This window comes from Chanodichthys erythropterus, chromosome 5, assembly GCF_024489055.1.
Source record: "Chanodichthys erythropterus isolate Z2021 chromosome 5, ASM2448905v1, whole genome shotgun sequence".
Taxonomy (NCBI): Eukaryota; Metazoa; Chordata; class Actinopteri; order Cypriniformes; family Xenocyprididae; genus Chanodichthys; species Chanodichthys erythropterus.
The window spans coordinates 23,190,480-23,303,912 of record NC_090225.1 but is presented as its reverse complement, the minus strand read 5'-3'; the positions used below and the strand labels follow the sequence as shown (position 1 = coordinate 23,303,912).

Genomic DNA, 113,433 nt, shown 5'->3' with positions numbered 1-113,433 from the left:
TCAACGGGTTGAAGGTCCAAATTGCAGTTTCAATGCAGCTTCAAAGGGCTCTACACAATCCCAACCGAGGAATAAGGGTCTTATCTAGCGAAACGATAGGTAATTTTCTAAAAAAAAAAAAGTATATACTTTTTAACCACAAATACAGTCTTGCACTGGCTCTGCGATGTGCCACGCATTACATAATCATGTTTACAGGTCACTCGTGACGTTGGCAGAACTACCAAGCAAGTGTTTCAAAAGAGTTAAACATCTAGGTTACGCACATTAAAGAGCAATTTTAAACAATAAACTCACACAAAGACACATAAATATGTGTCATTCAACATACAACATCTTTTGAACGGTCTTCCTTCTCTACACTTGTAAACACTGGATCGGTACTTAGTCACACGTGACCTTTCCATTAGAGCTATTGCAAGACGAGAATTTTTGGTTAAAAAGTATATTAATTTTTTAGAAAATGAGCAATCGTTTCGCTAGATAAGACCCTTATTCCTCATCTGGGATTGTGTAGAGTCCTTTGAAGCTGCACTGAAACTGCAATTTGGACCTTCAACCAGCTGAACCCCATTTAAGTCCACTATATGGAGAAAAATGTTTTCATCAAAAACCTTAATTTCTTTTCGACTGAAGAAAGAAAGACAAACATCTTGGATGACATGGGGGTGAGTAAATTATTAGGAAATTATTAGAAGTGAACAAGTCTGAAAATTGATCAAAACTAAGATATTTTTAGATATTTTAAGTGTAAAGTCGCTTAATTTTGATCAGTTTTTTCAGAAAAACAAAACTTGTTATCTTTATGTAATTTTGCTTCTCAAGTTATTGTATCTTGATTTAGAAATGCTTAGACATACTAGAAAACAAGACAAAAATCCAGATGCAGTTTGCGTCTTGATAAGCTAATCTTCAGTATACACTTCTATTCATCACCAGGCGTAATAAGCTATCGAATAATAATACAATCCAGATGCTTCATTAATGGCCAGACTGAATACTGAGTGCTTTAGAAAAGTACAGGGTCTGCAGCTGTGATCTTTAGAGACATTTATCAGGACAATTTTTTTATTTGCAAACTTGTTTTTTATTCATATTGAGTGTATTATCTCAGCTGTCCTGCTGCGCTGTATTGACTTCCTCTCTGTATACACACGTCTGCATGTTTATGGTAGATTTAGCTTTCTGAACATAGTAGCCTACTGGGTTAGATGGAGAACATTGGATAGTTTATTTCTACAACTCTGTGGAGTTTTCAGGTTTTATTTGTCATATATGAACGAGATTGTACACCTTTAGAAGTGCTTTTTCCGGTCTCATGAATGTATAGTTCTTCTGTTATACTTCCATTCGAGATCACTGATTGTTCTGTGGTTTTCACTGTAGCATGAAACACATTGTCTTTCACAAATAATATGCTTGTTTAGTGACATCTTCACCATCCAAACTACCAGAATTAAACACGAGGGAACGTCTTTAAGAGGAAAGTTAGAATTTATTTATTGGCTCTAAATTTGCAGCTATACAATAGTCAGGTACATTACTGCAGTCTTCCGGTGTTTGTGCATGTGCAGTTTGTGTGGTGTGAGTGTGTGTGTGTGATTCAGTGTAACTGATGGATTCTAAAGTGAATGTGCATCGAATTTTGTTGGACATTTTTGAGAATGTTGAACTTGTTTTGCAGGTTTTTTAGTAGCATTTTGTGCAATATTTTTTATGTTTACACATATTTATTTCTTTAAATTATTTTTATATTTTTCACATTTTTATTATTTTGTGATGAAATTTATTAGGAGCAACATTTCTGTCTGGATTTTTGGACATGTTCAGACGCGCAGAGGTGAACATTCTTTTGCACATGTTTACAGCATCGTTATCCTCTGTCTCTCATTCCAATCTTTCATCTCTATACCGGCAAAAACTTCCTCTAGAGACAAAACAACATTTAGAGCCAAAACACAGAAGGGCTTGTGTCTCTCTTCCCCCTTCTGTCACTTGAAACCAGATTTTGAACATTTGTCATGCATACAACAAAATTAACTAGCAGTGTAACATTCAGAGTCCTGAAATTTGGCAAGTTGGGCTGAGAATCCAGGAACTCTCACTTCATTCCATCAGGATGTGGAATAGGAGTGTATTTTTTTCTGGCGTAAAGGAATGTGTAGCTATCATCAAGAGCATCTGTTGCCATTTATCAGCACAATCACTGTTGTGCTGGAGAGCAGGTGTTTTGGGTTCAGAAGCTGCTGCTATGAAACTTGTACTTGCACCTGAGCACATTAGACTTGTGTAAGAGCTCGATTAAAGCCCTGAAATGCTGAGATGTGGTGTTTCTTGACTGACTGTCTTAGTATAAAATACAAAGCTCAAGAAAATGATTTGCACATTTTATTATCATCATCATAACTGCAAATAAATGAGACTAGACTGGCATTTTCCAAATTCATTCTCTCTTTCACTTAACATAAACATTAAGGCAAGACATAAAACCATTGTTGTTGTTTCATGAGCTGGTCGATTTTGAGATTTTGGGCTATTTTGCTTCGCGAGCATGTCTCCTTTCAGACTAGTGGAAAGAAAAAAATCCAAAATACACATTTAAGTCTTTATTTTATTACACTTTATCTATTTGCATCTATAGATTTCAATTACAATACATATTTTAAAGGCTGTTTTCTCAAAATGATTGTTTCTCATGCACAGAATTCTCTTAAGTAACACTTTCCTCCAAACATTTTTAGTTTTATTCCTAGGCTATCAGGGGTTTGTTCATATATAATTCACCTGATATGTAGGCCTGCTGTTGACAGCATTTTCTGATTTATGGAGTGATAAAAACAGATATCCAAAATCCCCTAAAAAAAACTTTAATATGTCAACAGGTTACTTTATTTCGATGGTCTACTTTAGACAATTTATTAACTACAAGTAACTTTGCAACTACATGTCAACTACCTCTCATTAGAGTATTAGTAGACTGTAGTAGACTGTTAGGTGTTAGTGTAATCAAAGTCCCTTTAAGACAAGTCGTTTCACTCGGCGGCCACCTTTGAAACGCCTCTCGGGCATCCTGGGCAACATGCAGCTCCTATCTCTTTGAATGGGGAAACATCAAATTCTCCTGTTCTTCAACCTTACGATTAAATTTCATATTTGAAATCACCAATGAAATCTAACAACAATCGGCTCATAAATTTAGTTTCTATACGCTCGAATCATGACAAAAAAACTATTTTTAAGGCTGGATCAAGCTAATGCGCATGCGCAGACATAAAAGCGCGTCTCTTCGGTGGCGCGCGTCTGACTGTTTCTATAGAAACCGGTGATTCTAACGGCCGCTGAAGTGACGCGATGACTTTACCAGTCGGCGATTGGCTCTTGTTTAGAAGGCGGGACTTATTCCGCCATATTGCGCGTTACACTTTCTCCCATTCAAAACAATACGAGTGACGCGTCTTGTGTTATTCTATAGTCTTTGGTGTAACAGACATAGGTTGACACTAGAGACTGCGGTCTTTAGCCTCCTTGTTAGATGGCCAGACTCCAATGCCAGTGGACCCGGGTTCGAGTCCCGGTAAGAGCTGTTAGTTCAAACAGGAGGGGTTACATTGGTGCCGTGACCCAGATGGGAGTGAGGTTTAGGGGGGGTGAGTGTAACATACATAGGCTAGTAAGAGCTGTGTGTGTAAACCTCCCTCCCCTGATCCCAAGAGGCGCTCTAGCGACTGATGCTAGAGACTGTGGTCTTTTGCCTCCTTGTTGCGGATGGACCCGGGTTTAAGTCCCGATTAGAGCGGACGGTTCAATCAGGAGTTGGTTTAGTAGAATAAGCTGACATATACTTAAAGTGACTCAACTGTCTGTTTGGGAGCCATCAAAATAAAGTGTTAGCAGATATTAAAGCAGACAGTCTACTATTAGTAATATACTAATGAGAGTTAGTTGACATGTAGTTGCAAAGTTACTTATGGCACTTTTCCACTGCATTGGTTCAACTCAGCTCTGTTTGGTGACTATTTAAATCTAGCTGGTTTGGTGTCTCATGTTTCAAATTCAATAACGCTTGGTGACGATTCTCTCTGACCAATCAGTGATCTGCAGTGTTTACACGTCACATTTAGTATCGGTACGGCTCGCTTGGAACCTCAACCGAGGTGGTATTATTTAAAGCGGAAATCAGTAAGATTTGCGAAGCTCCCCCTACAGGTTCCTTCAGTGAATCACACTGTCGTAAATACTTCAAGCACAGCTCTGGACTACAATGACTACAACGCTCACCAGCGCAGTAGTTTTGCAAATACAGTACAAGAAATCTCAATGAAGGTGGGTAATTTTCGAAATTGTCTTATAAAGTCATAATATATACATTGTTTTTGAATTACCGTAAAGCATTTTGTCACTCTCACGTGAACGTGAACATGAGGCGAGATTGTGTCGGGTCAGCGCAGATCAACTTGCAAGAGCTGTTTTCTGGCATTGACGTGCCACAAACACAGTGCACGCCTCAAACACACCACTACAAGTCAATTAACCATCGTAAGGACTTAGAAAACAATTTATGAAGGTAAAAAAAGTAACTTAGTTCTGCTTTAAGTGAGCCGTACCGAGCCATCCCATGCTGTGGAAAAGCGGCATTATAGTCAGTAGAAAGTCTAAAATGGACCATCAAAATAAAGTGTTACCTATCAACAAAGACATTTTGAACCTGGCTTTATCCAATGTTCAGATTTCTGTTCTGGAATTTAATGCAAAATAGTGCATTTTTAATTAGATGATGCCTAATTTGCATATAAAACAATTGTCTTAGTTTAATAATCTTAATTTTACCCTTTTGACCTTTGGTGTCTTGCCTTAATTTTGAGTGAGATTATTGTTCTGTAGTAATGCGATCTCATTGGTCCACATTACTGCAAATTTAACATAATTACTAAATACTAAATCGGCAATTTAATGACATTTAGACAGACTGTTCAACCGTTTAATCTTACATTCTTCTGTTTTACACAGATTTGTCTAAGCAAGCATGTCTAGGACACCATCCCCATCTGTCTCAAAGGATGATTTCCATGCAACCTCACCATAGCAACCAGAATGGAGCAGTGAATTGGACTGTTTTGTGTACCTGCTGTTAAGCTGCATGTAAAACCCATAATAAACAGTTGAGTACAGTGGAAATATAGCTAGATAAAGTCCCTTCTCTGTCAAAATTAAGATTAGCATCAAATTAATGTCTTCACTTTTCACAATCAGTAAGAATCAGATATAAATTACACAGCATGAACAAAAAACACACACTCCTAAATAAAACAATGACCACAGTTTATTTTACTCCTACATGCTTTTGTATATGTGTCAGTCAGACTGTGCTTGATTCACATGCTTACACTCATGTCCACTGTGTGTGTGTGTGTGTACACTTAAGCCCACTCTGTGCGTGTGAGATCTTGTGAGATCACTGCGATTTGAATGTGGGTGTTAAGTGAAGAGTAGGTTGTATATGATTGGCATCGTTTTCACTAGTAGTGACACTTAATTGCACTTCAAATGAAGGAGCTTTATGTGTTTACAACAAAACCGATTCAGAATCTCTAATAAAAAAACATTGTCATGATCTGGAAACAATATGCAAACAAAAAGCAGCAGGAATATGTAAACTATGTTTCACCAGCCACAAAATGATCTGAGGGTGTTCTGTGGAGCACAACTTCAGACCACAACCACCTCGAGAGACCCACATCCGTTCGTTTTTTACAACCAAGGATTAAAAGCAAACATTTTGACAGCACTACTGTACTTCAGAAAGTATAATAAATGCCAGTGAGATCCCTGGTGGTCTCCTTCCCGGGTCTCCACGGTCTACTCCAGGGCACAGCACACCTGATTCAGCTCTTCAGTCTGAGCCAGAGACTGTTTCTGACAGGACTGAGACAGGTGTGTTGACCCGCTCTGGAATAAAGTCTTCCATGAAATGCCGAACCTCGTCCACAGAGAGTGCGATGAGGGGATAGTGGGGTGTCCGCAGTGGAAAGCTATTCAAGCGGAAGCTGTTTTACGGAACTTCTGATTTCTCTCTCTGGGCATTTCGACGAATCTTCATTTCCGTCAGCTGGATGTAGCGGATGACATTAGTGTCTGTCCCACATAGACAGAAAAGGAGGAAACAGCTGTTTTAACACAGAAAATGTGGGCAGGAAGTGTAGTGAAAGATAAAAAAATTCAGTTTTGGGATTATTTATTATTCATTTATCAGCACAGTCACTGATGTCCTGGGCCCTCATTTATCAACAGTGCGTAGAAAAGGTTCTATATTTTGTCCAACGAAAGAAATTTAGAATGTGCCTAAGTACAAGAAAATCCGCATTTATCAAACGTGCGCACGCAGTTCTTACGCACATGAGTAAGCAATCATTGTTGATAAATCCCTCACGTTCACGGTCATTTGCATTCGGAAACGCCTCCAATGAACCATATATGGTGACAAAACTTCCCTTTAAAAGTCACGTGATTGTGTTTTTTCCTCACCGCAATAATAGCAAAGAGAGCTTTTGCCAAGCAGATCAGCATGATCTTGGAAAACATGCTCTCTGGAGCGCATTGTTTGCGAAGTCTTCCAATAATGCAAGATAAACTAAAGATAAAGTTTACTTAATTTTTACTTAAGTTTTTGCACACATAAACTATTTAAGTAAATTTCAAATATGGGTTTAAGTTACTCAGCTAAAATTATAAGTAACTTTAACAGTAAATAGTTGAGTAATTTCTATTTAATTTAAAACTCTTGCAATACATTTTACACAAAACAATATAACACTGAATGAAACCATGCTGTTGATGTGTATGCTTTTACTTAGAAACATCTAAGCAGATAATATGAAAGATATTGTATAGATATCAAATCTACACATTAAAAGTAATGCTATAGTTGAACACAGAGACCTCAATACTTGGTACACAACACACAATGACGGTAACATTCGATGGAACATTTTTGAGTGTGATTGTGGCATTTTGAGTAGAAAATTAGCTCCAAATGTCACAAAATGTTAAGTTACTAAACCTAACCACAAAAGCAATGATAAAACAGTGTAAAAACAGCTGGAAAACAGCAAAAAATTGACCTCATTAATTATTCAAGGCCCAGTGCATGATGGGAACACCAGTATCAGAAAAGTTGAGTAGTTTAACTTAATTTTATAATGTTGATGTTTACACTGTAATTTCTACAAGCTTAAATTGAGTACTACTAAATAACTTGCATTTGTTTTGTTTTGTTTTTCTGTATTATTTACTTAACCATAATTTTTTTTTGTTTTACAGTGACACCAATTACAAGTTACAACGCACTGTGTGTAAAACTAGACAATTGATAAATTGAGTGTTTTATAAATAAAGGAAACACAGGACATGTGGATTGCTTAATGCATACTGTGACTGATTTTACTGTGAAAATGATTTTTGTGTGTAGTGTCACTATTCTACCACTAGATAATCTGCGTAAGCATGCTCAGAGGTATGCTTATATTTACACACATTTCTACGTTTAAGTACAAGTTGGTGAATCCCACACTTTGCGTGAAACTGTTCTTACGCATTCACTACGCACAAATCTGTCCGTACGCACCATTGATAAATGAGGACCCTGGAAAGCAGGTGTTTTGGGTTCAAAGGGTGCTGAGTATTATTTTGTTATTTTGATATCACTGCAAATTTAACATGATTACTAACAAAGTCCCTTTAAGACAAGTCATTTCACTCGGCGGCCATCTTTGAAAAGCCTCTCGGGCATCCTGGGCATCATGCAATCTCTTTGAATGGGGAAACATCAAATTCTCCAAAACTGTTCGCCAACCTTACGATTAAATTTCATATTTGTAATCACCAATGAAATCTAACAAGAACCGGCTCATAAATGTAGTTTCTAAACGCTCGAATCATGACAAAAAAAAACTATTTTTCAGGCTGTATCAAGCTAATGCGCATGCGCAGACCTAAATACGCGTCTCTTCGGTTGTGCGCGTCTGACTGTTTCTATAGAAACCGGTGATTCTAACGGCCGCTGAAGTGACGCGATGACTTTACCAGTCGGCGATTGGCTCTTATTTAGAAGGCGGGACTTATTCCGCCATATTGCGCGTTACACTTTCTCCCATTCAAAACAATACGAGTGACGCATCTTGTGTTATTCTATAGTCTTTGTTACTAATCAGCTTTTTAATGACATCAGTCAGAATTTTCAACAGTTTTTAATCTTTCACTTTACACAATTTTGGATTATAGCATCTGATTGTCTCTAGTGCAAGGCCGTAACCATGTCTTGAACATTAGGGGGGACCAAAGTTTTTTATTTAAAGAAATTAAAGAATTAAAAGGGATTTAATGGAATAAAGAAGAAATAAGAATGTAAAAGTTCTAGGTCTAGTTATAGCCAATATAGTTGTGAAATAGTCCATTTAAACTCTTTCCAAACAATATTTTATACATGTTTGTATGTCTAATATGTCAAAAATGTAAAAAAAAAAAAAAAAAAGTATCTTGTCTTGTCACATTCAGTTATGAATGCCATCTTCATCTTCATGACATTTTCGATTCAAAATGGAGAAATTCCATAAAAATGTTGAGTAGTTTGCATCACTGTATGTTACTGTGAGTCGTTAAACATATAAACAGTTGTCAAATATTAAACGTTTAGCTTGTTATATTACCAAGCATGCACTCTTTCCCTGTAAGAACTAAAAGTGTCACGTTGGAATTCACACTTCAGTGAATAGTAAGCCCCGCCATCTTTGATCTGATTGGCCATTTTGACAATGTTAGACCGCTGAGGCAGACCAGCATAAAAATTTAACCTTTTAAACTGTCTGACATCCTAACAACAAACAGAGCGGAGCGTAATGGAGAGCAGCATTAAGAAATATGAAATATTAGGGGGGACAACTTTGGCCATTTCACTTGTCTCCCTCAATGCCTATGGTGGTTACAGCCCTGGTCTAGTGGATGATTTGCCAAACTTTGTTAAACCAAGGACCATTTTCATATCCACAAATTGTTTGTAGACCGGATGACATAGTCGAATGTGTTTCCACACTCTTATTCAACATTGTAATCCCACATTCTCAACGATATATCATATTTAGTTTTGTATTGCCATTGCTGATCATGCAAATGGTTGTTTTTATATGAGCACATTTTTATATGGTTGTTTTTATTTTCGGACTTTTTATGCTTTGAATAAAATGTTGTCGTGTTGAGATTCATTTCAGAGTGACTGGCTTTGTTCCAACAAGGCTTACATTTTTAAAGGAACCAAGGCCACTGGAAATGCTGTTGCACTACACTATAATACGAGAAATGCTGGTAGTGTGTGAGAGTTTGATGTGACTGACCTGTGGGCTGTTGTTTGTGGGACTCCTTTAGGTAGTGCAGGGCTTTGTTGAAATCTCCCAGATGATAATACGCCACGCCGGAGCGATACAGGGCTTTAAAATTCTCGCCCTCCTTTCTCAAAACCTTCAGACAGTACTCTTTCACTCGTTCATAATTCACAAGCTCCATCTGCAACAGACAAGCTACATGCAAACACAGACAAAATCAATTGCACCAATGACTATTTGAGGTTTTTTTTTAGTATGGATTATTTTAGACTTGTAATTATGGTTTGCAGTTTATAATCAAATTTAGGTATATGACCTGTAATCTAGACGAACCATGACGTCATTCTGGAAGCAGAACTGAAGACATTCACTCAGATTACGTTTTTTTTCAAGGCATATTTAGGATTGGAGGGGCCAAATCGAATAGTACTGATCTGAATATTATGGTGGCCCTGCTTTCATTCAGTCTTAACAGGTGGAATGCATAAAACATATGTGTATTGATTGGTTTTAAAGTGGTGAAACATGATGTTTGTTCCCACCAGCCAGGCTGTTGTAGCACTCCAACTCCGCGTTCTCCACCGCGCCTTTCTGCTCGTCTGTCAGGCTGGACTTGCTGATGCTGGTCAAGACGGTCGACGGGGACTTGCTGGTGTCCGGGTCCCCAAGCACGCGACACAGACCCTTCATTTCCAGCAGCGCGCGGTGGTATTTGCCGATGGCCTCGCGGTATTTTTTATCCTTGTAGCACTGCGTGCCCTGCGTCTTGAAGTCCAGGGCTCGTTTCACCAGGTCCGCGGGCTCGTTTTGGGGTTTCACCACCGAACCGCTCTGATGGGGCGCGTGCTGCGGGTAGCGCGCGTCTCCGCGGCTCCGGCCACCGGGAGGCTGCATGATGGTGGAGTTCGCGCTGCCGCTCATGACGCTCATCGTGCCGTTTCCCTTGCGTATACTTCCCTCAAATCTGCCGTGCTCCACGCTCATCCCACCGATTCGACAATTCCCTGAAACTCGCGTTTTCGAGCTGCGTTCGTTGCCTCGTCACGCGTTCAGTCTACATGCCCGCGCAGGTCTTCGCGGTTCAGTTTTAAAGATGGATTCCTGGATGTTTCACACATACACACACACACGGTGCTGTGAATTTTTCCTATTTTTCTGCCCCTCTCTCTCTCTTTTCAGCGGTCTGGCAGAACGGGATCGGCACGTCCTGCTCTCACCAGATGACTCAAAGGAGAGTGAGCGTGCGCGTCAAGCCACAGCGCTCGCGCTGCCCTTAAGAAATGCGGTCATCACGGATGGAGCGCGATAACCGGTCTGTCAGCCCCCCTGCTTCGACGTCCCGTTTCCATTGAAATCCAGCTGAGAGCAACTCAGGCGTTAACAAACGCATTTCTCTTGCTCAAACGATGATTTCGTGTGACGTGATTTCTGCCCCCAGAACACAGAACAGAAAAACAGCTGCTGTCGGACACTGAACAGAGCTGTTGAAACACAGTCTAATCTCCTTCCTTTTGATCCTCCCTTGATTCAGAAGAACTGGTCTTCTCTCTTTCATTATGCCCACAGCAAAGTTATTGTTATCCTACATTCATTTAACTGAGAATATATCTCCGTAATGAGTTTCCCTTTGGGAAACGTCATGTTTGTGTCCCACAGGTGTGTGTATCTCTCTCTCTCTCTCTCTCTCTCTCTCTGTGTGTGTGTGTGTGTGTGTGTGTGTTGAGCGGTTAGCTGGTTCTTCTGTTGTGTCTGGGTGTGTCGTGATTGCGGTAAATCGTGCTGGATGGAAGGGGAGTTCTGCTTAGCTCAGTCTGTCATTTTCAAACACACAAACACATGTGCATTTCAGACCATTTCTGCACATGCTTACATAAGCTTAGAGTTATATCTAGCTTACTGTTCTAGCTCTTTTTCTTCTACTGTATGAATTTACGATAAGGCTACTATTTTATCTCTTAACAGTTTTATCTTAACTACTTGTCTCTAGCATGTTGCTTGTTGAAAAATACAAATTACAGATGCTAACACTAACTTTGAGCTTCTTTACAGGATTGTAGGCTATTATGACAGTTTTGATGTAATGTATTGTGAAAGTTCAATATTTAATGAAAAATACTGCATTTAAACTGCTGAAGGCTTTTCTTTAATTAGTTGCTCATAGCAGTCTTTCTCAATGTGGATTTGTAGTAGTTAGGGGAAATGTCAAAAATAAACACTTAATAACATATTAAAATAATATATTAATTTATCATTAGTAACAATACATGTTTTTGTGTTTGAGCACTGCCTTTCCTCATTCGATCTATCTTTTTCTACCTGTCTGTGGCTAAACTATGCTTGTACAGTGCTGACTTTGTACACTTTTCTTCTTTTAGGGTTGGTCAGAGTCACGTGTTTGAAAGTTCTGTTTGGGAACAGATAAAACTCTGATTTTGTTGTAGTTTCAACAAAGAAACATGTTTTTTCAGGTCAGCTGTGAAGCTACTTTATTCTTTCTCTTACATCTGTAATGAGAACATTACACTTGACTTGAGGGAATGCTATTGCCACCTCTAAAAGGGTTTGTGGCATTTGAGCTTGACATTGGGGTTGAGTTTGAGTTGGATGCAGAATTTAATGGTTCTTTTCTGTTTATTGGTTTAATCCTGTGTTTGCTCTGCAGGCATTGTGTGGTGTTTTACGCTGCACTGCATTCATGTATGATATTCCTGCAGAATTCTGCCTGCAGGGACTCTGTCGGGTATTTGACCCATCTGATGAATTCTTCTGTAGTGATGGTGTTTCAACCAATGTACTTTTAATTAGGTCCAAAGGCATCTTTCCTAATTCTAAAAATGCCTTTCATGGTCATGCTGACTAAAGGCCTTTTTAAGAATATAAATATTTTTGTCCTAATTGACTGCTTTAAAATCTAAAATGTTGTATATTATTGTGTGTGTGTATGACTGAACACTTGTAAACATGGCACGACTGATCTTAGTGAGAGCCATATATTCACCTAAATGTCATATTTTTATATTTTCATAAATATAAAAGTAAATCTTCTTTAAAATATAAAATAAAATATAGAAATTAGTGCTGTCAAATGATTAACTGCGATTAATTGCGTTCAAAATAAAAGTTGTGTGTATATAAACATAATATATGTGTACTGTGTATATACATACACGTATATATTTAAGAAATATTTACATGTGTAGCCTACATATATATATATATATATATATATATATATATATATATATATATATATATAATAAATATTTTATATATAAATATAATATATTTTTGTTAAATATATACATGCATGTGTGTGTATTTATATTACATAATGAATAAACACAATATTATGTAAACACAAAATTTTATTTTGGTTGTGTGCAATTAATCATTTGATAGCACTATTTCTTACAAACATTGAATCAGCCATCCTATGATGTAATGTTTTGCGCAATGCAGTTACAATAATAAAACTGAATGTAATAAATAATGAACAAATAAAATGATTAAATAGGGCATATACACCAGTACAAGTTAACAGCAAACTATTTAGGAGCAAATCAAACAAGGACCTTTGAAATTGTTTTTTTTTTACAAACAAACAAACAAACAAACAAACAAACAAAAAACAATTGAAAGAACACTTTTGAATGCTTTTTAAAAAATATATATAAATATTTTATTGAAATACATAATCTTCAAACATGCCAAATAGGGCCTCAATTTTTTCATAATTAATTATTTTATAATTAATATTTCCATATGAATATAAATTCATTTTTTAAGAGTGGTGGTGATACGAAAAAAAAACCCCTACATTTATGGATGCAATATGTTGCCAAAAAACATAATTAACCAGATACTTAATTAAGAAAATATCATATTTATTTAAATTATTTTAATAATATTTTAATATTCTTTTATGTATCCTCAGTATATGAATTTCATAAGGGGCAATGAAAATTTTTAACGGCGATATTTAATAATAAAACCAATTAACTCTGAATTTGTAATAGAGCATCGACGGTTGTTGTGTCATCAGCCTGCGCCTGAGTGCGAGTTGCGAAGATGGCGTCGGTGGATTTAAGAGGTACTTTATCACATATTTCACGAATTGTTTTACAAAGATGTTTTATTCGTTGACAGTTTTATTCTTGTCAAATCCCTTTGCCATTACATTGAAATGTTGTATAAGAAATATAAAATATATTAACAGTACGTTTGCTTTGTCAAGCCAGAATAATCACACTCCTCTTTAGCATTGTCGCTGTAGTTTGTTGTACGTTAGAAGGAAGCGCGCAGTGTTATCTACTTTTTCTACGATATATTCTGTTTTTGTTTTTTTTCTTTTTCTTAGACGGAAATATTCTCATTCAAATATGACGATGAGTTGTTTTTTTGTGTTTGTCAGATAATCTGCTGGGCATCTCGTGGGTGGACAGTGGCTGGGTACCCATCCTGAACCCCAGCAATGTGCTGGAGTATTTCTCTGAGAGGAGCAACCCCTTCTATGATCGCACCTGCAACAACGAGGTGGTGAAAATGCAGAGATTAACCCTGGATCACCTCAAGTAAGCACTGCACGATGCAATTAAAAACTGGGTTATGTATGTAGTAGATATATCATAATGTAACCTACATGTCTATGAGCTGGAAACACAAAGACAGACAACACTTCTTCCTGTCACACTGCTGATTGTTTTATTTTCTAATCAATTAAAAAATAGATTGAGCTGCAGTAGTGTGTTGCTTGCATGCTTACTTTGTGTTTTGTGTGTGTGTGTGTGTGTGTAGTCAGATGGTGGGTGTGGAATATATTTTGCTTCACGCTCAGGAGCCGATTCTGTACATCATCAGAAAGCAGCAGAGACAATCGCCAACACAAGGTGAGTTTCTGCATTGCTGTTCCGTTTCTGCTGACTCTGTGGCTTTATTTTGCTTTTAGTATTATCACTTATGAATATTTTTGATTTGGTGTCTGCATTGTATTTTCAGATGTAATATTGACACTTGACAGACTTGCATTCCAGGTCAAGTTGAGTTTAACAAGATGAAGGACAATGTTCTGTACAACTTCAAAGCAATTTGAACATAGAATGTTGTTGCCAGTGTTAGAGATAATGATGGTAATGATGATAATTATTATTATACTCAAAGTGTTTGGCTTTCTAAAAACAGCAGTGTGAACGTAATTGTGGATTGAGAACTAAATTGAGTCCAGGTACAATTAAGTGTACTTTTTTTTTATTCTGAAGGATTGAGATCTTAATTTTGCTCTCAAAGTGCACCAGATTTATGCATACTTCATATATGTGGTTTGATTGAAGAACATTTATCAGATTAAATGCTTTCATCAGTAATACATAAAGTTTCTGCTGTCTGTGTGGCTGTTTTTGCTTATTTCTTAGATCTTTGTCCCCCTAATTCTGCTATATAAATTCTGGATATAAATCTTCTAAACTGTAAGATAATTTTTAGATTACAAAAAGTTGTTTCAGAGGTTATTACTTTTTGATAAACTATTTCAATTCTGTTTTGAATTTTGAAATAGTCAAGTCACCTTTATTTATATAGCACTTCATACAATACAGATTGTTTCAAAGCAGCTTTACTGTAATAAACAGGAAAATAATGATCAATGATTGAAAACTTCATCAAATATTAAACTAATTCAAATTCTGCTGTAAAGCAGCTCTACATTAGGCAATAGTATCAGAATATTGTTCAGATCAGTTCAGTGTTGATTCGGTTCAGTTTAATAACTGTGTACAGTTCATCATTTATGAAATGAGCTCATTTCGGCTATAAGCAGCTCTACAGGAGACAATAGTGTCGTCATTAAGCTCAAGTCAGTTCAGTGTTGATTCAATGCAGTTCAATAACAGTGTTGATGATTCGAATTTAGTTCATTATGAATCGAAGTTGAAATAATGTGCACTGATAAATTGTGCACAGTAATACCAGGAATTTTCTTTAAAACAATAAATGGGATTGTTTTGTTCACTTTATATTAAATAGGCTGACATTAAATTTCTCTGCAGAATAAACAAAATAAAACATTTAAATCTTTTTGTATGTTCTGTTTCCCTTGTTGCGCTGTCCTGCAGTGATCCCTCTTGCTGACTACTATATAATAGCCGGAGTGGTATATCAGGCTCCTGACCTGGGATCAGTCATCAATTCCAGAGTGGTGAGTTTATCAACCTTAGAACAATTTAAAGGTGCCATCGAATGTTTTTTTTTACAAGATGTAATATAAGTCTAAGGAGTCCCCTGAATGTGTCTGAAGTTTGAGCTCAAAATACCCCATAGATTTTTTTTTTATAATTTTTTTTAACTGCCTATTTTGGGGCATAATTAGAAATGAGCCGATTCAGGTTGCGGTCCCTTTAAATCGCACGCTCTCTGCCCCTGGAGAAACTGTGCATAAACCAAGTTTACACAGCTAATATAACCCTCAAAATGGATCTTTACAAAGTGTTTGTCATGTATGCGGCATGCATGCGTCGGATTATGTGAGTATTGTATACCGTTATATTGTTTACATCTGATTCTGAATGAATTTGAATGTGAATCTGAATGTGCTCCGATTTATATCTTTATAGATTTATAAAGAATGAAGTTGTTTATGAATTATACAGACTGCAAGTGTTTAAAAATGAAAATAGTGACGGCTCTTGTCTCCGTGAATACAGTAAGAAACAATGGTAACTTTAACCACATTTAACAGTACATTAGCAACACGCTAACGTTTAGAAAGACAGTTTACAAATATCACTAAAAATATCATGATGATATAAATCATGTCAGTTATTATTGCTCCATCTGCCATTTTTCGCTGTTTTCCTTGCTTGCTTACCTAGTCTGTTGATTCAGCTGTGCACAGATTCAGACGTTACTGGCTGCCCTTGTGTAATGCCTCTATCATGGGCTGGAATATGCAAATATTGGGGGTGTACATATTAATGATCCCGACTGTTACGTAACAGTCTGTGTTATGTTGAGATTCGCCTGTTCTTCTGAGGTCTTTTAAACAAAATAGATTTATATAAGAAGGAGGAAACAATGGAGTTTGAGACTCACTGTATGTCATTTCCATGTACTGAACTCTTGTTATTTGACTATGCCAAGATAAATTCAATTTTTAATTCGATGGCACCTTTAATAACTCCTTCCTCTATCAGTATAAACATTAATCTTTTGTTTTGATGTGTCCCAGCTCTCAGCAGTTCATGGGATTCAGTCTGCGTTTGATGAAGCAATGTCCTTCTGCAGGTACCACCCCTCCAAAGGGTACTGGTGGCACTATAAAGACCAGGAGGAGAGAGGTGAGAACATACACATAGAGCAGCAGGAAGCATCTCTCATCAAGTACAGCTGTACCTATTAAAAGTGTTACATTTGTGTGTTATATGTGTTTTTTATAGAAAGGGTAAAGCCTAAATCTAAGCGGAAAGAGGAGCCGAGTTCTTTGTTCCAGAGGCAAAGAGTTGACACACTGTTGCTGGATCTGCGCAATAAATTTCCCCCAACTTTCTATCAGGTATTAATAACATACACATGAAACAAACTGGTTTCTGAATGGAAAAAGGACAATTAAGTTTAAATTCTCACAGATTTTGTGTCTCTGTTTCAGCCCAAACCAGGAGAGAAGCCTGTCCCAGGTGCGCAAATACTCAATGAGAATACTTTTCTTCTACAGATGAAAATCACTTTTTAGTTTTGTAAATACTAATCTGTATATAGGCTGTACTTGAAAAACATGTAAAATTTCAGATGCAATCGCAGTCAAGTAGAGTTTGTCCTTTTTGTTCAGTTTCATGTCAATGTTCAGTACACTTTAAAAATAGAATGTGTTGCAGTATATTAAAAAAGCAGCATAATTTTGTGTTTTGGTTAAATTAATATATAAGATATAAAGTATTGGGACACACATCTTAATCACCGGTGTATAAAATCAAGCACCTAGCCATACACCCTGCATTTACAAACATTTGTGAAAAAATTGATCATTCTGAAGTAGTCAATGGATTCAAGTTTGATACTGTAATTAGGGTTGTCCAAAGTACTGACTTCGGTACCAAATCAGTACTGAAATTTTAAATATGTGACGATGCCAGCATTTCCCCCTAGCATTGTTGAGTGGATTCTTAAACACCGCTGATTGGCCTTTTTGTTCACACGCTCAACAGATGTGTCTGTGATTGGCTTCAATGATCAACGCTTCAAAAACATGTTGTAAATAGACATCTTTGATGCTCTTCACCGAGCGCTTACACAGATACACACGGGAGCGTTTGAAAGCAGGTGTCTATCAGCGGATCAGTCTATCAGCAGATATTTTAGATATGTTATCTGTATATGTATATGTGTGTATATATGTATATATATTTGTGTGTATGTATATATGTATATATATGATATGTGTGTGTAATATATTATGTATATGTGTTCATTGCTAATATACAATATATATAAATATCTCTCACTCTCTGTCTTTAGTGGAGGTAAAGAAGGAGCCGGAAGTGCCACTTGAGACTGTGAAGCCTCAAGAAGAGCGAGAGACGAAACCTCCGGCCCCTCCTGGCCCTGCCCGGCCAGCCCCACAAACTACACCCAACAAACCACCACCCGAGAAACGTGCACGCCTGCAGTAACACATGCTGGCCAGCCACAAAATACTTTGATTTAATGTTGCAGGATTGAAGCACAAACCTGTGGACAGTTCTCTGCACCAGCTATCCGAGGGTGGACTGTTATGGTTATTGTATATAAATTTTCTTCATAATTTTATAGTTTTTGAAATGAGGGAACTGAAATGTTTGTATTTCATCTCTGTATGTCATTTTGTATATTTCAGTGTTTGAGTTGTATGCCATTGTATCATTCATAGAGAAAATAAGTTGTTTTTCAGAAACTGTTTGCAGTGTTTATCATCGTTCAAATAGTGTACGGCCTTTTTCTGCCTATTAAACAATGTTTTTGTATGCTCTTTGTAAGTGATTCAGTAACTACGTAGTAATGAGCTTGTATTCCTTTGACTGTGTAATGTGATCTTGGTCTCCCGATGGAGATTATATATGACGCAGCGCCCTCGTGTGTTCGGATGGGCACGCGCATCATTTGCGCTTCTGCATGAACGTGAACTGCTCTGTATTTAGTGCGCTAAAAACAGACTCATAGCCAGCAGATATGTTCTGATAATAAGAATTCAGTTTTATTCATAACAATTAGCTCGACCCAAATACTGCCAGCCCCGACCTAATTTATTGGACCTGTATGCGCACAGGAACTGTGCTTAGGGTATAAATACATAGTGGTACGATAGGTTCATATTTTTTAAAAATATTTCCTCTTTTATTTTGCTTTTAGAATACCACGCGCTTACAGTATAAATACATAATATTAAAAAAATATATTTCCACGTTTTTTTTCGAATACCAACAACCTCACTAAGAGGGATTGTTTATTTATCAAACAATGTAACTGTTAATTAGGTAAACAGGTTGCCAAAAAAAATCAGCGCTTTCAACAGTATCGCCCCAGATGTTTTTGTTCGTCAATACTCGCGTTGGCCGCGCGGAGGCGCTGCAGAATAACCCGTATCTCTGGCACGCGCAGCGCCACTCTCTGGGCGAGCTGTGCGCGAGCTGCCGGGTGCGCGCAGAGCACGATGGGACGGGAAGCGCAGCGCTGGAGGACCACAGAGAAGAAGATGGCTGCGACGGGGCTCGATGGGCCAGCGCCGTTCCTCCTGCTCCGAGACGGCTAGAGAGGGGATAGGGGGGTAAATATGGGGTCGCAGACCCTGCAGATCCTGCGGCAGGGCGTGTGGGCGTCGGTGACGGGCGGATGGTACTACGACCCCCACCAGAACACCTTCGTGAACGCGCTTCACCTTTACCTGTGGCTGCTGTTGCTCTGCCTCCCGTTCACGCTCTACATGGTGAGAGATGCAGCCGTCGGGTTTCTTCTTCTCTCCATCCCTCAGTCGGTATCAGACCATCTCTATCTTTTCCTCATTCTTTATCAATCTCTCCATCCCTCTCTCTCTCTCTCTTTATGATCCCTGTACATCCATTTCCAGTAACATACACATGCGATGTTTCTCTTTATTCATCCCCTACAAGGTTTCCATGTTCATGGAAAACCTGGAAATATCAGGGAATGTTAGGATTGTGATTTCCAGAGCTGGAAAGGACAAGGAGTTTCTATAGTGTGTGTTTTGTTTCTAGTTCAGCTCTATGACATAAATTGCTCGGTGTGAGTGCATTTTCTGAAATCGTTTATTTTAAATTATTCCGTTATTCACAAACAATTGAAAAAGTAATGGAAATGTGTTGGTCAAAAGAATCCTGGGAATCCTGTCACAGCTTCGACAGGATCTGTTTGTTACCGCTGAATCGGTTCAGTTCTGGTCTGATGAGTCTTTGTTTTGGTTTTGACTTGATGTTTTGACAGTTGAGTACTTTAGACCTGATGTCTTGAGATTTGGTGTGTGTTCAGTCTTTATCTGCTCTTTAGGATTAGTTCCTCATTTCATTCCAAACCTGTATGATATTCCTTATTTCTGTTGAACACTGAAGAAGAACATTGGACATAGGTAACAAAACTGTTTGACTTCCATTGAGTGGAAAAAAGAAAGTATTTTTTTTAATATATATACACTATACACTAACATACATGCTGATTCAATAGAAGAACCTTTCATTGAATAGCACTTAAAGAACTGTTGTTTCTTATTGTTTTCTGAAGGACATTTGAATAATCTTAAGAATGTTTCACCTCTACGAATAACCTTTAGTACAATGCAATTTATTAAAAGCTGAATTTTCAGCATCATTACTCCAGTCTTCAGTGTCACATGATCCTTCAGAAATCATTCTAATATGATGATTTGGTGCTCAAGAAATATTTATTATTATCAGTGTTGAAAACAGCTGCTTAATATTTTTGTGGAAACCTGTATACACTTTTTTCCCAACATGGTTCTGTGATGAACAGAATGTTTGAAGAACATCATTTAGTCAAAAAATATATTTTCTTTACATTTTAAATGTCTTTGCTTTCACATTTGATCTATTTAATGTGTCTTTGCTGAAAAAAAAGTATTATTTTTTTTCTTTCGGAAATATATCACAGACCCCAAATGTTTGAACGATATTAAAGCTTCTTGACAGAACCATAGATGCCAATAGTAATGTAATCTGTGGTTTTGCGCTTTAATCAGGATTAATCAATAACTTGCTCTGACACTAAAAACAAGCGCAGTGAGTTCTGATCTGTTTAATTAAACTCACCAGAATGAGCTGAACACAGAAATGTTGAGCCTATTTCACTCTTCGCAAAGTTCAACCTCCTACCCATTGTGGATGTGTTTATTAAAGCTGCAGTCCGCAACTTTTTTTGTGTTAAAAATTTACAAAAATTATATAATGAGAATATTCAACATGAATCCATTTTCCGAGTTTTTGTCTTATCCTGAATCATTATGGTACACTTATAATAAGTGTTTATATTCGGACTATTTCAGACCGGACTGGTAGGACTCGCCGCAGAGTATCACAGTAACCGCGTGACTCGCCATAGACATACACAGAGAAAAGTAGGTCCGACTAGAATGTTCCTCCGCAAGACGCGTGCAGTTCTGTTTATTAACCGCTAGAGGGCCAAACATCGCGGACAGCAGCTTTAAATATATCAGCTAATTTTTATTACGCTTTCAGCCACCAAAGTTCAGTACTCTCAGCAGCTGTTTGCCACATTTTACCATATTTAAACCACTTCTGCAGAAATCCCTGGATTTTATTCCAAAGTCTTCAAAGAAAATGCTGAAAAATAATCTGCAGATTTCCTCGTTATCATAAACAATCAAATCCCTCTTCACTATGAAACATTATACTCCTGTTTGCAGTCTATTTATAAAAAGAGACTTGTAATAGGCATCATGCATATTATTTTTAAAGCCATGCCTGTTCTGTGGGTGAGGTCTCAGGTCTGTGCATTACATCTCTGTACGGATGGAACTCAGTCCATATTTAACTTCCTGCACAGATCCATCCATCTAGGTTCTGCTCGAATACTTTACTGCCTTTCAACTACAGCTAAGCGATATCACGTGAAGCAGTGCGGTAATCACTGTATCAATAAGCAACTGATGAACGTGCCCCCGCTGTTTTTTGATGATGAATATGAGTGGGTGTGTGTCAGATATGGAGAGGTGTTTAGGACAGTATGTTGTCCACAGATGTCCGTTCAGTGCCAGGCTGTTTTTAGCTTCTGCCCTCCGGTTGCGACTGAAATGTTGTTGCTCCTTTTCATAACCCTGTAACTCTGTATAACTGAGTCCTATATTTGTATATGATATTTATACAACAGAAGGATGTTAATAGGCTGAAATATGTGAGAATATCACCCCCCCCCCCCCCCCCAATGTCTTGGTTTGCTTTAATGTCAGTATTTGAAATGCTGTGCCTCTTTTATTAATTCATTTATGGGGAAATGTAATAGATCAATAATAGATCTAAAGATTGTACACAACATTTCAGAAACTGTGGTGGGTAAGGTTTTTACATTTTAAATTTCAATTGTAGTCTTTTATGCTCACCAAGGCTGCATTTTGTATAGTAAAACTGTAATGTTCTGAAATATTGCTACAAATTTAAGAAACTGTTTTATTTTAATATAATTTAAAATGTATTTCTGTGATAGCAAGGATACATTTTCTGTATTCGTAATCCTTCGGAAATCATTCTAATATGCTTATTTGGAACATTTCTTATTATCATCAATGTTGAAAGCAGTTGTGCTGCTTAATATTTTTGTAAAAAAATTCAAGATACTTTGATGAAGAGAATTTTCAAACGAACAGCATTGATTAGAAATGGAAATCTTTTATAAAATTATGTCTTTACTGTCACTTTTAATTAAATTAATCCGTTCTTGCTGATCAAAAGTAGTTATTTCTTAATTTAAAAAATCTTACCGACCCCAGCATTTTGAATGATATTGTAAATGAGCTCAAAATCACAAAAAATGCTTGTTTTCTACTCATTTAAAATCTCTTGCTGTGTCTCTCTGTAGGCCTTGCCCCCCACTATGGTGATTGTGGGTATCTACTGTGGGGTGATAGCAGGTATGTTTGTGCTGCTGAAGGCCGTGAATTATCGCCTGCACACCGCGCTGGATGAAGGGGAGGTGGTGGAGCTGCGGGCCAAAGGGAGTGAGGGGCGGGTACAGGGGGCGGAGCACCAACGCGAGGGCACCGTCACCCGGCAAGAACACTCAAACGGGCCTGGGTAAGAATCATTTGTGGTTCACTCAAAAAGTTGAGAGTGGCTGCACAGTTAATGAATTTGAGCTTTTATTAATGGGTCTGATTTAGCTTAAGAAGTTTTTGAATCATTTCAGGTTTTGAATCATCTCAATAAATGCTGTCCCTGTTGAAAAAAGAGCATATGCTGGTTAGGTATGTTTTGAATCATGGCAGCTGGTTTAAGATGGTCCTTAGTTGGCCCTAAGATGGTCCTAAGCTCCAGCTCAAGACCAGCTCAAACCAGCTGCCATGCTTCAAAACATACCTAACCAGCATATGCTGGTTTTTCCAATAGGGGTGAATCGTCTCAGGGTTTAAATCTTCTTAGGAAAGGTTCAGTTTAGGAGAAGTATTGAATAATCTCAAGAAATGTCATGTTTTGAATCTTTTTTTGGGAAGGATTCTGAATCTCCACAGGGAGGTTCTGATTCCACTCAGAAAGGTTCTAATTCAGCTCAGCAAAGTTTTGATTAAGGCACAACACTGTTGCTCAGCGGTAGGGATGTTTCTGAGAGCTAATCTGCTGTCATGCTGAATCCATTCATCACCCACTGAGAGAGAGAAAAAGGGAGGAGGGGAAGGAGTGAGTGAATCAGGAGAACTGATATAGAGCCTTATAAACCAAAGCTGATGCTCTTGTTCGTTAGCTCAGAGGAGTTGGAAACAGTCTGCAAACTTTCAGAGGTGAAATAAGTGCTAGGTTGCACATTTTCTACCAGAGCAAGCGTTGCTGAGCGAGTCAGAACACATTAAACACAGTTACTCAACTTCAAAGTTTTTACAGGCATCAACAACTTTTTGTGCATTACAAAAGAACATGTCTTTTTTCTTGCATTTCTATTTATATGTAAAAGAGAAATTGAGAACCTATATGTGGAGGGACGTTCCGGGTTTGTCCAGGTCTGTATGTACGCCAATTGAGAAAATATATGATATTTTTGCTTGAGGCCCCTGAGCTGAAGAGCTCATGTGTTTTTAATTCTTCCAAAGACCCTCATGTATATCCTGAATGAAAAAAAGAAACTAAACTGCCTCTAGGGCAACCAAATGTAATTGCAAAAATAGCGAAAAGGCGGACGTTGGTAGGTGAGCTCCAGCCGTGGGATTACCATTCACCACTACATTTTATCCTCTGGGGGGGCCAGCAAAATAAACCTCCTAAAATATTATTATAATCTCCCAAAAAGTGAAGGAAGGGAGGGTGATCTCTGCCTAATGGGTGGCAGACATTAGATAGAGAGACGCTAGAAATGATCTCCTCTCTGCTGGCGCCTGAGCTGCTGTGCAAGTTTGATCATAAATGACATTAACTCTCTCAAACCCTTGGGGCTGTTCCTCTGTTACTGTGTTGCTAGGTAACTAACCTTTTGTGTGTGTGTGTGTGTGTGTGTGTGTGTGTGTGTGTGTGTGTGTACAGGGATCCAGGTGGTGGAATAGAGATGTCTGATTTTGCACGGGAGGAGACGCCACCGGTCGACTGCAGTTCACGGAACTCTTACGTGGGAATGGACTCTAGCCATCAGGTGTGTCTGTCTGTGTTCACATATGTTTGCATGCATGTAAGGGAATGTATGAAAGCTTGTTTCCACCACAGAATAAACATTTTTAAAAGAAAATTGTGACTTTTTATTGCACAATTCTGACTTTTTTCTTAAAATTGTGAGATCTATACTCACAGTTGCGAGTTAAAAAAGTCAGATTTGCGGGATATAAACTCACAATTATGAGAAATTAAGTCATAATTGTTAGATAAGAAGTTGCAGTCACCTTTTTTATTTTTTTATTCATTAAAAATTACATAGGAGTGGGATCCAGAAAGGGCTTTGCTTTTTTGTCTGCATTGCTTTTTTTTATTTATTTTAACTTTGAAGCACTTTTTAATCCGATTCGGTTCGTAAAAGAGTAAGAAATTTATTACCATTGCACACTGGCAGTACCACCACAGTCAAGAATGTTTTAGGAGGGCTCAACACTTTTACTGTCAGATGAGGACTACAAACGTTGCCATAATTTCTAATGTAAACATAATACTCTTTGCTTGAAAATTAGATAACGATGAGACTGAAATAATTGCTTAATAAATAAACACCTTACAAAATTCAATTTTATATTCTAGAACATCAAACATTGCCATGGAGAACATGTTTATTGAAACATAATATAATTTTAATATACATATTATAAATGTTTATAATATTAAAATATTTATTATTTCAAATTCCTAATTATTTACTTATCTGCATATACTGCACTAATTTGTGGTAAAATATTAGTTTTTGCTAAATGAAGTTGTCCTGGTTCAGAGTCTGTCTGTTTGAGGGCAATCCTTCAGTCAGAATCTTTCCCTGCTGTATAATTGGTGAAAGCTCAGGGGTGTTATGTTCTGGCTTATAGTACTGCTTGTCCTACAATATCTGTGTGTGTGTGTGTGTGTGTGTGTGTGTGTGTGTGTGTGTGTGTGTGTGTGTGTGTGTGTGTGTGTGTGTGTGTGTGTGTTTGGTCAGAAACTGTTGGTTGAATCATGAAGTCATAGAGTAGAAACCCAGGCTGAAAAGGAAGTCTAATTGTTTATGTTGTGATTAAATGACTCTGATGTGTTTTTATGCATGTCTGCTAAATTAATATCAGTGATGGGAAGTTACAGACATCATGATCTCATGTAAATGACTCACCAGAGCTTGTTTCATCTTTATCACTCCCTACAGATAACATCCCACGGAGGCTCAGTCACAACCAAACGTGAGACGCTTCTTTTTTTTTTTTAAAAAACCTCTGACAGTATTAGTATCTAGTAACAAAGGAATAGTGTACCCAAAATTTAAAAAAATTGTCATTATTTACTCACCCTCATTTAAACCTGTGTGCCTTTCTTTGTTTTGTGGAACACAAAAGACTCATTTGTCAATACTCATCTCGTCTCGATCAATTTTTATTGATCCAAACCCATGACAACCTGGTGCAACCTGCTTCCCCATTGCCTAATATTAGTCACACCCCTCCAAAATGTCAGGAAGACCACACGGCAGCAGCAGGAACATTACAGGGTGTTCTCAAGGGTTCAATAGAAGTTGTATGACTTTTTTTTGAGTTGTTAAAAACTCAGAGGACACTAGTGTGAACCAGGTTTACCATAGCTATAAATAGAAGTGTTTAGATTCAGAGAGAAGAGTTTTTCTGCAGACAGCAGCGATATGTCAGAAGATCTGCAGTACTGCGGGCGCAAGCCAGGTCAGGGATGTGTTTGAATAAAGTTGCAAAGGTGAGAGGGAAGGAGGAAGAGAGGAGAGAGAGAGGGTGGATACGTTAAGTTAATGAATAAGTTATAAAACTCGACCTTCTCTGTCTCTCTCTCTGACTGTTTGCAGGGGCAGGGGTTGGAAAGGCTGCCGATGACATCAGTTTGAGTTTGGCTCAGAGTTGCAGTCAGGACCAAGGTGTGAATCTTAATTAACATCAACTTCAGTATAGTATAGTGCAATGCAAATTAGTCTCTAGAAACTTCATTATTGATCTCACTTTAAGAAATAGTTAAAGAATTCTGTCATTATTTCCTCATCCTCATGTCATTCAAAATCTGTATGAAGTTGTTTTTTCCATGAAACATCCAGGATATAAACTGATATATATCAAAACTGCTTATAAACGGATAGACTTCAAAGATATCACCATCAGAAATCAGTTTTTCCATTCACACTGTAATGGCAATGATAATATGCATTTTATTTTATTTTTCGAAACTGGCTCACAAGGTGCTTTGGTGGTTCGGGAAAGTTTCTCAGAGTCACACATGCAATGAAACATGTTTGTGTCCTCAGCAGAAGCGAGTTTTGTTTGGTTAGACTATTATTCTTATTGACTGCGGTTATTTTTAACTGTAAAGTGTTTAGCAAAGGTTGAAAAATTGTAATGTATAGCTGAAACTTCTCTCTTACATGAAAAAGGTTGTCTGTGTCTCTCGAAACCAAAAGTATGTGATCAGTACAACAGCTTTTTGTGAATAATGAGATGACACAAAAAGGTGACGTCAGCACTGCACACTGGGCTCAGATTTTCCAAAGCACATAAGCAAAAGACCGTATGGACAGTGTGGTTTTTGGACAGTGTGCAGAATGGAGTAATAATTGTGTTTTGGCAGATGACTGTATCATTTCTTAACACTGCATCAGTGCTCAGGAAACTGTTTATTAGGGATGTAGATATTTACATTTTGACTTGACCCTGATTTCTTTAAGCGTTTAAACATTTTCTGGCATTTAAAAATGCTAAATGGGGCGTCTCAGGCCTTGTTTTTCAATTTTGAATTGGACTACAATGCTGACTCATAATTGATTTAATGATTGAAAAGTGGCTATTTGGCTATTGATTAACTTTGTCATATAGGCCCGCACTACCTAACAATACATAAGCATCGCAGCAGCAAAAATCAGTTCAAGGTGGGTTGTATATTGCCTGGCAAGGCCAGACTAGTATATCTTCTACAAGATATATCATTCTGGTCAGTCCGCCCTCCGTCGCGATTCGAGTCAACTCCAAACCGTACCGTGCAATCAGATTTGTTTATTTCAGTGACACAAACAGCGTCACTCTAGTGCGGCGAAAGTCCCTTAAATATCAACAAAGATTGCGCACGGGAGACCCGAGAGTTTGTTCTATTCAGCCGTGAATTCAGTTTTAAATGACCAAAAACACATTAATTATTTACTTTTCGCTGTTGACTCTCTTGTCGCTTTGCTAACGTCATATCCACCCTTCTCTGATTGGTTTACTCCGCTTCCTGTTTGCTCAGATTTGCTCTCCCCTAGAAATCGAATTGATTTAATGGCCGACCAGACTCATCCGCTGGTACAGTGGTGAGGCTGGATTTTCCAGGCAAGGTTGTATATGTAGCGTGTGTATAGATACAGTGTAAATTTAATAACTTTTGTTATCCCAGACATCTATTCACAATGATAGCATCCAAACTGCAATATTTAACATTTTGTAACAACTGCAAAGTGAGCAAGTCATTGCATTTTGGTAACATAACATGCACTGATAAATTGTTTGCCGTAAGACCAAGATTGTCTATTAAAAATAGGGTCAATTTTGAGTGTTTCACAATTTTGTGTAATTTTTACACACTCTGTTATATTTCTCTTTCCCTCTAGATTTGATGTCGGACCCAAAGATGTTCTGCCTTGTCTCCAATGACTCTTTTGCCTCCATGCAGCCTTCAACCTCATTGGCTCAGGACCTTTATGGCTCCAACCCCCACCCTTTCAGTCAGTCCCTGTCTTCTTGTGACACAGAAATTACTGCCCATCTTTCCACCCACTCACAGTCGTTCCGCAAAGAGTCATCTCGACCTCGTGGATTGCCTCGCACCTCAAGTTCTGCAGGATCTGCTTTTCCTGATCCTTCTCTGCCTGAGTTCAGCCTGTACCCTCCACCCCGCCGGGGAGGACTGGATCCTGTCTGTGAAATGGAGGCCTCCAGGTCACAGAGGGCGACGGAGAGCTCTGAGCAGCCAGACTCCGGAACTCCCAGCACTTCAGTAACCGAATTCCACAGATATCATCCAAAGGAGCGCCGCAGGATATCACGGTCTGTCTCCCGAGAGGCAGGGGAAGGAGAGTGTGCTGGGGAAGGGGGATCTGGGCTGTACCAGTCAGAGGGTGTTCAGGGGGGGCGGGAAAGAACAGGTGGGCGCAGTGCTGACAGTTTGCGGAGTTTAAGCACACGCAGCAGCGGCTCCACCGAGAGCTACTGCAGTGGGACAGACCGGGATACCAACAGCACCCTGAGCAGCCTGCACAGTGAGCAGACCAGCTCCACGCACGTAGAAAGCCTGCTGTCGCTGTCTGGGGATGAGAAGGTGAATGCGGGACACACTGACCCGCGTAACTCTAATGTGGCCTCGGGGGAGGCTAATAAAAACCCCCATGCCAACGAACTTGCCACCAAATTGTCCAGCGGTGATGCTCCCAAACCTGCAAACTCAGAGGGCCAACAGGGGGAGGGGACTGTGGAGATGGTGTCAAGGACTAGCGTAGATGTCTCTACTGGTCTTTCCCACCAGCACCAGGAGGCGGAACCAGACAAAGTGCGATCCAAAACAGCCAATCTTGTTCACCGGGCTGCCTCCTCATCTGCCGCCAGCCGGAGTGGTCGGCGGCGAAGTGGTAAGCAGCGCGCAAGCAGTTTTGATGCCAGCAGGCACCGGGAATACATTTGTGGACGTGGCATGGCAAAGCCTCGCTCGGCAGTGTTCATGAAAGGAGAGGAAGACTCCAGTGATCAGAGCGAACTTAGTTGTGCCTCCAGCCTACACTCCACCCACCAGCTCAGCACAGACTCCTCATCCAGCACACCCCACTCCTGCCCCTCTCCTGAGGATCGACGTGGCCCCTCGCTATTGGCCAAAATGCACGGTGTGCATACCCATAGTCAGAGAGATAAGGAAAAGGAACGAGAAAAAGACAAGGAGAAGGGAAAGCGCAGAGCTTCGCGCCGTACTCCGAGTACAGGCAGCGCCAAAACTCATGCCCGGGTCTTGAGCCTGGACAGCAGCACTACTGCTTGCCTTAATGACCCCCATCATTTGGGGGCACCAGCAAGTTCTAGACCCCTTACAACCTCCAAGTCGGACCTGGAGGCAAAAGAGGGGGAGGTGTTGGATGCGGCCTCTCTGCTGGGAAGAGCCTCTCAGCTTGAGTCAGTGACCCGTTCCAGAAACAGCCTGCCCTGCCCCATCTCCCTCAGTCACACACAAGACGCAACGACAGGATCACGGGGTGAGCACACAGTCATGCAAGATTGCACATGCGCTTATTTACAAAGATCCTTAGAAGAATAGTCGATCTAAACATGAATATTTTGTCATCATTTGCTCACCGTCTTAGTGTTCCAAGTCTTTATGACTTTCTTCCATGACCTGCAAAATGAGATGTTTATCAGGTTGTCCACACTGCTCTTTTCCATATAATGGAAATTAATGCTGACATGGGGCTGTCAAGGTCCAAAAATGATAAAAATCAATATAAAATACCCAAGCCATATGAGCCATAAGCGTTTTTTCAGGAACGCAATGTAACAGAAGTGACTGATCTTTTCTTTCTTATTATGACATCCGAGTAAAAAATAAACGGATTATTGAAGAAAAAAAAAAAAAAAAATACAGTTGTTGTTTGGGTGGAGGACGATCTGAATGTGAGCTTGCAGTTGATTGTAAGAAAAGGGCAGAGTTTAAGGGGACTGAATGATTAGAGAATTTGAGCATGTGTCACCAGAGAAAGTCTGTCGTTTTACTGAAAAATCAAATGATGACATTTTGAATAAAAATTATAAGGTAAAAAAAAACATTCAAGGTTTAGATCACCCAAAAATGAAATTCTGTCTTTAATTACTCCCCCTCATGTCGTTCCAAACCCATACGATCCTCGTTTATCTTCGGAAGACAATTTAAGATATTTTTGATGAAATCAAATGAAAGCAATGAAATTACCACATTCAAGGTCCAAAAAAGTAGTAAAAACATTGTTAAAATAGTCAGCGTGACTGCAGTGGTTCAACCTTAATGTTATGAAGCGACGAGAACACTTTTTGTGACAAAAATAATGACTTTATTCAATAAATTCGTCTCTCCCCTGGCATTCTCCTACGCTGTTTATGTTCAGCGCTTCTAGGTTCTACGTCAGACTGCATTGGCCGATGCCTGTTCACGTGAGCAGCATGACGCATACGTGTGATGCTGACGCAGGAACCAGCTTTCTGACGTAGAACCCGGAAGTGCTGAATGTAGGGCTGTGCCGATAAACGATATCATATCGAATCGCGATAAAATATATGTCGATAACGATGATACGCTCTAGGCATTTTTACTCTATATGGATTAATATAAGAGCCATTCATACAGCAGAAATATGGGACAACAGCCAATCAGCGTGCAGCTTTAAACGTTCACGTCAAAGAACAAAGTCAGTTTCCTACTTTGCAAAGCAAACTCGACACAAGGACGACAAAAATGAGTGAAAGCAGCGACGAAAGTGTAACTAACCTCGCGTTATTATCCAAAAATGATGAAATTGTCGACAAAAAAGGTAGCACAAATTCAGTTATATGGAAGTGGTTTGGTTATTTGAAAAGAGACCATGCGCAGATTTAAACGATCTGTAAAATATGTTGTTGGACGGTGAAAAACAAGACTGGCAACACGAACCAACCTATTGCATCCCACACATACCCTGCATCTCAATCTGCTCCCTAGCTTCCTAGGACATGAATCTGCATATCATGTAAATGAATGTGGCCGACTCCCTGATCAGTGCCCTGACTACCTCAGTCAGTGGCGTAACTTTGTTTTAAAAAGTGGGTGGGACAGGAATGTGTATTTGCCATTAGTCCCGAGAGTATGTATATTAGTTAATAAATACGAGGATCCGCCTTGATATCAGATTGTCCTGATGGACTGGTGGCAGCATTTTCGTTTAGCGTGCAAGAGGTTCTGGGTTCTAACCCAACCATGTATTTTGGGATTTTTTTTTTTTCTCATTAAAACCAAAGATTTTCATTAAGATTGTATATCAAGAGCAGGGATACATTTATGTGTAGCTATTTTGTTTTGTGATTTCAACCTAACAAATAGAGAGTCTCTGCAACAGAGCGATAGATTGAAGCGCTCGTACGTGTGAACACGGCTCAGTGTGCACTAGCGCCAAGAGAACACTGTTGCGCCTCTGATAGCAGCGACAACGAGCACTCAACATGATTTCAAAAACAACACATTCTAGTGCCAAATCGCCTATTATTAACTCAAATTGATAATCAACTAGAGGTGTTTCTTTTGTTTTACATATCCATGCCGCAAGAGGTTTCAAAAAGTGGTCGGGACAATATCGACCCTTTCAAAAAGTGGTAGGGACATGTCCCACCTGTCCCACCCGCAAATTACGCCTATGACTAAAGTCATAGTATGGCTACCTGATCAGTGCCCTGACTACTGAACTAGGGAGTTGATTGAGACGCACCCATAGACTTTACTTGGGCAGGCCGCCCAGGTATATTAACGGCCGCCCAAGTATATTTGGAGACACATTTATGCTTTTATTATTTTTATCCTCTCATATTTTGTATCCGCCCAAGATAATGAAACCATCCGGAATCGATTAAATAGTGGAAAATCTCCCCTCGCCCTACGTGTTTCGTACCTGCTCGTTATGTGTGCGTCAGAATCGTTTACTCCCGCTGACATTCCCACGTGCGCTGCAGAGATGCGGTGTATATTTCACAAAGAGCGCTGCATCTTGCAGTGTCACAAGGCGGCGCTGTTGCACGTTCTACATGCTCGCACAACAGCGCTTCAGGCTGCTTCAAAGTGATTCTCAATCAATGAAAAGAGCAGATTTATGCCAAGCGATTGCTAATGAACTCAAGTTGATGAATTATTACAATGTCTACTTTATGGCCTTTATATAAAATGTTTTAGACGGTTGTAAGAATCTGAAGAATCAGCCTGCAAGTGTGTAGACATCTCAAAATAAGAGTACCGGTGTATTTCGGGCTTGTTTACAATTAAAAGTCACACGCTAAGTTAGTAAGTTGTATTAATTTTTAAGGCCAAATGTGTAATCTGTTTTTGTTAATAAACTATATTTTAAAATGTAATTAATGAACCCTCAAATTTTTGTGGCTTCAGTCATACTTGGGCTACTCTTTTAAAGCTGGCAGCATTAACGGTTTATATATCGAAATATATATCGTTATCGATCAATATGGGAAAAAATGATCAAGATGACATTTTTGCCTTATCGCCCCGGCCCTAGCTGAATGTGATGGGAGAGACACATTGTCTTTCTACTTTTCTGGACCTTGAATGATGGTAATTTCGTTGCTTTCTATGAGGGATGAATAAAACCTTTTAGGTTTCATCAAAAAATATCTTAATTTGTCTTCCAAAGATGAAATAAGGTCTTACGAGTTTGGAATGACAAGAGGGTGAATACCTAATGACAGAAATTTCATTTTTGGGTGAACTATCCCTTTGAGTAATTATTCACTTTCAAGTCTAATTTATGTTTGCATATAAAAAAAAAAAAAAGCATGACAAGACGTGGCATGGCAGGTTTGACATCAATAATGTAGAGGGTCAATAGTGTTTTAAATGATCGTGATGTTCAAAATTTGAAAATGCACATTTTCAACTCAAATAAATGAAATTTTCAGTAAACAATGACATAAATTTTTGTTTGTTCCTCGCTCAAAGCTATTTGTCTTGAAATCTCCTGGTCACCGTTCACTTTCAATGTATGGCAAAGAACAGCATGAACATTCTGCCTAACATTTCCTTTTGTGTTGTTTGATGCAAAGAAAATCATACAAGTTTGGAATGAAATGAGGGGGAGTAAATGTTGAATTTTCATTTTCGGCGAACTGTCTTAAGTAGTGATTCTGAGATCAGTCTGAAGCACTAAACATCTGAGTTCTGCAGCAGGTTAGAGCTTTGATGGATGTTTTTTAGCAGAATGTAGCCAATCTGATAAAAGCTTTGCCCAGAAGCTAGTAGATGCTAATGCAGTGTGTTTTGCCAGTGCAGCTGTGACCCACAAACCCCTGCAGAATTTCTGATGTGTTACTCTGACAGCCTGTTGAATCTATATCTGGGAGAACTGCAGGGTTTATTATCTCCTCTAGTCCACAGTGACCATTCAGTCTTTGTGCACCATTTGCAGAGAGCGAATTTCTGTATGAGTGCTGATTCGGTGATTGGATGTTGATTCAGTAATCCGTTACGGCCCCTTTATCTACTGCTGACCACTACTGCTTCAAAACATTTAATTTCAGATGTAAACATGGAATCTTTCTCCATCCTACACGTTTTTGTGTTTGGAAGCACAAAAGTTTAATATATAGAGGAGTGTGTGATGTTTAGATGTCTGTTTTGTGTATATGATATCTTTTCTCCTATGTTTGCTCTAGTGCTTAGAGGGTTTGAAATTTTAGCTGTGTGTTTCTGAAGTGCGTTGTTTATTTGTAACAGCAACTGGATCATATTCGATGGAACATTGTCTGATGTTGTTCTTGCTCATGCTTCTGTTGTCTTACAAATTAGCTGGTCTGAACAGAGAAAAAGTATTGTTCTAGAGAACCATTCTGCCTTTGTTTACAGCCCTTCGGGTGTGTGAGATTTAGACTGTTTAGACTGTTTTACTGTAGTAATAAAGTTTTGCTTTCAGTGATGAATCATCAGATCAGGTCAAAGTTCATTTGCAGTGGGAGTGCTGCAGTTAAAGTCCATGTTCAAAACTGCTTGCAAAGAGCATTTATAATGTTACAAAGGCAATGCGATTAACCACCTGGATGCGGAAAGATGACAAAGCAGTTTTAGCTATGTGTTTATCACTGGTGGTTCGGTTGCAAACAAATCATTACCATTAATTTTAATTCTATTTAATCACAATATGTTGTATGCAGGTTCCTTAATATGTTTTTTCCATTATTGCCTTATTTGACTGCATGCTCTGCAAAACTTTCGCAAGGTTTTGGATGACATGTAATTATGATAATGATGTATGACAAAAATATTAAGTGTAAAAAATAATATTTTAAAATATGTAACAAAAATGTGTTATTAGTGTTGTCAATCGATTAAAAAAATTAATCACATTTTTCTGTAATTAATTAATCGCACCTAACATTAAAGTCTTTAATATATTTTTATATCGTAATAATTTCACATTTAATCTCCAAATTAATGTGGAAATAACATCGAGGCTGTATATATTGGTAACACTTCACAATAAGTTTGGTTAACATTAGTTGATGTATTAACTAACATATACTAACAATAAGCAGTACGTTTGTTACAGTATTTATGAATCTTTGTTAATGTTAGTCATTTGTTTATGTTAGTTCACAGTGCATTAACTAATGTTAACAAATACAACTTTTTATTTTAATGTATTAGTAAATGTTGAAATTAACATTAAGATTAATAAATGCTGTAGAAGTGTTGTTCATTCTTTATTAATGTTAACTAAATTTGTTAACTAATGAAACCTTATTGTAAAGTGTTACTTATATTTTAAATATTTGAAAAAAAGTTATCAAACACTTCAGTCTTCACTGCATAAATGATAAATTAAATATAGATTATTCCTTATTGAAGCTACAAAAGTTATTCAGCCAAGAGCAGTGAGTGATTTTCTCTTTGTCTTTTGTTCTTTGATTAACATTAATAACAGGCATCACAGAAGCAGGTTTATTAGGCTGCTGTCACTTTAAGATCTGATGCACATTACATGGATCTGATGTCCTCACAACTCTTTACAGACATTTAAGTATTTATTTAACTCATTTAAAACTCTGCTTACGAGAATACTTGACCAAGCAGGCATTTTGGCATACTTTTGTGTTTTTGTCCGTTAAATGCGTTAAATATTTTTAACACGTTAAACGTAAAAAAAAAAAAAGAATTTGCATGTGTTAATGTGTTAATTTTGACAGCACTAATATATATACTACTTTATATAAACTCCTTGAGCCTTATTCAAAAACAAAATGATTTTTAAACTCAATTTGCTCTGCATTTTGCATTAAATATGGTATGGGTACGCTTTGCGCTTTTTATTTTTATTTATTTTTATTTTTTGCATTGAAAATGTGTGTTTGATTCTTGTGTCTACACTTGTCTTGCAAGAGTGCAGCTTGTGCTTATATGCAGCATTGCATGCTGCTAGTTCAATGAAAGCTTATTTTTGGTGGCTCCCCTATTGATGCACTCCCTCCTGCCTTTCTCTTCTTACGGCAGCCCCAGGGAACGACGACACAGTCACGTTTCGCCGAGAGCGTAGTACGTTTCGTCGGCAAGCAGTGCGTAGACGGCACAACGCAGGAAGTAACTCCACACCCCCTGCCTCTCTCATCGGATCCCCGCTAAGGTACGACTCAACCGGGGAGTGATCAGCCAGTTTTGGTTCAACAACAGCTTTGGCTCACCTGTTCTGATGTCCACGTCATTATTCTCCTTCCTCATTTACTTACACAACTTTAACTGTCATTTCCACACTTCTCTGCTTGAAATTTAATACTGAGTTTGCTTGCTATCCTCTTCTTACTACTTTACGGGCTTTTAACCCATCCTCCGAGTACCAAAGTGCTGGTACCAGAAGCCAACGTTCTTACATGTTGCCTTTTCCGTACAATTCATGTCTTATTTTTGTTCTTGCATGAGTTATGTTTATTTTTTCCCAGTGTCTGTTTTTTGGCCTTTTTGGGTTTATTTTATCCTGTTCTGATAAACCACTTTACTTGGTGTCTAACTTCATCCCCACTCTCACACACATACACATGTTGCTACTGGAGCCTCTTCTACTGTATCCTGGAGAGTTACGGTCACTGTGTCCTTCTCTCACATGCTAAATCTGTCTATAACCCCCAGACACAGCCATCCTTGCCATCATAGATGGCTTCAGATGGAGAGAGAGTGTTTGAGTGCTTTGTCTCATCATCAGGCCTAGGGCATGTCTGTCTCTCTTGAAGGATCATGATGCTTTCAGTTAACTAACTCGGTTTCTCCAGTCAAGTTCTCTGAAACCACTCACAGGCTTTGTACAGACAGGCATCAAAAATCTTATTTATTTGGCATAACTGACTTAACTTTGTTCAGTTGTTTTTAGGCCAAAGAGCAAAGACACTGTGGGGTTTTTACAAACCTAATCCAAACTACCATTCAAAAGTTAAGGGTCAGTAAGATTTTTTTTTTTTAAGAAATTCATAATTTTATTCACCAAAGATGCATTAAAAGAATACTTCACCCAAAAATTAAAATTCTGTCATCATTTATTCACCCTCAAGTTGTTTCAAACCTTTAGAGTTTCTTTCTTCTGTTGAAAGCACACCCATGGGCCCATAAATGGGCTTGAGTGCATTTGCTATTTAAAGGATTAGTCCACTTTTAAATAAACTTTTCCTGATAATTTACTTACCCCCATGTCATCCAAGATGTTATTAAACTAGCATATTGCATATAAAAATTAGTTCAAACTTTGACCTGTGGAGGGCAGTAATACACTTAGTATCGTCTACACTGCTGGAATTCTAATAGAGAAGAAGAAGAGAGCTAGTTCAAGACGAGCATTTATGGTTAAAACTTATATGATTTTTAATTTTTTTTTTTTTAAGAAAATGAGTGATGGTTTCTCTAGATAAGACCCTTATTCCTCATCTGGGATCGTGTAGAATGATTTGAAGCTGCACTGAAACTAATTTTGACCTTCAACCGTTTGGTGCCCATTGAAGTCCACTATATGGAAAAAAATCCTGGAATGTTTTCATCAAAAACTTTAATTTCTTTTCAACTGAAGAGAGAAAGACATGGACATCTTGGATGACATGGGGGTGACTAAATTATGAGGAAAAGTTTATTTAAAAGTGGACTAATCCTTTAAAATACGTGGCGCAGGACGTGAAAATGATACCTGCGTCAGGCTGAAACTGGCAAAAAACACTTGCGTCCTTGAAAGAGACTTCTTTCAAGAACATCTTACTGACTCAAAACTTTTGAACGGTGGTAAATGTGGTTTCAGTTCTGGTTGAAATGAAATGTTTCATTTTGAATGGTCAATTCAGAATGTTTGTTTGAAAAGTGTTATATATGGTCAGATCTGATTTCAAATTTATATTTTTTTCAGGATGTATAACTGTAATGTCTGACTGTGTCTGAAATCCCTCAATTACACTAACATGTACGTGATCAAGCAAGTGTACGTTACAGACACATTATCTACATGAATGTTTAAACAGTGATGCCTCTAATGCTTGTGATGCACTGAGTTCGGCAATTTTCCAGTTTTCCATCGTCTTTGTCCAAAACGACAGTCAGCAACTCTCTTATGCCATTTGTTTTGCTATTGCTTTTGTCAGTACTATGGCAACCAATGTAGATATTAAGAATGTGCAAAACAACACTTTTTTTTTTAATAAACTAGTTGGTTGCCTGAGTGACTAGTCAACAACAAATAAATGTATATGATTTTGTCACTTGCAAAATATAGATATATTTATAGTAAATATTAGATTTAAAGATTTAGATTTAGATTTGCGCACACACACACACGAACCTCAAAATCTTTCTTGCTTTTTCTGGTGGTGAAATCGGAATACTCTTCTCTTCCCGTTTAGCACTCCTCTCATTTTACACTTCCTGTCAGCTCTCATAACACCTCCAGAACCCCCATTCTCCTGTCTATCACTACCATCTGTCTGTTGTTCTCTATAAATGTGACCTTGCACTTCCTTCCAGCATCTACCTTATCTTTCTATACACAAACACACACACTTACTTTCACTCTAGGCATGGGTGCAAGTTCTTGTATATTAAAATGACTGATACTTTTTTTAACCTTGCAAAACATTTTTCTCAACAAAATCTAATTTTGGGATTCATTTTTGGAAGCTGACACAATTTTTTTTTTATTATTGAATATTTATATTTTTTTTATTTATTTCAGCTTTTTCAATCACCAGAATTTTTTTTTAAATACTTTTAGTTATAGATAATAATAACATAATGCACTGAAAGAATAGCAGTGTGCAACATCGTCAACAGCAATGAACTCAGTTTCTCCCTGAGTATTCGGTTGACTTCTTTGTAGAGTACACAAAGTGACCAAAATGCCCATCCATGTGTGTCACACACGCGCAGTCTCTTGCTCACCCCGAATCATGCATATTTCTACTCCTCCAGTCTGCAGGAGGCTCTGAGTCAGGTATCTCAAGCTTCAGGGTCACAGGTCAGAGGTCAGCCATCCCGCACGCCGTCTCAGGTGACGGTTTTGAGCACTAGCGCCTCCCTGCTGGTCAGGAATGGAAGTGCGCAGCTGGAGGGCTGTCCGGATAAGGCGTCCACTGTGGGCGTGACCAGCCTGCAGGATGACTTTGGTATGCACCGTAAAATTGCCTGCTGTCTGTCACATCATCTTGTCATCCATCACACCTGCCTGTTAAATTTGCATCCTGTGTCTCACACTTGCACGCTGTGTGTCACACCATGTACTGTTTGTCATATCTGCACGCTGTTTCTTATCATGTCTCTTAATTCCATTTGCATGTCATTTTCTGGATTCAATATTCAGTCAATGTGCATCTGTAGGTTTTCATTAGATTGACAGGTTGTATTGGCTGTGGGAGTTGATCTTTATTTATCTTTGTCAGTTTATTGATTTTTTTCTGCATGTATATGTGTGATTTTATTTTTGTAAACATTCGGATGCTTGGGATTACACTGATTATATGGCTAACATCCTGACTTTTCTTCACATTTTGTATGCATGTTTGTGTGGCATGGTCTTTCTTTGGTCAGTCAAACTCTTCCCTGGGGGTCTAGAGGTATTGATGCAGTGCTCTCACTGCTGTGGTTAAGGATCGCTTCCGACCAGGGAACTTGCTGGCTTATTTTCCTCTCGGGATCAATAGTGTGTCTATATGCACTGTGTGCAGAATTATTAGGCAAGTTGATTTTCTGATCATATTTTTTTTCCAAGCACATTTTACCAATTCCAATCCACATCAATCTTAATAACTACTATTAATATTGTTTTTAATCATTTATAAGTGATATATAATTGTTCATGAAGGCTGGAAATGAAAAAGCCTTATATTCAGGTGTGCAGAATTATTAGGAAGGTTTGCTTTTACAGGCAAAATAAGCCACCAGGCATCTTTTCCACCTGTTTTTGTATGACCCCGCTGACCCAATGAGCATTTTGCTGTCCCTTGGTCATGCTTTAACTTTGCAGTTTCTAGTATTGCATTAGTATTGCGTCCTTCTCATGAGTATTTAATAATTTTTGACTTTTCAGTCTGAGTTAAATCTCTTTTTTGGCTCATTTTGCCTGTAAAAGCAAACCTTCCTAATAATTCTGCACACCTGAATATAAGGCATTTTTCATTTCCAGCCTTCATGAACAATTATATATCACTTATAAATGATTAAAAACAATATTAATAGTAGTTATTAAGATTGATGTGGATTGGAATTGGTAAAATGTGCTTGGAACAAAAATATGATCAGAAAATCAACTTGCCTAATAATTCTGCACACAGTGTATCTATGAATATCTCTTGTTTTTGAATAGACAAAAACAATAAAATTACAGTAGTGGGTTTTTAATTGTTTAAAAGGCTCATGCAGTCAGGAAGGATAGAGGAATGATTCTTTGTCTTGTTTAAACCTGGTATTAGCGTTGTTATTAATCTCACTGAATATGCTTCATGAACTCATGCGCATTTTTTTATGGGCTTACATTTTCTGATTTTGTCTGAATGTGGTTTTATTGGTCCAAACACTGGACCCTGTTTACACCTGTATTTAGTGCCGTCCACTGGTCATCGGATCACTTGAAATGGAAGCAATAATTACAAAATTAGTTGTTACAAGAGTTGTTAATTTTCATCTAGAATTTTATTTTTGCAATCATATTATATAAGAATTTCTTATACTGTTGTGTCACATTTTCAGTGGTCCTACCCCTTTTTAACTGAAATGTCATACTCCTAATTTTAAGAACATTTTAACATTTAAAGAGCAATAGCCTTGTGGGTAGCGCTCTGACATACAGTGCAAATGCACCTCCGGCGCCCGATTTCGATTCAGATTATTTTGATCAAATAAAAGCAGCCTTGGTTACTCTCAAAAACATTACAAATTCTTACCAAATATCAATATCAATATTTGATACCATTTTCAATACCACAGGGAAAACTGCCATATATTAGAGGTGCAACGGATCATAGTTGATCCGTGATCCGTATGAACCAGGCCCCACGTTTCAGAACGCATGTGTTTCGTGGATTTAACTGCATTTAGCCATTATATAGTGAAAGTTTATTATTTGCACATGTTTGTAAGTCTTACCAATTTAAAACACTCAAGTGTTTCTAAATAATTAAAATGCAAGAAGAGGCAAGAGATCTCGATTTGCAATGGAGCGCACGCTCACAGAGGCGCCTTTCAGATGGCGCGCAAACACATAATCAAGCTCTGTTTTGCGACTCCTTGTGCTTGAACGGAGTCAACGGACACATACACACACAAAATTAACTCAAAATCCCCATCTTGACAAGCATTCCAGTATACGGTAGGTTATAAAGTCTTGAGAAAGAAATCAGATGTGTTTCATATTGGTTCCGTGCATTCCCTCAGCTGCTATTGGTGTATCGATACTCCAGAAAAGGAGTTTTGGAACCATTTGAGATATTTCAGTATCAATACATATCGAAATATATTTTTGACAACGCTACTGTGCAACTAAAATCTTTACACCGGAAAGGAATCACAAAGAGTTGGGGGTTTTCAGTATAGACAGCTTTCCTGATTATAATGGGAGTGATTTAATTTGGTTGGTGTCAGTCTGGCCTGATTGAGGTGTTATTGTTCTGAAAACTTAGTGCAGACAAGTAGTTATTAGGGGGGCGGTGTCCGATGTGACCCTGCATGATGTCTGTTATGTGACCCCTAACCTCCTGTGTGTTTGTGTGACTCAGGGAAGCTGACCCCGCCTCTCTATGAGGTCGGAGGATGTGACATGTCCCTGGTGAACTTTGAACCTGCAACCAGACGAGCCTCCAACAACCTCTGGTGAGTTACAGCACATGTACAACCAGAACCCAGAATCCATTGTTGAATATCCAAGAACTAAAAGACTTTCTCTCTCTGCAGGGAAACAGACTCTCACCTCTCCAGTTCTACCTCAGTTCGTTTTTACCCTCATGACCTGGTGAGTGTTCCTGAACACACACACACACACACACGTCTGGTTTACTATCCTTGTGGGGACTCTCCATAGACGTAATGGTTTTTATACTGTACAAACTGTATATTTTATCCCCTTACACTAACCCTACCCATCACAGAAAACTTTCTACATTTTTACATTTTCAAAAAAAAAAAAAAAACACAACAAAAACATTCTCTATTATTTATAAGCTTGTTTCCCCATGTGACATGAGTCCAAATGAATCAGTGTGCATTCAGGTTGAAGTTCCCACTGGGATAGAAAAACATGTATGAGATTATGCATGAATTAAAAGTTAATCAAAAGTTTAATAAACTTTTCTTTTAATAAGAATCAATTTATATTTAACACATACAGTGAAGATTATGCATTGTTTTAATTTACATTTGAACATTACATTTACATTACATTTATTGTGTTACATATTTACAAATTATTCAATCTGTGGTATTTTCTGTACTCTATTAAATACAGTACCTACTGAACCTGAAAACCTTTATTTAATTTGTATCTTTGTTCTATTGTATTTGTGCTATTGTTTGTGATTAGCTTCTTTGTTATTTTGTAATTACAAAAATAACTAATTTGTGATATATATAGTGTTATTGTGAAATAAATTTTCTCATTTTGTGAAGTAAGATTTTGGTCACATCGACCACCTGCTAGTTGAGACGATGAGCTCAGTCTGTGTGTGTGTGTGTGTGTAAACTCACCCTGGCTTAGTTCTCATTTCCTCAGATGCGTCTGAATCGGTTGCTGTCCATGGACCCAGAGCTATTGGAACAGCACGATGTGGACGGCAGTCCTGACCTGCAGGAGGCGCCGCACTCCACCCAGGGCTCCGCGCATAATCACACACACTCACACACGCACGCGCTCAAAACCAAGCAGTACTACCGCTTCTGGCTGCTGCCATACCTGTGGGTCGGGCTGCACTTTGACAGACTCACACTACTGGCCCTGTTCGACAGGTAGGCACACACACACACACACACACACTAATGTGTATTACTGATATGTCTCAACTCATATCCTGATGATGCTGCGTGTGTTTATCAGGAACCGGGAGGTTCTGGAGAATGTGCTCTCAGTGGCTCTAGCGGTTCTCGTGGCCTTCCTGGGTTCTGTGCTGCTAGTTCATGGGTTCTTCACTGACATTTGGGTTTTTCAGTTCTGCCTCGTTATCGCCAGTTGCCAATACTCATTGCTGAAGGTGAGAATCTCACACTTTTCAAATACACACTGATCTAACTGATCATTTTTAATGAAGATTTGTCTTTTGGTCCTTTAATCAGAGTGTACAACCCGACTCTTCATCACCCAGACATGTGAGTAATACACACTCCATTAGTGTGAGCCAAAAGCTTATAAATTAGTGCAGGGAAAATGAATGCATTAATTTCTGTGATTAATGGGACATGTGCATTTATAAGAATAATCTGTACATCCCAAGATTAAGTTCAGAAAGATGGCATTAAACAAATAGTATTAAAAATATACTTATTTCATGTAGATTCTACATAATGCACTACTGTTCAAAAGTTTGAAAAGTTCAGTATAATTTTTTTTTTTAAGAAATTAATACTTTTATACAACAAGGAGAAATTAAATTGATCAAAGATGACAGTAAAGACAATTATAATGTTACAAAATATTTGTATTTAAATAAATGCTGAACTCTTTCCACAAAAATATTAAGCAGCACAACATTTTTCAACATTGATGATAATAAAATGTTTATCGAACACCAAATCGGCATATTAGAATGATTTCTGAAGGATCATGTGACTGAAGAATTATTTTAAATTGTAATAAAATTTCTAAATATTACTGTTTTTGCTGTAGTTTTGATCAAGTAAATACAGTCTTGATGAGCATAAAGAGATTTCTTTTAAACATATTAAAATCAAACTGACCCCAAACCCTTGAACAGTTGTGTATATTCATGATTATATATATTAATTATTTAATATAATATAATCTTTTTAACATTTGCAAACAGAAAAATGTAAATGACAAATTTGATATGATTTTCTTTCCCTCCTGTGTGTGTTCAGGGTCATAATCGTATCATCGCCTACAGCAGGCCTGTGTATTTCTGTCTGTGCTGTGGGTTGATCTGGCTGTTGCACTATGGGAGTGTAAACAGCAGCTCCAGTGCAGTGTCACTGTATGGAGTCGCTCTCACCAGCTCCATCCTGTTGTCTCAAGCGCGGGATCTCCTCATTGGTGAGTGTAAATTCCCAGTAGATGAATATGTAATGTTTTCTTGTTTTGCTCTTTTATTGAAATCTGCAAGCCGTAAGCTTTTTCCTCAGCTTTCCTGTGAAAGTAGAAAAATATTCCAGAGCTGAGTACAGAGAAAATCCTGCTGATGTGACGGGACTCAAGTACTCCGGCTTTACATTATCTCGCTCTTTCTCCTCTCTCACTCCAGTTTTTACCCTGTGCTTTCCCATCATCTTCTTCGTTGGGCTGCTGCCTCAGATAAACACTTTTGTCATGTACCTGCTTGAGCAACTTGACATTCACGCCTTCGGAGGAAACGGTAACAGATATGCTCACTTTTACTTTTAGGACTGGGAAAAATAAGCATATGTATTGTGATTCTTTCTTAAAAGACTCAATCTTAAAGGGTTGGTTCACTCAAAAATGATCACATGATTTACTCACCCTCAAGCCATCCTAGATTATATGACTATCTTCTTTCAGACGAACACAATCAGAGATATATTTAAAAATATCCTGGCTCTTCCAAGCTTTATAATGGCAGTGAATGGGGGGTGCGAATTTGAAGCCCAAAAAAATGCATCCATCCATCATAAAAATAATCCATACGGCTCCAGGGGGTTAATGAAGTCCTTCTGAACTGAAGCGATGGGTTTTTGTAAGAAAAATATCCATATTTAACTTTATGAACTATAATAACTAGCTTTCTGCAGACAGCCGTATGCATCGATTTTTGGTGGAAGAGTAACCTCTGACCCGACGCATGACGCAACGACTAGCGCGGAAGCACAGAGGATGAAGCAAAACAAAACACCGGTCACAAATAAGAAGTCTAAAACGAGAAATTTTAAAGCGAAATGTCGGATTTCGATATAAGAGAAGAGGAGCTTGAGATTGTTGCACAGCCCTATTTGTTTGGACCACGAGAGGCATCTAAGCTTAAGATACTCCTACATCCTGCATCATACATCGCTTCACGGGTTACTCTTGTGGCGCAACTAGTCAACTTGCGCAGTATGCATACGGTCATCTGCTGGAAGATATTTATTTTAGATTAAAAAGTTTTAAATATGGATGTTTTTTTTCTCACAAAAACCCATTGTTTCACTTCAGAAGGCCTTTATTAACCCCCCCGGAGCCATGTGGAGTACTTTTTACGATTAATGGATGCACTTTTTGCCTCAAAATCGGGCCCCCCATTCACTGCCATTTATATAGCTTATATCTCCAATTGTATTTGTCTGAAAGTAGATAGTCATATATGCCTTGGATGGATTGAGGGTGAGTAAATCATGGGGTAATTTTGATTTTTGGGTGAACTATCTCTTTAACAAATTATGTAAAATCTAATGTCTATTTACATTAATTTCAGTCCATAAACTGCTGTGTTTGTGATGCGAATGTTGTTTTAGTGACTTATTGTAACATCTGTCTTCACTCCCAGCATGCACCAGTCTGCTCTCAGCTCTCTATAGTGTTCTGCGCAGCGTCATCACCATAGCAATGCTCTATGGGTTCTGCTACGGCGCCCTAAAGGTGATGAATCATTCTACATTTGTTTTGATTTCTTTCTGGATTTCAGTTGTATTTGTAGGGATGTTGAATTGTTCTGTGTTAAAGCACACTTAATATTCCTCTGTATATTATGTTTGTTTTCAGGACTCGTGGGATCCTCAGCACATTCCTGTGCTTTTCTCAGTGTTTTGTGGGCTGTTGGTTGCTGTATCATATCATCTGAGCCGCCAAAGCAGTGACCCCTCAGTTCTCATGTAAGTCTTTCTGCGAGTGTGTGGGTTTGTGCTTTTGATAAATAATTCTTGCATTTTTCCTGCTTTAAGTACTTTAAAGGTGCTAAAGAGGATGTTTTGTTTTATACATTTTTGCAATATTACTTGAAACCGTCTTTACTAACTGATAAAAGACTATTTATTAGGTGCACTGAAAGGAATAATATTAATATACATCATCTGTGCACGAGGTAGGGCCTTAAAAACATCAGCCAATCGTTTACGCGATCATCGCATAAACAATTGGCCCTCTGGCTTGTCAATCACTGCCATGACGTTCCTTGTGAGAGACGAGCGCGGCTGCGCGCTCCAGTAACTTTCCACACTCCACAGGCGCCGCATGCAATGTTTTTGTCAGGAGTAACAACTGCAGATTATGAGTTACCTGTGGTGAGTCCGACATAATGATCCACTAACACGACACAGTGAATGCCGGTGGTAAACACTTGTTTTCCAATACTCGTGCACGAGTTTTGGGAGGCGTTCCCTTGAAATGAGCTGTGAAGGAGGGGGGTTGTTCTTACGCATGCGCTCATTTAAAAAACTCAACAGTCTTTGGTTTTTGGCTCAGTCGACAAAAAGATCCTCTTTAGCACCTTTAAGTAGTCTTTGAGTATTTATTTTTTGAGACATTGAATGCTTTGATTTGATGATTGAGGACCTTTTATTGTTTGCCTGCGCAGTGTTTAGTTTGTATTTTGTCACTTTTAATTTCGTCTTCTGTATTTATAGTTCATTAGTGCAGTCAAAGGTCTTCCCTAATGTAAAAGAGAAAAATCCAGAGGATCCCCTTTCTGAAGTGCAGGATCCATTACCAGAGAAACTGCGCAGCTCTGTGGTGAGCAATACATACATAAATTTCACAGACATAGACACAAACACACATGGACTCTTCGGTCTTGAATGATGCACCTCTGTCTCTCTCTTTCTCTCTCTGGCTACAGAACGAGAGACTACAATCAGATGTGATCGTGTGTGTCGTCATTGCTGTCCTGTATTTCGCCATTCATGTCAGCACTGTTTTCATCGCCTTACAGGTAATGATAAAATGATAAAAAATTAGTGATACTAATATGGCTATAATTATTTGCATGTTATGGATGAAAACCGATACATGGACATTATTTTGTCTACATTTATTAAAAATAAAACACTAAAAATTAAAATATAATATTTATTTTGAGATAAATATTTAACAGTGCTATTAAATTATAAATGTTTTTAAAGATTAAAGATTAATTTTAATTAGTGTTAAAAGACAGTAAACACAAAATTAAGGGGAAATTAGCTCATATGGCTCATACACTATTGTTTAAAAATTTGGAGTCAGTACATTTTATTTATTTAATTTTTTTGAAAGAAATCACTACTTTTATTCAGCAAGCATGCATTAAATTAATCAAAAGTGACAGTAAAGAAATTTATAATGTTACAAAAGATTTTTATTTCAAATAAATGCTGTTTTTCTGTTCAAGAATTTTGAATTAATGTATTATGGTTTCCATAAAAATATTAAGCAGCACAACTGTTTAATTGATGATAATAAACACACAGGAAACACACAAACACGAATGTTTCTTGACCACTAAATCAATATATTAGAATGATTTCTGAAGGATCATGTGACACTGAAGACTGAGGTAATGATGCTGAAAATACAGATTTGCATCAAAGGAATAAATGACATTTTATAATATATAAACAATTATTTTAAGTTGTAATAATATTTCACAATATTACAGTTTTACAGTTTTTGAACAAATAAATGCAGCTGGTGAGCAAAAGATACTTCTTTCAAAAACATTAAATAAACAATCCCAAACTTTTGAACGGTATTGTAATCAAATATTGGTATCAAATATTTGCCAATAAATAAATTAAAAATTAAAATAGTGTATCCCTAACTACAATCATACTGCACTTCATAGTTCAGCTGCAGGTAAATCAAACTCCAAGAATACATATTGTATCATAATCAAACTACAGATAAATATCAAAAGTAGAATAAATATACAGTTCTTGATTGTTCTTGTCCCTCTGTCTTCTCTTCAAGCCTTTTTTGAGCTATGTTCTGTACGGTCTGGTCGGGTCAGTAGGGCTGTTAACTCACTACCTGTTGCCCCAGATGAGGAAGCAGTTACCCTGGTACTGCTTCTCACACCCGCTGCTCAAAACCAGGGAGTACTATCAGTTTGAAATCCGGGGTGAGTCACACTACAGATGTTAAATTCTGTGTGCTGCTGTTTAAAGACATAGCTTTTATTCTCCGGGGACTCCGTTAGCATTAACTGTACTGATGTGCATGTGTTTTATGTGCAGGTGCAGCCCATGTCATGTGGTTTGAGCGTGCCCATGTGTGGCTGCTGTTTGTGGAGAAAAACATCCTGTATCCACTCATTGTGCTTAATGAGCTGAGTGGCAGCGCACAGGAGCTGGCCAGCCCCAAGAAGCTCAACACAGAGTCAGTATTACCTCTTCTGTCTGACCTCCCGTCTTCTGTCCTTTTTATTCAGTGTTACAGTTGTTTTTTATTGAATAACTGATTGACTGTGCATCTGATCATTGTGTATTAGCTAAATGCTGTCTGTACTATCATTTACAAGCAATCAATTCTCTCTCTCTTTCTCAGAGTCGGAGCTCTAGTGATAACTGTCGCTGGGCTGAAGCTGCTGCGTTCTTCCTTCAGTAGTCCAACATATCAGTATGTCACTGTCCTCTTCACGGTCCTGTTCTTCACGTTTGATTACCAGCAGTTCTCCGAGACATTGCTGCTGGACCTTTTTATTATGTCCATCGTTTTCAGCAAGGTCAGTTCTTATAGTATAGATTTTTGTCTTCTTTCAGGAGTTTGATATAGGCTATGCCCTCTGATGAAGTACAGAGTTGAAGAATAAAGACACTTGTAGCTTTCAGTTAGTTGTTGTATCCTAATATTTTAGACAAATTGGTAGATTTATTACTAACCAACATAAATCAGATAAGAAAGAAATAGCTCTCTGAAATACTTGATTTTGATTGACATTAACACTCACCAACCTGCCAAATGCGGGTGGATTTTCAGCAGTGGCGTGTAACGCAGTCACTCATACTAGTGGGTTGAATTTATATAATATATACATTTTTCAATTGTAGTCTTTTAAAAAAGGCATCTGAAATGATAAACCAAGTGCAATGTACTGTTGTCAAGAATACAGATTTTTTTGAAGCATATCGACACTGAAATATCTGAAACGCTTCCAATACTCATTTTCCGCAGCATAGACACACGATACCAGCTGCGCTTTCTAACTCTCTCATCTCCCAGACAGCGAGTTGACACACAAACCCGTCTCCTCTTACTCACTCCTTTCATTTGCTCCAGATGAATATTGTTTGTGTTACTGGGCTTGAAGTTTAGTGTGGGATTGCGTGTATTGCACATAATTTTACTAATTCCTGCAGATTTTGTGATCACACTTTGGGCAAAATGTGCACATAAAGCCACCTCTCAGTACTAAATTGAGTTCTTTTTTGCTGCTTATTGAGCTTAAACAGTCAAATACACACAAAATAATGTCAAAATGCCAGTCATGGCGAGTATTCACGTAAACGCATGTGTAACAGAATAATGGATCAGTGCGTCAGGTCTTAAAGTGACAGCAGCCTAATAAACCTGCTGCCAAATTATGAGATAATATAAAAATATCTATATGGCAGATTTTCCCCATGGTATCAATGTCAGAATTGTGGCCAGTGAAAATCCTGAGTGGCTAGTAACTATGGAAAATCAATTAATGTCAAGTCGTGGATACATCTTGTACATTATTGTATTAACATCTGGACCATTATCCCTCACATATTGCCAATTTGTTGTTGTTTTCTTAGACACTTTGCAAAGTCTGTATTGTATAATTGTGTGATTTATTTTGTTTTGTAGTTATGGGAGCTCTTTTATAAGTTGAAGTTTGTTTATACCTACATCGCGCCGTGGCAGATTACCTGGGGCTCTGCCTTCCATGCCTTCGCCCAGCCGTTTGCAGTGCCACGTATCCTTATCACACACTGTGTTTCAGATTTAACATATTTTACAGGCCTTGTCAAACTCGAGTGTCTTTGTGATTCTTGCTGTTTTTCCTTGACTCCGCCCCCCTCCAGACTCTGCCATGTTGTTTGTGCAGGCCATTGTGTCTGCTGTGTTCTCCACTCCATTAAACCCTTTTCTTGGCAGTGCCATTTTCATCAGCTCCTACGTACGACCTGTGCGCTTCTGGGAGAGAGAATACAAGTAAGACATTCAGTGTATATCAGCGCCTCCGGATTTCTTTTTCCTTTTTTAGCCCTTTGTTGATTTCATTTCTGTGTTTCAGTACTAAGCGAGTCGATCACTCCAACACTAGACTTGCCTCACAGCTTGACAGAAACCCAGGTACTGGTTTACCTACAGTATCTGTTTTAAATGTAGAATCATTCTTAATTTAGTTTCTTGCCCTTGGAGGTATAGATTTGTGTAAACCTGTATTGTCTCATCTCATTTCTCATGTTGTCAGGTTCAGATGATAATAATCTGAACTCCATCTTCTATGAGCATTTGACGCGTTCCCTGCAGCATTCTCTGTGTGGAGATCTGCAGCTGGGCCGCTGGGGAAACTACACCACCGGAGACTGCTTCATCCTGGCATCTGATTACCTCAACGCTCTCGTTCACCTTGTCGAGATCGGCAACGGTCTCATCACCTTCCAGCTCAGAGGACTTGAGTTCAGGGGTGAGGAGAGGAAAAGACAAGAGAGAGATTATGAGATTATAAGAAATGTACCAAATCAGCATATTAGAATGATTTCTGAAGGATCATGTGACCATGAAGACTGGAGTAATGATGCTGCCATCACAGGAATAAATGGAATTTTGAAATATGTTAAAATAGAGAAAATAGTTTAAATTTTAATGATATTTCACAATATTACTGCTTTTACTGTACTTTTGTTCAAATAAATCAGCTTGGTGAGCATAAAAGACTTCTTTCAAAAACATAAAAAAAATCTTACCGACCCCAAATCTTTTAAAGGTGCCATCGAATTGAAAATTTAATTTATCTTGGCATAGTTGAATAACAAGAGTTCAGTACATGGAAATGACATACAGTGAGTCTCAAACTCCATTGTTTCCTCCTTCTTATATAAATCTCATTTGTTTGAAAGACCTCCGAAGAACAGGCAAATCGCAACATAATACCGACTGTTACGTAACAGTCAGGATCATTAATATGTACGACCCCAATATTTGCATATGCCAGCCCATGTTCCAAACATTATGAAAGGCATTAGACACGGGCAGCCAGTAACGTCAGGATCTGTACACAGCTGAATCATCAGACTAGGTAAGCAAGCAAGAACAATAGTGAAAAATGGCAGATGGAGCAATAATAACTGACATGATCCATGATATCATGATATTTTTAGTGATATTTGTAAATTGTCTTTCTAAATGTTTTGTTAGCATGTTGCTAATGTACTGTTAAATGTGGTTAAAGTTACCATCGTTTTTTATTGTATTCACGGAGACAAGAGCCATCACTATTTTCATTTTTAAACACTTGCAGTCTGTATAATTCATAAACAACTTCATTCTTTATAAATCTCTCCAACAGTGTGTAATGTTAGCTTTAGCCATGGAGCACTATCAAACTCATTCAGAATCAAATGTAAACATCCAAATAAATACTATACTCACATGATTAGACATGCTGCATGATGAACACTTTGTAAAGATCCATTTTGAGGGTTATATTAGCTGTGTGAACTTTGCTTATGCAATGATAGAGTCGAGAGCTCGGGAGGGGGCGGAGAGCGCGAGCATTTAAAGGGGCAGCAGCCCTGAATCGGCGCGTTTCTAATTATGCCCCAAAATTATTTAAAAAAAATCTATGGGGTATTTTAAGCTGAAACTTCACAGACACATTCAGGGGACACCTTAGACTTATATTACATCTTGTCAAAAAAAAAACGTTCGATGGCACCTTTAAAGCTAGAGTAAGCTCTCTCCCCAATCAAAGCTCTCTCCCCAATCCTCCCTCTTGTTTTGTAGAAATTAAGCCGCAAAAACAGGTCATTCATAAATCATTACATTAGTAATGTCAGAACCATGAGCACATTAACATAACTGACCACAGTAGCAATGCTTGTCCAGTATTCATCAACTTGCTGAGGGTGTGGTTACTGATATTTGGAGAGAGGTAACTAACCATAATTTACATCTAGAAGTCTTCAATGCAGAGTAGAAAAAAAGCAGCCTGTTTAAGAGTGCACACATGGTTATTTAAAATGAAATTTCGAAATGGCTTTGGTGCATGGTTTAAATGGATTTTAAGTTTGATTTCAATGGGAAAAACTTAACATTTTAAGAGTTATTAATTTTGAAATGATTATATGATTCTAGTTGAAATATTCTGTCTCATTTCTTTTTTTTTTTTCTATTTCTATCTCAGGGACGTACTGCCAGCAGAGGGAGGTGGAGGCGATAACAGAGGGAGTTGAAGAAGATGAAAGCTGTTGTTGCTGTGAGCCTGGTCATCTCCCCCATCTGCTGTCCTTTAACGCTGCGTTTGGACAGCGCTGGTTGGCCTGGGAGGTTCTGGTCACCAAATACGCCCTGGAGGGCTACAGCATCACCGATAACAGTGCCGCATCTATGCTGCAGGTGTTTGATCTGCGGCGAATCCTCACCACCTACTACGTTAAGGTCAGCAGACAAATCTCGCTGTTCTGTACCATACTGCTCTGTTTCAAAACTGGCTAGGTGAGGTTTAACAAAATAATGTTCTGAAATTGTGCTTAAAATAATTTCTTTATTATTTATGTGTGTAGGGCATCATTTACTATGTCATCGCGTCTCCAAAACTGGAGGAGTGGCTGGCGAACGAAGCCTTATTGGAGGGCTTGAAGAGCTGCGGAGAGAGAAACTATGTTGACTTGGATCCAACCTTTAACCCCAATATTGATGAAGACTATGACCACAGATTAGCTGGAATCTCCAGAGACAGTTTCTGCTCCGTCTACCTCAGCTGGATCCAGTACTGCAACTCTCGGAGAGAGAAGGTAAACACATGCTCACCTGCACTATATTGCTGAAGAATAAGGCTGATAAGTTTCAAGTAATCTACAAGTAATATTTTTTTAAGTAAGAAGTCTCTTAAGCTTACTAAGGCGTATCTCTTAAGCTTAAAGACGTATCTTTTTCGTCAGCACTTGACCCAGTAGTAGTAGCACTTACCTTGACTAATATTCTTCTCCTATCTGTGTATTTATTTATTTAAAAAAAAAAAAAAAAAAAATTCGCTATGAGCACTTTACTGACATAACTGTGACTTCACTCAGCACTTATACACTGTTGTTCTCATGTTGATTTAATTGATTCTACTACTCTCATTTGTAAGTCGCTTTGGATAAAAGCGTCTGCTAAATGACTAAATGTAAATGTACTAAGGCTCTATTTATTTGATCAAAAATACAGTAAAACAGCAATATATATAGCAGTATTATTCCTGTGACGGTAAAGCTGAATTTTCAGCATCATTACTCCAGTCTTCAGTGTCGCATGATCCTGCAGAAACCATTCTAATATCATGCTGATTTGGTGTTCAAGAAACATTTCTTATCATTATCAGTGTTGAAAATTATTGTGCTGCTTAATTTTTTTTAATTTATTTATTTATTTATTTTTTTCAAGATTCGTTGATGAAAAGAAAGTTTAAAAGAACAGCATTTATTTGAAATAGAAGTGTTTTGTAACATTATAAACGTCTTTTTCAGCCACTTTTGATTGATTTAATGCATCCTTGATGAATACCTTTATTTATAAAAAAAAAAAAAAAAAAAAAAAAAAAAAATCTTACTGACCCTAAACTTTTGAATGGAAGTGTTTGTATACAAATTTTACATTCCCATGGCCTCTCTCACTCTTTCTTTCAGCCACTGGACAGTGAGAAAGACTCTCCACTGGTTTTGTTGTGTTATGGTTTGTGTGTTTTGGGAAGGAGAGCTCTGGGAACTGCATCTCACCATATGTCCAGGTGAGGATGCAAAAATCCTTTATTTTGCTGGAGATTTCCAAAAAAGCTTGTTATAAAGACACTGTTTGCGGTTTGTGTATGCAAGTTTATTCTGATGGTTTGTGTTTGTGTTCTTACAGTAATCTAGAGTCGTTCCTGTACGGGCTGCATTCCTTGTTTAAGGGAGATTTCCGGATCTCATCTGTGAGAGATGAATGGATATTTACTGACATGGAACTGCTGAGGAAGGTGGTTGTGCCTGGAATTCGCATGTCACTCAAACTGCACCAGGTGAGATGCGTGTGAGATGAATGTCATCTGTTCTCTGTGAAATGTGACTTGTATTATTTTATGTGTTTAGAATCAGGGCTTAAAAATGGAAAAACAAAATTCAATCGTTCCACTCCGAGCAGAATCTGTATTTTAACGTTTCTGTTCCAGCGTTCCTTCCTTTAAATTATAAACTTTCCGAAACCGGTTTGATTTAAAACAATAACGGTTAATAATGTTATTTTTATTTTATTTTTGCATGTAGCCTACTTAAAAAAATATTATTATTATTATTAATATTATTATTAATTAAAAAACAAAGAGAGTGTATTAGCCGTCTTAGTCAATAGGCATACAATTAGTCTATTATATCTATCTATTATAACAAGATTCTGTCCAAATATAAACCTATTAAACGAAAGGAAAAACAAGATATTTCAAGATATTTCTTCTACTGTAATGAACAGAGTTAATAACTGTGCTAGATTTAACCCTTTTGAGCGTGAGTTTAAAATATTTTTAAATATTATGTAGCTGAAAACACTGCATAGCTGTGATATATGACGAGCTGCGCTCGTCCGTGTCTCGCAGCCAAAGCGTGAAAGTACAGTTTGAATCTGGCAATTATGTGACATCGTTGAATGTTCGAAATCCCATATGTGGGACCGTACCGCTCAAAGGGTTAAGGGCATTTTAAGCAAACGAGAAGCGCATGAAGTGTGGAAGCTTAAGCGGTTGCCGTGGTAACGAACAATGCCCACTAGAGAAAACATTTTTACTGTATAAATATTGTATTAAAAACAAGAGCTAAAAACCTAACTAAATTATGCTAAATGTTTGTATATATACATTATATACAAAATACTTTTTATCTTTCATATATTGACATGAAGCGCTGCAGCTCGAGCTGCCCTCCGTCTGCTGTCTATCCCACTGAAAATGAACTGGGATCTCGTGGTTGTACTGTAGCCTACCAAGTAAAATGCACCCCTGACCAAGGGTATAATGTAAATTAATAAAATAAAGTAATAACGAATAAGTAGGTAAATACAAACAACCTGGACAAATACAAACAACCTGGACAAAGCCAGGCCACCGGGATTTTCCCAGCTGCTCGTGATGGCCAGTCCGAGACTACCTTACATTTAGCACAGTTAGGACTATATTAAAGGGTTAGTTCACCCAAAAATGAAAATGATGTCATTAATGACTCTCCCTCATGTCGTTCCAAACCCGTAAGACCTCCGTTCATCTTCGGCACACAGTTTAAGATATTTTAGATTTAGTCCAACAGCTTTCTGTCCCTCCATTGAAAGTGTATGAACGTTATACTGTCCATGTCCAGAAAGATAATAAAAACATCATCAAAGTAGTCCTTGTGACATCAGTGGGTTAGTTAGAAGTTTTTGAAGCATCTAAAATACATTTTGGTCCAAAAATAACAAAAACTACGACTTTATTCAGCATTGTCTTCACTGTATATCCACAGTGACACTGCTTCTTCTTCTTCTACGGCGGTTGGCATCCAGCTTATTGGTGCATTACTGCCCCCTTCGGGTGGAAAAGATCATCCTCTGTGTTCAGTCTTTTAAAGGAACACTCCACTTTTTTGAAAATAGGCTAATTTTTCATCTCCCCTAGAGGTAAACAGTTGAGTTTTACCGTTTTCAAATCCATTCAGCCGATCTCCGGTTCTGGCGGTACCACTTTTAGCATAGCTTAGCGTAGTTCATTGAATCTGATTAGACCGTTAGCATCGCGCGTAAAAATGACCAAAGAGTTTTGATATATTTCCTATTTAAAACTTGACTCTTCTGTAGTTAAATCGTGTACTAAGACCGAAGGAAAATAAAAATTTGAGATTTTCTAGGCTGATATGGCTAGGAACTATACTCTCACTCTGGCGTAATAATCAAGGAACTTTGCTGCCGTATCATGGCTGCAGCAGTGCAATGATATTATGTAGCACCCGTGAGCCCCTGCTTGCACAGGGAACGTGCCTTGCAACCATGGAGACGTTTGTGAGAGACGCTGTGTAATATCATTGCACTGCTGCAGCCATGGAACGGCAGCAAAGTTCCTTGATTATTACGCCGGAATGAGAGTATAGTTCCTAGCCATATCAGCCTAGAAAATCGCAACTTTTCATTTTCCGTCGGTCTTAGTACACGATTTAACTACAGAAGAGTCAAGTTTTAAATAGGAAAAATATCAAAACTCTTTGGTCATTTTTAAGCGCAATGCTAACGGTCTAATCAGATTCAATGAACTATGCTAAGCTAATCTAAAAGTGGTACCGCCAGAACCGGAGATCGGCTGAATGGATTCGAAAACGGTAAAACTCAACTGTTTAACTCTAGGGGAGTTGGAAAATTAGCCTATTTTCAAAAAAAGTGGAGTGTTCCTTTAAACTACTCCTCAACATGCATATAGTGTAAATAAAGCAGTTACATCAATGAGATGATAGCAGTCCGCGGCCACACCCCCCTGCTAATGGTACAGCCCACGGCGCAAATAACCTGACAAAACATGGAAAAATAGAAAATCGGTTAGATTTAATTTACTCAAATGACTGTTTCTAAAGTCATAATTTAGCAAATGTATCTATTAAAGAAGTACACGAAAAACAAGAAAACTAAACGCCTGGTTTCATTTTTGCATTTGCATTGTATGGTCTGAAAACTTAATTGTGAAGCGTTACACGGACCTGTTTCCTTTCCTAGATCTTTGGACTGCGCCACAATGAACCACTTTTGTTTTGTTAATCTGTAGACCTAATTTTTTAGCCTATAGGCCTAAATATTGCCTTTTATTTTATATGTGTTATGTAGGTAGGCCTAGTTTTCTCCGTTCACAGAAACGCTGCAGATGCATGATGTGATGTTGAAAATTGTACTATCCTGCAATTTTTGCTGGTTTCAAAACGCACAACAAGCTGCATATTACTTGACATTCATTTTCACTTAAATGTAGGCCTAATACTTGACGGTCGGTAACGTATATCATCTGAAAAAAACTAATGCCAGGGCATTGCCATTGTGACTTACCTAACCTATGATGACTTGACTGCTGGGCTGTGTTCAGCCCTGATAAAACGTTGCAAAACGTTTTTTAAACGGAAACGGTGATGCATTGAACAGCCTGTTCTGATGACGCAAGAGTTGCAACTATGGCAGCTGAGAAGGCCATACTTTGTGTTTTTGAAGAATTTTCAGAGTCTGATGAAATCGGTATAAATACATGTCTAATACTGCAAAAAACACTCTGTGTTACAGTCACTGCCCTTGCCGTCCAGAATAAAACATCTCAATTGAGTGAAGGGATTTGTGGAAACTTATCATTATTGTGATACAGCATTAGCCTTGCATTTAAGCATGAAAAGACAAACATTTCAGGTGAAGGATAATCCACTTCTTACCTCTTATCAGGCTTATCATTATTGCTGATCACTGTTGTTGTGCTATGATAATATTGTAAAAATAATATGATAATAATATGTAATATTTACCATTATATAATCAGAGGAGTATAGAAAAGTTTATAAAAGTGTCACTTCACAATACAACAGCAAAATATATATAAGTATAGTATTTTTTTGTTACATTAATACCCATTGTGCGAGCTGTCTTTTTAGTACCGCGTGGTTTATATACATCTTGCCGCTGATTGGGCTGACATTTCTGACACACCCACCAAACAAGAGAAAATGTATCTCAAACCCGTTGCACACCGTTTCCAGGAAACATGTCGTTTAACCCGGAAAATGTAGCAAAAACGTGCGCACCGGTTTGAGCTTGAACGTGCCCCCACTCACATTGCCTAGGCTGTACTATTTGCTTTCGTGATTGGTTGACTGCCAAAGCAAAATATTAAACGGAACGATAAAATAACAATGTAAACCGGTTAATGGCCATTTCAAATTAGCGTTTCTGTTCAGAACGATTAAATTTGATTTTGTTTTTCCGCTTTTGGTTACATTCCGGTCAAAATTTTTGTTCGTTTCTGGTTTTCGTTTTCGTTCCTTGAACCGGTTCAGAGCCCTGTTTAGAATACATTTTAATCTTTTTAATTTAATAAGAGTTAATCTCTCTCTGCAGGATCACTTCACCTCCCCTGATGAGTATGAGGAATCATCTGTGTTGTTTGAGGCGATTTCTTCACACGAGCAGACGCTGGTGATCGCTCATGAGGGTGACCCGGCCTGGCGCAGTGCCGTCCTGTCCAACTCTCCCTCTCTGCTCGCCCTCAGACACGTGTTGGACGAAGGGACCAACGAATACAAGATCATCATGCTTAACAGACGTTACCTCAGCTTCAGGGTCATAAAGGTGAGTGCAAAAAGAAAGGATAAAATAGATTAAAGTAGACTGATGGAAAAGTCAACTTTATTAGGACATAAGTGATTTTATGTTTTACATGTGCATTCTTAGGTGAATAAGGAGTGTGTGCGTGGCCTGTGGGCGGGGCAGCAGCAGGAATTGGTGTTTTTGCGGAACCGAAACCCGGAGCGTGGAAGCATCCAGAACGCCAAGCAAGCACTACGCAACATGATCAACTCTTCGTGCGACCAGCCAATAGGATACCCAATATATGTGTCACCCCTGACAACATCTTACTGTAATACACACCCCCAGCTTGGACACATACTGGGAGGACCAATTAGCATCGCCAACATACGAAACTTTATCGTCAACACGTGGCACAGGTGTGTGTGTGTGGTTGAATGAGAGTGAATGGATGTGTTTTAATTGATGTCATAATAACAGCGCTTATCTCTCTTACTGAAGACTGCGTAAGGGTTGCGGTGCTGGATGTAACAGTGGCGGGAATGTTGAAGATTGTGATGCAGGTGGCTTGTCGTGTGGCAGTGGGAATTCTGGGAATTCTGGGACAGGAGCGAGTGATTCCCAGCACAGCTCAGGACCTACAGCACTGCACGCTTACACACCTCATTCTCTGGGTAAACACACAATCAATGCTTAGACATTATTTACAGGTTTAATACATATAATTATGATGTTTTTTGTATACTAATGAGGCCTCACCTGGGTAATATTTTGTTATATATATATAGTTTTTAGGTTTAGCTTGATGTGTCTGACACTATATAGATATAATATACATTCACCAGCCACTTTATTAGGTTTATTAGGTCACCTTTTAACGCAAATATCTAATCAGCCATCCAATCACATTGCAACAACTCAATGTACACTGCGTTCCAAATTATTATGCAAGTGACATATCAGTACGATTTCAGAACAATAAATATTCAGATTTTAGTTTTTCCTAAGAAAATGTTTGTTTGTTTATTTATCCATGTCTTTTTAGATAACTGGTATCAATTTCAGACAAAATAATTTGCCAGGTCTACTTAGAGGTTGTTCCACATTATTAAGCAAGTCACAGTTCTCATGCAATATGGGAGGAAGAAAGACCTTTCTGAAGATGAAAAGCGTGAAATGGTGCAATTTTGTGCAAAAGGCATGAAAACAACTAATATTGTGTGAAACTGAATGGAGATTATCAAATTATCATAAGATTTGTGAGTGATTAGAGCACAGCAGAACTCTGTCAGATTAAGGCTTTTTAAGGAAAGTTAATCTCCATCGATAATCTCCATTCAGTTTCACACAATATTAGTTGTTTTCATGCCTTTTGCACAACATTGCACCATTTCATGCTTTTCATCTTCAGAAAGATCTTTCTTCCTCCCATATTTCATGAGAACTGTGACTTGCTTAATAATGTGGAACAACCTCTAAGTAGACCTGGCAAATTATTTTGTCTGAGATTGATACCAGTTATCTAAAAAGACATGGATAAATAAACAAACAAACATTTTTTTAGGAAAAACTAAAATCTGAAGGTTTATTGTTCTGAAATCTTACTGATATGTCACTTGCATAATAATTTGGAACGCAGTGTATTTAGGCATGTAGACATATCCAAGACAATCTACTGAAGTTCAAACTGAGCATCAGAATGAGGAAGAAAGGTGTTTTTTAAGCCTCGTTCAGACTGTCAGTCCAAATCCGATTTTTGTGCATATCCAATTGGAATTGGCTCATATTTAGCAAGTGTGAACGGCAAAAAATCACATCCGTTTCAAGCTTTAAAATTCTATTCAAATCGCATTACTTTCTCACACAATGTAAAAAGTAAACATGTCAGACGTTGTTATAGGAAACATGCTGAAAGTCGCTGCAGAAACAAGATTGTGTTGTTGCAAAGTGCCAGTCGAGCAGAGAGTGGCGGAGATGACGGCACGGAATAAAGCCGCACATACCAGCCTGCTACGATTCTTCCGCTGCCTCAGAAAACGCAGTAGTCCAGCGCGGCAGCTACACATTGTCATGTTGTAAATAAGACCACTGTATTGCAAACCTCTCCTTATTGCCATAGAAATCAATGCAGGTATTCCACAAAACAAAAGAGCACCACGGGACACACAAATCAGATCCATACATAGTCAATAATTTAAATCAAATTCCAGATTCGGCTACACAAATAATCGAATTTGGACTGACCGTGTGAACAGCCTAAGTGACTTTGAACGTGGCATGGTTGTTGGTGCCATATGGGCTTGTCTGAGTATTTCAGAAACTGCTGATCTACTGGGATTTTCATGCACAACCATCTCTAGGGTTTACAGAGAATGGTTCCAAAAAGAGAAAATATCGATTGAGCGGTGCATTTGACAAATTACGATTGGCTGTCTCAACTGCATCATGCCTAGGCCTATTAGTGGCACTGTTTTTTTTTCTTTCTGCCACAGTGGCAGATCTCTGGGTGAAAATGTCTTGTTGATGCCAGAGGTCAGAAGAGATTCAAGCTGGTTCGAGCTGATAGAAAGGCAACAGTAACTTAATGAACCACTCGTTACATCCGAGGTCAGCAGAAGAGCATCTCTGAATGCACAACACGTCAAACCTTGAAGCAGATGGGCTACGGCAGCAGAAGACACACCGGGTCAACTAAGAACAGGAAACTGAGGCTACAATTCACATCTGCTCACCAAAATTAGACAATAGAAGATTGGAAAAACGTTGCCTGGTCTGATGAGTCTTGATTTCTGCTGCAACATTCAGATGTTGAGGTCAGAATTTGGCATAAACAACATAAAAGTATGGATCCATCCTGCCTTGTATTGATGGTTCAGGCTGGTGGTTGTGTAATGGTGTGGGGGATATTTTCTTGGCACACTTCGGTAGAGCACCTTTGGGATGGGAGATTCACATCATTGATGTGCAGCCGACAAATGTGCAGCAACTCAAGCCCAAATTGTCTGAGGAATATTTTCACACCTTGTTGAATCTTTGACATGAAGAATTTAGGCAGTTCTGAAGGCAAAAGGGTGTCCAACCTGGTACTAACAAGGTACACCCAATAAAGTGGCTGGTGTTTATTAAGCATTTGCAACAGTCAAAACTAGAAAAGGAAAGTTCATCAAAACAAACATTGCATGTTGTTGTGTCAAAATGTTTTGTGAAAGTTATTTAGGCCTTATGTAATTTCAATGTTTTCAGATAGATAGAGACAGACAGATGGATGGATAAATATTGTCAAATAATAAAGTAAGTAACTTGCAATCTCTCTCTTCAGGTACAAGTCAGAGTTCACAGTCTGTTCAGTCTGGTTTGGTGCGTCAGTCTCCTGCTCGTGCATCTGTTGTGAGTCAGTCGTCCTCATATCGCCACAGCAGCAGCCGCCAGTCTTCGCTCCGCACGTCTGTCACGGGTCTGGAGCCCTGCAGACGTTCCTCCAGCAGCCAGCTCTCTCTCCGTACACTGCCCACCTCCCTGCAACTCCGCCTGGGCACCAACGCTTCAGCCGCCAACCTTGACCCACCCGGCCCCTCCAGCTCTCTCTCCGCTCACTCCATCCCACCCTGCAAACGACACGCCCACACGCTCGCAGGCCTGCTGGGAAACGAAGCCTTAGGGCTGGGGACGGACAGCCATCCTCACCCCCATCATCATCTTCACTACATCCACCATCATCATCACAATCCCTCGCTGTCCTGTCTGAGGAGGGACGACATCTCTTACAGGGTGCAGGTGAGCATCTGGCTTTCTTGTATTTGGCCCTTTTATTAGTGCAAAATTTGTGACGATGAAGTGTATGCATTTTTGTGTGTAGATTGTGGATGTAAGTCAGGTGTTGGATGTGATGAATCATCCCAAGAGGAAGGAGCTGGTTTGGCCGGATGAGAGCATGAGACTGAGATCTGGACGTAACTTCTGGAGAGAGTGGAGTCCCCTAGAAGGCATGGAGGGTCATGTGCGTACATCACACAACAGTGTTTTTATTTTGAACTAAAACTATTAAATTGTTTTCTGGATTTGAAATAAATATGAAATAAAAAAGACATATCCATATTAAATGAAATGTATATAGAGATATATGAAGAGTTCAGGTGCAAAAGCCACTAAATGCCACTTCCATCAAAAATGAGATGAACATAGTAATGTTCATCAAATACTTTTGCTTCAATTTCGCTAAATCCCAGCATCAGCCCATTCACAAAAACCGGTTCATTGACAGAAACCGAGCCAATAGAAAGATGTGAATCGAATCATGATTTCAAGATGGAATGCCGGTGTGAACCGGCTTTCAATTGCAGAGCTGCAAGTTTTTATCATGTTTTTATCATGTTATCAGGATTTCACGAGAAGGAAGTAAACACAAAAGTGTTTCTTTTCCTGCTGTAAAACTGACTGATGGCATTTCAATAACTGACTGATTTTTCATTGCCATTAAAGTGAAATGACTGAACCTAAATATAGGAGCCTGGTAAAAAAAAAAAATGCTCATTTAAAAGAAAACATGTCAGATGGACTTGGAGGTTTTTGCAATGGAATTCTTCATATATTTCATTAGATATTATTATTTTAATGACAATTAAAGGGATAGTACACCCAAAAATTGAAAATTATCTCATAATTTACTCGCCCTAAAGCCATCCGATGTGTGTATTACTATTTTATTTCAGACAATGAGTAATCCTTTGACACGATGTGTGACGCAGGATGTAGGAGTAGCGTAAGTTTAGACTCCTCTCGCGGTACAAATAGGGCTGTGCAACAAACTCAAGCTCCTCTTTTCTAATATCGAAATCCTCTGACATTTCGCTTTAAAAATTCTCATTTTAGATCGGTGTTTTGTTTTGCTCCATCCTCTGTGCTTCCGTGTTCGTTAAATTTATTATGCAAAATCTCTAATTTTTTCTTTTGATTTTCAGTTGTAATATGACCTTGGTATGTTTTTAGACATTCACCCTACTATCCTAATTTCCCACTACTCTCTCTCTCCATAGGTGGTTCATCGTTGGGTGCCTTGCAGTCGTGATCCGGTTAGTCGGTCTCACATTGATAAGACCATCCTGCTGGTCCAGGTGGATGATAAACTGGTTCCCATTATAGAGACAGGAGTGATTGAACTGGGGGCAGAGGTGTGAGAACACACTCATCTAATGTCAGGCCAGAGGAAGAATGAGGCCACACTCACTTCCAGCTGCTGATCAGGCGCAGGAATCCAGGGAATCGTGCAAATGGAGAACATACACACTCACACGCTGTAAGAAGCACACTTGCTCGAATCTGGACAGAAAGCTGCCTTGCTCTGTGTTCCTCGGATATGCTGCATGAGAGATCAGCTCCTGTAAACTCTTCTCTCTCTTTTTCTCTCCTTTATGAGCAGCTGCGGTCTCATTCTGTTTCTTGGGTTCTATGCATCTCATCAGCTGTCTGTAAACACATGCAAACTCACAGGGAACACTAAAGCCAAGCTTGATGTACACGCAGAGAAAGCATTTTTTTTTTTTTTTTTTTTTTTTTTTATAGCTATAGTCAAGTTTTATTTTGTATTTTCTGCCAAAATAAGTCAGGTGCACTGTGCTGCCCTGGACATGCAGTGAATCATGTGACAGACTGTGTTTTTCTAGCTGCCAAGAAAGACAGATGATTGCAGTGAGGATGATAAAACGGAAGCAGGTGCTTCCAATACAGAGCTCTCTTATGTCATACTTATATTTTATCCTCTTTTATTTTGATGAGGATCCATTTGATAACAAAGAGACAAGTGTTATGAGGAACTTTAACTTGCACTATGATTTGTTTTATTTTTGTTTTTGATTTGCAGCTGTGCACTACTTTCTAAGATCACACATTATTTATTCCTCCACGGTTTGAATCGCCATGGTTACCGTTGCCTTTGGAATGCAAAATGCGAAATTGACACATTCTTTTCTGCCATTTTGACTTTTTTCTTTAGCTTGAGGACAGAAGTGGTTTTTAACCACATGTAGTTATGTATGAATATATAAATGTGTCTGTATAAAGATTTGGCTTTGAATATTTATTATTGTATTTACATTTTGTTATATTGTTTTTCATTTACGGGACAAATAAAGACAATGCATAAATATGATTTAGTCCTGAGTGACTGATGATATTCTTTTATGAGAAGGATAAAATGAGTGCACGGTGTATCTGGAGCTTGAACTCATATTCATGTGATCCGGGGATGAAGGTTCCGGCCCATTAAAACATCATGACAGGATCCAGACCAGTGACTGGTTCACAGTGAATGGCTCCGTTTGCCAATCAGTAATGTTTTTATATTAATTAAAGTGCAGTTATTCATTGCTTTGGCTGTGATCACTGGCATAATCTGTATATCAGTACAATGTTTTTAGGTTAAAGAAAAGCAGTGAATAAATAAAAACCGGTATTTTAAAATTGAAAAATGAAAGAGTTTTTGGTAAAATATTAGTCACAGAGTACTGCAAATCCTGTGTAACCAGTGTCCTTTTACATTTTGAGGTAATTTCACACTGATTTTGTGTTATAAGACTAATAGTTGGAAGGAAACATCTGAATTTCATTAGTTGTGACACAAAATAACAAACCATAAACATATATAGAATTGTCTTGATATTTATGCTTACTTTATGAGGTAGGCCTATTAGTAACACTTTATAAGTAAGCAGTATTATATTAAACAATATTACCACATGCAGGTTGAACCATCTCTGCTTGTATGCAATGCAAGGGTTAATAAAAAGAACTGGTTCTTTGAATAAGTACAGTGTTTTCTTTACTCAAGAAACTAATATATATATATATATATATATATATATATATATATATATATATATATATATATATATATAATATATAGTGACATGTAAAGGAATGTGAACCCCTTGCAGAATCTGAAAATGAGAATTATTTTAATAAAATAAGAGGGATAATAAAAAATGCATGTTATTTTTTATTTAGTACTGTCCTGAGTAAGATATTTTACATAAAAGATGTTTGCATTTAGTTCACAAGACAAAACAATAGCTGAATTTATTAAAATAACCCCATTCATAAGTATGTGAACCATTGATTCTCAATACTGTGTGTGGTTACCTGATGATCTACGACTGTTTTTATGCTTTGTGATGGTTGTTCATGAGTCTCTTGTTTGTCCTGAGCAGTTAAACTGAGCTCTGTTCTTCAGAAAAATCCTCCAGGTCCTGCAGAAATTTCAGTTTTCAAGCATTTTTGCATATTTGAACCCTTTACAGCAGTGACTTAGGATTTTGAGATCTGTGTTTTCATACTGAGGACAACTGAGGGACTCAAACACAACTATTAAAAAAAGGTTCAAAGATTCAGTGATGCTCCAGAAGGAAACACAATGCATTAAGAGCCGGGGGGTGAAAACTTTTGAACAGGATGAAGATGTCACAATTTTTCTTATTTTGTTTAAATATCAACATTTTCATTTAGTACTGCCCTTCGGAACCAACAGAAGATACTTGCATGTTTCCCGGCAGAAAAACTAACTACAATTTACCTTGATATTTGAATTCAAAAGTTTTCACACCCCGACTCTTAATGCATCGTGTTTCCTTCTGGAGCATCAGTGAATGTTTGAAACTTTTTTAATAGTTGTGTTTCAGTTCCTCAATTGTCCTCAGTGTGAAAAGATGAATTTCAAAATCATTCAGTCACTGCTGTAAAGGGTTCAAATATGCAAAAATGCTTGAAAACTGATGAATCTGCAGGATCTGGAGGATTTTTCTGAAGAACAGAGCTCAGTTTAACTGCTCAGAACAAACAAGAGATTCATGAACAACCATCACAAAACATAAAAACAGCCATGGATCATCAGGTAACCACACACAGTATGAAGAATGGTTCACATTTGAATGGGGTTATTTTAATAAATTCAGCTATTGTTTTGTCTTGTGAACTAAATGCAAACATCTTTTATGTAAAATATCTTACTCAGGACAGTACTAAACAAAAAATAACATGCATTTTTATTATCCCTCTTATTTTATTAAAATAATTCTCATTTTCACAGATTCTGCAAGGGGTTCACATACTTTTTCATGCCACTGTATATATATATATATATATATATATATATATATATATATATATATATATATATATATATATATATATATATACACACACTGATCAAGTATAATATTATGACCACCTTCCTAATATTGTGTTGGTCCCCCTTTTGCTGCCAAAACAGCCCTGACCCGTCGAGGCATGGACTCCACTAGACCCCTGAAGGTGTGCTGTGGTGTCTGCACCAAGATGTTAGCAGCAGATCCTTTAAGTCCTGTAAGTTGCAAGGTTGAGCCTCCATGGATCGGACTTGTTTGTTCAGCACATCACACAGATGCTCGATTTGATGAACCACGTGACACCTGTCTATATAAGACCTTACAGCTCACAGTGCATGTCAGAGCAAATGAGAATCATGAGGTCAAAGGAACTGCCTGAAGAGCTCAGAGACAGAATTGTGGCAAGGCACAGATCTGGCCAAGGTTACAAAAAAATATCTGCTGCATTTAAGGTTCCTAAGAGCACAGTAATCCTTAAATGGAAGATGTTTGGGACAACCAGAACCCTTCCTAGAGCTGGCCGTCCGGCCAAACTGAGCTATCGGGGGAGAAGAGCCTTGGTGAGAGAGGTAAAGAAGAACCCAAAGATCACTGTGGCTGAGCTCCAGAGATGCAGTCGGGAGATGGGAGAAAGTTGTAGAAAGTCAACCATCACTGCAGTCCTCCACCAGTCGGGGCTTTATGGCAGAGTGGCCCGACGGAACCCTATCCTCAGTGCAAGACACATGAAAGCCTGCATGGAGTTTGCCAAGATGGTGAGAAATTAGATCCTCTGGTCTGATGAGACCAAGATAGAACTTTTTGGCCTTAATTCTAAGCGGTATGTGTGGAGAAAACCAGCCACTGCTCTTCACCTGTCCAATACAGTCCCAACAGTGAAGTATGGTGGTGGCAGCATCATGCTGTGGGGGTGTTTTTCAGCTGCAGGGACAGGACGACTGGTTGCAATCGAGGGAAAAATTAATGCAGCCAAGTACAGGGATATCCTGGACGAAAACCTTCTCCAGAGTGCTCAGGACCTCAGACTGGGCCGAAGGTTTACCTTCCAACAAGACAATGACCCTAAGCACACAGCTAAAATAATGAAGGAGTAGCTTCACAACAACTCTGTGACTGTTCTTGAATGGCCCAGCCAGAGTCCTGACTTAAACCAAATTGAGCATCTCTGGAGAGACCTAAAAATGGCTGTCCACCAACGTTTACCATCCGACCTGACAGAACTGGAGAGGATCTGCAAGGAGGAATGGCAGAGGATCCCCAAATCCAGGTGTGAAAAATTTGTTGCATCTTTCCCAAAAAGACTCATGGCTGTATTAGATCAAAAGGGTGCTTCTACTAAATACTGAGCAAAGGGTCTGAATACTTAGGACCATGTGATATTTCAGTTTTTCTTTTTTAATAAATCTGCAAAAATGTCTTAAATCTGCAAAAACTGTGTGTACATTATTGAGGAAAAAAAAGAACTTAAATGATTTTAGCAAATGGCTGCAATATAACAAAGAGTGAAAAATTTAAACGGTCTGAATACTTTCCGTACCCACTGTATAAAGCCACAATATCAACTTTGACAACACAGTGTTTAATTATTAAAAAAAAGAAAAAAAGAAATATCTTGCTTAGATCAACATTGTCTGAATTACAGGAATCAAAGATCATGTGAACAGCAGTGAAAACTTAAAATGCTGAAGGGACTTTTTGAGGAACAAGTGGCTGTCAACAGATGTGTACATCTGTTGAAGATTTACAGTGAATTCTAATATTAACACTGGTGTAATAAATAATGAATACTGGTGTAATACAGTATTACTGCTAAGATAAAAAGCACATTTGGTTTCAAAGGTTTCAGTATCACAGTAATCTATGAATACTTCCAAGTGGGTTTTTTGTTATACAAATCAGTCTATTGTTATGAACAATGCTTTCTTTGTGGTATTATGATCACAAAACATACTAAGCTGCATAGATGAAATTTTGAATCTCTCAATGCAATGACTTAAAGACTGAGGTGTCACACAATCAGTAAAAACTTTAGAAGGGGTTTCCCAAGATGAGCAGAAAATAGTTATAGCTACAGATTATATAGACTGATATGAAAGAGTATAGATCTGTTTTGAATCAGCATTAACTTCATGCTCTGTTATGGATATGTCTCACCACACCTGTAACAACAGGTGAGATCAGCCCAGCTATAAAAATGCGTGGGTGACCTGAAATAGAAGTCATATGACAAACGGATGATCTGATCATGTGCTCGCATATATTCTGCCTAGAAAACAAAAAAACATTAATGACGGGTGTCAGTGCTGAAGCTTCTCAGAAAAAATATTAATAAAAGTTTTTCAAACCAATGATTAAATCCCCTAATAAATTTGAGGCATTTCCCCTTAACTTTTCAACGGTTAGACTTTCCCTGTCGTAGTGTGAGACCACTTCAATTTCTGTAGAAAAGTTTCCTCTCTTATTGTTTTGTTTTCAGTCAAACTCATGGCACATGACCGACTAGTCAGGTGGTGAGTTGAGGCTCCGCCCAGGGGTCAAAGCCGCGTTGAGCTGATTGGACAGCGCGCTGGGTTTGTTCGCGCTGATTGGCTGCTGCACATGCGTCCTCGTCTCACAGGTTGTAATAAAGCGTCGCGTCGCTACAGCTCGGCAGCTCGGGCAGCGCGTACAGTAAACAGGTAAGTGTATATAAACTACTAATATATTTATTTTGCGTTAACTCTACTCATTTTGTTTGGTTGTGTTTTGTAAAATTAATCAATTCAAGGTTAAATACTAGCTAAAAGCTGAAAGGAGAAGAGTTTAAACCCCTCTATGGCCTGCTGTTATTATTGTAGCCCTGATTTCCTTGTGTGATCACGAGACCTCTTACAAAAATATATCGCGGTTAACACCGTTTACCTCCCAAATTGCTAATGGCATTATCACCACAATTAAATTTGGTATTTGCTTCTAGTCTGTTATCATATAAAAAGAGACATTCAACAAAATGGCAGATGATTATTCTGTTTAAAGGAGATGTATTAGGGTTTTACAGCAGTAATAAGTGTTAAAACTATGTTTTTGGCAGAAATGGGATCTAAAGATAAACATTTGTAATGGAGGAATTGTGGAATAAGCTCAAAATAAATTTCACCCTGTATATTTTATCTCTGCCTTACTGTAACCTTAAGAAAACACAAAGTGTCAACACAACTATACATAGTGTTTATATACATAATATTTACATTCTTAAGATGTTTGTGTCATGTTAGTATATGGAGTGCATGTTTCCTTTTAGGGGGAATCTCATAAATCGCATTTGCATTTCAATCTTAAATCAAAATATACATAATATATATATGAATAAACAGAAAGGAGCCTATATCTAAAAAAATATCTATATAATGTAATATGAATATAATCCTATGTAATATCTATATTTGGACCATTTTGCATTTACAATATTTTTTGTTGATTGTAGTGATTTTATCATCATCATTATTATTTTTGCATCAAATTTGTTTGTTTTTGCAACAACCAAAAGCCTTTCAGTACAGACATTCATAGACCGCCTTATACAGTTATGTAAATAATATGCAAATGCATGATATGTTAAGTATAATTTGGTATATTTTGAGAACAAGAAAAAATAAAAAGAAAGTATAAACTGTGTTTAATGTATTTTATTATTAAAATTAATGTTATCACATTAAGTATTTTATGTAGTTTGGCAAATACTTCTTTAGAAAAGTTCACAATCTTTAACATTTTAAAAGCACACATGCTATTTTTTTCTGATTATTTTCCATCTCTGTTCTTAGTAGATTGCAGAGATGAGCCCACAGACAGTGGCAGTTTTAGGTCTCGCCCTGAGCCTGGGGCTGATAGTGAGTGCTTTCCCTGCCGAGCAGCCAGATAATGGGAAGCACTGGGTCGTCATTGTGGCCGGATCTAATGGCTGGTACAATTACAGACACCAGGTGAGAAAGAATCTGATCTTTGAGATTGAGAAAGTACATGGGTTTTTCCCAACTATTAGTCAGTTGTCTCATCTGATGTCTGTTTAGATATTTATTCAGTTTTATTTGTGTGTTTATAGGCTGACGTGTGCCATGCATATCAGATCGTCCATAAGAACGGGATTCCTGATGAGCAGATTGTGGTGATGATGTATGATGATCTTGCTCAGAGTCCTGAGTGAGTATGACTTGTGTTATTTATACTAACTGGTGGTAGTGTAGCGGAGTGGTTCTCAGCCTCTTCGACTCCAAGGCCTCCATATGTCCAAAACAATATTATTCAAAGTCCCTCCTATTACTTCTGTCATAATTAAAATAAATGAACAAAAAAATGTCAGTTTAATCTTGCATAATTATTTTAGTGTATAGTACAAAGTATTTTTCATCATGTTAATTAAAATTAAACCACATTTAAATGATTTAAATAGTTTATTGGGACCCCTTGGACTTTTGGTTGAGAACCACTGGTATAGTGGCTAAGGATCTGAGCTGGTAACATGAGTTATTGGATCGAGGCTAGTAAGCGGTGATTTATTTATGACTTGGAGTTGCTTTGCTCAGAGATGCAATAGTGATAGTGGATCTCACATTGCCTCTAGCTATTTCAGATTTAACAAAAAAATCGTCTTCTGGGTAACTTGTCACCAACACCACTATGATCACTTCCCCTAAATCACTTTGATAAAGTTGTGTCTGTTATTTAGCTCCACCACATGTGCGCGCACACGAACAAAGATTTCAGTCTGTTTATTTGCAGAAGTCACAAGTATCTAATTTAACCACCAGAAGCCAGTGTACCAACAGAAAAATGTAGCATGTTTTTTTGTACATATTGCCTGTATATTCTGTTTGTATCTTAATAAAAATAAATATGGATGGTCATTAAAACATTTATAAAACAACAAAGCTGGACTTTGCACTTTTGCACAGTTCTGTATATTTTATTTTGTATGAACAGAAAGCACATTACACATTATAACACTTTATAATGTAATCTCTAAATTTGGACAATTTTGCATTTACATTATTTTGTTGATTGAGGTCAAACATGATGTGGGCGTTTTGGACTGGTTTCATGAGATTCACCCTGTAAATTTTATTTTTAAATAATTTTTTTTTTACCCTGTAAATACATTTTGTTTGTTTTTTGCAAAATACTGTTGATTTTATATTCCAAATCATGAGGTTGAAAAGAGGTCAAATTATTTTATCCTTTTACTGGAACTGAGACATATATTGCTTTAGTGACTTTTTTATGAATTCAAATGTAGGTCAGGTGTTCCAGCTGTATTAAACAATGAAAGGAAGAAGTGTGTTATCTGATTGTTGACTTCGTCGCATGGTTTTGGGGTTAATTTTTAACCTATGTTTGATAAGTGGTGGACAAAGAGGTCTTTTTATTAGTGTTGTTGCCTTTTAATAATAATTTTTTTAGCATCAGTTTTTGCTCCTTAAAAACCAAAAGCTTTTTCAGTACAGAGGTTCATGTGACAGTTTTTCTGTGTCCAGTAACCCTACTCCAGGAGTGATCATAAACAGACCCAATGGATCGGATGTTTACAAAGGAGTGCTGAAGGACTACATTGGTGATGTGAGTTGATGCGTGTAATTCTTGATTTGAAACGGGAAGCGGTGTGTTTGCCGTCCGTTCACTAATATAAATTGTGTGTTTGTGATATAGGATGTGACTCCTCAGAACTTCCTGGCGGTGTTGAAGGGTGATGCTGCTGGTGTGAAGGGAGGATCTGGAAAAGTGCTGAAAAGGCAAGTTACCGTAAAAACTGTGGCAGAGGGGGGTTAGGGGTCATTAGTGTTTTTTTTTTTTTTTTTTTCTGTGTGTCTCTGATACATTTGCATTGAAATGTAAATTAGCTTGGGGCAGATGTGTCTTACTGAATTTATTGCCCTCATTTCCTGTAAAATCGTAGTCTCGGTGTCTCTGTTTGTGCATGTTGAGACAGATATGTGTAAAACAGGTCTTGTGATGTATTTTTCTTTCTAAGCATTTTTTTTTTTTATTGTTCTTCCTCCTGGCAGCGGTCCAAATGATCATGTGTTTGTGTATTTCACTGATCATGGAGCCCCAGGTCTGCTGGCCTTCCCTAATGACGATGTAAGCACTTTCTACTTCCTGTGGTCATTTAGCTGAATCGGATCCTTTCAGGCTCTTCTCACACACACACACTATACATTTCTCTCCAAAAGTCTGAGACCTCTAGTGTAAATTCTTATATTGTTTATTTTTCTGATGTCTTTACAAATGATATAATCAACATAATTGAAAAGTTAATTTGGGGGGGCAGGGGGAAAATTTAATTTTAAATAAATCATAAATAAAACATCCCAAATGATCTGACTTTTTTCAGCCCCCACTGAAGATACTGAAGCAATAGATCAGCTGACATAGAAATATGTCATATAATGAGTAACACATTTAACTCACATGAAGTTTAGACATGAATTGTGCTGACAAGTTTCTCAGTAATTGTGCATGATCAGCTGGATTGGGGGGGGGGGGGGGGGTAGTTGTTGCTTCACTTCCTTATGCATGACATCTTTATAAATGTGACTTGTGTAATTAGAAACTTGTAGTAAATAATGCGTCTTTGTTTGTCTACTTTTAGCTTCATGTAGAAGACCTGATGGAAACCATCACATACATGCATCAAAACAACAAATACAAGAAGGTGACTGTTACACATGTTCATTAATTCATAATTTCATTAAAAACATTATATAATATATATATATATATATATATATATATAATATAATTGTCATTTAAAAAACAAATCTGTAAACCCTTTCTCGCACACATAGATGGTGTTTTATGTTGAGGCCTGTGAATCTGGTTCTATGATGAAGCCTCTGCCTGTTGACATTAATGGTGAGTTTTATTTCTAACTTCATCACACATGCTTCTGTGTGTAAATAACATAGTATATATAATCCGGGTGTGTATCTCAGTCTATGCCACAACCGCTGCCAACCCTGATGAGTCCTCATATGCCTGTTACTATGACGAGGCCAGAGACACCTACCTGGGAGACTGGTACAGCGTCAACTGGATGGAAGACTCTGACGTGGTTAGTACACACATCTGACAGAGGTCCAAACTTAAGAAAGATAGAAGAGGAAAGCATTTATTCAGCATGAACAGTCTGGGCAGCTCACGAAAGAATTTGTTTCTTTAGGAGGATCTGGGCAAAGAGACTTTGGCCAAACAGTTCAAGATCGTAAAGTCCAAAACCAACACCAGCCATGTGATGCAGTATGGAAACAAGGTAATGCACTCACAAACACTGTCAAGCATATGAAAGACATTCAGCAAAGATTAGAAATTAACACATGCATTAAAGGTGCCCTAGAACCCTTTTAACAAGACGTAATATAAGTCTAAAGGCCTGTTCACACCGGGACGAATATCGCACGCGATTTTCGCCGACGTTTAACGCCTCGTGACTAAACAATGGGCGCCAATGTGAGTGTGCACACCGACGCTAAAAACGCGAGGCGTAAAAGCGTCATTTTTTAAAAAACGCCTCGGGTTCGTTTTTTTGGTTTGACGCCCCGCATTAAAAACTGGCCGACCAATGAGATTGGTGCTTTTGTTCACGTGCCTGGAGCTGCTGAAGTTACAGTAAAACACGACTTGGTGGCGCTCAAGCACAAAACAGTCTTGCCAAGCACACAAGACGACGAAGAGAAAGTAAGTAGACGAGGAAGACCCCTACAAACTATCCCTGCGTCTCAAACAGCTCCCTAACTTCCTAGGTCGTGTAACAGTATACCATTTAAATGAATGTGGCCGACTCCCTGATCAGTGCCTTGACTAGTGAAGTAGAGAGCTGATTGAGATGCACACTATGGGTGCTCTGCCAGTTCTTGGCCATACCAATATGTGTATTATTGCTGTATTTTTGCTGTTTTTTACTTTTACATTCAAGAAATATAGTTGAGAATGTCTATTTCATAAATGTTTATTTGCACTACTGTTTCTGACTACCATCTCTCATATATGCCATTTAATATCTGCATTTTTATCTTCTTTAATTTTACTAATATCATGTTTATTTGCACTACCGTTTCTGACTACCATCTCTCATATATATGCCATTTAATCTGTATTTTTATTTTCTTAAACATATTTATGATATTAATAAAGTTAATTTGCACTACCGTTAAGCACAAGCGCCACATACTGTCAGGGAGTGAATTTGCATGTTCACTCTGCCCATCGCCAGTGAAAATCGCTTGGGTGTGAACACAAAAAACGTCACGAAAAACGCTGGCGATAAACGCGTGCGATATTCGTCCCGGTGTGTACAGGCCTTAAGGTGTCCCCTGAATGTGTCTGTGAAGTTTCAGCTCAAAATACCCCATAGATTTTTTTTTTTTATTATTATTAAATTTTTTGGGGGGCATAATTAAAAATGCGCCAATTCAGGCTGCGTCCCCTTTAAATGTTCGCGCTCCCCGCCCCCAAGCTCACAACTCTATAATACATTGCATAAACAAAGTTCACACAGCTAATATAATCCTCAAAATGGATCTTTACAAAGTGTTCGTCATGCAACATATCAGATCATGTATAGTATAGTATTTATTTGGATGTTTACATTTGATTCTGAATGAGTTTGAGGCTATGCTCCATGGCTAACAGGGCTAAAGCTAACATTAGACACTGTTGGAGAGATTTATAAAGAATGAAGTTGTGTTAATGAATTATACAGACTGCAAGTGTTTAAAAATGAAAATAATGACGTGGCTTTGGTCTCCGTGAATACAGTAAGAAATGATGGTAACTTTAACCACATTTAACAGTACATTAGCAACATGCTAACGAAACATTTAGAAAGACAGTTTACAAATATCACTAAAAATATCATGATATCATGAATCATGTCAGTTATTATTGCTCCATCTGCCATTTTTGGCTGATGTCCTTGCTTGCTTACCTGCATAAAGTCTGTTGATTCAGCTGTGCAGATCCAGGCGTCCTGCCCTTGTCTAATGCTTTGAACATGAGCTGGCATATGTAAATATTGGGGCGTACATATTAATGTTCGCGACTGTTACGTAACAGTCGGTGTTATGTTGAGATTCGCCTGTTCTTCAGAGGTCTTTTGCACAAATCAAATTTACATAAGAAGGAGGAAACAATGGTGTTTGAGACTCACTGTATGTCATTTCCATGTACAGATCTCTAATTATTTAACTATGCAGAGGTAAATTCAATTTTCAATTCTAGGGCACCTTTAAGATAAGGCACACTGTCTTTACACTACAAAGCACCAAATGCAATATTGATTAGCATCACTGATACTGTGAAAGGCACAATTATCTTTATTGTGACAGTAGCAAAATTAAATATAATGCCAAAAAAATTAATCTGTATGGTCCCTAAAGTGTAGCAACTGTGAGTAGCATCCTAAAAAATGGATTAGTTTAGTAACAATGTGATGGATATTGATATGCTCTAAGTTTATTCTTGGTCTAACGTCTGTCATATATTCTCCAATAAGTTTCCATTTAAAGTTATGTATATTTTATCATGTATACTTTATTGACATAGAATTGTCTGATTAAAGCATAAATGCTGTCCTGTGTAGTGTCTGCATGTTTGTACTTGCCGAATCTAACTTGTTGTGGTTTGTTTATTTGTTTTAGACGCTGTCCCACATGAAGGTGGCTGCATTCCAGGGTAACTCTAAAGGTCTTGATAAGGCACCCGAGCCTGTGTCGTTGCCTGTGATCTCTGAACATGACCTCATGAGCAGCCCTGATGTGCCTCTTGCAATCATGAAAAGAAAACTCGCCAAGTCCAATGACGTTGAGACTGTTGTTGGTCTCATGAATAACATCCATGAACATCTACAGGTTTGAAGCACTGCTTTTTACCAATCAATTATTTATACATCTATTTACATTTATTTTAAGTGTTAAAAGTTGTTCACTACCATTCAAAAGTTTAGGGACAGTAAGATTATTATTATTATAATTATTATTATTATTATTATTATTATTATTATTATTAACAAATTAATTTTATTTAACAAGGAAACATTAATTTGATAATATTTCACAATATGACTGTTTTACAGTATTTTTGATCAAATGAATGCAACCTTGGTGAACAAAAGACTTCTTTCAAAAAAATAAACATTTTTACATGTCAGAGTCATAGATTTCAATCAAGATAATCATATTATAATGGATTTTGTGCTTGTTTGCGTAGGTGCGGGAGCTGCTTGGTAACACGATGCGTAAGATCGTGGAGCATGTGGTGCAGGAGAAAGAGGAAGTGCAGGATTATCTGAATGGACGTGAAGATCTCACACAGTATGAATGTTACAAAACCGCCGTCAATCACTACAAGAAACACTGTTTCAACTGGCACAAGCAGGAGGTACAAACATTCAGGGTTTCTGTGTCCTCTGTCGTCTGCATCATTGGTTGTGTTATGCAGTGTGTGAGACATCTTTTCTCTCCTGTTGCAGTATGAATATGCTCTGAGACACCTGTATGCTTTAGTAAACCTATGCCAGGGAGGATACCAGGCCCAGAGGTAAAAACGCCTGTTCCCTTTTCTTTCTTTTTTTTTTTCTCCCCCACATTCCTTATGACTTTTCTGTTTCCATAATAAATAATGTTTCCATCGCCATCTGCCTGCGGTAGCGAGTTATGGGGTTTAATTTATTTGTGATTTAAATCTCATCTCTCTCCATTCTCACAGAATCACAGCAGCCATGGATGACGTGTGTTACTTCAGACAGTAGAAATGTGAACTTGTGCCACAGAGGACTTTTACTGGATGAACTACACTTTGCACATAAGAATGTGACTGTGGAAAAATCTGTATCATCACACACAGCTTTGATTTGGATCTTTTTGACAAAATGTTTCTTTTAATGAGGATTTGCACTTTTAAATTTTTTTTTTTATGTGATGTTTTACTGATCTTTATTTTGTTTTAAAGAAAGTAGTATGCTTTAAGGTACTGCCCGGCGATTCCTGACACACTTTGGGCTGTTAACTTTTTATATACAGTATGTATTGTGTGTGTTTTTTTGTTTTTTTTTTTCATCAGATGCCTTCTAAATGAGAACAAAACATTTTTGGCAGGACAGCTTTAGAATGACATATTGACATTTGAAATTAAAGCATGTTTTTTGGCACCTCAGTTATGGTCACCATAATTATCATTTGGAAACCAAAGCATTTAAATGTCCAGTTAGAGAATGAAGTCCAGTCTTAGAGGATGTTGAGTAGATGCATTCAAACAAAACAAACACTAGACACATTTAGCTACATATTGCACTAAGATTTAGATTTTATTTTTCTTAAGCTGGTGTTCATCACCTTGACTGAGCCATGAAAATACCAAATTTCTCTCCAGTAGTGAATCAAAGGAGCTCTTCTCTTGGTTATTGACTAAATGTATATCTATCAAACTAAAGTGAAAACAAACTTAGCTACTGTACCTGAACTCTGTGGTCATACTTAAGAAGTGTCTTAAATTACTGAGAACCGCTGCACTTTGAGCAGTTAATGAGCAGGTGTGTTTAGTGTAATGATGTGTCAGGCTTTGCTATTATGTCAAGTGTCCTCCGTTTAGAGCAAATTGAGGCCTCAAACCACTGAACTAAGAGGTTGTAAAGTTTGCTGGAGATTGAGCTCTGGAAAAGTGAGTTTGCACTGACAATATGGGATAAACAATACAATGAACTACTACCAGTCCTCTTTTCAATGTATAATCTGTTAAGCAGTGAGTTATTGATTATAAAATAATAAACCTGAATTGAGTGGAATTTGTTGATTGTAGTGTTTTCATTTTCTTCAGTCCAAGTTATAGCTTTACTCTGTTGACAAATGAATAGCTGTTACTAGATGGAAATTGCATCGATTCTTGTAATATATACTGTAGCAGATCTTCCCATACAAAACCAGAAAGCGATGATATAAGAATGAACAAGGTAAAATTCAGCCCCTACATTTCCACCAAAAGAAAAAAGTCTCACAAAAAAAAAAAAAAAACACATTTCATAAACCAGGAAACTTGACTCACAGCGGTTTCTACAGATCACAATGTTCATCGTGATGGGATTGTGTTTGTACACGCAACTCCATAATCATGAACTTGATTGTGGTGGGAATGACGACATGTTCTTTGATATATGATGTTGTGGTAATGCCAATGGCAGATTGGCTGATATTGATAAAACTGTCCTGGACTAAATCTACATAATACTCAGACACCTATAAACAAGACATTGTAAGTCAAAATTAGACCTGTAAGTGCTGATGAAAGACACTAATATTATATATATATATATAATCGTTTTAAATGCATTGTAGGCCTGCTGGCAATGTTATTTTCTAAATAATCATTTAATTAACTTACTTTAATTTCATTTAATCCATAAAACTATGTCCTGGATGACTAAGCATCTCCATAACAATACATCCTGCAAGTCATTAATGACATATAAATCAGTCACACACGCCCTTTAATCAGTGTGTTACGTAATCATGTCTACAGGATGTGTTAGTGTCTGTTGATTCTGTGGCCGCGGGGTGGCGCCGCTGAGCGCTCAAGAACCTGACAGTTTGGAAACTCCCTTAAAATTCTCACCTGGAGCCTCTTGAGGATTAAGCGGAGAGTAGTATCTGAAGCCAGAGAGCACAGTCTGCATGGACTGTTCAAGACTGATTGCTCTCTAAAGAACAAGAGTTTCCTAAGAAAACAGGAATAATGTGGAAATGCCTCACCTGAACCTTCTAGACCAGATTCACACGGACTGTCCGATGTAAAGGATTTTACAGTGACGAACAAGGAAACTGAGGGATCCAGAAGTTACAGGTAACAGCCCTACCCCAGTCAGCTAATATGATATAAAATCTTGTGCAATGCGTTTAGAAACGCACAAAGTCAGAACTTAAGTTAAAAGTACCTAAAGAACTTTGTGTAGTTAGCGCCAGTGTGTATTTTGTTTTGGTTTAATCATTAAGGTTTGTGCTCCCTGATATTCTGAATATGTGGGTTTTACTTTCAGTGGAATGTGTCTTGTTCCCTTTCGCTATTTGCAAGTTCTCATTAATTTCTAAATATAAAAAGTTACATGATTGCAATTCACACAGAAATTCACAATGAAGTCGCGTTCTGATATTTTTGTGGGACTTAAAAATGTCTAGGTGGTGTAACTTGAGGGAGATTGTAAAAAGTCTTAATTAAAAAAAGTCTTAATCAAAATGCTGAAATTCTTGAAAAAAAGATAAATGTTGCCAAAAAGTAAAGTAGTTTGGCATGATCTTAAATTTTTATTTCTTTACGAAAATAATCAGTGAAACAGTTTTTATTTAAAATATGATTAATATTTTAAAATCTTTTGTCCACCAAATTAATGTCAGTGTGGTGCAACCAGTGCGCAGGAAGCCATTTGTTGTCATGTGACAACAGTAAACGGGAAATGATATCATGGAGAGGATCCCTGTAGACCCTCATGACCATCAATAGGTCAGTAAGGTTTATATATATACATTTTGTTTTTTTACAAAAAGGCTAAAGTTAGCTAAGTTCAAGTAAAGTAAACCGATTAAACCTTAATGATATTAATGGATAAATGTATTATTGTGTTTTTTATAATAATGAAATAAATATGAAAATAATGTTGGAAAGGGTGTATGTAAAATATTTTATTAGTTTTCACTTGTGGGTTAAACCACGTGACACTTATTAGAATTATTAAATCTTTATTTTTTGTAAATGCAATTATGTTATAACATTTAAATGCATTTAAATTTAAAATGCTTGAAACCAACATGAATACAAATATTCAGTTCCTACAACCATTTTGTTTTGAACTCAATTGTTCCAGATTTTCCCTTTTTAATATTTGTTTTTCCCTATTTTGTAACATCTCAGACTTTCTTATCTGTCATAGAATTCCTATAAATCATTAAATTCTAGGGAGAAAAAAAATCTGTAGCAGTTCTGTGGATGTGTGTGAGTTTCTTCTACACACATGTGTAGCTCAAAGACGCTTCACCTTGAGCAGGTTTGTACATTAACCTGAAACAGATAGGAGACCTGCAGGGTTTGGAGGAGGTGGAGTGACACAGAGGGACTCCTGCTCTAATGTTCTTAGGTAGTACACTGTTGATCATGAGTGACTTGTGGGAGAGTGAGAGAGAAAGAAAGGTGATTGTAGGTATTGTTGATTTTGGGTGTGTCGCTGTACCCGTCAGGCTGCCATGCTGGGGCTTGTTTCTGTAGAGATTCCAGATCAGTTGCGCAAGTGTGTGCAGAAGCAGGACGTGTGTGTGTGTGTGTTCTCCACTGCACAACTGTTGGAATAAAGTTACTGGCTGATTTAATAGAGCATCTATCCATTACCACAAGGTGAGGTCAAAGCCAGTTGTCATGGTGATGAGTTGTGTATGAAATGTGCGAGGATGTCTGCCAATGGTGCTCTGAGAGTGAAACCTCCACATCACTGTGACAAGAATGTTTACGTATATATGTTTGACAGGCTTTTAGTCCATGTCTGTTGTGTTTTGGGCCATCAGTATATTGTATTAAAAACTGACAAAAATAACTTTAAGCAGATAAATGCATTAAAATGTGCTAAATGCATATTATAGAGCCTATTGTGAACAATTCATCCATTTTTTTAAAAGTAAGTGTCTTGAGAAATCCTGTCCTCTGTTTTTGGAGGGGATGAGGTTTTGAGGGTGTGTGGTTGAATTCAGCAAAACAGTGGAAATCACTTACAGCACCTTTTCATGCAAATTTGAGAGAGAGAGAGAGAGAGAGTTCTCTGAGGTAATGTTGTTGACGATAGTTTTCCCACGCTTTCTTTCAAATGTTGCTTTATTCAGGGGAAATTAAAACAGGTTTTCTTTGGCAGCTGATGCGTGGTAAAGTGGCTGACAATTGGCTGGTTTTGCTCGTGCCCCGGAGCAAAACCAACCAATTGTCAGCCACTTTACATTGTCTGTAAAGTAACCCTCCATAAACCTTCAGCTGGCACACCAGTTCGTGATCCAGTGTGCTGCCACATTGAAGCCTATTGATCACTGAGAGCTTCATCAGCAGCTGGGAGATTTTATCACATTGATGTGTGTGTTTGTGGAAGATTATATTAGTACAGAGCTTGAGTAGTTTTAATCTAAAACTCTTGATGAAACAGGCTGATCTGGCTCTTAATCTTTATATGATCAGCCCTGATACCTGCAGGACTAATTGAATGTGAGACTCTCCCAATTATGAAAGTGAAAATGTTTTGGATGATATCAGCATGAGAGGGTGAGACAGTTATGGATTTTATGAAGATGATACAGTGAGAGACTGTTATGGATTTTATCAAGATGATACAGTGAGACAGGTCTGGATTTTATGAAGATACAGTGAGACAGGTCTGGATTTTATGAAGATGATACAGTGAGACGGTTTTGGATTTTATCAAGATGATACAGTGAGACAGGTCTGGATTTTAGGAAGATGATACAGTGAGACGGTTTTGGATTTTATGAAGATAATACAGTGAGACAGGTCTGGATTTTAGGAAGATGATACAGTGACACAGGTCTGGATTTTATCAAGATGATACAGTGAGACAGGTCTGGATTTTAGGAAGATGATACAGTGAGACAGGTCTGGATTTTAGGAAGATGATACAGTGAGACAGATATGGATTTTAGGAAGATGATACAGTGAGACAGGTCTGGATTTTAGGAAGATGATACAGTGAGACGGTTTTGGATTTTATGAAGATAATACAGTGAGACAGGTCTGGATTTTAGGAAGATGATACAGTGACACAGGTCTGGATTTTATCAAGATGATACAGTGAGACAGGTCTGGATTTTAGGAAGATGATACAGTGAGACAGGTCTGGATTTTAGGAAGATGATACAGTGAGACAGGTCTGGATTTTAGGAAGATGATACAGTGAGACAGATATGGATTTTAGGAAGATGATACAGTGAGACAGGTCTGGATTTTAGGAAGATGATACAGTGAGACGGTTTTGGATTTTATGAAGATAATACAGTGAGACAGGTCTGGTTTGTTTTTATCAAGATGATACAGTGAGACAGGTCTGGATTTTAGGAAGATGATACAGTGAGACAGATATGGATTTTAGGAAGATGATACAGTGAGACAGATATGGATTTTAGGAAGATGATACAGTGAGACAGATATGGATTTTAGGAAGATGATACAGTGAGACAGATGGATTTTAGGAAGATGATACAGTGAGACAGGTCTGGATTTTAGGAAGATGATACAGTGAGACAGGTCTGGATTTTAGGAAGATGATACAGTGAGACAGGTCTGGATTTTAGGAAGATGATACAGTGAGACAGATATGGATTTTAGGAAGATGATACAGTGAGACAGATATGGATTTTAGGAAGATGATACAGTGAGACAGATATGGATTTTAGGAAGATGATACAGTGAGACAGGTCTGGATTTTAGGAAGATGATACAGTGAGACAGATATGGATTTTAGGAAGATGATACAGTGAGACAGATATGGATTTTAGGAAGATGATACAGTGAGACAGATATGGATTTTAGGAAGATGATACAGTGAGACAGATATGGATTTTAGGAAGATGATACAGTGAGACAGGTCTGGATTTTAGGAAGATGATACAGTGAGACGGTTTTGGATTTTATGAAGATGATACAGTGAGACAGGTCTGGATTTTAGGAAGATGATACAGTGAGAAAGATATGGATTTTAGGAAGATGATCCAGTGAGACAGATATGGATTTTAGGAAGATGATACAGTGAGACAGATATGGATTTTAGGAAGATGATACAGTGAGACAGGTCTAGATTTTAGGAAGATGATACAGTGAGACAGATATGGATTTTAGGAAGATGATACAGTGAGACAGGTCTGGATTTTAGGAAGATGATACAGTGAGAGGTCTGGATTTTAGGAAGATGATACAGTGAGACAGATATGGATTTTAGGAAGATGATACAGTGAGACAGATATGGATTTTAGGAAGATGATACAGTGAGACAGATATGGATTTTAGGAAGATGATACAGTGAGACAGATATGGATTTTAGGAAGATGATACAGTGAGACAGATGGATTTTAGGAAGATGATACAGTGAGACAGGTCTGGATTTTAGGAAGATGATACAGTGAGACAGGTCTGGATTTTAGGAAGATGATACAGTGAGACAGGTCTGGATTTTAGGAAGATGATACAGTGAGACAGATATGGATTTTAGGAAGATGATACAGTGAGACAGGTCTGGATTTTAGGAAGATGATACAGTGAGACGGTTTTGGATTTTAGGAAGATGATACAGTGAGACAGGTCTGGATTTTAGGAAGATGATACAGTGAGAAAGATATGGATTTTAGGAAGATGATCCAGTGAGACAGATATGGATTTTAGGAAGATGATACAGTGAGACAGATATGGATTTTAGGAAGATGATACAGTGAGACAGGTCTAGATTTTAGGAAGATGATACAGTGAGACAGATATGGATTTTAGGAAGATGATACAGTGAGACAGGTCTGGATTTTAGGAAGATGATACAGTGAGAGGTCTGGATTTTAGGAAGATGATACAGTGAGACAGATATGGATTTTAGGAAGATGATACAGTGAGACAGATATGGATTTTAGGAAGATGATACAGTGAGACAGATATGGATTTTAGGAAGATGATACAGTGAGACAGGTCTGGATTTTAGGAAGATGATACAGTGAGACAGGTCTGGATTTTAGGAAGATGATACAGTGAGACGGGTCTGGATTTTAGGAAGATAATACAGTGAGACAGGTCTGGATTTTATCAAGATGATACAGTGAGACAGGTCTGGATTTTAGGAAGATGATACAGTGAGACAGGTCTGGATTTTAGGAAGATGATACAGTGAGACAGTTTTGGATTTTATGAAGATAATACAGTGAGACAGTTATGGATTTTAGGAAGATGATACAGTGAGACAGGTCTGGATTTTAGAAAGATGATACAGTGAGACGGGTCTGGATTTTAGGAAAATGATACAGTGAGACAGTTATGGATTTTATGAAGATGATACAGTGAGACAGGTCTGGATTTTATCAAGATGATACAGTGAGACAGGTCTGGATTTTAGGAAGATGATACAGTGAGACAGGTCTGGATTTTAGGAAGATGATACAGTGAGACAGTTTTGGATTTTATGAAGATAATACAGTGAGACAGTTATGGATTTTAGGAAGATGATACAGTGAGACAGGTCTGGATTTTAGAAAGATGATACAGTGAGACGGGTCTGGATTTTAGGAAAATGATACAGTGAGACAGTTATGGATTTTATGAAGATGATACAGTGAGACAGGTCTGGATTTTAGGAAGATGATACAGTGAGACAGGTCTGGATTTTATGAAGATGATACAGTGAGACAGGTCTGGATTTTATCAAGATGATACAGTGAAACAGCTTTGGATTTTATCAAGATGATACAGTAAGACAGGTCTGGATTTTAGGAAAATGATACAGTGAGACAGTTATGGATTTTATGAAGATGATACAGTGAGACAGGTCTGGATTTTATGAAGATGATACAGTGAGACAGGTCTGGATTTTATCAAGATGATACAGTGAAACAGCTTTGGATTTTATCAAGATGATACAGTAAGACAGGTCTGGATTTTAGGAAAATGATACAGTGAGACAGGTCTGGATTTTATGAAGATGATACAGTGAGACAGGTCTGGATTTTATCAAGATGATACAGTGAAACAGCTTTGGATTTTATCAAGATGATACAGTAAGACAGGTCTGGATTTTAGGAAGATGATACAGTGAGACAGTTTTGGATTATTTAAAGATGATGCAGTTAAACAGTTCTGGACAATTTGTGTTGAGACTCAAGCAGCTGTGGAAAACCAGGATAAGAGAATGAAGACAATGATGGAAGAAGAGGTGGAGCTGGACGAGGAACCCACAGGAATTGCAGAATTATCAGTCATTTAGGAATGTTACTCCTGCTCTCAACAAGCTGCTGCAAAGCCCCAGAACACACACACACACACACACACACACACACACACACACACACACACACACACACACACACACACACACACACACACACACACAGACACACACACACACACACACACACACACACACACAACACCAAACAATAGCACAGATCACATCAAAACATCAGAGTGTGTATTTTTGTGAGGATGAAATCAGACTGAAATCTGATACGAATGTCAGCACACACCTCTGAAGTTTGGAAGTCAAATTGTGATTGTATTTCATCATCATAAAAAAATGCACTTTTCTCCACTGGATTTATTTCATGTCACACGGATATCTGATATAAAAACAGACCTCGGGTGGTCTTCTCAGATTCATGTGTTTTGTGTCAGTCTGTGTTGTTGGGTGTTATTTTGTTAATGTACTGTAATGGTAGCTGTGAGGAAAGACAGACACTCCCATAAGGACATAATGTGCAGTTAGCATGACAGCTATCAGCACTTTCCTTCACTGTTCCCCAGCAGCACTGCAATGACCCCTAGCACTTCCCCTCAGCACTTCCAGAGGAATTCAGAAACCCAAAATTTCTTCGGTTTGGGGCTTAGAAAGAAAGAGATTTCCAAAATGTTTTTACAACAGTCTGCGTTTGAGAGACAGAAGTGCTCCTGTCTCGCACAGTTGTGACACTGCACAGTTGTGCACGTAATGTCTCATGTGTAACCAACTCAAGATGTATTGTTCATGAGTGAATGTCTCATTTCTTTGAGTGGAAAACCCCTGTGCATGATGTGTACGTGTGTAAGAAGAATATCAGTCTGTTGTATCCACCCGGTGAGCACTGTGACCGTGCCTTGAAAAACTAGTAGAATTAAACTGCAGATAAGGCAAGCATGGTTCAATACTGCATGCGTGTGTGTTCGTGTGACCACAGCTTTCCTGGTTAATACACCTGAGGCATTTTATCTTCAAGATTTACCTCCCTTTCCTGTAACCCACATGAAAACACCTCCTGCTCCTGCTTATCATCTATGCTATAGTGTGTGCAGGTGTGCAAAGCTAGGTTTCTACCTCTTGCACACACCTCACACTAAGAGTTTAGTTATGTTTGGAATAGCATACTAATCCTGTCGAATATATTTACACTACCATTCAAAAGTTTGGGGTTTGACATATATAATAAGAAACACTGATAATAAGAAATTTTTCTTGAGCAGAAAATCACCATAATAGAATGATTTCTGAAAGGATAAAGTGACACTGAAAACTAGAGTAATGATGCTGAATATTCAGAAGTTACACTTTATTTTTAAGGTAGGGTAAGTAATTTTCAGAGAGGCTAGCAATAGCGAGCTAGCTTTGAAAGCATAAGATCCCACCATCCCTTCAGAGCGTCTCCAAAGCCACACCTCCTTCAAAACACACACAGCGTCATGAGAGATGGTGTTAAACGACCTCATGTCTCAAATCACATAACATTACAAAAAATAACAAACATAAACAACAACTTAAAGAGCACTGACCTGTACCACCTGACTGCTGCAGATTAATTTCGCCGTTGATATTGTTGTCATTAAAATGCATAAATTTGAGTCACAAACTGCTCAGAGTATAACGTCACGGGTTTCCATCTCTTACAATTCACTGTAGTTATGGCGTGAACGCAGCATAAGCTTATTGTTTTAGTTCAGGAGGAACTGTAAAAGGTGGCTGCTGTTTTAGTTGCGGTGCTTGGTGACTGATGACGTCTGATAGGTGCTTGGAGGTATGGAAATACATACACTGAAAGGGACATAAGACATCCTGGTGTAGCCTTCAGGATGAGGTCTATGATTGGACGAACATTTTATGGTCCTACACCTTCCACAGATGATATAAATACATTTAAACCACTTAACTTTCAACTTAAGAGACTTTCAACCAGTATAACAAAAAAATGTTTTTAAGCAAATCACTTACCCTGCCTTTAAGGTGACATAGTTATGTTGTACTTACTCAAATAAATACTGAGTAATATTAATTAACTACATGTACTTACTATAGAGTTACGGTTATGCTTAGGGTTTGGTTTAGGGTTAGTTACTTTTAATTATGTATAATTTACTATAGTAAGTACATGTAGTAACGTGTAACTAAGTCACGTAAAATAAAGTGTTACCCATTCAGATTTGCCAACACAGGAATGAAAAAATTTTAAATTCAAAACTGTTTCACAATATTACTCTCTCTTTTTCCCAGCCTTGGTGAGCATAAGCGACTTTTCATTTTAAAATCATTTAAAAATCGAACTGACCCCAAACTTTTGAATGGATTTGTGAAAATTTGCATTTACAATGTGCAAAAAATTAGAAAATGGTAGCCATTTTTGTGCATTATTGTGCTATGTTGTTGTCACATTACTTCATTATGCTGCATGTTTAAAGGTGCTAAAGAGGATTTTTTCATCGACTGAGAAACCAAAGACTGTTAGTGAGTTTTTGAAACGAGCGCATGCGTAAGAACAGCCCCCTCCTTCACAGCTCATTTCGAGGGAACGCCTCCCAAAACTCATGCATGAGTATTGGAACACGAGTGTTTACCACCGGCATTCGCTGTGTCGTGTTAGTGGATTCATTATGTTGGACTCACCGCAGGTAACTCATAATCTGCAGTTGTTACTCCTGTCTCCTGACAAAAACATTGCATGCGGCGCCTGTGGAGTGTGGAAAGTTACTGGAGCGCGCAGTCGCGCTCGTCTCTCACAAGGAACGTCACGGCAGTGATTGACAAGCCAGAGGGCCAATCGTTTACGCGATCATCGTTTGGCTGATGTTTTTAAGGCCCTACCTCGTGCACAGATGATGTATATTAATATTATTCCTGTCAGTGCACCTAATAAAGTCTTTTATCAGTTAGTAAAGACAGTTTCAAGAAATATTGCAAAAATGTATAAAACAAAACTTCCTCTTTAGCACCTTTAATTCGATAAATGTTGTACAGTTTATCTTCTAAAAAAAAAAAGCCCAATTTTATGTAAAAATGTACTATCGAGGCAAGAAAGGCATGTTTAAAGTCACATTTGATATTACTTCTGATTCATCCATCATACTGGAAATGAATCTAATTCTGAAATGAATAATTCTTCCATTGCACTGTGGGATTCATCTTGCAGTTATCTTGTATACTGCACATTTTGGCAAATGTAGTGAGCCATCTGTGTATAGTATACATACTATATACTGCAGTAGTAGTAAGGGTAGTATGGAGATTACTAGTGCAGTTCTATGTCCAATTATGCAATGCACTCAACGTTTCCAGTGTGACAAACAAACAGGAAACCATTGTGTTTTAATTTATTTGTCTTGACTTATTTGTTTGGACTGAGTTTAGATGTTAACTAAAAAACAACAATCTGAAATGACGATAATTACGTACCTGATGAGGTCATGTAAGAAAGATAATAACATACAAGCTACTGCTTGAAATGTTTATCTGCATAATGTGCAATGTTTCACATACTTTTTAGGCAGATGTCAGTTTTTGGAGGAATACCACAAAAAATGGTTGTTTTGAGTACAAAATTTGAATCCACCCTAAAACTATTGAGTCACATGACACACAAACACGCCTTTTGGAATAGCAGCACATTTTTCTCAGGGCTGTGAGAGTTTCTGTATGGGAGTGTGTGCAGTAATTGTCTGCAAGCGTGCTTATGTATGTGTGGATTAAACCATAGGCTGATCATCTAAACAAAACAGACCTGTGATGTCATGCAAATGAGTTCCTAACATGTATATTATAATAACTAATATTATGTAACCAAATGCAAATGAATCATGTGCAGCTAGCAGAGAACATGTGAGTCAGTGTATCTAACTCTGATCCTGGCTCAAACTGATGTGATTACAGTGAGGAGTGGATATGCTCTGTAACTGCTGGTTATGCTGTTTGTTTTTGTGCATTTCCATGGCGACTGACTGAGTCAGAATGCTGCACTCTGATTGGTCTGCTAAATGGAGCTCTGCAGCCACGTGAGGATGTCCTGCTCTCAGTTTCACTCACACACATGAAATCAGCTCCAGTTTCCTCATTTTTAACACTGTGTTAGTGTGTCTCTGTACATTTCTGCTTATTCTTTTTTTTTTATTTATTTTATTTTTTTTTTCAACATCCATCTCACTCTAGCTATCCCTCTTCAAATGAGCTGTTTATGTTAACCGGCATCATTTTCAAGTTGCTGTTTACTTTTATGCCTTGTGCATTCATGTGAAGTTTTGTTCTTTGCTTCTCTATTAATTGTGTAAAATGACCTCCTTGGATAAATACAACTGCTGGGTGTGTTTATCCAAGATATAATGCCTTGTGTTTAAATGTTTTACACATTATGAATGTGTGTTTGTGTGTGCTGTGTAAGGGTGTGTATCAGTATCTGTGTGTGTAAGGGTGTAGCTGATGATGACTAGGTGTTCAGGAATGAGACTCAGTCTCAATTTTGGTGTGCGATGCACATCATTAGGACCAGAACCTGATGTTACATGGACCACCAATGTTGGCAACAATTCCACAACAATTTTCTCTTTAGAGCAGGGCACCAAGGAAATTTTTTTTTTTTTTTTTTTTTTGAGGGGGCGCAAGTATCAGTCCTGGTTCAATTGGTTCGCTAAGCAAGATATGTTTAAAAGGAGTTGCTTGCACTCTTTAAAGACTGTTGAATTCTCTCTCTCTCTTTTTAGCTTGCTTCCTTTCTTGTCGCAAGGACTGGTGGATTCTGATTGGCTGTTAATGTTTTTATCATTCCCCAGCTAGAAAAAAAGTGATTGTAATGATATGCATTGTTAGAGGTATGAAAATTTCAAATAAAACAACAAATAAAATTAGCAGCACTATGTACTTTTTGGTTGCATAAACATTAAAATAATAACATTAAAAATGATGGCCGGATTTTAAACAAACAATAAATATTGGTTGGGTGACTTATAACATGTTATCTACTAACATGTACTACATGTTCAAACAACAATTTTTTTTTTTTTTTTTAAATTATGAAATTACAAATTATAGGTATTTTATCAGCTCCATAAACAAGTCTACATACATTACTTTATTATCCAAAGTGTTGAGATGTTTAGAATGCACGTTAGTTTATTTTCCTTCTACTAGTTAAAATGTACAATTTGGTCTGATTTTTCGCCTTGAACCAACCAAAATGGTTGAATGAAAATGTCAATCCTCTTGCTGACAGTAGGTGGCACTTATGAAACAGCAGAAATAGAGCTACCATTTACACAGTAACAAAGCAGCTGCATTTATAAGCACTACTTTAAAAGTACATTTTTGAAAATGTTAATTTTGCTTAATGCTTAACAGTATTTTACCATGAGTTTTTCAAAATGCGATGGTAACACTTTAGTATAGGGAACACATAAAAACTATTAACTATGACTTTTCCCTCCATAAACTCCTAATTTAATGCTTATTAATAGTTATTAAGGTAGTTGTTAAGTTTAGGTATTGGGTAGGATTAAGAATGTAGAATAAGGTCAAGCAGAATAAGGCATTAATATGTGCTTTACAAGTACTAATAAATAGCCAATATTCTAGTAATATGCATGCTAATAAACAACTAGTTAAAAGACTAAAATAAAGTGTTACCATTGCAATAATCAAATATGATTTTAATGATAATTAAAATGGAAATGGTAATAACAACTGTCAGGAATTTCATTGTGGTTTGTCGTCAAACCGGTAACCGTTTCATCACTAAGCGTTATCGTTATTATTGTCGACTTTGCTATTCTCATAAAATTTGAAAGATTATTAAAATTGTATAGTTACTATCATTCATATAGTTATCGTCTTTGGGGTGAATCGGCCTTTATAATTATTATTTTAATAAACCAAGCTAAATTGCAGTGCAGTTTTACAGTGTGGTTCTTGTTTTATGCTAGATAGAACATTTGATATTTCTTTCCACAGGAAAAAAAGTATTTTCTGCAACATTTAAGTTTTACATGATAATCTGTAGAAGCTGCGACTCAGTTGAACTGACTAGTGTGATTGTTAGCATTTTAGACATTTTTCAACTTAGTCAGCATGAAATTAATTCACCCTTTCTGTTTTATAATTGCATGCTATATATCTCATTGCGAACGATTCATCATGTATGTTTGTTTGTTTTTTTGACCATGTAATTAATGATTTAATCAAAATAGCTCAATCTTATGGAGAATGCCAAACTTCAATCATTTAATCAGCTTAAACACATCCCTTTCTTACAGTTGACTGCAAGATTGCAATCATTTTTGAGTGCAGTGACCACATCTAAAATCCAGTCAACAGCTGATTCATACAGTTTTTTTTTTTTTTTTCCGATAATCAGTTTTACTCAGATGTACGTCACAGTAACTACAGAAGAAAAGATTTGTCACTACTTTCATTTCATTGCAATTTTAAGTTTCAAAGATTTTTAGAATTTGGTTAAATCTGAGAGGACATGTCACTGCATCATTAAAATGAAATATTACTTCTGTAATATATGTGACAACCGAAACACGGTTCAAGTGATTCCTCAGAACTGCATTCTACATAACTGAAAAGGTTGAATTTCCAGCGATGCTAGAATAGTTGTTTAATGGTAGATAAGTCAATTCTTTTTTCCTTTCTGTTTTTTTCTGCTTTTCCCATAGAGATGCAGCACTTGAGTCTTTTATGACTCTGAAGAAATAATTATTTGTCTTCTATATGGCATTTATATGCGTAAAGACATGTACAGACATAAAGAGAATCAAAGACTAGCATTTAGCTTTTGCTCCGTATACTTACATATTGTGAAATAATGTTTCACTCCTTCTCTATGTGAAATTCACTGTATAGGTAAACATGAAAGAATGAGCAATTAATTTTAGGGGTTGATCTAGTGTCCAGGTAATTTACAAACCTCACAAAAACAAGTTTTACAAAACCGTGTGAATCATGTGAACTATTATTTCTGTTTATGTGTCAGGCTGCACAATGTCATCTGGCCGTGAGTCTGTGGGGGATCTGATTCCTCCAGATATGCTGCAGGTGTTCACTCAGGACGGGCAGGGCGGCAGGGGTAAACGGGGCAAGAGACGGGCAGCATCCTTCAGCCGTGCATTCAAGTGGTTGAAGAGGCAGCGCAGGAAAAACCGCCGACGCGCTACAGAGATGCGTGGAGACCTGCTCGCCACTGGATCACCTGTAGAACTACCACCATCTACACTTAACACAGGTAATACTTTACCAACATGTACTCCTAACAACAGTGTTTCTTTATATGCCTATCGTTCTTCAGAATCAGTTGATGTATGGGTTTTTGTTTGCTGTTGGGCCTGTTTCTTATTTCCTTCTCACTTGGAAGAGTTTTGTGTCCGTATTAACCATATATGAAACTAGTTTCACATCAATCATAACATAAACAGGTTCTGTTAGCAGATGTGTCTCCGGGAAATTAAAGAAAAAGGAGAAGTTGTGCCCACACAGTGTTTGTTGGAAATGAATGTAGAAAATCCAGCAACAACAATTTCGGCATGAATAAACCCATCTATAAACGAACATATGTACATTTTGGCACTTTTATTTACATTTTATCAGTTCATGCCATTCATTCCTGGGAATCAAGCCCACGACCTTGCCGTTGCTAGAGCCGTGCTCTATTGTTTGTGCTACAGGAAGTATTTCCAAGACTAGTCCAAAATTAGTAAATTATCAAATGTACCAGACCAACACATTAACCAACCAATGTTGTTCACTTTGCACATTAACCCTTAAATGCATGACTGTTTCACCAATCATTCTTACATATTCGGGTCTTTATCGACCCGGATCTATATCTAACACTGATGGATCTCTACCTGTCGCAACAATATAAAACTCCTCTGATATTAGAATAACAATTACAGAAGAATAAAATAAATCATATTTTGTTACCTTTTTGGAGCTTGAAAGGGTTCAGTTTGAGCAGATGTTTATTGCCATCATCACTGTCCTCGTCAGAGCTCATTTCCCAGTAAATTCAGCAAATAATAGGCTAGTTTTATGTTTGAGTTCACGAATATGAGCCCATTCGCGATCTCAAACGTATTATCAAAACTATATAATTTTCATCATCTTCAAAATCAATATTTCGATCACTAACAGCTTCAGCAGATCCATCCAGGGACAGTTAGTCATATTTGATTGCGTTCAGTACTTGCTCTGCAGTAAATCGCTGTTTTTCTTATTTCGTTTTCCATCTAAATGAGTCGTCACTTCAGCATTGTGTATCAGACATTGCCACCTTGTGGAATAAAGGTGAATTGCACTTATTCTGTCATCTAAGATTCAATTATTGTTGTGCAGAAAAAATATACATACACTCATACACACCTCGGGTCGTTTGCGACCCTATACAATTTTTACAAAAAATGAATACAAAAATTAGGCATTGTTTTATCAGTTTGTGATTTTTTTTTTTCTTTTTTCTTGTTATATTCTTTATAATGAATTGATTGAGGAATACCAAGAAGGTTGATGTCTAACTTTAAAAAAATGAATGAGGAGGAGGGTAGTAAATGACGGGTCACTAAAGACCCGAGGTATGCATTAAGTAATGATTGTACTCAAATTCATTTGGTCAACACATGCTTGTTTGCTTGGGGTAGCTTTATTTGCTCAGTAGGCTGTTAGGACAAGCTGTTTTGCCATATAAAAATACTTTGAATTTGTGACATTTGCAAATAAGAATATTGCTTTAAAATATAAGCTATGTACTGGTGGAAAACATCGCTCAACCATTTTTAAGGACTTCATACAGCAACATGGCAACTAATCTAACCTAACTACTGCACTAACTAACTGAGAGGTTAAGTTAGGTTTGTATTTAAAGTGTTTAAAATGTATTTGATCTTGCCCAACTAGTAAACGGAGGGTATGTGTTTTGATTTTTTGGGTAATGTGTTCAGACATTCAGTCATTTCTCTTCAGACAGTGTAATTAGTAGAGTCATCCCATTATAATCTAGAAGAAGTCATTAGTTTGGGTAAGTTTGGTAAACTTTCCAGCGTTCTCTGGCAGTTTTAGTTTTAATACTGGTATAAATTATAACGCAGCAATGAGCAGCTTTAATAGTAAATAATATCTTTTGAAAAAGTAGCAGTCTATCCTTTCTCCAGCTATGTTGTTTTGTTAATTTCATTCCTAATTATTAATTAACCAGGGAAGTTTGATGCATCAAATTACCCTTAAATATGTATGTGTATGTGTGCTGAGAGTAGTCTGGAAAATGTTTGCCTTATGATTATCTCAAATTCGTCATGAGTTTTCCAAGCTGATATTTCAACATGCCAGGAAGATAAAATTTGGCCTCTACTTGAGGTCACTTTAAGTGGTGTTTATTTAAGTGTGCAGTACATTTGTGGTGTAGTTTGGGATCAGAATCAGGATTGGATGCATGTTAATTGTCTTGTTTATGTTTTTTTTGTGTGTGTTTTGAATGCTTTGTGAGCTGAGCAGACAATGAAGGTTCCACATGGGCTGTAATAGCAGGGAGACCTTTGTGAGAACACACCTCAACCCCACCCATTTACTGAAGCATGAATCCACTCACACACACACACACACACACACACACACACACGGTGGGCTGACAGAACAGACTGTGGCTTAATGATCGATGTGGTGCGCTACCACCAAAAATAAACAGCTTTTATGTGATTCTCCTGAGGGTGTGGTCACTACCTGCTGGTGAAGATGGTACAAAAAGCAGCAGGATGGATTATTTAAACACTTCATACTCGCCCTGATAAGGCTGAAATTAAATGTTTAGCATGCAGACCATCATGACGTAATGTGACTCACAGTTGATTTCAATAATGGTTAATGTAGCGTTTTTCTGATCTAATGACACAGTACTCTAAAACTGATTATTTTAGCCAATATTTGTGTATTTTAATCACACAAATATTCTTTTTCAGTATTTAATTAAATGTATTTGTATTCAACATTTCTTTGGCTTTCCCTATCTTGGGAACTGTTTCCACTGAGCTTGTCGCAGTGGATTATGGGATTGCCTTCTTCATGAAGGACACAGGCAGTTCTGCCTTAGAATTTGGCTAAAAGAAAGCAAATTAAGACGCCTACCTTTTGGGATTTGCTTTGCATTGGTAGTGCAACTTTGATGTAGCGTTTTATCATCTGTGATGTGATCATTCTGGGTTCTTGTGAATGACCCTGTGTTGATTCTAAGAATGTGTTACTTTAAAAACACAAAATCTAACCGTGTGTTTGGTAACTTGATAAGGTTATCTAGTGCGGCTCCCTTCTGATATGTCGATGACATTCAATCTAAGTAAGTGAACTGATTAGATTAGTTTGTCTGGGTAAATTGCTGAGCTTGATTTGGTGTCTTGTGACCAGTTGATTTTTACGTTATTATTTCTGCTTTTTGACACAATAATGAACTGATCATTCATTAGAATACAACAAGTAAAACATGCATTAAAATATTTTTATGATTTCTGTTATAAAAACTAAATAAATACTACGGTTCAAAAGTTTGCGGTCGGTAAGATTTTTTTTAAATGTTTTTTTAAAAAGAAGTCTGTTATGTTCAACAAGGCTGCATTTATTTGATCTAAAATAGAGTAAAAACAGTAATATTGTGACATATTGTTATATTTAAAAATAACTGTTGTTATATTTTAAAATGCAATTTATTACTGTGATGGCAAGGCAAGTATTAAGTGGCCCTAACTACTATGTACTTACATTTAAATTAATAATTTGATACAAAGCACTTATTGTGTACACACATGGTTTTACATTGTACTTATATTTTAAAAACACCTGCATGTAATTATACCTGTAATTATTTTCTGTAATTTCTGTAACCAAAGCTTTCCCTAACCTTACCCGTATCCACCTCAATAGGAGCAAATGTTTTGCAATTCAATATGAACCCAAGAAGTACATTGTACTTATTTTTTATGTAAGTACATAGTAGTTAAGGCCACTTAATATAAAGTGGGACCAAATCATTGTAATATGCTGTTTTGGTGATAAAATAATTTCTTATTCTTATTCTTCTTATTATTATTATCAATGTTGAAAACTGTTTTTTCAGGATTTGAGGATATTTTATACCGTCACTTTTGATGAATTTCATGCACCCATGCTAAATAAATACTGTACATTAATTTCTTTTTGAACAGTAGTGTAGCTTAAAAAGCTATTTGTCAAACCATGAATGACTGTCAAAAAAAGTTAAATATATATTTTTTAAAATGTTTATAATTGTTTATATACCTTTGAACATCACTTTAACCCGTTGAACTCACAGCGGTGTATTGTTTTGTTCTATTCTTTAATACACTTTGTAGCATGTTGCACTTTGTTACTGTTGTAATAATATTAAATTTGACATGATCAACCAGGCTCCATTGTACGGGGACATGGTTGTGGAAAAATATGAGATGAGAGGAAAAATAAGTCATTGTTTTTGCTTTCTCTCGCGAATGTTTTGCGTTCCCCGAGAAACTTTTTGTTCTTTGCAAGTGAGCGCAAAGTTTCTTGGGAATACAAACATTTTGCGAGAGAATGCAAAGTTTCTTGGGGGGAAAACATTTTTTTTCTTCTTCACCATGTCCCTTTAGGGGTTCTGTACCATTGGCTTACACCCACAGAAGTCAGTTTTATTGGCCAGATAATGTCGAAATACCTCAGTTAACAACTGCATATTTTCATTTTTGACATTTTAGTGCCTGAAGAAAGAAACCACATCATATTTTAGTGGTTCTCTGGATGTTTTATGCTATGAAAACGTTTGTACCTGTGAGGCCAGTTTTCAATATCTCACCTAGGGCCCCAAAAACCAGCACATGTTACATAGCAGTGTTTTATATTTAGGGCTAGGGGCTTGTTGTTCATACCCTAGGTATGAGCAATAGTAATAGTAATGCTTATTTTAGCAAGCACCATTAATAAGAGGGTCACAGCTACTGAGAACACGCACATAATATTGTGTTTTGCATCCTGTATCCCAGACCTTGCAACGTCAAAACTTCCTGTGGGATGTTGCCGGTTCTGTCTGAACAAAGAGCTGTTACTTTAAACCTGTTTCCCATGAAATGTTCCGCTGACACACACCTACACACACACACACACACACACACACACACATACAGCTCTTTCCAATCCAAAGTTTTGACATCTCATGTTTGAAGTTACATGCGTGTCAAGGGTTGCCACAATCCTAACCTTTCTTTTGACTTTCCTTTTCAACTCCTCATGAGAAATGCCAGACATTCCTCAACACCATTTAGAACACGATGCCTGTGTACATTTGAGAGATGAAGACAGACAGAGTTTGTGTGTGTTTTTTTGTTCGTAGGTGTGTTTGTGCAGAATTCCTTGCCTTCCTGAGCTTTGCCCTGGAGATTCTGACACAATGAACAGGTGTAAAGTTGGAAAACTGGTTCTCTGCTTGGCTCTTTCTTTGTTCCCAAGTCCTGTGAACAGAACCCAGCTCTGTGCTAGAACTAGACTGATTCAGACTGACCTTTAATATTAGTCATTGCCTCCTTTTTTTTTTTTTTTAAACCATAATCTTTCTAGACAACGTTCAACATCCATATAAAGCTTGGTATGTGTGTGTAGCCCCTTCAAGCCATAGGCTGTAAAGTGTTGATTTCAAATCTGATTCAGCTTGCCTGTTTTATAGCAAAGATTTTTCTGCATTCATGTATGCGACTTCCCAGAAGAATTTGGACTGAGCATTTGATATGACTTTAAAATGAACTGAAAATATATATTTTTAAAATTATAGTTTAAATTGATAGACAATCACACACTGTACAGATTTGGTTATGTGTTCTAAATTTTGTGCGCTTGCACTGCAGGGGTACCTGTTAGAACTTAACTTAAAGGTGCCGTAGAACGTGTTTTCAAAAGATGTAATATAAGTCTAAGGTGTCCCCTGAATGTGTCTGTGAAGTTTCAGCTCAAAATACCCCATAGATTTTTTTTAATTCATTTTTTTAACTGCCTATTTTGGGGCATCATTAAATATGCGCCCATTCAGGCTGCGGCCCCTTTAAATTCTCGTGCTCCCTGCCCCCGAGCTTGCGACTGCCTTAAACAGCATAAACAAAGTTCACACAGCTAATATAACCCTCAAAATGGATCTTTACAAAGTGTTCGTCATGCAGCATGTCTAATCGCGTAAGTACAGTGTTTATTTGGATGTTTACATTTGATTCTGAATGAGTTTGATAGTGCTCCGTGGCTAACGGCTAATGCTACACTGTTGGAGAGATTTATAAAGAATGAAGTTATGTTTATGAATTATACAGACTGCAAGTGTTTAAAAAATGGAAATAATTACGGCTCTTGTCTCCGTGAATACAGTAAGAAACAATGGTAACTTTAACCTCATTTAACAGTACATTAGCAATATGCTAACGAAACATTTAGAAAGACAATTTACAAATAGCACTAAAAATATCATGATATCATGGATCATGTCAGTTATTATTGCTCCATCTGCAATTTTTCGCTGTTGTTCTTGCTTGCTTACCTAGTCTGATGATTCAGCTGTGCACAGATCCAGATGTTAATACTGGCTGTCCTTGTGTAATGCCTTGAACATGGGCTGGCATATGCAAATATTGGGGGCGTACATATTAATGATCCCGACTGTTGAGTAACAGTCAGTGTTATGTTGTGATTCGCCTGTTCTTCGGAGGTCTTTTAAACAAATGAGATTTATATAAGAAGGAGGAATCAATGGAGTTTGAGACTCACTGTATGTCATTTCCATGTACTGAACTCTTGTTATTTAACTATGCCAAGGTAAATTCAATTTTTAATTTTAGGGCACCTTTAAATTTCAGTATTAAAATGATCATTTGGCAAGTGATCATGGGGCAAGTGACCCAAAGCAGCATGACCACTGGGAATTAAACTGTAGTTTGCAAAGCCAGTGAGAAAACATTCTAAATCAATGTTGCTTTAAAGATGCACAGATAAAATTAAAGGGATTAATACATGGACACTCAGAGTTTATTCAATACACTTTAATGCATGGGTGCAGCTTTGTGTTTTCCATGATGCCTGTAAGATAAAAAAAAATGTTGTATTATTGATCGATTTATGCAACAGTTGTACCTCTGCAGGGTTTAACTGTCGAATTAGCAAATATTACATTACTGTTATGTGATATAGGTGTGGCAGAGGCCTTTCTTACCTCTTTCTGAAAATCATCCAAAATCGAAACGCAGATTGTGTGCATGCATGATAAACCTGTAATCAGTCAACTTACTTTTCAAAGACTTCTGTATCGGCTTTTGATGAGAAATGTTTGCCTCAGTTAACCTTAACCTGCATTATGAATGGATAATGCCTCAGGGACAAATGGACAGTTTTACAAGGCAGATTAAGTTTAAGGTTGTTTCATACATCTCTGGTCTGCAGCAGCATGTTTTCATTACATTGCGCGTATTAACAGGTTACAGCATTGAAGCTGCATTCTTAAGCAGCGTGGCACTGCACAACAGAAGCGTAGCAGAAGCAGCTCTGCATGTAAAGTTTCAACACTCAGCCTACTTGTGCTGGGGTTGCACACTAAACGCAGCAATAAGCATATTTAGTGACACAATCTTTCACAATATACTGTAGCCTTTTATGAAGCAACACAAAATATGGAGTGAATGAGTCACCCATTGTTTGATAAAAGATGTCTGTCAAGTTTAAAACAAGTTAGTACATGTCAACAACACAAACAACACTTTCCGTTCAGTAAGTCTGACGGAATACAGACTATTGAAGCAGCTTATGGTTTATATTTTTGACTTTATTATTTAACATCTGGATGCAAATGTTAGCCCTCTCCATTAGTAAATAACATTTCATGTCATTCAAGTTTCTTAAGGTTTTTTAAGGTCCAATATTTAAATAGTCTTTGGGATGTGCTGGAGGAGACTTTACAGAGTGTTCACCTCTTGCATTGTCAATACAAGATCTTGACCAAAAATTAATCTCGATGGAAATAACATCACAACATTTATTTCCATTGAGAGGTGCATCATTTTTTGGTCAAGATCTTGAGCACTCTGTAAAGTCTCCTCCAGCACATCCCAAAAACTTAAATTAAAACTTAAGCATTAAAAGGTGCCGTAGAATTGAAAATTGAATTTACCTCGGCATAGTTAAATAACTATGTTCTAAATAGCTAGTTCTGTACATGGAAATGACATACAGCGAGTCTCAAACACCATTGTTTCCTCCTTATGTAAATTTGATTTGTGCAAAAGACCTCTGAAGAACAGGCAAATCTCAACATAACACCAACTGTGATGCAGCTGTCAGGATCATTAATATGTTCGCCCCCAATATTTGCATATGCCAGCCCATGTTCAAGGCATTACACAAGCCAGTATTAATGTCTGGAGCTGTGCACAGATGAATAAACAGACTTTATGCAGGTAAGCAAGCAAGGACAACAGCCAAAAATGGCAGATGTAGCAATAATAACTGACATGATTCATGATAACATGATATTTTTAGTGATATTTGTAAACCGTATTTCTAAATGTTTTGTTAGCATGTTGCGAGTTACCATCATTTATTACTGTATTCACGGAGACTAGAGCCATCGTTATTTTCATTTGTTAAACACTTGCAGTCTGTATAATTCATAAACACAACTTCATTCTTTATAAATCTCTCCAACCGTGTGTAATGTTAGCTTTAGCCACGGAGCACCATCAAACTCATTCAGAATCAAATGTAAACATCCAAATAAACACTGTACTTGCATGATCTGATATGCTGCATCACAAACACTTTGTAAAGATCCATTTTGAGGGTTATATTAGCTATGTGAACGTTGTTTATGCACTGTATTATAAAGTTGCGAAAATGGGGGCGGGGAGTGTGAGCATTTAAAGGGAATGCATGCTGAATCGGCTCATAGTTAATGATGCCCCAAAATAGGCAGTTAAAAAACTGAATATAAAAAAATCTATGGGGTATTTTAAGCTGAAACTTCACAGACACATTCAGGGGACACCTTAGACTTATATTACATCTTGTGAAAAAGCATTCTATGGCACCTTTAAGGTCAGTGTCAATTCCTGTGTGAAAATGATTCTTCATGCTCCCTCCCAACAATTCTTTCACAGTTTGAGCCGGATGAATGTTGACATTGTCATCCTGGAATATCTTAATACATGGTTGTTTAAGAAAAGAAAAGCTACACACTCCATCTTTAAGGGTTAAAAAAAACATTGCCAAACATATAACATGCTAGAAATCTAATAATCACTGTAATAATGATCCATCCATACACTCTTAAGTATTTGCCAATTAAAATCCTAACTGACTTTTTTTTTTTTTTTGGCCAGGCAGTATATATATATTCCAAGAACATTTTACCAGTTGAAAACCACATCAATTTTAATAATTAAAGATTATATATAACTACTAATAGGCAAGATGCAATTGTTGAGTGAAAAATGCCTTATATTGAGATTTTTTTTTTCTACAGTTAAAAAAAAAAGAGATTTAACTCCCACTGAAAAGTAAAAAAAAATATGAAATGCCCATGAGAAGGATGTCATGGGGTGAGCTGCTGCTAACAATGTGCAAGACAGACCTTTCAGGGTAGGAGATTGACTTAAAAGGTCACACCTTAGATTAGGGTCTATTATCTACGGCTTTTGCCTCCAAAACTCCCAATTACTTCATATTAATAGTTAGTGTATGGTATTTAAGTTTAGGTATTGGGTAGGTTAAAGGGATTTAGAATAATATCTGCTACCAATAAACAGCCAATATTCTAGTAAGAGGCATGCTAACTAGTTCACCCCCCTTTGTTCATCTTCAGAACACAAATTAAGATATTTTTGATGAAATCTGATGGCTCAGTGAGGCCTCTATTGCCAGCAAGAACACATTCAGATACCCAGAAAGATACTAAAAACATATTTAGTACAGTTCAGGTGACTACAATGGTTCAACCTTAATGTTATGAAGTGACGAGAATACTTTTTGTGAGCCAAAAAAACAAAATAACGACTTTATTCAACAATATCTAGTGATGAGCGATTTCAAAACACTGCTTTGTGAAGCTTTGAAGCTTTACAAATCTTTTGCTTCGAATCAGTGGTTCAGAGCGCAAAAGTCACATGATTTTCAGTAAAGCAGTGTTTTGAAATCGCCCATCACTAGATATTGTTGACAAGTCATTATTTTTATTTTTTGCCGCACAAAAAGTATTCTCGTTGCTTCATAACATTAAGGTTGAACCGCTGTAGTCTCATGAACTGTTTTAAATGTCTTTAGTAGCTTTCTGGGCATTGAAAGTGTTAATTATCTTGCTGTCAATGCAGGCCTCACTGAGACATCGGATTTTGGCAAAAATATCTTAATCACATCTAAATATACAGCGTTTTTCATTTCCAGCCCTTGTTAACAATTACATATCACTTATAAATGATTATATACATGAAAGCTCACTGTGCACTTGCTGTTGCTACTACATTAATGTGAGAAACGGGCTTAAATACAACTAGTGAGGTTATGATGTTTTGAAAACGGAGTAGTCTTTATGTATGACATGAAAAAAGTCCCAAAGTGCTGCCCCCTGCTGCTCAAAACACAGCAGCAATTGTCAGGGCAGGGCAGGGCGGTCCTGAGCTCCTGCCAACACACAAATTGCCTGTGGGATCCAGCTGCCAGTGATGAGAACTAAACTGCGTGTTTACATTGCTAATCTCTATCATTCATTCTAGCACATTGTGTTCCTCTTTCTTCCTCGCTTCTTGTCTTTTCACCTTTGGCTTGACTTTACTGATTAAACATTTAATAACCTTTTATTAAAACTATTCTGAAGGACAGCAGCATCAGATGCCTGAATAAAGTCTCTTGTAGTGACAAACTCAAGGTTTCATTCACAGAGCCAAGATAAACGTGTTTTTCTGTCACTTTGTTTTTGAGTCATTGATGGGTTTTGCTTTTAATAGAAAGCCTCAACTACCATGAATCATGAAATTTAGTTCAATTAAAGCTGAAGTTAAAGTTGATCAAGGAGTCTCTGTGCGAGTTTTATCCAATTCAAGACTCCTTGCAGCTGTTCTGACATCTGCCCTCAACAGGTCCAGGCATGTATGAGTCTTTCGTATTCTGTGCTGCTTTTATTTTGCTTTCTCAGAAGGTTATCAAGTTTTTCAGAAAATCTCTGAACTTCTGAGAATGCATTCAACAACGATTTAGGTCATGGTACAGATTATATAACCTATAGACATCAACACAATACTCTGTACACACACACACACACACACACACACACACACACACACACACACACACACACACACACACACACACACACACACACACACACACACACACACACACACACACACAGAAAGAGTATTTACCATTAGATTAGAGCTTTCATATTGGATACATGTCACTAATGTAGTTTTATAAAACAAATGACTTTAAATTCTGAATGGATAAGCCACGTTCAAAGATGTAAAATGTTGATAAATGGTCACATGAGACTGCACACATGACATTCAGATGTGGTCATGTAACATGTTTTGTTTTTCTACTGTCTAGTCAATTTAACTGCGTCATATTTAAAATTGTCTTTCTGAACTGTAGGGGGATTTATGATATGATTCCTGTCATAAAATTGAACATTGATTTCTTTAATCATATTGCCGTTGTGGTCATTTTATAAAGGCAATAAGGCATAAGAGGATATTATTTGCATCATGTCTAAGAATGCAGTCTCTCTTGGTTTTATTATACAGCATGATATCTTCCTCAGGGCTGAAATGATGAGCTCTGTGGTTGTTGAACTATTTTAAACGTTCCAAAACCATTGCAGGAACATTTTATCCGTGGTTTGGCTGTCTAAAGATGCAGATATATCCGTAGTGAGACAAACAGAAAGTACTCCACTAAATATCAACGACCACAAAGTTTCACTTTCTTTCCTCTTTCTATCACTTTTTCACTTTTGTTGTTCATTCTTAAATTTTTGGTTCAAGGAATTTATTCCCAGTTGAAAAAGCAGTGAATGTTTAACAAATTTAAAGAACAAAACTTTTTGTTTTGATGCTGCTTCATTTAAAATATGATCAGATCTTTCTCTATACGATGATTAATGAAGTTGGATGAGGAAGGCCAGTCACATGTGATATATGAGTGGGTGAGGCTCTTTGGTCTATAGGACATGTCTGACCTGGTTTGACATGGATTGAGGTTGGGTTTAGCATTCCCACTGCACTCCTTGCTGACCAACTATAAATTAATTAATTAAAGTGCAATATTAAAAGTTAATGTGTTAAGGGTCAGACTATGTATCAAATGTATATCTGTTACTGAACCATCTACAAGAATTGATATTTGTTGTTTTACTACTTTGATAGACTTTTGTCTGTTCTCTAGGTTGAGCAACAGGTTTTGTTCTCCTTAAGCATACATGTGAACTCAGTTTCTCTGTTCTCCTACTCCATCTAGTGTTGAGAAAATGAACAGGTTGAACAGCAGTCTTGAAGGAACATGTGAATGTTCCTTTAAGACTGTTGATCTACCAGAAATGGAAGTTTTGTCATTTACTCACCCCTTGTATTTGTTGTTCTTCCATGAAACACACAAGGAAATTTTAGGCACAGTGTGGACAAAAAAAACATCATAAATGTAGTACATATGAATGAGGCACTTTTTTCCAAGCATGTCACATTGCTCATATCCACTCAAAGTGTATCATTATTTTTGCTTTTTTAATTCTAACCTGAAATCTTAAGCCAAATATCATAGGTAATTAGTATTGGTATGGATCACACAAGTTTTAAGATTTGTGAATGATCAGAAGTCAGATTTTATTTACAGGCCACAACCTAAAGCCTTAAGAAACAGTACATAATTCATAACCTTAACCATACCTAAAGGTCCTTTATATCTCCTTCTACATTTACACTCTTGGTCTACCTTTTGTACTACCTTGATTTACTCTTGAAATTCAGACATTTTTCTAGCATATTTTAGCCTATACTTGAGTTATGGGATATTTATCTGGATTAGGATTACTAAAGCTCTCCAAATACTGCGTGTCAGTTAGTGAAGCTCTTCACTCTAAAATTAGTGTGTGCTGGCGCACTCTTCAGCAGAGACTAAGGATGTAATCACGTTAAACTCCAGTGGTAATTCAGACATGGTGCTTTTGCTGAATCAAAATGACTGTTCTCTTCTGTCCTTCTTTAAATCAAAAGGTAGGGTTTTTTTCTTTTTTTCTTTTTTTTTTTTTCCTACAGATTTTGTCAGATGTCACATTTTTGTCAAATATGGCTGGAAAGTCTTTTAGCTGTCTGTATTATGCTTATGTCTAAATTTCAGTATGCAATATCATTAATGTAAACATGTAAAGTCGTGTTTACATGTAAAGGGTGAATGATGTGTTCTGAACAGTATTCTGTTTTTTAAAAGTTTGTTCTTCAGAGGTTTTTTACCAACATTTTACATGGTGAATAATTGTGTGGTCATCGCAGTACAGTAAATTACAAACAACTTCCTGATTGCGATGCTGTGAATAGAAATGAAAACTGGAAAAAATGCTTCTGAAGACCCAAGTCACCAGAAATAATGAGTGAATTAGCAGGGTGAAATCAGGCCACATGGTTAATTCGAGCATGGTCTTTGCACAGTGTGTCAGGTTACAGGACAGTCAATCTGTAGTGATAAAGTGTCACATTAGGATGAAACTAAAACACAAGAAAAACCCTGGTTAAGTGAATGAGATAACTGACTTTCCATTAACTTTAATTGTTTCTGAAGTCACTATATTATTTGCTAGTAAGCAGTTGTTTGTGTGTGTATCTACTTTTAAAACATCAAAGCCCTGTAGGTTTGAAACATCCTATTCTGTCTTTATAACAGTGTATTTGTCTGTCACCTGCATAGATATTAAATGTTTTACTTTGTTTCTCTATCTGAAGGCCCTAAAGAGGAAGCTGTGGTTGCTGTTTCTCTTCAGAAGTTCCAAGAAAATGTGTTTGTGGAGGTTGATCGGCCTAAATATGTGTTAGACCTTCATACAGAGGCCCAGCAGGGCCTAAAACTGCAGCAGCAGGAGGGTATGACAAAACAAACTCCAAATCAGAGTCTTAACAGACTTCCTTTTACTCTGAACCAAATACTTGCAGCATATAGCAGTTCATTTTATTGGGTTAAGTGATAATGTCTTCTGTTCCAGATGACAGGAATGGGATTGACTACCCTGATGACCAAAGTATGATAGTAAGTGTTCCTCCAAGCATCAGTCAACCCTCAGTTCTTATTACGATTGTATTTAATTCTGTTCCCACTAGAGTGACACTGTTCTATAAGTAAAATATATTATTGACTACTTTTAAATTGCTGATGGACGAATGTAAATTTAGAGGGTTAACCATGCTGCTTTACTTTAGTCAACAGTAACAGCTCAGACTGAAGACAGCATGGCCTTTAGTGAACTGAGAGGCTTTGAGTCTGAGAGCACAGCTGCTGATTCTGTTTCGATGCGCTCCTCCATTTCCTCACGATCAACACGCTCAGGGCTCAAACGCCAAGGTGACACTTTCAGACATAAACACATTATTAGTCATATCCATTTTTGCCATAAAAAGACCATGGCCTGGTATCCTTATAAAGTGCTTTATGATTTCATAGCAAATACAATGTCACAGCAACATTGTTTTCTATTTCCTTTCTCCAGCCTCAACGTTTAGACCTTTGAAGCCAGATAAGTCTGCAGAGAAGACCAAGTCTCGTAGGAAACACATGAGAACTGTTGTAGGAATTCCTCGACACATCCAGAGAGAACTGGGTATGTTTTACTGCCATCTTCTGTAATGTACAGCTTGTCTTTTAAGTTATTTAGCAGAAAACATGTAATGTTTATTAATTTTATTTTTTAATCAATTGTATCTGAAGGGTTGGACAGGGCAGCATGGATCACCACCAGTCCTTTTGATGGCCAGATGTCCAATGGAGACGTGATCATACCCGCCATAATTTCCACTGTGGATGGTGCGTCTACCAGCTTTGAACGAGAAAGCTTACAAGACCATCTACAGGGCAAAGAGAACCTACACACAGTTAAGAAAGACAACACACTGGCAAAACCCAAAGATGACATCCTCCAAAGATCTGTGAATAATTCTGTAGATCCAGAAAAGTTTGGAGAAGGCACTCTTCTTGTTCCATGGACAGAGAACCCAGCCGGTGCGGTCATGTCCATCTCACCGCAGGCCACATACATGTCTAAAATCATTCCAAATGCTGTACTTCCACCATCTGTGGATGTTGTGGAACTCAGTCGCTGCCAAAGTCGCAGCAGTGTCCGAACCATCAGCAAGAGCAGCTTGGTGTCAGCCAGCCCAGCATCCACCCGTCCATCCTCCAGAGCCTCTTCAAAATGTTCCACAACCTGCTCAGACTATTCTAGGTGGAGTAACTCGGGATCGTCCGAGACACTAGTATCCGATTCCTCCACCATCTCCAGCAGTAGCACTCCCCGTGTGGCCAGCAGAGGGAGTCAGGTTGAGAACATGGCTAGACCGGTCAAGATGAACAACCATGGTTCCCATATTGCATCTAGAAATACTCATGTGAATGGGGATTCTACAGAAGAGGAGGATGGCAGAAAAATGGGATCTGGTGGTGCTTTCACACGTAACCTATCAGTGGTTAAACGGAGCAAGATGCCTCCAACTCCTCCCAGCAGGTCATACTCCTTACACGGGAAACAGACCTGGAAAAGATCTGAAAATCCTTCCACTCCAGAGGTATCACCATACCCCACTGTCATTTCTGTATATGAAATGAAGGTCACCACTCCCGAGTTAAACCCTAAGAGAAGCATATCTCCTTCCAATGGACAGAAAACTACGCCAGCTGAGCTAAATATATACAGAAATAACCTTAAAAAGTATTCCGTCACCACACCCCATTCATACACAAATGGCACCAGTAAGCTTGCTGAACTGAAGAACACCCTTCTGTCTGCAAGTTTAATTAATAGTAACAATTCTTCCCCAGCTGTAATGGCTCTCCGGTCTCTGATTGATATTCCTAACCATCCCAAAGTACTGGCTCCCCCAGCTCCTCCACCAGAGACCTGGGCTCACAACCAGCGTACTTTTGAACTTCTGTGTGGGCCTGGCCCTGTTAACTATGCACGCTGGGCTAAAAAGAGAGGTCTTAAAACTGCAGATGAACCAGACTTGACCTCATCAAATGGTGACACCGCATCAATGTTGCAGGCAGTGGAGCTAAAAGGCAAAGTTGAATCCTTAGCACCAGCCGCAAGTGTCACCCCATCTCCATCACCTCCCCCAGAGCATTACCCACCAATGCCAAACATCAGCCAAGACAAACCTCCTCCACCCCCTCCAGACTTTGTTCCTTCATCTCCTACACTAGCCGCCAAAGCAATAAAGGACTTGACTTCTTGGATCCCTCCACCTCCTCTGTTTCCTCCTCCAGCGCCTCCAGTTGGCACAGTTTCTGCAACTCCTGTCACTGTGCCAAATGATACAGACTTCCCTCCGCCACCCCCACCATTTTCACCACGGTCTTTACTTATAATGCCTCAATTACCACCAAATGTTCCACCACCACCACCACAAGTTCCACCTCCACCCACACCACCTTCTGAACCACAGAAAATCCCATCCCCTCTGCAAGAATCCCAATCTTCGACACACAATGTGTTGGTAACATTATCTGTAACTTCTCAACAAATCAATGTTCCTCCACCTCCACTACCCACTGATGTAAGATCGCAACAAGTGATTGCTCCTCTTCCTCCACCAGTACCCATTGATGTAAGATCTCAACAAGTCACTGTTCCTCTTCCTCCTCCACTACCTACTGATGTAAGATCTCAACAAGTCACTGTTCCTCTTCCTCCTCCACTACCTACTGATGTAAGATCTCAACAAGTCACTGTTCCTCTTCCTCCTCCACTACCTACTGATGTAAAAATGGAGGACAGACTAGATACAACAGAAACGGAGAAGCGGACAAGCAGTCCCTCTCCGGCCAAAGAGGAGACCTCCGGTCCAGTGGTCACACAGTCTCTCTTACAGATGGTTCGTCTCAGGTCGGTAAAGTCCAATCAGGGTCAGGCTATAGATCTCGCTAAATCATCACAACCAAAACCAAAATTAGGTGTCAGTCAAGAGGTGCCTCCAAAACCAGTTAGACGATCTTTGATTATGACATCACTGCCCCCTGATGTGGAAGCTCTGTCTGGTACAGAGTCAAAAAATGAATCTCCATCTGTCAACGTGCGCACAAACACAACAACTGTATCAAATACTCAGAAAGGGTCAACTGAACCAAAGACTACAGCAAATAACATTGTTCAAAAAACCCAAAACACAACACTTGAGCCAGCATGCTCATCAGCTACAAGTTCAACCACTGAACCAAGTAACACTTCAGCTCCTACTGAACCAACAGCTAAACAACCCTGCTCTGAACCAGAACTCAAACCCCAAACACTCAAGGAACAAATCCAAGTTGCAGCACCTGCTACCCTGCCGAACACAATGGGACCAAAGGACCAATCAATCAGTGAGCCAAAGTCTCAACTTCAGGCACAAGAACTCAACAAGCCCCTGCAAAATCCAGAGAAGCAATCAATCACTGTTGAAATACCCTCAAAGTTGGAGGGTGAGCAGCCTAAACCCCAAACACAAACACCCACTGTCTCTTCCAAGCCACCCGTAGTGTCTTTGCCAGCTAACCCCTCCATGCGTCTCCAGGACGCTATTCGTCTGAAGGCTGCTGCAATGTCTACAACAGAAAACCAAGCAAAGCCCTTTGGTCTGCGCTCTCCTCTCCCAGTCGTGGGTGCTGTACCCAACTCCCCTGCATCTATGGCCAGCTTCATCTTCTCCAAGAGCCCAAAGAAGGTCGTAATAGAGACACCGTCATCCTTAGAGGTTCAGGCTGACCTGAGGAAGACTCTGGTGGCAGAGTTAGCATCCGTTTCTGATTCAGCCAAGTCTAATGACTCACACAAGACTGCTAACAAAGTTCCTCCACCTATTTCTAAGAAACCCAACACTAAGGTTGAGAGCATTGTTCAGAACTCTGCAGAGGCAGAGTCTGTTGCCAAGACTGAGGATGTGCAAAAAGAAACTGTACAAACTGCCGGACAGGGAGTACAGACAGAAAACTCTGAGAGAACAACAAATTAATGAACATGTGCACAAATGATTTAACCCTTGAGATTTTGCTTTTTCGCAGATAAACCAGGCTTTAGATCTTAGGATCAAACTGCTTAAGCAATTTTGAATATAAAATACTAAAAAAGTCTTTATGTACAGATAGGCATATTGCACTTTTTGTATACTGGTTTAGTGTAACTGATTCTCATCCATGGGAATGCATGTCACTGGTATTTGGAAATGATAAATATTTTTATTTTATTTATGTGTCCTCAGTTATAGACAGAAGCCATGCTACCTTCTAGTTTGTTGAACTCCTACCTACTGGTAGCACTGTAGAAAACAGCAGGAGAGCACCATGAGAATGATGTTTGCAAGTTTGTAAAACATAGGGTTTACCAATCAAACTCTAAAGTGGAATTTTAGAGGTATTGGTGTAAAATGAATATAAGAGCATTACAAAGGAAATGAAGGTAAAGAATGTAAGTAAGATAAAGAATGAAAAGAAGCTAAACAAAAAAAAAAGAAGAAGAAGAAGAAGAAGAACAGTAAGTTGGGAGCATGGAACACTGATTTTGGGGTGGGGATGTGTAATTATTCTTTTTTCCATCTATGATATTTGCTATGTACCATTTTATAAGTCTATATTTTACTTTTAAAACACAATCATTATATGTGATTGTAATACTAAAATTAGCACTCCCCACCCTAAGTATTCAAAAATAAGAACGTAGACGAGGAATCTGATCAGGTGTTTGAGAAACAGAATGTTGGAATCAAATGAATGGAGTAAAAGCTGTTTTCTCACCATTGTTACTGCAAGTAGGGCCAAGCAAAGTCAGAAAGCGGTCAGAAAGTCATGAAACCGCATAAACAAGAGGTCTAAGGTGTAAATCTCTGTTAAATGATTTCTATTGCTTTTTTTATTTTTACAGAGAAGTTCGTTAGTTTACTCTAAGTTGATGTACATTACAGTCTACACAGACTGTGCAAATAAAAGGAAATGAATGTTTTTAATATATGATTTTTTTCATGCACTATGCTAACTTGTTTGATTTTGCTGTTCCTTTGATTTCAGCTCTTTGTCCCTTATTATAATCTCTATAAAGGAGAAATGTCTTATACTTACATATTGTTTCAAAACAGATTATCTACAAAGATAAAAACAATAATGTTTATTCATGTTTAACAATGTTTCATCTTATGACAAGATTAAAGACTGTACACAAAGTTACTAAAGTAGCTACATGCTGACTTCAAATCTGGCCATGTTTTTTAACAGCTTATACTTTTTATCAAATATATCAGACACTGCAATATTGCAACATTACAAATCATTCAAATAAAAGAATACATTATATACAATCACATATATTTTGAGAACTATTGCATCAGAACTGTAGTAGTTTTTAAAACCCAGACAAATGTGGGGTCACAGGAAGAATATATTCAGCTAGTCAAGTGTTCATTCAGTCAAGTGTAGACCAGTGAAGGTTTAGATATGACCTTATCATTTTCCTGCTTCTGTTTAATATTTATAGAGTGGTTAAAAGGGGATTGTTGATTTATGAACATAATCACACATAACACTGAACAAGGACAGGAGGAAGAAAAAAAGTGTTTTACATTCACAGAATGATGACATTGTTCATCTGGTGTGATCCTAAATTTGGACAAGATCTATGTCTTAGATCTCCAGCGCTCCACAGACATTTTATTTAATTATTTGTCAGCTACCATGGACATAAGAACCTACAACAGTGTTTTGTCTGTCTCTTCTTCTTTTTTAAGTGTCCTGTTACAGTGAGAAATTATAATGATATTGTAAAGTGTCTCTTATAAAGCGCAAATATCCAAAATGGTTTTACTTACGGTATCGGGAGCAATCAATTCTTGAATTATCTGCAACTAAAATCAGCCGTGTTATCCAAAATCAACAATAGAACTATCAATCTTCACCTTCCTACCGCATTAGCAGATTTAGTTAATATATCCTCTCCGAAAAAATTACTTTCCAAAATATACAAAATTATAACTAATTCAAATAAAACCTTAACTTTACCAACAATTAAATGGGAAGAAGACCTTTCGATTGCTCCTGATACCGACTTCTGGACTCAAATTTGTAAAAATATTTATTTCATGACTAAAAACGCCAACCTTGAACTCATACAGTACAAGACTCTTCATAGAACACACTACACTGGGGAAAGGCTGTCTAAAATGGGATTCACATCAGAAATTTGCTCACATTGCTCACAAAACTGCCCAGACACATATATCCACGCCACATGGCACTGCCCACCCATTGAACACTTTTGGAAAGACGTCACTGAATCCCTGTCCCGCCTCATAGGCTGCCACATCCCATTATCCCCCTCCCTCTGTCTACTGGGCGATCTATCAACTCTCAATCAGGAAATGACAAACAAAAGGATGCTTCTTGTAGCCCTAACCATCGCCAAGAAAACTATCTTCTTGAACTGGAAATCCCGAAACACTATTCACTTAACGCACTGGAAAAATTTGCTCATAGACTACATCTCTTTAGAATATTTTTCATTTCATTACAACTGTATATCGGAACCACAACACTCCAGATCAGACCTCCTTCAACTATTACAAATCTGACACACTCATCCTGTTCAATCATGCATTCATTTATTATTACACATATTTATACAAGGTTTTAGTAATATTGTGAGTATTTTCATTATTATTATTATTATTATTATTATTATTGACATTGTTGTTATTTTACAGAAACATTTAGCATTACTGAAATGATGATGATGTGATGATGTTTTGCTTGTTTTGCTTGATATAAGGATGGTAATGGTATAATGTATATTTTTAATAATTAAAAAATGAATAAAATAATAATGGGAACAATAATATAAATATCTAAAACATAAAAATATAACCAAATCAAACCAATACCTAACATATACCACACATGATTTTAATGCACCAAATGATGATTTTAATGCACCACACCCCTCTTTTAATGCACC

General features: G+C 37.7%; 5 protein-coding genes across 9 annotated transcripts; 4 read left to right on the top strand and 1 right to left on the bottom strand.

Moving 5' to 3' along the window:
* Window positions 1-3,620: 3,620 nt before the first annotated feature.
* LOC137020163 (tetratricopeptide repeat protein 9A) lies at window positions 3,621-10,670 on the bottom strand. The gene is made up of 3 exons (XM_067385396.1): window positions 9,914-10,670; window positions 9,384-9,566; window positions 3,621-6,132 (listed from the first exon to the last, which is right to left on the bottom strand). The coding sequence occupies exons 1-3, from the start codon at window positions 10,353-10,355 to the stop codon at window positions 6,050-6,052; spliced, it is 708 nt and encodes a 235-aa protein (XP_067241497.1). The 5' UTR covers window positions 10,356-10,670; the 3' UTR covers window positions 3,621-6,049.
* Window positions 10,671-13,396: 2,726 nt separating this feature from the next.
* med6 (mediator complex subunit 6) lies at window positions 13,397-18,328 on the top strand. Its single transcript, XM_067385393.1, has 8 exons — window positions 13,397-13,461; window positions 13,783-13,942; window positions 14,166-14,257; window positions 15,479-15,561; window positions 16,591-16,699; window positions 16,799-16,914; window positions 17,008-17,035; window positions 17,874-18,328. The coding sequence occupies exons 1-8, from the start codon at window positions 13,440-13,442 to the stop codon at window positions 18,026-18,028; spliced, it is 765 nt and encodes a 254-aa protein (XP_067241494.1). The 5' UTR covers window positions 13,397-13,439; the 3' UTR covers window positions 18,029-18,328.
* A 729-nt stretch (window positions 18,329-19,057) lies between these two features.
* On the top strand, window positions 19,058-64,817 carry pcnx1 (pecanex 1). 3 transcript variants are annotated; one of them, XM_067386623.1, is made up of 36 exons: window positions 19,058-19,317; window positions 22,455-22,669; window positions 24,104-24,209; window positions 25,392-25,425; window positions 26,052-26,120; window positions 27,834-29,459; window positions 35,471-35,600; window positions 38,408-38,601; window positions 41,206-41,299; window positions 41,381-41,438; window positions 42,195-42,427; window positions 42,516-42,669; window positions 42,752-42,784; window positions 43,514-43,685; window positions 43,894-44,004; window positions 45,130-45,221; window positions 45,345-45,454; window positions 46,205-46,310; window positions 46,417-46,509; window positions 47,526-47,676; window positions 47,792-47,933; window positions 48,102-48,279; window positions 49,389-49,497; window positions 49,607-49,736; window positions 49,819-49,877; window positions 49,999-50,214; window positions 51,934-52,187; window positions 52,313-52,543; window positions 53,417-53,517; window positions 53,637-53,787; window positions 57,864-58,094; window positions 58,197-58,471; window positions 58,554-58,726; window positions 61,372-61,826; window positions 61,909-62,049; window positions 63,086-64,817. In XM_067386623.1, the coding sequence occupies exons 1-36, from the start codon at window positions 19,165-19,167 to the stop codon at window positions 63,224-63,226; spliced, it is 6,921 nt and encodes a 2,306-aa protein (XP_067242724.1). In that variant the 5' UTR covers window positions 19,058-19,164; the 3' UTR covers window positions 63,227-64,817. The 3 variants fall into 3 exon arrangements, with proteins under 3 accessions (XP_067242724.1, XP_067242723.1, XP_067242725.1); XM_067386622.1 differs by having other exon boundaries at window positions 42,180-42,427; XM_067386624.1 differs by lacking the exon at window positions 26,052-26,120 and having other exon boundaries at window positions 42,180-42,427.
* Window positions 64,818-68,726: 3,909 nt separating this feature from the next.
* Window positions 68,727-77,999, top strand: lgmn (legumain). 2 transcript variants are annotated; one of them, XM_067386620.1, is made up of 14 exons: window positions 68,727-68,865; window positions 69,991-70,149; window positions 70,269-70,366; window positions 71,698-71,779; window positions 71,870-71,952; window positions 72,226-72,301; window positions 72,813-72,875; window positions 73,009-73,075; window positions 73,156-73,274; window positions 73,383-73,472; window positions 75,859-76,068; window positions 76,427-76,597; window positions 76,689-76,756; window positions 76,925-77,999. In XM_067386620.1, exons 2-14 carry the CDS (start codon window positions 70,003-70,005, stop codon window positions 76,965-76,967), a joined length of 1,317 nt encoding a protein of 438 aa, XP_067242721.1. In that variant the 5' UTR covers window positions 68,727-68,865; window positions 69,991-70,002; the 3' UTR covers window positions 76,968-77,999. The 2 variants fall into 2 exon arrangements, with proteins under 2 accessions (XP_067242721.1, XP_067242722.1); XM_067386621.1 differs by having other exon boundaries at window positions 68,790-68,865; window positions 69,994-70,149.
* An 815-nt stretch (window positions 78,000-78,814) lies between these two features.
* On the top strand, window positions 78,815-111,741 carry si:dkey-157l19.2 (NHS-like protein 3). Of its 2 annotated transcripts, XM_067386619.1 has the most exons (8): window positions 78,815-79,051; window positions 79,600-79,705; window positions 92,194-92,442; window positions 106,196-106,333; window positions 106,453-106,496; window positions 106,667-106,808; window positions 106,954-107,064; window positions 107,172-111,741. In XM_067386619.1, exons 3-8 carry the CDS (start codon window positions 92,202-92,204, stop codon window positions 110,447-110,449), a joined length of 3,954 nt encoding a protein of 1,317 aa, XP_067242720.1. In that variant the 5' UTR covers window positions 78,815-79,051; window positions 79,600-79,705; window positions 92,194-92,201; the 3' UTR covers window positions 110,450-111,741. The 2 variants fall into 2 exon arrangements, with proteins under 2 accessions (XP_067242720.1, XP_067242719.1); XM_067386618.1 differs by lacking the exon at window positions 79,600-79,705.
* The last annotated feature ends 1,692 nt before the right edge of the window (window positions 111,742-113,433 follow it).

Bases quoted from the DNA above. Each gene is read 5' to 3' on its own strand.
- LOC137020163 (XM_067385396.1), bottom strand. From the start codon at position 10,355: ATGAGCGTGGAGCACGGCAGATTTGAGGGAAGTATACGCAAGGGAAAC. The intron at 9,567-9,913 runs GTGGGAACAAAC...GTTTGCATGTAG, and splicing joins GTGCTACAACAGCCTGGCTG to CTTGTCTGTTGCAGATGGAG. The intron at 6,133-9,383 runs GTCAGTCACATC...TATGTGGGACAG, and splicing joins CCACAAACAACAGCCCACAG to ACACTAATGTCATCCGCTAC.
- lgmn (XM_067386620.1), top strand. From the start codon at position 70,003: ATGAGCCCACAGACAGTGGCAGTTTTAGGTCTCGCCCTGAGCCTGGGG. The intron at 71,780-71,869 runs GTGAGTTGATGC...TTTGTGATATAG, and splicing joins TGAAGGACTACATTGGTGAT to GATGTGACTCCTCAGAACTT. The intron at 72,876-73,008 runs GTGACTGTTACA...TCGCACACATAG, and splicing joins AAAACAACAAATACAAGAAG to ATGGTGTTTTATGTTGAGGC.
- si:dkey-157l19.2 (XM_067386618.1), top strand. From the start codon at position 92,202: ATGTCATCTGGCCGTGAGTCTGTGGGGGATCTGATTCCTCCAGATATG. The intron at 106,497-106,666 runs GTAAGTGTTCCT...GCTTTACTTTAG, and splicing joins CTGATGACCAAAGTATGATA to TCAACAGTAACAGCTCAGAC. The intron at 107,065-107,171 runs GTATGTTTTACT...TTGTATCTGAAG, and splicing joins ACACATCCAGAGAGAACTGG to GGTTGGACAGGGCAGCATGG.
- med6 (XM_067385393.1), top strand. From the start codon at position 13,440: ATGGCGTCGGTGGATTTAAGAG. The intron at 13,462-13,782 runs GTACTTTATCAC...TGTGTTTGTCAG, and splicing joins GGCGTCGGTGGATTTAAGAG to ATAATCTGCTGGGCATCTCG. The intron at 17,036-17,873 runs GTGCGCAAATAC...CTCTGTCTTTAG, and splicing joins AGGAGAGAAGCCTGTCCCAG to TGGAGGTAAAGAAGGAGCCG.
- pcnx1 (XM_067386622.1), top strand. From the start codon at position 19,165: ATGGGGTCGCAGACCCTGCAGATCCTGCGGCAGGGCGTGTGGGCGTCG. The intron at 41,300-41,380 runs GTGAGTTACAGC...CTCTCTCTGCAG, and splicing joins CGAGCCTCCAACAACCTCTG to GGAAACAGACTCTCACCTCT. The intron at 44,005-45,129 runs GTAACAGATATG...CTTCACTCCCAG, and splicing joins TCACGCCTTCGGAGGAAACG to CATGCACCAGTCTGCTCTCA.